Here is a 144179-nt window from a genome sequence, read left to right as displayed (position 1 = left end):
TTTTGGGCCGCAGAAAAATTGGCAGTTTAGCGTGATGACATGCTGTTTTAAGAGGAGGAGTAAGAAGAGGAGGAGTAATAATATCCGAGAGTGATTGACAAAGCTAATTCCACCTTTTTTTCTGGTGATAGAGAATGCTTTTTTCTCCGGTTGCAGCGAAAAGAATCTTTAGGTTCCGCTGCTCTCCGCTGGTGGAGAAGAGAAGTCTGGGGAAATCCAGCCTTTGTTCATCTTTATGAGTGTAAGCATGTCGGCACTGGCAGTTGACAGGCGAGTACGCTTATCCGTGATGATTTCCCCAGCTGCACTAAACACCCTCTCTGACAAGACGCTAGAGGCAGGGCAGGCCAGCACCTCCAGGGCGTACAGCACAAGTTCGTGCCACGGGTCCAGCTTTGAAACCCAATAGTTGTATGGAGCAGAGGCATCACGGAGGACGGTGGTACTATCGTCTAAGTACTCCCTCACCATCTTTTTACAGTGCTCCCTCCGACTCAGCCTTGACTGGGGAGTGTTGACACAGTCTTGCTGGGGAGCCATAAAGCTGGCAAAGGCCTTGGAGTGTGTTCCCCTGCCTGTGCTGGACATGCTACCTGATCCCCGCACCTCCCCTGCTAGTTGGCCCTCGGAACTCCGTCTTCTGCCATTAGCGCTGTCAGATTGGAAGTTTAGCATCACTTTTTCCACCAGGGCCCTGTGGTATTGCATCACTCTCGTACCCCGTTCCTCTTCGGGAATGAGAGTGAAAGGGTTCTTCTTATACCGTGGGTCGAGAAGGGTGTACACCCAGTAATCCGTCTTGGCCAGAATGCTTTTAACACGACAGTCACGAGAAAGGCAGCCTAACATGAAGTCAGCCATGTGTGCCAGGGTAGCAGTACGCAACACATCGCTGTCCTCACTAGGAAGATCCCTTTCAGGATCCTCCTCCTCTTCAGCCCATACACGCTGAACAGATGACAGGCAAGCAGTGTGCCCAGCTGTCTCTTCCCCCTCCTCCTCCTGCTCCTCCCCCTCCTCCTCCTCTAAAACGCGCTGAGATATAGACATGAGGGTGGTCTGGCTATCAATCGACATACTGTCATCCTCCATCTCCTATTCCAACCGCAAAGTGTTGGCCTTTATGCTTTGCATCGAACTTCTCAGCAGGCAAATCAGCGGGATGGTAATGCTAATGATTGCCGCATCGCCACTCACCATCTGGGTAGACTCCTCAAAGTTTCCAAGGACCTGACAGATATCTGCCATCCATGCCCACTCCTCAGTAAAGATTTGGGGAGGTTGACTACCAATCCACTGCCCATGTTGCAGCTGGTATTCGACTATTGCTCTACACTGCTCTTACAGCCTGGCCAACATGTGCAGCGTAGAATTCCACCGTGTGGGCACGTCGCACAGCAGTCGGTGCTCTGGCAGCTGAATCAGATGTTGCAGGGTCCTCAGGGTGGCAGCGTCCATGGTGGACTTGCGGAAATGTGCGCAGACACGGCGCACCTTGCCGAGCAGGTCAGACAAGTGGGGATAGTTTTTCAGAAACCGCTAAACCACCAGATTGAAAACGTGGGCCAGGCATGGCACGTGTGTGAGGTTGCCAAACTGCAGAGCCGCCACCAGGTTACGCCCGTTGTCACACATGACCATGCCCGGTTGAAGGCTCAGCGGCGAAAGCTAGACGTCGGTCTGCTCTGTCAGACCCTGCAACAGTTCAGGGCCTATGCCTCTTGTCACCTAAGCTGAGTAGGTTCAGCAGGGCCTGCTGACACTTGCCCACCTTTGTGCTGCCGCGCGATACCGACTGCTGATGATGTGCTCACACTTCATAATTGAGAGGTAGGGTTGCGGAGGAGGGGGAGGGTTTGGAGGAGGTGGCATAAAACGTTGCAGATACCAGCACCGAGGTAGGACCCGCTATTCTGGGTGTGGGTAGGACGTGAGCGGTCCCAGGCCCAGCCTCCACCAAATTCACCCAATGTGCCATCAGGGAGGTATAGTGGCCCTGCCCGCCAGTACTTGTCCACGTGTCCGTGGTTAAGTGGACCTTCCCAGTAACCGCGTTGGTGAGGGCACGATTAATGTTGCGGGAGACGTGCTGGTGTAGGGCAGGGATGGCACACTGGGAAAAATAGTGGCGACTGGGGAACGAGTAGCGCGGGACTGCCGCAGCCATCATGTTTTTGAAAACCTCCGTTTTCACAAGCCTGTATGGCAGCATCTCCAGGCTGATTAAACTGGCAATGTGCACGTTTAAAGCTTGTGCGTGCGGGTGTGTGGCGGCGTATTTGCGCTTTCGTTTGAACGCTTGTGTTAGTGACAGCTGGACGCTGCGCTGAGAGACATTGCTGGATGGGGTGGAGGACAGTGGAGGTGAGGGTGTGGGTGCAGGCCGGAAGGCGCTTGTGCCTGTGTCCTGAGAGGGGGATTGGATCTGAATGGCAGGTTGGGGCACAGGGGAAGAGGCAGTGGTGTGACCCGGAGGCAATGAACGGCCTTCGTCCCACCTTGTGGGGTGCTTGGCCATCATATGCCTGCACATGCTGTGGTGGTGAGGCTGGTAGTGGTGGCTCCCAGACTGATCTTGGTGCAACACAGGTTGCACACACTGTTTGTCAGTCGTCCACGCTCTCACTGAAAAACATCCACAGCTTTGAATACCTAGCCTTCTGCACGGAAGCTTGCCGCGAGGTGGTGCTTTGGAGACAGTTGGGGGATTCTTTGCTCTGGCTCTGCCTCTCTTCCTGGCCACCCCACTGCCTCTTCCAACCTGTCCTGCTGCTGCACTTGCCTCCCCCTCTGGAGATTTGTCCTCAGTAGGCTTAGCAAACCAAGTGGGATCAGTCATCTCATCGTTCAACTGCTCTTCCTCTGAACACTCTGTGCACTCCTCCCTCGGACTTACTGCCCTTACTACTACCTCACTGACAGACAACTGTGTCTCATCATCATCATCCTCCTCCTCACCCACAAAAAGAGCTTGAGACAGTTGCCAGAAGTCCCCAGCCTCATCACCTGGACTCCGGGAACTTTCCAAAGGTTGGGCATCGGTCACGACAAACTCCTCAGGTGAGAGAGGAACCTTTTTTTCCCACTCATGGCAGGGACCCGAGAACAGTTCCTGGGAGTGTGCCTGCTCAGAATATGTCATTTTCATGGAGTGAGGAGGCTGGGAGAAAGGAGGAGCAGCAGCCAAAGGATTCAGAGTTGCAGTCCCTAGGCCGGGAGTAGTGGACTGCGTAGAAGACTGGGTGGTTGATACATTGCTGGACGCATTTTCTGCCATCCACGACAGGACCTGCTCAAACTGTTTTGTTTGTAATAAAGGTTTACCACGCGGACCCATAAATTGTGATATGAAGCTGGGGACCCCAGAAACTTGCCTCTCTCCTAATCCCGCAGCAGCTGGCTGTGATTCACGTAGACTAGGAACTCGGCCTGTGCCCACACCCTCACTTGGACGTCCACGTCCGCGTCCACGTCCTCGACCCTTACCCCTACTCCTCATCGTTAAGAATAGAGCGGGCCCAAATAAATTACCCCACTGTACAGCACTGAAAACTGTGGCTTAATTCACCGCACACAGAGACTTGTAGATAGCAGAGGCTCTATGCTGTGACTTGAAAAAAGTTACTCGCTGTCTAGCGCTGATACCTAGGGGTAATTACTGCTCACAGAGACTTGTAGGTAATAGAGGCTGTGTGGAGTGGGAGAAGACTCTAAAGCCAGTGGATAGTGCTGGTAACTGCGGCTATCTCAACGCCACCAAGGAAAGGGTATAGTGAGACGCTCTGCACAGTGGCAGAGCTGAAATACTTTGCAGTGGCCCCGGTCTGTTTAGCGGTGAGACCTCTTTGTAATGCACTGCAGACACAGAACGGTATAAATGAAGTTGTTTGCAGTAGGCAGGGAAATGTTTGAGCGCAGTTTCACGGTGAGAGCTGGTTGTACGGCACAGCAGCCTGAGAACACTATTACTGACAGGCTGCGAACAGGCCTAGGCCCTAGATGCGTAATACAAAAATGGATGCACTACTACTCCCAGCAGGCCCCAACTAAATGGCACACAGTCAGATGTAGCCCAACAAAGGAGCTTTGGGGCTTTTGCACAGAGGATACGGACTGTATAGTGTATATTACTTTTCCTATACAAGTGGCTGTGCCCCAACACTCTGTGTCTAATTCACTGCAGACAGAGAACGGTGTAAATGAAGTCGTTTGCAGCAGGCTAGGAAATATTTGTGTGCAGTTTCACGGTGAGAGCGGGATTGTATGGCACTGCAGCCTGAAAAAAATATTACTGAAAGGCTGCGAACAAGCCTAGATGCGTAATATAAAAATGGATGCACTACTACTCCCAGCAGGCCCCAACTAAAATGCACACGGTCAGATGTAGCCCAACAAAGGAACTTTGGGGTTTTTGAAGACAGAATCCCACTCTCTAACATGTTCCTGAAAAAACTATTACTGAAAGGCTGCGAACAGGCCTGCATGCATAATACAAAAAAAAATGCACTACTACTCCCAGCAGGCCCCAACTAAAATGCACATGGTCAGATGTAGCCCAACGAAGGAGCTTTGGGGTTTTTGAAGACAGGATCCTACTTTAACACTTTCCCTCTATCAGCAGCAGCACTTTCCCTATACTCTGTATAATACACTGCAGAATGAGAATGCTATAGATGAAATGGCCTGCACAGCCCAAAATGGAAAAAAAAATGGTGCACTACTGCGCCCAGCCAGCCACAACAGTAATGCACACGGTCAGATGTAGCCCTAAGAAGGACCATTGGGGTTCTTGAAGACAGGACCTACGCTAACACTTTCCTTATATCAGCAGCAGCACTTTCCCTAACCTCTGCCAGCGTGTGTCTGAGGCGAGCCGCGGTCACTTGATCTCGCCAGCCACTCACTGCTGGGGGGTGGGATAGGGCTGGCACGTCACACGAGGAAGTGGTAATGCCTTCCCTGCATGTCTATTGGCTAGCAAATGGCGCTAAACATGCGGGGAAGGAAATGGAATTGACTCGAGTACCACATGGTGTTCGACTTGAGTAACGAGCATCTCGAGTACCCTAATGCTCGAACGAGCATCAAGCTCGGACGAGTGTGCTCGCTCATCTCTAATAGGCAAGTTCATTGTACAAAAAGGGAATTATTGTGATGTGATCATAGCATAAAATTTATAATGTTGTATGTACCCATATATAAAAAAAATACTAATCAATTAATTTATAATGGTTTGGCAAAATTAGAGTCCTGAATATTACTGAGTTTTTGTGAGAGTTAGCAAAAAATTATTGTCCATTCAATTTCTAAAGAGAAGTTTAAGGACGGCCGCCTTCACTTGCTTGTTTCTTAAGCAGTAGATGATTGGATTGAGGAAAGGTGTCACCACCGTGTAAACAACAGACACCAGTTTGTTGGAATTAACAGACTGTGCCTTGCTTGGCCTAGCATACATGAAAAGGGTAGATGAATACAGGATGACAACAACAACCAAATGAGAAGTACAAGTGGAAAACGTTTTCTTACGACCACTGGATTGTGGAATTTTAAAGATTGTTATCAAAATGCAAATATAGGAAAAGCACGTAAGTAAGAGGGGAACTAAGAGTATAATTAGGGCAAGTATGAAGTCTACAGTTTCCGTTTGCTTCATGTCTGTGCAGGCGAGATTGAGAAGTGGAGACACATCACAATAAAAGTGGTTGATCAAGTTTGATTGACAAAAGGTAAGCTGAGAAATGAAGTAAATCTTAATTATAGATATCATGAAGCCAACAATCCAGGTGTAGCCTGAGAGGACAAAACAAAAACGCCAGTTCATTATAGTGACATAACGTAAAGGGATGCAGATAGCTACATATCGATCAAATGCCATAACTGTTAAGAGAGCACATTCAGTGCAGGCCAACAAGAGAAAAAAGAAGAGTTGTGTCATGCAGGCAATGAATGTAATCTGCCTATTTCCGGTAAGAAATATGGATAATAACTTGGGAACTGTGACAGTGACATACCAAACTTCCAAGAATGACAAGTTTCCGAGAAAAAAATACATAGGTTTGTGCAGACTTCGGCTATTCCATATGATAAGGATGACAAGAATATTTTCAACAATAGTCAAGATGTAGATGAAGATAAAAATGCAGAAGAAGAGCTTCTGAATAGGACGAGAAGAGGGGAATCCAATAATAATAAAGCTACTAATGACTTTTGTCAGATTTCCGTTCTCTTCCATAGTCTAAAGCTTCTCCTAGAAAAATGCACAATTGTGGTGGTTTACAAAAGGTTTTATATTAAAAGCATAAGGTATGTAAATTTTATGCTTAGAACAATAGTTCTACTTTAAGTACCAAAAAGACAGTGACTCAAAATGTATCTCCTTTTTCCTTCTATAGTAGAACAGTTAGGAGTGGAGTAACCAACATAGTCTACTTCTGTGTAGCACTAGTGTTTGATTTTCCTAAATGCTAAAACACTGTGGTAAATAAAGAGTGTCTCAAAAAATTTGAAAAACCCATGTAAAATTAAGTTGTTTTGGCAGATGATCAAATTTTCACATACAAGCTACAGGGGAAGGGGTAAACCTGTTGGGCCATGTCACCAACATATAGGCCATTTTGAATCCTGCCATCTTGGATTCAACTCTAGTACAGTTACATTTCATTACCATCTATAAAAGGTTTTAAGAAGTTTACACTCTTGAAAAATTGGCCCATTTTAAATATTAATCTGGGATGACTTGAATTTAGAAGGAATTGTGAGTAAAGCCCCTTTCATATGGGACGACCGCTGAGTACTTCAGTGCCCAACAGTCGTCCCAGCAATACTCGTTTCTATGCTTTCAAATAGGAGGATCATCGGTCAGTGAATGGAGGCAGAGTGGAGCGGGCATCTTCTGGTCAGCCCACCTCCATTCACAGTAAACAGGCAGCCATTCGTAGATGAATAATGATTTTATGGTCTGCATGAAAGATCGATCCGCGATTTATCACTAATTGGTCTTTTACTGCTCAATTATCATGCAAACCACTAGATCTAACGAGTGATTTGCATAATAATCATGCCATGTAAAAAGGGCTTTAATCTGAAGATAAATCAGATAGACAAACTTTGTTTACTTTAAGGTACTATCCCATATATTTAAGTCAAAATGTCTTTTTATTTGAGACTTTGCTTGGTACAAACACAGAGGAAAATGTCAGTTTCACAGTTAGTCATTACCATAATACAATCAATATCATTGTACAATAGAACGTTTGACTGATGAACTACACTCCTTCAAATAAAATGTTTTCTAAAGATGTCTCTAATTTATTATCCCCATAATCCTCAAATTAGCAGGTTCTGATAAACTGCATGAAATAATTGGGAAATATCTTATCCTTAACAGTTTTATATCTTATAAAGCTAAATGTTCTGTCTTCTTACACGTTCACACGGTGTGCAGTCTGACATTCAGTTTATTGGTTAACAGATCGTAGAATACGAGTGTGCACTCGGTAAAGCAGATATACTTTGACAAGAATAGCGGAATTTGAAGAGGAGAGTGCAGAAGGCAGCTCTGTTCTCTGACTTGAAGACTGGAAGTTCCTCCTTCCCACAATGCTTTACAAACTACCCATAATGTCTTTATGACAGAAAAACAAGGTGTTATACATTTTTAACACAGCTAGATGGTGCTGTAACCACTAAACTCCTAAAATAGGCTGCTATGGTACCTCTAACCCTGCTAGGCAGAGCATTCCCCGTCTGGCGTCAACGGACGTCACTATTAGGTCTTTCCAGTGAAAACAACAAAACAAGTTCCGCCACTGGCCTGAGGAATAGCTTGCATTCTCCAAGCTTCCACACTTTGACCTCGACCTTGCGTACCTTCCCATCCTCGCTCAGGAACGTGTTGGTGATGAATACAAGCAGAGTCGTGATGTTTTGATGCCCGGGAATTACCATAGGATGTCTCTCCATAAATTCCACCTTGGCTGCTTGAAGGCGACCTCCTATTCTTTGCGACCCACCTTGGTCAATGATAGGATCAAGCTTCTTTAAAGTGCTATCCTTGGAGACTCTATGGCCTTTGCTGAGGTAGTCTATTTCTTTAGCATAGCATTCATATTGTATAGTGCGAATTATTATGCTCTTGGCCCTGTCCAGATTAGTAGCGGTAAAGGCGTGTTTGCAGTGATGCCAACCTTTGCAAGGTCTTTGGCTTACAGGTAATGTCGACCTATAAGACTGAGCTATATGACTTAGACAGGCTATAGCACAAACAAGCAACATCCAAGTGGAGAATCTGTCGAAACAATGGGATTTGAGTTGGTGTTCCAAAGTCACTGTACGGAGAGCAGATACTTCAGGTTGGATTTCAACATCAGTATCTGGGTTTACCAATTCAAAACGGTCAGATCCAATTCTGCAAGACATTGAACGGTACAGGAAAGCAGGACCCATAAACCATGTTGTATTCTTAAGGTGACCTGCTGCTACATGATGGTCATGCTGGATTATGGCGGGTAGGAACATAGTGCCATCGTTTGGAACAAGTAGATCTCCTGATCCTTAGTACCCTACTGCTGACATAGATGTAAAAGCGTCTGGTTTTGTTGAAAATATATCCTAAGACTACCTTGCTGTCCATGTAAAATTCGACTTCCTCGATTCCCAGATGCATTCCTGATGTTATAAATTCAGCCAACTCTACCACAAGCACAGCAGCACAAAGTTCCAATCTGGGTATAGTGTGCTTGCGGAGTGGCGTCAGTTTGGCCGGGCTCATAACAACCCCTATATGGCATTGTTCCTTGACATCTATGTTCTTTAGGTATGCTATGGCAGCAATCGCCTTGATTGAAGCATCGCAGAAGATATATAGTCTTTGCATCTTGACTTCCGTTGAAGGCATGGAAGCATACGGATGTGCCACATGAAGACTGGACAAAGCTTTAAGAGACTTTCTCCAACCTGTCCACATGTCTTTTTTCTCAATGGGAAGCAAATCATCCCAATCGGACGTCTCTGTGGTAAAGTCTCTTAGCATAATTTTTCCTTGGATGGTAACAGGTGTTACGATTCCCAGAGGATCATATAAGCTGTTTATGGTACACAGGACCACTCTGCGTGTGAAAGGCTTTTCTTCCTTGCTGATTTGGAAGGTGAATGTGTCCATCTTTAAATCCCAGAGCAGACCAAGGCTCCGTTGCATGGGAAGTGAGTCTATGCTAAGATCCAAGTCCTTTAGATCACTTGAATGATCTTGGGGTGAGAAGGCCTCCATTAACTCACGGCTGTTGGAGGCGATTTTGTGCAACCTCAGATTAGATTGAGCGAGCATTTCTTGAGCTCTTTTGAGAAGACTGATTGCAGTCTCGTTCGTGGGTGTAGACTTCAAGCAGTCGTCCACATAGAAGTTCCTTTCTACAAAGGACCTGACATCCGACCCATATTTTGCTTCACCCACTTGGGCTGAATGTCTGAGACCATAAATAGCAACTGGAGGGGAAGGAGTGTTTCCAAAGATGTGCACCCTCATTCGGTACTCTACGATGTTCTCATTGGGGTCGTTGTTGCGGTACCAGAAGAACCTTAAAGGGGTTGTCCCGCGAAACAAAGTTGGGGTATACACTTCTGTATGGCCATATTAATGCACTTTGTAATGTACATTGTGCATTAATTATGAGCCATACAGAAGTTATTCACTTACCTGTTCCGTTGCTGGCGTCCCCGTCTCCATGGTGCCGTCTAATTTTCAGCGTCTAATCGCCCGATTAGACGCGCTTGCGCAGTCCGGTCTTCTCCGTGTTGAATGGGGCTGCTCGTGCTGGAGAGCTGCTCCTCGTAGCTCCGCCCCGTCACGTGTGCCGATTCCAGCCAATCAGGAGGCTGGAATCGGCAATGGACCGCACAGAAGACCTGCGGTCCACCGAGGGTGAAGATCCCGGCGGCCATCTTCGCAAGGTAGGTAAGAAGTCACCAGAGCGCGGGGATTCGGGTAAGTACTATCCGTTTTTTTTTTTCAACACATGCATCAGGTTTGTCTCGCACCGAACGGGGGGGCTATTGAAAAAAAAAAACCCGTTTCGGCGCGGGACAACCCCTTTAAGTAGTTTCTATGTTCTTCCTTGATGAGGTAGCAGTGGAACATTTGTTGTATGTCCGCCATGAATGCTACAGAATCTCTGCAGAAGCGGAGAAGTGCCTCTAGAAGTCTGTTGTTGAGGTCTGGACCAGACAATAAGACATCGTTTAGTGAGACGCCTTCACACCTGGCGCTCGAGTCGAATACTACTCTTATCTGTCCTGGATTTTTGGGGTGATAAACGCCAAGTACCAACACTCCTGGCAGTCTTGGAGCGGGGGGTGCCACTTCTGCATGGTTGTTCTGAAATATTCTTTCCATGAAAGTGAAGAAATGTTCCTTCGTCTCTGGTGTCCTCTGAAGTTTGTGTTTGAGGGAAATAAATCGGCTGTAGACAAGTTCTTTGTTGTTAGGTTGGCGTTGTCTCTGGGTTTTAAACGCTAAAGGTGTGACCCAGCTTTTGGACTCGTCCTTTACTATTTCTTGATCCATGATATCCAAGAACAGCTTGTCTTCTATGGACATTGCGACCCTGTTGTCCTCTCTTGTCCTGTGAAAGACTGTGCACCCTAAATAACCTTGCTCACCATCGCAGGCGTTGTCTTCACAGGAGGGGTCTGCGAAGGGACAAGGCGCAAGAGTGCATTGTGGCAACTCTTTTATCAGGAAACTGTTGTGGCATGGCTGGAATAGGGAAGAACATCCGCTTTCAAGTGTGTTGGTGAGCATGCTGTTGACTGAGGTCGGCTTGTGTGCTCCTACTAGACAGGCGTCTCCTATGATGACCTATCCTAGGTCAAGTCTCTGGGCATATAAAGCATTCTGGGAACCGTTAATCTGTCCCCTAGCCTTATGAACTCGTAGTATGTCTCTTCCAAGGAGTAGGACTATTGGTGTTTCTGAGCCAAGTTTCAGTATCAGGGGAGCTATACGTCTCAGGTGAGGGTGGTATGCTGCTACCTCTGGTGTAGGTATCTCAGACCGGTTGTCAGGAATGTGATTGGACTCTAGTATGGTTGGCAGGGGCAAGCAGGTCTGGCCATCTATGGACTCTACCACGTATCCAGTTGCCTTCCTCCATGCCGTCTCAACAGTACCTGCGGACGTCCTTAAAGAGTAGGGAGAACTGGGCCCTAAAATATTGAAGGTGTCAAAGAAGGTGGAGTTAGCTAAAGATCTGTTGCTTTGGCCATCTAAAATTGTGTATACCTTGATCGTCTTATCTCGGTGACCGACCAGATAAACCCTGAGAAGGCAGATTTTGGAGCATGACTTCCCTCCTATGAGTCCTTTACAGATCTCTGTACACTGAGAAGTGACTATTGCTGTGTCTATCTGCTCTCTGTCCCGTTCCTCTGCTTGGGATGACACCTGAGAGGGTGGTCTAGGGTGTAGAGCCGTGTTGTGTTCTGTGCTACTGCATTCCGTGCATGTCAAACTGACCTTACAGTTCCTGACAAAGTGCGATGTTGTAGTGCAGCACCTGAAGCAGATGTTTTCTTTCAGGAATTCTTTGCGGTCCTCTAAAGACTTCTCACTGAAGGCTCTGCATTTTAGCAAAGAATGTGGTTTCTTCTGCAGGGGGCATTGTTTGGTAGGATCTTTGTGTTTGTTCTCTTCTTGATGAGGGTTAAACGACCTATAAAGAGAACCTGTGGAGGCAACATTAGTTTTGTTGACTGAGGTTTGACACCAGGGGTAGTGGGACAAGACAATGTAAAGTCAAAACTGGGATCATTTCTGATCCTTGCCTGTTGAGTAACAAAGCCTACAAACACCCGAAAGGGGGGAAATGGTATATTATGAACCTGTTTATAATGAGAACCATGCATGATCCACTTCTCCTGTAAATTATAAGGGAGTTTTTGGACAATTGGATAAACACCCCTGGCGGTGTCCAGGAATGCTAGCCCTGGCAGATCTCTTTCTGCCTGAGCAACCTGTACCTCTGTTAACAAGTCACTAAGTTCCCTGAGCTTCTGGTAACTCTTACCCACTATTTTGGGAAAGCTATCAATTCTCTTATGTAAAGCTTTTCTATAGCTTCTTTTTACCCATAACACTCTGAGTCTTTCCAATACCATCTTTAGGCCTTTGCCCGGATAGTTTATGTTAAGGTCTCTGATTCTTTTGCCGTGTAGATAGTCTCGCTTCCAAGCCACCTTACCAAGAGATCTAACTCTTCACTGCAGGAGAGACCTAAGTCCCTTATGGTGTTCTGGAAGGGGGCTCGCCATGCTCTGTAGTTCTCTGGGCGATCGGTGAACTTTATAAGTCCTTTGGTAACCAGCTCCCATTTAGCAAAGAACCTAGCGAAGTCCATGGTAGCCTGGTTAGCGCCAATACTACTGGGTGTGTTGTTGTTATGCTGTGTGTGCAGTGTGTCGCCATACCTTTTAGGAGTTTCTGGTTTAGGGCAGTCTGTATAATACCACTCTGATGCGAAAGTCATCTCTTTAAGCTGGAGCTAGGGTTGTAGCTTCCTTTTTGTAGGGCGGCAGTCGTGGTCAGCACTGCTTTGTCGCATACCATTCTGTTCAGGGTACTGTGCTTCAAAGTGGGGTCTTTGACACTCTGTTTGTGCTGTTTAATATACTAGATCATAGCTGTCTTCTGCCTTGGGATGCAGATGGACATATTCTGAGACACGCTGTGCTGGATCTTCTTGGTCTAGGTCTAACCCAAGTACTTGGCTGTGATTCTCTAAATCAGGGAACTCAGTGGCTTCTAGGAACTCTGTCTTGGCTAATGTGGCTGCTGCTTCTTTCTCTGCGGCGAGCTTTTCCAGTGACACCTGCAGGCAGACTGTCTCTTTTTTTTGATCTGCCTGCCTTAGCTTCAGTTGCATCTCTTGCGCTGCAAAGGTGGACCTTACTTTTGCTGCCTCAGCTTCTGTGCGGGCGAGAACAGCCATTTCTTTTATTGAGGACTTGCTAGACCAGCTTGCTTGTGACCTGGTCTTATATGATGATGCCTGGCTAGTGGACATTGTCTGCCTGTTTGCTGGCTGCTTAATGTCTCTGTTCAGACTCAGTCTAGGTAGGAACAGACTTCAGCTTGGCTTAGATCGTGCTGCGTTTACTGGGGGCTGCACTCTTGTTTCTTGTGACTGGATGGCAACTGCTGCAATCTCGTACATAAGACCGCATGGCTGATGGCGGCTCCTTCTAGTGTGATCCACTATAGCTGCTGACTAGCATCTGTTTTACTGTTCTGTCTTCTTACACGTTCACACAGTGTGCAGTCTGACATTCAGTTTAACCATTTCTGTCTTCCAAATAAACAAACTGTTCTTCTTAATCTGACAGGTTTATTGGTTAACAGATCATAGAATACGAGTGTATGTTCGGTAAAGCAGATATACTTTAACAAGGATAGTGGAATTTGAAGAGGAGAGTGCAGAAGGCAGGACTGTTCTCTGACTTGAAGACTGGATGTTCATCCTTCCCACAACGCCTTGCAAACTACCCATAATACATTAGTCTTTATGACAGAAAAACAAGGTGTTATACATTTTTAACACAGCTAGATGGTGCTGTAAACACTAAACACCTAAAATAGGCTGCTATGGTACCTCTAACCCAGCTGGGCAGAACACTAAACAACCTGTAAGGAGTAACCCAGGGGAAAAATCCCCCTAAAGAAGTTGGGGTAGGGAAGACAGGAAGGGATGGGATAGGAGGGACATAGACAGAAGAACTATATAACAGAAGAAAGACAAAAAAGAGAGAAGGGACAGAAAAGGAGAATATAGTAGAAGAGAAGGGAAAATCATTCCTCAAACAAGCACCAGTTGATCAGCCCTCTACCGGTAATGCCTTGGTAAGACCCCATTCACTAGCCACTGTTCAAACCTGACGGACATGCAAAATGTCAACTAGGCCTCCAAAGTGGAATGATAATACGAATATTTGTCATCGCCCTTAGCCCTCCGCTCCTTCATGTGACTTTCATCAATTGCTGTTGCCAAGTTCAATCGTGACGGGGAGTCCTGCGATCTCCAAAACCTAGGGATCACTATCGTCATGGTCTGGAGGAAAAATCTAAGAATATTCCTCTTATTCATACCAATAGACCCTGGCAGGATTGCTAGTAAGGCACTTTCAGGGATAAGTATCAGAGAACCCCAATTAAGAACATTATATAAGCCCTCAATCTCCGACCACGGCCTGACAATTCGGGGACATGACCACCATATGTGAGTAAGCATACCAGTCTCTCCCAGGCATCTCCAGCACACATCAGAGGCTCCCAGATAAAATCTGGCCAAGCGTTCTGGAGTATGGTACCACCTCGTTACAAGCTTCTAGTACAGCTTTTGGTGGTTTGCTGATACCAACATTATTTGTGTTAGACACCAGGCCTTGTCCCATTCATCATCTATCAGATCCTTTTCCCAGGATCTCTGGAATTCGCTCACTGAGTCCCGGTGTCCCCCCCCCCCCCCCCCCCCCCCCAGTGACCAAAATGCTGCCGACGAGGCCCTTCATACAGCGTCTCGAAGGGCGTAAGTGGTGTGGTCAAATCCGAGACTGATCCCAAAGCTCATATAAAGTGGTCAATTTGAAGGTATTGGAACCGCGCGCCTGTCATGGCTCCCCCCTCCCCCTCACCTAGCAGTGCGCTTAGTGGTAACAGGCGGTCTTCTCTAACTAAGTCTCTTACTCAGGGCAATTGAGACCCTAATCTCTCCAGTAGGGGCAATCCATTATTTCACTGGGCAAATTCTGGATTCCACAGGCCTGACAAGACTACCAAGTCATGTCACTGCGCAAATCCATGCCACGTCTTTAAAACTGAGGCCAAGAAGGCTAAAACTTTAATGTCCACCAAGCTAAGCCCCCTTTAAGTCAAAAGAGGCCCTTTGTCTGACCTGGGATAGGGTATTGTTCCATTTCTACCCACTGCTTGGCTGGCCCCTCGTGTACCAGATCCAGAACTACCTTGCAGATTGTGCATTTGTAATAGAAAAGTAAGTCTGGTAATCCTGCTCCTCCTCTCTCCCTCTGCTGAGTGTGAAATTTATAACTGAGTCGTGGTCTGCGTCCCCCTCACACAAAACAAGTTACTGCCTAAGTTTAAGATAGTGTTTGTAAAAGTTAGAGGAGTCTAGGGAGGGAGTTTACCTTGATGGTATTTATCCTTCCGAACCATGAAAGGGTCAGCAGCCACCATTTTTCAAAATAGGCTCCAAATTCAATTCAAATAATTGCCCTGGGTCAGGAGAAAGGGTCACCCCTAAGTACTTGATGTGGTCCCCTCGCCAATCCAGGAGAAAAAAGGATTTAAATTGCATAACTTCTGAAGCTTAATGTTTAAAATTTCTGACTTGCGAAGGTTGAATTTAAAATTGCTAACCTGACTGTATCTATCAAATTCTGGTAGGACAGCTGGTAAGGCTTGCTTGTGGTTTGTGATACAAACCATAAAATCATCTGCAAATGAGGCTATCTTCTGTTCCCTCTGAGCAACTCTGTAACCCTGCACATCATTATTTGCCCTGATGGTGTTAGCTAATGATTCCAAAAGTAGATCATACAGAGTCGGGGACAGCAGGCATCCCTGTTCCGTGCCATTTCTAATATTAATTGGTCCAGAGAGTTTCCCGTTTAACCGTATCCATGCTGTGAAATTTTTATACAGAGCCATAATCCAATTTATTAGTCTATTGCCTAGACCTATTTTCCTCAGCGATGCCTCGAGGTATGTCCAGCTTACTTGGTCGAATGCATTTTCAGCATTCACCGATAAAAGACATAGTGGGCTATTTGCCTTCTGTGTCCTTTCTATCAGGGAGAGCGTTCTAAAGGTGTTGTCCCTTGCTGCTCTTCCCTAAACAAATCCCACCTAGTCCCTATGAATAATCTGAGAAATTAAAGCTTTCAGATGTGTGGCTATAGTTCTTGCAAAGATTTTTGTATCAACATTTAACAAAGAAATTTGGCAGCAGTTCCCGCACAGCATGGGGTCCCTACCCAGCTCCAGCAAGACCATAATGATGGCTCGCAATGCTTGGTGTGGAAGTGGGCAGCTTCCCGAGACCACGTTAAAAACCTTACTCAATATGGGAACAAGATCCCCCCGATATAGAACATAGACAGGCGCGTGGTCCGACCATATAAAATTTCCCATCTAGCTTCTCGGGGACAGGTTCAGGAGACTGCGGGAAATAAAGATGTAATCCAGTCTTCCCTAACTATTATGGGTTGTGGAATGATGGCTTTAATCCTTAATTCCTGGATGCAGTATCCTCCAGAGCTCAACGAGTTGAAGCTTAATTCCTGGATGCAGTATCCTCCAGAGCTCAACGAGTTGAAGCTGACAACTACCTGCGAAATCTACACAGGGACGCCAGGGAAGAACTGGACTTACCGGAGGATGCGTCCAGGTCAGGCTCCAGGCAGAGGTTGAAATCCCCTTTAAGAATGTTGTTAGATCCCGATGCAAACTGTGCCAATTCTCCTAGTGTGCGGTATCCAAAATTAGCTCTGTCCTGTATTGGGAGAATAGATATTAGCCATTGTTAATATGCGTCATCCCAACTCTAATTTTAGAAATATATATCTGACCTCGGTATCCACTTTAGAGGTAAGACGTTTATGTGGGAGGTTTTTGTGGATGGCTGCTGAAACTCCATATGTCCTTTTCTCAGGGAGCACACTGTGGTACCACCTTGTGTAATGTTTGTTGTCACCTTTGGGAATGTGACCATTTCGTTAGTGTGTCTCCTGGAAAAAAACAATCAGAATCCTTTTTTTTTGTGCATGTGCGCCAGGATCTGACCCCTTTTAGCAGGGCTGTTCAGACTTCTGGCATTGTAAGCACAGAACAAGAGACTGGTCATGGTGGTAGTCTAGGAGCACTGAGGGAGAACGCCCTGGCTGCCAGGGCATGAGGCATGAGAGAGACAGAGATAGAAGAAAGTAGTAAAGACAGACAGGGTAGAGAAGGGGAAAATGTGTGGTGACAGAAAACACTCATTCTGCCAATTGGAGAGCAGCACCCTGATCTCACAAGGTGGGAAACTGACCAAGAGTCAGCTATAGATGGCAGAAAAGTGGCATTGGCCCAGTGGAGGAGATTGAAGGCACCAGAGGAATCCCGTCGCTCCTGCTAGAATACTATGAATGCAAGTCAAATACATGATTATAACTAGCTCTTGTATGTAATCAAACATAACTATTGAACAGCACCATAATATTGACATGGTCAAAAGTCAAGCGAACCCAACTTAACTATCTTCACTATGTAATGAAGCATCAAAAACCTATCAAAATAGATCGCAGAATGGCAAGAGGCACATTAGCGGTGACATAATAATTATCCCTAAAGGGAAGAGGCAGCTTAATCATCATTCTTTGGTCATCGCTGTGGTCTGCCAGCCTGGCTGCTATTTCTGGGACGACAGGTTCCAACCTCCCGCCAAGTCTCCCTAGGAGTCAAGATGGGTAAAGCCGGGATTTGTGGCCAATCTGGCAGTGCCACCATAGGTAGTTCTAAAGTGCCAAAGAACTTAGGGAGATGTGCCGGGGTTTGCCATTTCTGGAGGCGGTGAACTGGAAGGGATACCCCCATCTGTACAATATGTTATTGGCCCTGAAGGCATTGAGAATTGGTCGTACTGCTTTTCGCAATTAAAGGGTACATCTAGCCATGTTCAGGAAGACTAAAAAATAGGAATGTAGTTGTGGGTTAATGCTTCCTTCCTATCCCAGGCACTTTTCAATACAGCCTCATTGTTCTTGAAAGAATGGATGCGGCATAGTATATCTCGGGCCCTGCTTGGATCGTCTGACTTGGGCCCAGGGTTCTATGAATGCAATCAATTTCCATTGGCTGCTCAGCGCCCTGCTAAGGCAGGGAACCAAAGAAATGACTGCCCCAGTCCTCTAATTGAGATGGAGTCGTTTTCTCAGACAAACCCCGTATGCACACGTTATTGCAATTTTCGAGGTATGACAGAATATCTGCCAGTTGTAAAGCTTGTGCATTAATAACTTGGCTATGGACATCTAGTGTAGACGAAACTTTTTCCTGAGACTCTTTGAACTTGTTTAAGTGGTTACCCACTTGCCTACGATCCTGTTGTAAAAGGGACAGTGCTTCCTTGTGAGAGGCTTCTAGCTGCTAAAAGTCCCTTATTGTTGAGAGCGCTCTCAAATGCTGCTTCCAATTCCACTCATCATCAGTAGAAAGATCTATCAAGTTGGAGAACAAGCTGATGTGGCTGCCGCTGCTGCTGCCTCCCCCTGTGGAATCTGTGTGGGGGACTACTACTTCTTTCCTCCGGTAATGCTTTACAACCTTCTGAGTGTCTCCCTGCTGCAGGAGCCTTGCTACCCCCCAGCTCATGCTTTGTGAGCTGTTGCTGTTAAGTGCTGCCTGGGGTGCAGGGGATGTTTGGTGCAGCTGTATGTATTGTATGGGTTGCCTGAGGAACTGCAGCCTGATCATCAGGGGGATGGTGTGGGGGCTACCACCCTCATTCTGTTGTGTGTGCCTTCTATCAGTGTTGGTGCTGGTAATGAGGCGCCCGATGGTGACCAAGACACGAGGCCCACGCTGAGGAGCTGGCGGGTAGAGGTAGCACTTATCATGGTGGCTCTACCAGACTCCTTCCTGGAGGGATGCACAGAACATTAGTCAAAGCACCACTAGGCCTCTTCCAGGCAACACTGGGTGCGCGGTTACCTGTATAAGTGTAGTGGACTTGAAGTTGTCATGCGTGACACCACCATTTCTTTTCACACCGGCAAATCCTCGGCAGTTAAATAAGAGAATCCACACACAGTTAAACTTGAATACCTCAATCACTGGGAAAGGGCAGTGACTGGAAACCTTACTCTGTAGCTTCAGAAAATACAGCTTACTCGCATGTGCAGGAAGGACACTATTTTTGTAGTTGGTCAGGGAGGAGAACACAGGATGAGACCGGGCCCACAGTCTAAGTTATCTGTGGTGCTCCACTCCTGGAAAGGGGACACTCCGTAGGAGGACAGGAGAAAGGAGCACTCCACTGACACTCACTCAGAACTTGTCTCGTAGAACACTGCATGGCGGACTTTCTCACTCCTTGCACTCCTCAGAGGTGGATCCTGGCATGGAAGGCCTTGGGATACCTTTCCTCCTCTTCCATCACTTCACCACATGAGGGTTGAAGGTACCTCCATGTGGTCAGTACTCCAACTCCACTCCCAACCGTAGAAGATGATGAAAGACTCAAAGAACTTCGCCTTGCTCTCAGTCAGTCATACTTATAGAGGGTAGACATCATGTGACTACACAGAACTGATACTTTTCCAGGCATATCCGAGCCACTTTCAGACATTAACATCTCACATGCTGCAGCTGTGCAATTCACATAACAAGCAATAATAAAAAATACACACCAGCAGCACCACAAAAATATCCCACCTGAGAGAGCAAATCCACAACTGTCGCATTGGATCTGGAATGCTGGATCCATAAGCATATAGTTCCAAAAAAAATTGTGTAGAACAGCAACGGAGTTGAAAAAACATGGTTGAATACTCACATCCAAACCTTCATGATTTAAACTTTATTCAGAGCACAAGTCCACTGCATCATCTGCAACGTTTTGACTGGACTCACCATGCTTGACAAAGACTGGTGCAGGGGTTTTAAGGTGGGTGATGCGGGAGCTCAGCTGGCGTGCACTTTACCCAGATATCCGCAAGCTCCGCCTCTCATCCTAAATATTTAATCTATTCTTTCATAACCAATGAATAATCTGCATGATAAATTGAACATATTCTGCAATCGATATCAAAGTGAGGAGAGATGTTAAAGAGAAAGATATTTTATTCAAATCAGGTTAGTAATCATATGAACATAAACCTTTTTTATTTCTTGTGGTCTTTTATAAATTTTTATGTGGTTATTGTGTGAAAATAAATCTTGAAATTCTGGTTTTCAAACCAGCCACTATTGCTCTGCAGCTCACTTGTCAGGTTTACTGTATGTACAGGACTATATTTAGAGTTTATACTGTCCTACTCACTTTTTGTGCTCATTCCCCATACTAGTCAGTGACATTAAACCCGCTGCCTACAGAACATGAACCAAGCTGACCACATAGATACAGCACCAGAACTAAGCTTAACACATAGATACGGTATCGGAACCAATCTTCATACATAGATACAGGAAAATAATCAAGCTTATTATATACATACAGTACTACAGCTAAGCATACTATATAGATGCAGTAACACTGGGTCTGCTCATATGCATGCGCAAAACATCCCCATCCTGATTTAAAAGGCCATTTATCCTAATCAGTTCCAGATGTGTTCTTTTTGTCACTGAATTGTGCAGCGTATTGTGCATCCTATTGAGTGCGTATTTGCGCACCTCCCATAGACTTCTATGGAGACTTTTGGTGCTCAAATATGCAATAGAGAACGTTCTATTTTTTTGCACATGCAAGAAATTGTGTGTGCAAAAAAAAAAGAAATGACAGTGAAACCATTGATGTCAATAGATTCTATTCTCTGCATATTGCGCACGCACTCATACAAATTATACACATATATTTACTAGGTCAGTCCTTTACACACACAAACTTACCTAAACCACCCATGAAGTCTTGAGGAGGCAGCAGCCAGCTACAATGTGGAGAAAGGAGGACCTGCACCTCATTTGGTATGCCTACTTTCAGTGCTTCTGCAGAGCTGTTATGCTGGCTGGTAGTGCTGAGCTATTATTGAAATAATCAGGTTTGGAGTAACAGATTTTAAAGCTAAAATTGTGAATTGGGACTCCAGATTCCGACTTCCATTGAAATCAATAGGAGAAAAAAAATGGGGTTATCTAATTTGGGCTCCTCTAACAACGGTGGAGGTGGAGATGATGGTTAGCACTGCTGCCTTGTAGTGGTGAGGTCCCAGATTCAACTCCCCATCAAAGTCAGATTCAAACCTAGAATTCAAGCACTGCAAGGCAGCAATGCTAACCCAACACAAATGGGGAGGTGAGGTTTAATAAATTAACAATAAAGATTTCCTGACAGCTCCTGAGGCTGTTCCCTGCAGCTATACACTAGTGGCAAATATAGCCCTGTAAGAAATAAGGCAGAATAGTCACAGCCGCAGCAGGGAAAAGCGGGCGGTGCACTTTTTGAGCGGAAAAACGCTGCTAGGTGTGTTTTTTGCTGCGTGCCGCCCACTTCAGTCACGTGAATTTTTGAACGCATCAGTTATGTGCACAAAAATTCGCGCATCAAAACGCCCGTGTGACTGAGTCCTAATAGGAGGCTTCAGCTTCCATTGATTTCAGTGGGAGTGAAGCTCTCTATGACGTTTCCACCTACAACCCCGATGACAACATCTGGCCCCACTGTACTGACAGTCAATCAGTCAGTGATCCAGAGCAGTAAGTTCCTGATGATTAATCATTAATGTCCTATCTTGAGGATGGGTCATCAATAGGATTTGCCCGGAAAACCCCTTTAATGCGTGAAATAAAGGCTGCACATTCCCAACAGCTCTGGTGAGCACTATCCTTCTCAGGAATACTGCGGTAAACTTGTACTCAATGGTTACAAAACACTTAGTGCTTTCATCTGATTCTTTTTTTCCCTTTTTATAGGAAAACACTCACTTATTAACCAAGGCTTATGTGAGTGCGCATGGAGTGAGTAGACCCTTGCACTTTCACGTAGCCTAAGCCACACCATTTCCAACCAATATGATGCTTGAGGTAGTAACTCCCCAGTACATATTGGTTTATTGCAGGTCATTGCTGTTTAAGGGCTTTTACTCACTAGCGGGTTTTTTTTCGCTGCGAATTCACTGTGTTTCTTTTTTCCAAGTGTCAATAGGGCTTTCTAATGTTAAAAACGCAACACACCAAAAACGCAAACTTGCATTTTTTATGTGTTGCGTTTTTAACATTATAAAGTCGCATTGACACTTCGGGGAAAAAAAAACACAGCAAATTTGCAGCGGAAAAAAAAACGCTAGTGGGTAAAAGCCCTAAGGGTGTTGTTTGGATCTACAGGTTATTAAATTCAAGGGTTCACTAACTTTTTCTCTCTACACTGTGACTGTTTACTCAATGCACTCAATAAATGATATGAATAGTACAATTGTGAGCTATTAGTTTAGTTAGATTGTGTTTGTCTATAATTATGAGTTAGAAAATCAGCTAACTCTTTATTAGTAGTCAATGCTGAAATCCGGGTAATTACAAAGGGGTCACTTACTTTTCTTGCAGTTGTAAGCATGCAGAATAATAGGTAAACAATATTTTTCAAATTTACGAGCTATGCTACAATCTCCTATACTTTACAAGTCATACGAGTATCTAAGAAGATGAAGTCTCTACCACTGTTTGCCTGGTATCTGAAGAACCACTTTAATGTAAGGAAATAAATATGTGATGAATAAAAAACTCAGGTCCGTGCTATATATGCAATATGCTGATTAATTGACAAAAAATGAAATTGACACTTACTGAGCATAGAGGTCCTGAGCAGAACTGAAAAAATATTCTAAGATTGGAGCATTCAGTTAAATGAGTTAGAATTTATTCACAATTAAGGTAATTATCAACCTCAGAAATATAAATCAATGCTAGGAAAATAAAACACAGCAGCATTGAGAGTAAGTAGAATCTTAAGGGGGTTTTCCAGGAATTTACTATTGTTGACCTAGCCTTAGGATATCTATAGATAATTGGCAGTGGTCCGCCACTTGGGAACCACCCGATTAGCTGATCCTTCGGCCCATTGTCAATGCAGCAGAGCATATATCTACATTGCGGTCAGATCCGGAATTGTAATAGACGGTATCGTTCCCATTCATTACACTTCATGCTCTAATGTGGACATCTAGCTCTAGCAGCTGATTGGCGGGGGGTCAATAGTAAAATACCGGAAAACCCCTTTAAGAACAGCAAAAATCTGAAAACACAAACACTATGGAAGGGATGAAAACATTCTGAAAATGTAAAAGCTCGTACACATTTACATTGTTGGGGCAATAGGCTGAACTAGATGGACATAAGTCTTTTGTCAGCCTAACATACTATGTTACATTGAAGACCTCACCCTTGTAAAATCTCACATATATTTGTAGATATTCAGTAACTGTATTAGATTTTATGTTATCAATGCATATGTTATTTCTTACCAGAGGTCTCTAGATGTCTTCAATGTCATGACAAATATATCAGGACCTATTAAGATATCTGAGGTGTGTGTCTGATTGTAGTAAGATGTGCAGGCATATTTAAAGGTTTTCATCCTCCCTTTCTTGGAAGGTTATACTGTAAATAAAAAAGTCTTCTCACGATTATTGTACTCTTTCCCCAACTGGTTGAATCTCCATAGGTTTAGTTACCATAATAGCTTTCAAAGAACTTTTCAACGTTAATCTTTAAATGCAACTACAGTTATAACTGAAAGTTACTAACTACATTAATTTTTCCATAGTTTAAGTAAATAAGGCATTATATTTGTTCTACAGTCACAGGAAAAAGTATGTGAACCCTTTGGTTTTACCTGGATTTTTCTTTTGATTATTTAAAATATGGCCTGATTCTACAACTTGTCCAAGTTAGGCCTTAGTCAGATGGGCGTTTTTAGCCGCGATTTGCGCATGCGTCCGGCGATTTTATAAAACCATTGCTTTGCAATGGTATCGGACACATGAGCGCTTTTTATGCGCTCGTCCGATAAATTATAGAACAAAAAATCGCAGATCGCACCTATCTGCGATTCCTGTTCTCTTCTCTATATGCGCTCAATGGGGCTGGCGGCAGCAGCACCAACCCCATTGAGAACATATAGAAGACAAATCATTCTTCTCTGCCACAGCTGTAACAGCTGTGACAGAGAAGAACGATGTTTGCCCATTGAATTCAATGGAGCCGGCAATACAGCCGCTCCATTGAAAGCAATGGGCTGCCGGCGTGCGTGGGGTGAATTGTCGGGAAGGGGTTAAATATATAAACCCTTCCCTGCAATTCATCCTAAAATGTGTTAAAATTAAAAAAAATTGTATACTCACCTTTCCGCTGCAGCCGGAGTCCAGCCGCGGCCGCTGTCAGTTCTCCTGAACTGCTCTTGGCACTATTCAGCCGGTGGGGCTTTAAAATCCCCGCCTGCTGAATGATCTGCCTCTGATTGGTCACAGCCCTGACCAATCAGAGGCCGGTTTCACTCACACACCCATTCATGAATTCATAAATGGGTGAGTGACTGCTGCCTCTCAGCGCTGAGCCAATCAGGGGCAGGTCTGACTCACATCCATTCATGAATTCATGAATGGGTGTGAGTGAGGCATGCCTCTGATTGGCTCAGCGCTGAGCCAATCAGGGGGCAGGTCTGACTCACACCCCCTTCACACCCACTGCAGGACAGCCGCGCGGCGCTCCGGATGCCGGGAGAAGGTGAGTATACAATTTTTTTTTTATTTTAACACATTTTAGGATGAATTGCAGGGAAGGGCTTATATATTTAAGCCCTTACCGACAATTCATCCCGGGCTCGCCCGCAACGCATTGCTTTAAATGGAGGCGGCTCTATTGCCGTCTCCATTGAATGCAATGCGCTGGACAGCTCCGGCCCATTTCTAATGAAACGCGGCTAGGAGCAGATTTTCGGGCGATTTGCGGGCGACTTGCGCGCACCGGTCACGCGATTTGCGGATGCGCATCCGTCGTGCGATCCGCAAATCAGGCGAAAAAACGCCCGTCTGACTAAGGCCTCAGAATTACAAACACAACCTAATTACACTAATATCCACAGTGTAGGGGAAAAAAGTACGAGAACCCTTGAATTTATTAACCTGCAGATTCGTTTTTAACAGCAATTACCTCCACTTAATGTTTCCTGTAGCTGCAAATAAAATTTGCACAATGTTGATGAAAAATGTCAGTTTTAACAAAATTTTTTATTAATTTTGAAAAGGTGAAAACTTATTAATCATGACTTTCAACATTACATTCATGTATATAGTCAGGAGGGTTACAAGGTTGAGCAAAATGCCCAGAGTTACATAACAGGTATTACTTCTTACAGAGTAAAGTAAAGTAAAATTCAAAGTTCTGTTCCTTTATTAGATAAAACCCTAATAAAATGAAATAGAATCAGCATGAGTAAACTAGTAACAAAAGTAACATTTAGGGAAGGGTGAATATAGGAGACAGTGGAGAAAACACATAAGGGGAAGATCATGGGATGAAGGGAGTTGGGCTGTGCTTGTAGCTTGTCATATTGGTGCACCAGTGTTGAAAAGGTAAAGTAAACTCTTCTATTGATTAGCTCTGTTGATGTGTACCTCATACATTTGTTGGGGGGGATAGAGGATATACTTTATGGTAAGCTAGATTCTCCTGGAGGAGTCAAAGATCTGGCTGTTGGGTTCCATAGGCGCATAATGAGCGTCCGTTTCACAGACGGTAAAGATAGCCATCAGTTTGTCACTGACCATAACAATCCATAACAATTTTGTTTTAACTAAATCAACACTACCTGATGTTTTCCTCCAGGATCAAGCAATTGCTATACTTGCAGCTGGGAACCAATAAGATATCCATTTATTAGTGTGTTTGGGGATGTTAGGAATACATTTACCCAGTAAAGCTTCCCAGGATGATTTTTGTAACAAAATATTAGTAATGGAAAATATAAGAGTGCATACCTGAATCCAGAACCTACAGAGCCTACAGCAGTTCCACCAGGTATGTAGAAAGGCACCCTCCCTTCCACATCCCCTAAAACACAGGCCTGACGTCTCTGAAAACATGCTGGAGATTCTTTTAGGAACAAGATACCAACACATTCGAAGTTTATAACCTGCTTCTGTAATTGCTATGTTAACGGAAAGTTTTGCAGTTGATATTGTAATTTTATGCCACTCCGAAATTAGCAATTTTTCACCTAGTCCCCTTCCCATCTCTGCATGTAGCGGAGTTTATCCTTTGGGTGTTATGAAATTGGAGTACAATTTGGCAATTATTCCAGGGCCCCTGGTTTTCTGGTTTTTGTGTTACAAAGGCTTTCGAAGTTAGTTAATCCAGCCAGATTTTGTCTATTTTTAGTATGAGCCAATACACAATGCTTCATTTGCTGTAAACAAAAAATCTGCAGGATTCATTGTGTCATGAAAAGCCTCCCTTATCTGGGCATATGTCTCACTGAATCTTTCCAGACATTATACCTACCTAACTCCCCCCCCCCCCCCATTAAAACCTAGAACAAGACCTCGGTACATGAGCCTCCAGCTGCTGCAATGAAAATTTGCCCTTATTGGAAGGAACCCTTCATCCTTCCCTGGATTATAATCCACAAAAACAACACAGAGGCTTGTGCTGCAATACCCCTAGGGTTGCATCCCCACTTAAGGAACTTTGAGGATCCTGGGGTACATGTGTACTTCCACGCATGAGAACGGATGTATCAATGGGCAGAACTGCGCCACCCGTTAAGCAGACCGCCAATACTGTCAGCTATCACAGAAGACACTTCACAAACCACCGACTGGGCTGCGATTCGGCCGTGGCCAGACAGCCATCAAGGGAGAGTATTATCCCCTAAGTGTCTCCAAGAGGTAAGAGTCAGGGATCCTGACAGTCCTTCATCCCTAGCCTCTCTGGGAGCCAGTACCTGGGACAGTATGTCGACCTCTACAGGGTGGACCACGGACTCTGAGATGGAGGATCTGATCCCTGTTAGAAATGTGGCTCCACCAAGAACCTTGTTTAAACATTAACCCCTTAGTGACGGCCCCATAGTGTTTCTACGTCCTCACTAAGTGGGCTTTAATCCTAGAGGACGTAGAAACATGCGTCCTCTTAGGATTAATGCCCTCTTAGCTGAGGACGTGACAGCTCCATGCTGTCGGTGCCCGCAGGTAGCCGACAGCGTGGAGCTGTCATCCTGGGCTGCGGGCAGTCCCCCCCGGCATTGCGATCGGTACTATCCAATGGATAGCGCCAATCGCAATAAAGTGAAAAAAAGTGTAAAAAAAGTTAGATATTCAGCTGCCCTGATGGATCGGATCCATCAGGGCAACTGAAAGTACTTACCCGCCTTGATCGAGGTGTCCCGCAGTGAATGGGACCCGTCGCCGCTCTTCTGCGCATGCGCGCCAGACGTATGATGTCACGCGCATGCGCAGAAGGCCAGAAGCCCCGGCAAATTCAAAATCTCCTGGCTCTCGGCTCCTGAAGGTAGCCGGGAACCAGGAGATGTCACCGGGGAAAAAGTTTTTAAAAAGTTCCAGTTTCACCTCCCCTCATGGATCTGATCCATGAGGTGAGGTGAAAATACTAACCTCGGATCCTCCGCGATGTCCCGGGTGTTCCGGGACCCGAAGTCCCCCTCTGCGCATGCGCACCCGATGTCAATCATCGGGCACGTGCACAGAGGGGCTTGAGTCCTGGGAAATTCAAAATCCATCTGCTCCTGGCTGCCATGTGTAGCCAGGAGCAGAGGGATGTCACCAGGGACATGATCACTGTTATCCAATGGATAACAGTGATCATTTAAAGTAAAAAACAGTGTAAAAAAGTAAAAAGAAAGTTTTAAAAAGTAATAGAAAGTTAAAAAAGCTTACGTTTCATCTCCCCCCACGGATCATATCTGTGAGGGAGGATAAAATGACATACCTAAAGCCGCCGGATGTATTCGCGGACCTTACCCCAGCTTCTGTGCATGCGCCCGTCGCCAAAATGGCAGACGCATTCGCAAAAGTTAAAGATTGCCAGGGAAATTCAAAATCTCCCTGCTCCTGGCTACAAAACTTAGCCGAGAGCCTGGAGATTTTATGGGGGCTGCGGTGAGCGGTTCCTCATGACGTGTTCACCATTATCCAATGGATAATGGCGGTCACGTAAAAGTTAAAGAAAAGGTGAAGGTTCATCTCCTCTCACAGAGATGAAACTTTTTACTGGAGGCTCTGTATTTGCACCCCGACGCTATCTTCCTCCATGAACTTTCCTGGATTCTGCACATGCAACCACCGGCAAAACACCGGACACATGCGCAGGAGTCGGGGAGCCCAGGAAATTTAAAATCTCCTTGCTCCCAGCGACCAATGGTCACTGAGAGCCTGGAGCAGTGACCTTGTTGAGCAGTCGCCGGTCACGTGATAAAAAAGTAGCGATCTACCTTAGGCCGGTCTCACATGACCAGATAGGAATTATGGATTTCGCATGCGTCTGATCCGCGGTAATATGCAGATCAATCGCATTGGATTACATAATTCCGCTCACATTAGTGGGTTGGAATTGCGTAATCCACTCGCAGAAAAGAGAACGCAGCAGGTTCTATTTTACTACGGATATCCACAACATAGAGCCCATTATGCTCCATGGTCACGGATATACCCGCAGCCCATATGCAACCACATTGTGTACGGGCTGCGGGTACCCGCGTCATCGCTAAGCGACGGTGCTTAAAATACAAACAAAAAAAGTGTACCGCCTGTGTGAGTAGGCAGTTATGCGCAGTACATTACGCTGCCGTATGCAGGGTCACAGCCAGGCTCACAGCTGAGCCCGGCGTTATTCAGACCGCTTCCTGTAATACGTAATTTACAAGAACCCAGGGAACGCTCACCTTCCTGCAGTTCCAGGAATGCTTGTTGAGCGCCTTCTATGTGAGATCGCCGCACCTCAGCAAGTTTACGAAGCCTCACAGAGTGCCACTTTTTACACCCCATCCCCGCCGCTGAGGTCACAAAATACCCCCCAAAAAGCATGAGAGGAGGGGGGATACCCGGTTTTATTGCCCGATGTACCCATTCCAATCAGCTCCCATAATTACCCCTGTCTTCGGAAATACCACACAGTTTATACTATTACTTTTATCTAAGATTTGGGGGATGCCGAAAAGGGCGGGGGGGGGAGGAGGGAAATTTTTTTAACATGTCTATTTTTATTCTGTACAAGTGAGCAATGGGGCCTGGAATTTATTCAGTTGTGCCCTGCAATCCAACGGGTGTTCCCTCCATTACAGGCCTTGCCATGTGTCCTATAAGTAGGTTAGGGCCTAATTCACCTTCATGCTAAATTTCTGTTCTGAAAGCCACCGACTACTCCTTACATTTTGGGCCCTGTTGTGTATCCAGACATAAGATTAGGGCCACAATGAGTATGTCTCTGAACATGGGACAAACAGGGGTATCCATTTTGGGGTGTAAGTCTTCATTCATATTTGTGCTGTACAAAAAAAGCTGTTTTTAAAATGACAGAATTGCCAAAAAAACAAAATCACAACTTTTTTGTTTTTGCTTTGCTTGCATTAAAGGGGTTGTCTCGCGAAATCAAGTGGGGTTATACACTTCTGTATGGCCATATTAATGCACTTTGTAATGTACATTGTGCATTAAATATGAGCCATACAGAAGTTATTCACTTACCTGCTCCGTTGCTAGCGTCCTCGTCTTCATGGTTCCGTCTAAATTCGCTGGCGGCTTGCTTTTTTAGACGCGCTTGCGCAGTCTGGTCTTCTGCTCTGAGCACGAGCCGCTTCAGTGTGCCATTCTGCTACCATCCTCTGTTAGAGGAAGGTGCAGAGCCGCCCAGCCGCCCAGCAGAGCCGCCCAGCCGCCCAGGTAAGTGATGGGTGACGGACTGACGGGGGTGACGCGTGACGGACTGCCGCTGTGGCCCCGGAGCATACCGCTGTGGCCCCGGAGCCTACCGCTGGGCCCCAGGTCCTACCGCTGGGCCCCGGAGCCTACCGCTGTGGCCCCGGAGCCTACCGCTGGGGAGCCGGGGCCTACCGCTGGGGAGCCGGGGCCTACCAATTGGGGAGCCGGGCTAGCGCGGGGGAGCCGGGGCCTAGCGCGGGGGAGCCGGGGCCTAGCGCCGGTTACCTGCTGCCTGGCGGTGGGTGACTGGTCAGCCGCGTTCAATCCTGGGGTCCGGTCGGCGGCTGCGGGGCGTCTGGTTGTCAGGGAGACACAGCTGATAGCGTCTCGGGAGCGCGCACGTCGGGCTACAGCAAGTGACGGGAAAAGAGCCGGCGGCCATCTTTGGGAAACTTTTTATAAGTTGCTGAAACGCTAGAACTGTAAGTACAAACCAGCTAGAAAAGTCATTTACATGGGTAATTAGTAATGTATGCTTAATAAGGGGGACTGGGCAAAAAAAAAATTTCACTGCTTCCGCGAGAAAACCCCTTTAATTCAAAAACTGTAGGGTCAAAATGGCAGTACACCCCTAGATAAATTCGTTAAGAGGTCTAGTTTTCAAAATGGGATTCTCTATGGTTTTAGATGCTCAAGGGCTCTACAATTGGGCAATGGGGCCTAAAAAGCCTTCAAGCAAAATTTCTGTTCTGAAAAACGCCAACTACTCCTGTCATTTTGGGCCCCGTTGTGCATCCTGACATAAGATTAGGGCCACAATTGGTATGTCATTTTGGGGTGCAAGTCTTCATTCATGTGTGTGCTGTACAAAAAAAGCAGTTTTTAAAATGACAGAATTGCCAAAAAACGAAAATCAATTTTTTTTTCCTTTTGCTTTGCTTGAATTCATTCAAAAACTGTGGGGTCCAGATGGGCAGTACAACCCTAGATAAATTCGTTAAGGGGCCTAGTTTTCAAAATGGGGTCATTTGTGGGGGTTATCTATGGTTTTGGCCACTCAAGAGCTGTACAAGTGTGCTATGGGGCCTAAAACGCCGTCCAGCAAAATTTATGTTCTGAAAAACACTGACTACTCCTTTCGTTTTGGACCATGTTGTGCATCCAGACATAAGATTAGGGCCACAATGGGTATGTTTCTGAATACAGGACAAACAGGATGTTCCATTTTGGGGTGCCAATCCTCATTTTCATGTGCACTATAGAAAAAAAATAGGTCTTTAAAATGACATATTTGCAAAAATATGAAATGTTATTTTTTCTCCTCTAAAATGAATTAATTCCTGAAAAAAAACTGTGGGGTCAAAATACTCCTGAACCCCCCCCCCCCCCTCCGTGGATACATTAAGGGGTGTAGTTTTTAAAATGTGGTAATTTGGGGGGGGTATCTATCATTCTGACACCTATGAGCCTTTGCAAACATGGCTTGCTGTAAGAAAACAAAGTGTTCCTCAAAATGCTGAAAAGTAATGTTAAATTTGTACGTCATCTAAATGGTTAAAAAAAACACAAGTTTTTCAAACATGCATTCAGAATAAAGTAAACAGATGGAAATATATATCCTATCAAAATTTGTACAGTATGTTTGCACATATTTGAGATATTACAGTTGAAAATGTGAAAAAATGACAATTTTTTCAAACTTTTTCCAATATTGGTACTTTTAATAACTATACACAAATTATATCGGTCTATTTTTACAACCTAAATGAAGTACAACATGTGGAGAAAAAACAATGTCAGAATCACTGGGATACGCAAAACCCTTACGGAGTTATGCTATGTTGAACGACGCAAGTCAGATTTCCAAAATTTGGCTCCGTCACTAAGGCGCAAACAGACTTCGTCACTAAAGGGTTAAGAGAGACTCTATTTCAGAGACACTTTGAGACTTTTGTTTTCCCTGTTAATCCCCTTAATAACAAGAACTAAAAAGTTTTATCCCATTGCATAGTTCTATTTGCAAAATGTTTTACATCATGCACTATATTGCAGTACTACTGTCTTGATATTGTGATTTATATTATTGTTTGTACAGTTTAAGAATTTGTGCTGGAGGAGTAGTAAAAGTAACTGAAAGTAGATTCGCTTTTGAATGTGAAAGGATAAATGGCGTGAATGCTTAATGTGTGTTATGGAGGTCTTGTTCTCTGCTATGCATCTTTGTATCAGTATCTGTCTACTGTCCTATCTGTCTCAGTAGGTGGAGCATCCTTTTGTTGTTTCTCAGATAAAGTGATGGTCATTCCACTTGTCTCTTGTTTTTCCTGCCAGTTACCCTTCTCTATTCTTAAGTACTGCATCAGTGTTGTATTCTCTTGTCAGAGGAAGTGATGTTTATTCAACTTGCATCATAATCTTTTGTCTGTGGGGAGAAGAATTATTTCCTAGTTCTGGCCTAACCATTTCATACATGCTGTCATAATAAAATGCTTTGCTAAGAAAGTGACATTCTATAGGTAGCCTCAGAACACCGGAATGGGTAAACTTATGTATAAGTAACCAGAGGGTAGGAGCTGTGTTTACAGGTTTCGCCTAGCCGCTCCAAGACTGTGCAGCGTTTTTTTAGAGATGAACTGGGTTAGAACACTGATATATCCTGATCCCGGATTCGTACACTCTGATTTGGAGGTGCCGAGGTTGGCTTATTTTAAGTAGGGGGGAACTGTAGTGGCCCGAAATACCTATATCTGGTCCCTCCATAATTGTCTATAACTGTCTTAAATGTAATGTCTTCACTGTGGGTGCCTTGTGCAAATTGTCTTGTCACTAAGGTCTGTGAATGTCTGGGTTATGTCTGGAAATGTAACAATTTGTGATGTCACATGAGTATATTAGATATATGTGGGTGCAAGGTGAAAAAGGAGGAGATCTCCTGAGATCTGAGAAAGAGAGAACCTGCTTGAGTAATTCGGAGAAAGGAAAAGTGAGTGCTGGCTGGGGGTACCTTCAAACCTCATGTGGTGAAGAATGGAGTAGAAAAAGAGGTACCCTGGAAGTCTATTCCCAGGACCCGTACCCTAAAAGAGAGAGTGAGTAAGAAGAAGAGAAAGGAATCCACCGTGCAGTGTCCAGAAGCCTTCAGAAAGTGAGTGTTAGTGGAGTGTTCTTGTCCTAAACTCAAGATATACTATAGCTATCGTATTTTCCTGAATGACCTAGTCGGTGATTCTGTCATAAAAGGAAATTAGATTAGTCTGACATGACTTGTTTGTTATAAACCCATGCTGACATTGGTTAATTACTTCATTCTCATCCACGTAATTGCATATATGCTGTTTAAATATGTTTAAAGCTCTTTCCCGGTATAGAAGTCAGGCTCACAGGCCTGTTTTTTCCTGGTTCCACCTTCTTCCCTTTTTTGAAGATAGGAACAATATTTTCCCTTCTCCATTCTTCTGGGACTTCTCCTGTTCTCCAAGTTCTGTGGAAACCTCACAGATAAGACAGTGATAACTCTGAGTACAGATAAAGTAGTAAATGTTCTCTGCTGACCTAGATAACATGACAGATAGTACAGTGATTTCTCTATGAGCACAGATAGCAGTGATAGATACCCTTTGGATCACACTACTTGCTGTTTTTTTCCTGACCTCAGCCTGTGCTATTGTGTAGGACCTGCTCTATCTTTCTGTGTGTTGCGGAGAATGAAGGCTATGTGAGATGTGCAAATACGCAAGGGGATGCATAAAAAAGAATACATGTGGACCTCATTAGGTTAAAAAGCCTTTTAATCCACAGAAGGGGTGTGTCACGTGTGAATGTGAACTGGCCCTGCCTATGCAAAAGGTACAGTAGTATGCATAGGCACACATGCAAACCACCTTCATCAAACTCATTCGTGCACAAATACGTTATGCTGAGGCAAGCATTTTTGCACATATGCTCATGTGAAGCCGCCCTAAGGCAGTAAATGATCAGATTAAGCAAAGATGTTACGACAGTGTATGTAACAGTAAGCAATTTGTTGTAACTTAATGATTTATGATTTAGTGAGCAGGGGTTTGGACCAGATGACCCTGGAGGTCCCTTCCAACTCTACTATTCTATGATCCATGATTCTATGATTTGGCTCTACAGCTTCTGGCATATATAAATAGAGTAGCTGAGTATAATATAATGTAAGGACTGTGGACATGGAACAACCGTGTCAACCTACTGGGTAAGTGATGATCCAGTCCTGCACGGTTGACAGCCGACCCCAGTATGAGAGGTAAGATACCGTATGTACAAACCCTGTATGCAGAGAAAAACTAGGGAAGGTATCTTGCCTTGAACTAATAACCAGGAGGGGAGACCCCTGCCTATAAGCGGAGCACTCGTCCCGATAAGGACGACCCCATGGTCTTCTTCTAGGCGCTGACTGACTCTGGCAGGATAGAAAACCTATAAAATAAACGATAGAACAATACCGGGACGTACAGGAACAAAGGAGGTACAAACTGACAAGGATGAACAAAGAGGCAGACTCACAAGAGACAGACAGCTGGATACATGAATTGAGGACACAGAACACGAGCAGGTAGCAAGGAAACAAGGTAACTGCCGAAGCAGCGGCTGAACATGAAGTGAAGGGAACAAAAGTCACATCAACACTGCAGCAAGGACTGAAAGGCCCAAAGCGGCTATATAGAGCGGTGATTAGAAAAGGTGCATCAGCTGAGCAGAAGACCCAGAAACCATTAACCCTAGGAGTGCTGAACGAGAATAAATATAAGCTCAGGAAACAGGGAAAATGGGACAACGCCCATTTCTGCCAGAAACTGAGGCAGAGGATTATGTCTGAACAGTGAACCTAACATATAACAACCACAACTAGATGTGATGCATAGGTAGAAAAGGCTTTTTTACGCCCATTGGATGTTGTAATGCTAATAATCGTGCCAAGAATGCAACCTTAGGAAGTTATAGTAAGCAAAAGTGAAATGAGAAGAATTAAAAGGGCAAGTATGAAGTCAACAAACTCAGTCATCCTCATGTCTGTACATGCAAGATGGAGCAGGGGGGAGATATCACAGTAAAAGTGATTTACTAGAGCAGGGGGACAAAATGTGGTGAGAGAGAAAGTATATCTTAATTTAGGAGATAGCAAAGCCACTGCCCTAAGAAACTGATCTTAGGAGACAAAAAAAAATCCAGTTCATGGTGCTGGTGTAGTGTAATGGATTGCAAATGGCAACATAACGGCCAAAAGCCATAACAGTCAACAATATACACTTTGCACTGCCCAATAGGAGGAGCTTGCTGCTCCTTTTCACTTCTACCTTCACCTTTCTGTCACTACTCTGCTAAATGGCCAGCTTCCTTTCCTAAACACTGGTACCACTCCCAGAATACTACAAGAGATGGTTGGTGCTCTACTCCACACACGGAAAACTCCAGCTCTCTCAATAACTGCACTTCTCACCTCTGGACACTGTTAGGGACCGCTAGTGCAGACCCACTAAGTCAACCTTCCAGTTTTGTCATAGAACCAATCCAGGCGAGGTTAGCAGCTGACCCTTGGCGATCAGAGGCTTCGGTACAAGGTGATGAGAAACAGACCAGTGAGGAATGACATAGATAGAAAACATTGCCCTTCGCTAGCCAGGAAGATGAGTGGCTACCCAGCCTAGAAGAGGGGTAAGCGCCCTGATAAGAACAGCCCCACAGTCTTCCTCTCAGCCCTCACTAACCCTGATTGAAAACTGAACACAACACTGTATACATCAAAAGCACAGAACAGGAATGGGAAAAATGCAGGGATGCGAAGGCAAAAGGACAAGCATACACTGACAAGGCTGAGGAACAGGCAATGGGATACAAGACAGGAGGCGTCCAAAGACTGGAGAGCAGCAAACAAACAAACACTGATAAAGTACAGGATAAGCACAGATAAGAAGGCAGAGATGAGACCTATGCTGGGTGTCAGAGGCATACACACAACAACACTGAGGCAAAGAGGGAGGGTTCCCAGCTCAGCTAAATAGGGAGGTAATTACCAATGCCCTACAGCTGAGGTAGGAGCGCTGGAGCAGGTAACCATTGAAGTGCTGAAGTGAAGTATGCAGCCGTTCAAGCACAGGAAAAGCAGGACGATGCCCACGTCTGCCAGAAACAGCAGGAGACAGACAAGTCTGAGCTGAAGACCTAATAGGCACTGTCTTATAACACCACACTTTTTTCCAAGCTGAAATGCCTTCCTTTGCTCTCTTTAGAAGTATCCCAGTGATTTCTGCTGTGGGGTGCAGGTATGCCTGATCTAGGGGTTGCAGCATCTTTTTGTGTTACATACTTTTTCAAAAATTATTTGTCTGGCATATTATAAAACAATACTGTTAGCACAGAGATAACAATCAAAACTGAATTGCACAATTCATCTATAGGACTGCTACTGATCCACAAGGGCAGAACAACCTCCAAGAATAGTCACAAGGAAAATAGACTGTCATATTGGTAGAGAGAGTTGCAACGTTCTTATTACTTTTACTGGAACTTATAGCAAACTATAAATCGGCTTAATTGGGACAGTTTTTAGGCTTGATTCAGCCCACATGGGATCACTCTTTCTGAAGTCTCTGCAACTTTCTGCATTGTAGGATACAGACAGTTTCAATAATACAGTTGAATTGCAAAACAACAACCTTTTCTCGTTATGGAGAGACACTTTATTTGTTACAGGTGTGAGGATCATGGATGGTACTCCACAAACTCACTCAGTAATAGAAAAACCCCTCTAATGCCTAGGGTCAGATTTTGATCTCCCTCATCTTTCCAACTCTCAGGCGACTATAGCCTGTAGGATAGCTTGGGGCCAGTTGCACATATTTCCAGTCATAACTGTCTTTATATAATCAACATTGGAACGCACCGATTCCATGCTTGAAACAATAACTTTTATTTTTAAAACAGTCAGCAAAGTAGAGTCTCCGAGGTGCCCGGGTGCAGCAGTTGAACTAGTTGCAAACAGTTACAAATAAACAGTAGTTAGGTAACATCCCTTGGCAGGGTTTCCTCCATTATAACACATGGATAGCAAAGTCCCATTCACTCTTTACCACTGATATGGGTTGTAGAGGGAGAGGAGTTATGGTTGTAGACTCTGATCGCTTAGAATACGTGTGTCACTATCACTTAAGCATACAAATAAATGTACGTACAAATAAACAGTAGGTTGGTAACTTTTCTTGGCAGGGTTGCCTTTGTTATGGTAGGCAGCATAGTAAATAACGCAGCTGCTATTAACTGTATGGAGCACTGTAACTTCAAGGATGAGAGATGGTAAGGCTGTGACCCTTGGCTGAACTTGCAGGTTGGGGGAACGTTACCATCAGAGGTAAATAGTGAGGAAGGAGAAGGGATGCGATACTTCTGCCAGGCGAGAAGACAGCACAGGTTTCTTGTTGTGCCCATAATGGAGGCCCTATAGTAGCTTATGAAAGAGAAGGTGGCACAGGTTGGTCGTGGTTGGCTGGATGAAATTTGCAGGAACTGCCAGACATTTATTCCCTCCAGAGCTGAAGGTCCTCGGTCATTGGAGAGTGTAGAAGGAGAAGATGACACATGAAGTAAGCCTCAGCAGTGCCGGCAGCCACCTGCATGGCTGAGCCCCAGCCCTACTGGGAAAGGGAATTACCAGGGCAGTAAAAGTGGAGGGCCGCGGGTACCTGCCAGAGTCCTGCTGCTTGGCAGGGAGGAGTAGTGGAACAACAGGTGGGCGGTCCTACCGGGGAAGGCCACGGTGATGTTGGGCTCTCCAACACTGCCGAGGTAAAGTGGAGGTGCAGCTCACCTGCGATCAAAGGTCTTGGTGTAGGGTCTGGAAATGTCATGAATGATCAGCCTGCCAGGCAGTGGAACACTGGACAGAGTGGCATGGCATCGCGGAGGGTCCCAGGATTGCCTGCCGCCTGGCACAGCCCTGCTTGGCCTCAGCAGTCATATGTCCTGGCACGGTCAAAGCAGGGGGTGGGTGCATGCACAACAGTGCAGGAGTTCAGTGCGTGAAGCTGTGAATGAAAGGCCTGCCTGTTAAAAAAATTTGAATTCAGGATAGGAGGAGGGGTGTGGGAGTAGAGCGCTGCTCAAGCATGCAGTATGGAGTGTGGGGTGGAGCATGATGTCAAGCGCTTCTCTTCTTTCCCCTGTAGCCCTTCCACTCTCAGGCAGGGAAAAGCCAGGTGCAGCACAGCAGAGCAGTGTAGCAGAGCTGGGCAGGTAGAAGTTGCAGGCTTCACGTTGAGTCGCTGTTGCTCATAACCCGACAACTGTGGGGGCAGCTGATCAGGGCAGAGGGGCGTGTGGCTGCAGTTCCTTGGCATTCCACGTGAGGCCTTGCAGATTCTAGCTTGGGTTTCCTCTTCTTTATCTACAAATCTTCGGGGAGGTCCGAGAAAAGAAGACGTGGTTCTGGATGGCATGACGGGTATGCTGTCAGTGCAGGGGGACACATTCCATCTCATCATCACGCTCATCATCATGGGAGGAGGGACGCCATCGCCACGGAAGCAGGTTGTTGTCAAGGTCAAGCCATTCCAAAAGGACAAGGGAGGACCATGACCATCATACCTGGGGGGTTTCTTACTCATAAGTCGCTGCAGGCAGGAGTCATCCTTCTTCACAGCTGCTAATGCCGCTACCACCCTTGGCGGAAATGGAGGACAGGGCCTATCTCTCTGGGATACGATGTTCTGCGGGGTGGCTCCGCTCGGTGTTGGCCAACAGCCAGCAACTGCGGCACACTGAGCAAATGGATCTTGTTGGCTCTACAACAAAGGGCACTGTTGTTTTTACTCAATATGCAAGATCCAGCATGAGTGCCACATATGTGGGGGCACTCATGTGGAGACTCAGTGAATAGTCTGTTTCTGGATGATCCTTGAAAATCGCTGGTGCAAGGCTCCCTGGCCAATGTCATGGAGTCAGATTTGATCAAGAACATGACCTTATTGAAGTTGTTCCCAATAGTGGCGGCAACAGAGCTTTGGGGGTCGGTAATGGCAAATAGGAGAATTTGGTTTTGATCAGATAATGTATCCGTGGTCCAGGTAGTTAACAAGCAGTCATCCTTATTCCTAGCAGTCCCAACATTGATTAGGCATTTGGTCTTATGCTGTTTGCAGGTTAACATCTATTTTTGTGCTACGCATGTCCGAGGATACCAGAATGTGGTGGCTAATGTGCTCTCTCATTCCCAGAAGGCATTATTCAAGGAAATTCATCTATTGGTGTAGTGTCTTGTCATTTCCAGTGTGAGTGTTGCTCAGCTGCAGCGCTAGAAGGGTTAAATGTTTAATAAAATCCAAAGCCTGCATGTATATGTATCAAGTCTGTCATGTCATGTAGTATGAGAGAAGGTATAAATAAGAATGATTGAGAGCGGGAAAGGAGTTCCATCTTCTGGAGCTGAGAGAGTCTAAAGTACAGAGCCACATGGAGACACCTACAGCCTCCCTGTGGTGAAGATGGAGGAGGAAGAGAGATATCCTGAGCTGGTTGCATGTTGGATGTAAATAGAGTGAGCCCCCAAGACAGAGAGAGAAATTGTAAGTACCTAGTTCTTCTCAAGGTGCAGAGGTACTACTTCACTGTCTAATTTTCATACGCGGCCGTCTGGAGCCTAGATCACCGCGTAGAGGTAATCCTTTAATTGCGTCTTCCAGACTGGGTGGAGGTACTACAAGAGAAATAATCCCTGTTCACACACGTGTGTTTTTAAGCTTGTGAGAGCCGTATGCAGGTACTGCGTTTTATAGACTAGCCTTTTACCTGCACTGTGAAGTCTATAAGAGAACTGCCTTGTAATAATTGTTCAAAGTTTTCAAGTAAAGTTTTCCATGCTCTAATTGTTCCTATGGACCCGTGGTACTATGAAACTGTCTGAGGCTGCATTTATTCTCCGCCGAGGCTCATACCAGTGTGTGAAGGAACAGTGGCGTCACCCGTGACAACTACAACCCCTATTATCCTGTGTAATTGGCATTTCCTCTCCTAGGGGTGTTTTTGGTTGCCTGCATTGATACTCTGGCCTTGACTGCGTGTGTCCCTCTGGGAAGGAATTGGTAAGTGCCGCCGTGACATGTCAGCACTATACCTTCCCAGCTCCCCGCGTATGTCCGGGGTCCTCCTATGCGATGCTGCATTGCAGAGAGGGAAGGGCCTGTTGCCCAGGTTTCTTATGGGAGATGGCAGAGAGGAATTGCTAAAGCTGATTCGCTTGTCTGTGAAGCAATCTGGAAGAGTTACTGTGCCACATGGTCGCTCTGGTTGGCAACTTCAAAGGGGTGTCTTCCTGTGTGCGCTAAGCAGCTATTAGAGGTCCAATTAGATTTTCTCTCCTTACTACGGCAGAAGGGTGCGTCGTTGGGGGCTGTTCAAAAACATTTGTCATGTGTGGCGTCTTTACTCTGATTGAATGGCAGAACGAATGTAACAAAGGTTTTTGCCATATGCCAGGTAATGAAGGGTTGGAAAAAAGAAAAAATAGGTTTTGATGGATGGCACCCAGTGTCCTTCTCGCTCTAAATCGCTTGTTTGCAGTGGTAGAGATGGTGTGTGCGAATAGGGGGGAAGTCTGTCTGTTTAGAGCGGCTTTTGCCTTGGCAATTTTTGTAGTGCTGCGGGTAAGGGAGCTAGTACCAGCGAGCTAAACAAAACAAGGGGGCCTGAGGGTGGAAGATTTTTTGCTGGTGCAAGGAGTATTGTGAGTCTGTATTAGAAAGTCAAAGACAGATGTGCTGGGCAGGGGATCATAGTTTGCTATAAAGGCGTCAGGTAGCGGATGATGTCCATTGCGCTTAGTGGAAGAGTTCATGGCAGCCAGAAGTAGCAGAGACAATTTTTGGTGCATGAGTTGGGACTGACACTCGCATGTTTTCAGTTCAATGTGGTTTTTCGTTTCTGCTTGCGGGTGTTGGGTTTAAACCCTCGGGAATTTGGAACACACTCATTCAGGATTAGGGCAGCAACCACAGCAGACACTTGTGGTCTCGATGTAGAGATGGTTAAATGCCTAGGCAGGTGGAAATCAGACTGTTATCGTTCCTATGTCAGACTGGATTTATTGATGTGCTGAGTTTTTCATTTGCATATGTTGGAAATAACATATATTAGCAGATATACGGGTTTCTGTTTTTTTCTTTCTTTCAGTTTCAAATCCTCGCATTGTGTGGATTGTTGGCCATTCTTATAAATATTGGGCAGAGCAGAGAGCGAAAGAATGTTCATGTGGTTCGTCACTGGGGCTTAATGGTGTGGAATTACATTGGTGCGGAGTTAGAGGTCTCCGGTGTTGCCGGAGGATGGAGTTCACCTAAGTCCCATAGGGATGGATATATATTTCTATCAGGATTGAAAGATGGACTAGAGAAGGCTTTGGTGCTAGCAAGTGCAGTGGGCGGAGTGCAGCATAGATTTATTCTGCATACTTCGTGGCGGAAGGTTTCCACACCACTATTAATTTTCCAGAGAATGAGAACCTCAAGCCCACAGTTAAAGCGGGGCTTTTAAAAGGTTCACTCCTTTCTTAATGGTTACAACGGTGTGGTTTTGTTATTTATGTTACAGTTCAAGATTTAAATAAAGCTGTGGCCTACCCCACTTGACCCAATTTTGGTATTGGCATGTTTTTTAGTCTAAGCCCTTCAGTGGCACGCCCAGAAATTTTCTGGGACTAGATCCACTGCCCATAGTGATATAGCCCAGAAGGTTTCCGGGATATGTTTCTCTATGGGACCATGCAGAACACAATGCCATAAGCTGTGGCATTATGTTCTGCACACACACCGCCTGCACAGTCCCACAGAGAACAAGTGCAGTACTTTAACCCCTTAGTGACGAAGCCTGTTTGCGCCTTAGTGACGGAGCCAAATTTTGGAAATCTGACATGCGTCGTTCAACGTAGCATAACTCCGTAAAGGATTTACATATCCAAGTGATTTTGACATTGTTTTTTCGCCACATGTTGTACTTCATTTTGGTTGTAAAAAGAGACCGATATCATTTCTGTGATTTTCATTTTTTTGTCAATTCTGTCATTTTAAAAATAGCTTTTTTTGTACAGCACACACATGAATGAAGCCTTGCACCCCAAAATGGATACCCCTGTTTCTCCCGTGTTCAGAGACATACCCATTGTGGCCCTAATCTTATGTCTGGATGCACAACGGGGCCCAAAATGAAAGGAGTAGTCGGTGTCTTTCAGAACATAAATTTTGCTTGAAGGCGTTTTAGGCCCCATGGCACATTTGTAGAGATCTTGAGCGGCCAAAACCAAAGAGAACCCCCACAAGTGACCCCATTTTAAAAACTACACCCCTTAACGAATTTATCTAGGGGTGTACTGCCCATTTTGACCCCACAGTTTTTGAATGAATTCAAGCAAAGCAAAAGGAAAAAAATGTGATTTTCGTTTTTTTGGCAATTCTGTCATTTTAAAAACTGCTTTTTTGTACAGCACACATATGAATGAAGACTTGCACCCCAAAATAGATACCCCTGTTTGTCCCGTGTTCAGAGACCTACCCATTGTGGCCCTAATCTTTTGTCTGGATGCATAACGGGGCCCAAAATAAAAGAAGAAGTAGTCGGTGGCTTTCAGAACAGAAATTTAGCATGAAGGTGATTTAGGCCCCATTGCCCACTTGTAGAGCCCTTGAGCGGCCAAAACGACAGAGAACCCCAACAAATGACCCCATTTTGAAAACTAGACCCCCTAATGAATTTATCTAGGGGTGTACTGTGTATTTTTACCCTACAATTTTTGAATAAATCTAAGCAAAGCAGTAGGAAAAAAATTACAATTTTCATTTTTTTGGCAGTTGTATCAATTTAAAAACAGGTTTTTTTGTACAGCACACATAGGGATGAAGACTTTCACCCCAAAATGGATACCCCTGTTTGTCCCGTGTTCAGAATCATAACCCTTGTGGCCCTAATCTACTTAAAGGACACATGGCTAGGCCTATAATAGAAGGAGCACCCGTTGGATTTCAGGGTACAACGGAATAAATTCCAGGCCCCATTGCCCGCTTGTAGAGCCATTGAGCAGCCAAAACGATAAAGAACCCCCACAAATGACCCCATTTTAAAAACTAGACCCCTTAAAGAATTCATCTAGGGGTGTACTGCGTATTTTGACCCCACAGTATTTGAATAAATCTAAGCAAATCAGAAGGAAAAAATTACGATTTTCATTTTTTTGGCAATTTTGTCAATTTAAAAACTGGTTTTTTTTGTACAGTGTACATAGGAATGAAGACCTTCACCCCAAAATGGATACCCCCGTTTGTCCCGTGTTCAAAAACATACCCATTGTGGCCCTAATCTACTTACAGGACACATGGCTAGGCCCATAATGGAGGGAACACCCGTTGGATTGCAGGGCACAACTGAATAAATTACAGGCCCCATTGCCCACTTGTACGGAATAAAAATTGACACCTTAAAAAAATATCACCCCCTCCACACACACACACACCCTTACCTCTCTGCGCCCTTTTCGGCGTTCCCTAAATCTTAGCTAAAAGTAATAATGTGAACTGTGTAGTATTTCCAAAGACAGGGGTAATTACGGAGGCTGGTTAGGATGGGTACATGGGGCAATAAAACTGGGTATCCCCCCTCCTCTCATGCTTTTTGGGGGTATTTCGTGACCTCAGTGGCGGGTATGGGGTGTAAAAAGTGGGGTTCCGTGAGTCTCCGTAAGCTTGATGAGGTGCGGCGGTCTCACATAGAAGGCACTCAACAAGGTGCTCCTGGAACTGCATGAAGGCAAGCGTTCCCGGGGCTTCTTGTAAATTGCGTATTACAGGTAGCGGTCTGAATAACGCCGGGCTCTCGCAGCCGTAGGTGGAATCCACTTGCGGAGGCCCGCAGCGGATCCCGGCTGTGACCCTGCGTACGGCCACGTAATGTACTGCGCATAACTGCCTACTCACACAGGCGGTCATGCTGAGTACTTTATTTTTGTTTGTATTACCCGCACCGTGGCTTAGCGATGACACGGGTACCCGCAGCCCGTATACAATGTAGTTGCATATGGGCTGCGGGTATATTCACAACCATGGAGCACAATGGGCTCTATGTTGCGGATATCCGCGGTAAAATAGAACATGCTGCGTTCTCTTTTCTGCGAGTGGATTACACAATTCCGACCCGCTAATGTGAGTGGAATTGTGTAATCCAATGCGATTGATCTGCGTATTACCGTGGATCAGACGCATGCGGAATCCATAATTCTTATCCAGTCAGGTGAGACCGGCCTAAGGTAGATCACTACCTTTTTATCAAGTGACCGGGGACCACTCAACGAGGCCACCCGTCGCTGCTCCAGGCTCTCGGCGACCGATGGTCGCTGGGAGTAAGGAGATTTTAAATTTTCTGGGCTCCCTGACTCCTGCGCATGTGTCCGGTGTTTTGCCGGCGGTCGCATGTGCAGAATCCGGGAAGGTTCACGGAGGAAGATCGAGTCGGGGTTCAAATACGCAGGCCTCCGGTAAAAAGTTTCATCTCCTCTCACCAATCGCATCGGTGGGGGGAGATGAACCTTCACCTTTTTTTACTTTTACGTGATCGCCATTATCCATTGGATAACGGCGAACACGTGATCAGGAACCACTCACCGCGGCCCCCCGTGAAATCTCCAGGCTCTCGGCTAAGTTTTGTAGCCAGGAGCAGGGAGATTTTAAATTATCACAGCTTTTGCGCATGCGCCTGCCATTGTGGCGACGGCGGCGTGCGCAGAAGCTGGGGTAAGGTACGTCATTTCATCCTCCCTCACAGATATGATCTGTGGGGGGAAATGAAATGCAAGCTTTTTTAACTTTTTAAAACTTTTTTTTTTACTTTTTACACTTTTTTTTTTTACTTTTTACCCTTTTTTTTTTTTACTTTTTACACTTTTTTTTTTTACTTTACATGATCACTGTCATCCATGGGATGACAGTGATCATGTCCCTGGTGACATCTCTCTGCTCATGGCTACACATGGCAGCCAGGAGCAGAGGGATTTTAAATTTCCCGGGGCTCGAGCCCCTCTGTGCACGCGCCCAATGTCAATCATCGGGCGCGCATGCGCAGACGGGCACTTCGGGTCCCGGGACATCGCAGAGGACCCGAAGTGAGTTATTTCACCTCCTCTCATGGATCCGATCCATGAGGGGACGTGAAACGTTACTTTTTTTAAACTTTTTTTAACTTTTCCGCGAACGCCGCTATCCACTGGATAGCGGCGATCGTGTGCCCGGGGACCGCTCACAGCGGTCCCCGGTAACACCCCCTGGTTCCCGGCTACCTTCAGGAGCCGGGAGCCAGGAGTTTTTAAATTTGCCGGGGGCTCCCGGGCTTCTGCGCGTGCGCGTGACATCATCATCTAGCGCGCTTGCACAGAAGTCCGGCGGCGGGTCCGGGAGGACCAGATCTTCAGTGGGCAGCGGGGAGAAGGCGGGTAAGTATTTTCAGCTGCGCTGATGGATCCGATCCATCAGGGCAGCTGAATATCTAACTTTTTTCACTGTTTTATTTACTTTTTTGCGATCGCAATGCCAGGGGTGACTGCCCGCATCCTGGGATGGCAGCTCCATGCTGTCGGCTACCTGCGGGCACCGACAGCATGGAGCTGTCACGTCCTCAGGCAAGTGGGCATCAATCCAAAGAGGATGCATAAAACTACGTCCTCTAGGATTAAAGCCCACTTACTGAGGACGTAGTTTCCCGATGGGGCGGTCGTTAAGGGGTTAAAAAAAGAAGTGGGAAGATATAAGCAATCTGCCAGCAACTTCTCAATTCTTTTTTGAACTCCTGCACTGTATACACGTTGCCATGGAGACCATTGGCCGGCTTTCGACAAGCCGATGGTCTCCATCAGCTTGTCGGAAGCTGGCCAATGGTCCCCATGGCAGGGAGAGCTGGTGATCGCCACCAGCTCTTACAGTGGAGAATGGAGAAAACCTCAAATCTCCACTGTTTAACCATTTACAAGCCACAGTCTGTGCGACCGCAGCATTAAGGGGTAGTCAGAGGGGGGGGGCTCCCTCTGTCACCATTGTACCCCCCCACAATGTGATCAGGAGGCCTGATGGGTCTCTGTGGCACCCCAAGGCTTGAATATAGCCTCCGGGTCTGCCAGATAAATTAGGCTATGACGCTCAGACCCTGTCTGAGCGTCATGGCCTGTCTAATACCCTGCTATGCCTCAGCATAGCAGAGTATTAGGAGAATTTTTTTTTTTTAAGTATTATGCAAAAATGTAAAACAAGTTTTTTAAAAAGTTTAAAGAAATAGTAAAAAAATTCAAAAAAACAAATAAATAAAAACACCAAAACCCCACCTTTCTCCCTTTACTTTGTAAAAAAATAAAAAATTGAAAACAAAATTACACATGTGGTATTCCTGCATTTGTAATGACTCAGAGAAGGAAGTTAGTACATTATTTAATCTGCAGGGTGCACGGCATGAAAAAAAAATGTAAACGTGGTAAAAATAGCTAATTCAGCCTATCTCACCATACAATAAGTGGAATAGAAGGTGATCAAAATGCTGCATGGATCAACAAATGGTACTAATGAAAAGTACAACTCATTCCGCAAAATAAAAACCCTTAAACAGCTCAGTTGATAAAAAAAAAATCTTTTTTTTTTTTAAAGAGTGAAAAAGTAGCGAAAAAGAAAAACTATTACAATTTGGTATGGGCATAATCATACTGGACTGTAGAATTACTTTAATATATTATTTATACTGCTCAAAGAGTGCAGTGAAAAATAAAAATAAAAAACATGCCAGAATTACAGATTTTCTTTATCTTGCCCCTAGAAAAAATGGAATAAAGAGCGATCAAAATTTTACATGTTCCCAAAAATTAGATACATGAAGACTAGAGTTCATCCCGCAAAAAACAAGGCCTTCTAGAGCACTGGCAATGGAAAAATAAAAATAATACGGCTCTTGGAATATGGCGACACAAAAGCAAACCTTTAAGAAAAAAAAAATGTTTTAAATGAACAAAAATAGCAAAGCATAAAAAAACTGTATAAACTTGGTATCGCCGGAGTCGTGCTGACTCAGAGAATAATGTTATCACACTATTTATTCTGCACGCTTAACACCGTAAACATGAAATCCAAAAAACAAATGGCAGAATTTCTTTTTTTCCCCAATCTCCCTACAAATGTTTTTACAAAAGTTATGCAATACATTATATTTACCCAAAAATGATTCCATCAAAAAGTACAACTTGTCCGGCAAAAAACAAACTCTCATATGGCTGTGTCAATGGATAAATGAAAAAGTTATGGCTCTTAGAACGCGACTGGAAAATTAGTTGAATTCAAATGATTGGCCCTTTTAAAAAAACCTGCCCTGGTAGGTCTGACAGGGTGGTAAGAAACCCGCCACTGAAGCAGTTAAGGATAACAGCAAGGGAGAGTGGATTTGGCATACATGCAGTCTGGTAGACAGCATAGTGAATAACACAGCTGCCATTGACTGTATGGAGCACTGTACCTTTAAGAATGGGAGTTGGTAAGGTTGTGACCCTGTGGCTGAACTTGCAGGCTGAGAGGGCATTACTGGCAAAGCTAAATAGTGAGGAAGAGGAAGGGGCGGGATACTTCTGCCAAGGACAGGCAAGAAGACATCCTCCCGCTCTCCCCAAAGAAAGGAGTATGTGGGCAAATGTTTTGCTATGTTTTGACATTTGTTTCATCGCATTGTGTAGAGTCGTAACCACTGAGGATTGGTCAATGTGGCAGAAGGTTTCCACGACAGTATTCATTTTCCAAAGAACTGAGGCCCTTAAACCCGCAATTAAAGCGGGGCTTTCGGTGGGTTCGCTCCTTTATGGACGGTTATAACAGCGTTTCTTTTTGTTATTCATGTTATGGTTCAAAATTTAAATAAAGCTGTGGCCTACCCCACTTGACCCAATTTCGGTGTTGGCGTGTTTTTGGTTTAAGGGTAACAGCAAGGGAGAGTGGATTGGGCATACATGCAGTCTAGCAAAGGCGTAGCAACATCTTATTCAGTCTTTACCGCCAATATGGGTTGCAGAGGAAGCGGTGTCATGACTGCAGACTCTGATTGCTCAGAAAATGTGCGCAACTATCACAGTCACTGTAGGTAACCACACAATCACACATGGCAGTTGAAGTGCAGGGCTGGAGGATTCGACTCCAGGAATACATGTACCAGTGGGCTATACGAGGATTGTATATGACTTTGGTAGTTCAGTGAGTGCATGAAGGGTGTCACACCAAAATGCAATCCCCCATAGGAGAGTGAGAAAACATGTCTTGTATCAACTTTACACAGAACTCAGGAGAAACAGGAAGCGCATAACCCTCCCGTTTACACTTGCAGCTATCAACCCTTTCCTTTAAAGTGACATTGCTTATAAAATGATTACACTAAAAACAACTATAAAATAACTGACACAACAGGAGGGAAAATAAGAAATAACACCCCCCCCCCCCCCAACCTCCTCACACAGGCACATGTGTAGTGGTTCTCAAAGTGACAGCTCATTTGCACTTGACCAAGATCAAGTGCCACTGTCTCAAACCCTCTGTGGTCACAGTCCCAATGCTCTTCAGTTTTCTGCGCTGTCTCAGACCCTTACCACATCAATCTGACTGCAATCCCTCATCAAGTGTGCCTGAAATGTTGTTGCATACAACACAATGTATACCTTCAATAGCTTCAGTAATTGCTATTCCTTCTTTTGCGCACCCTGCATAACTTCTCACAGCTTCTCACTACTCTCTTAGTACCATTATCCTGGCTGTCCAACAATATGGCATTGGGAGCCCCCTGGTAGTCCAGGGCCCAATACACCTGGGGGGGGGCATACCCACACCCAGGAGCCCCCTGGCAGTCCAGGGCCCAATACACCTGGGGGAGCATACCCACACCCAGGAGCCCCCTGGCAGTCCAGGGCCCAAGACACCTGGGGGGGGGCATACCCACACCCAGGAGCCCCCTGGCAGTCCAGGGCCCAATACACCTGGGGGAGCATACCCACACCCAGGAGCCCCCTGGCAGTCCAGGGCCCAATACACCTGGGGGGGGGGGGCATACCCACACCCAGGAGCCCCCTCAGCGGTTGGGCCCTACCCACCCTCATGAAGCACATAATCATTACATGTAAATGGGCCATGAAAGTTAGATAGTACAGACTTAGACAAGGCAGTCTTCAAATGCACCAGATTTATCATTCAATGATAAATCTGTCAAACTTTGAGACTATCCAACCTAAGTTTAGACTACCTGTTACTCCCTTCATGTAATGTTTTCTAATATCACATAACAGTATGAGCATGCTAGGAAACTGATCGTGCTGACCGTAGCACAGCTACCTGGGTTGTTACTGAAGGCACAGGTCCCATTGAATTCAACTGAAGCTGTGCCTGCAATATCAACCCGGGTCACAGTGCTAGAGTCAGCGCTTTCTGCTTCGTGCACTGACCATAACAACTGCGGAATCAGAAGTCAGCTGATTGGCGGGGATCAATAGGAAAAATGTAAAAAGTCCTCAAATACCTATTCAACTTATGAGGACTAATATTGAAATAATGCCTTTAAAATTATAGTCTCCAGTTCCTAATATTACTGGTGTTGCAAAGTAGCAAGACTCCAATTAAAGTCATAGTTAAATGAGGGTCCTGAAGGAGTTGCCTCCTATAAGTTAACCTAGTGCTTTATTACATTCAAGTTATTTATGCTATGTTTTATAGGTAGAAATTTCTGCTTTCAACAAAATATATTTCTCCCATTGCACCTATTGGGCAATGGGGACCTGTTTCTAAACCTTGAGGTACAGAATAACATAAAATGGCTAACATAGTATTTTATGAGACCTTTTGTTATATGTCTATACTTCTGATTTCATAATTATATACAGTGATACCTTGGGCTAAGAGTGCCTCAGCTTACAAGCTTTTTGACTTGAGAGCAGGCTTTCTCATGAATTTTTGCTCTGATTTAAGAGCAAAAACTTGGGTTACAAGCCTTGCTCTCAATGGGGCTGCCGCTGCTGCCGGTGGCCCCATTGAAAGTAATTGCCTGCCAGCAATGCCTGCAGTGATTTTCGCGGAAGGGCTTTAAATATAAGCCCTTCTCTGAAAATCATCCCAAGCTGTATTAAAAATGTATACTCACCTGTCCGCCGCTGCCGGGGCTCAGGTGTGTCTAGCCGCCACTTGTTCTCCCTGCATTTCAAAATCCCTGCCTGCTGAAAAGCTTCAGAGCAGTGCAGGAAGAACAAGCGGCAGCTAGATGCGCCTGAGCCCCGGCAGACAGGTGAGTATATATATTGTTTTACTACAGCTAGGGATGATTTTCAGGGAAGAGCTTATATTTAGAGCCCTTCCCGGAAAATCACTGCAGGGGTGCCCGCATCCTATTGCTTACAATAGGGCAATGCCATTCCCATTGAAATCAGTGGGAGAGCTTCGCGATCCAGAACAGATTAATGGCTTTTCAATTAATTTCAATGGGGAAAATTGATTTAACCCACAAGTGTTTTGGGTTGAGAGCTCCATCACTGTACTAATTAAACTCTTAACCCAAGGCACTAGTGTAATAATGAATTTTCTATTGGATTCCTTAGAAACTTGACTGCAGCCTGTTTCATCGAATGGCGTATTATGGGACTAGTCTTCCCTAGAGTTTGTATTGCTTCTAGGGGAGAATAAGTCTGTAATACACGGCTGCTCAGAGGCAACTTATGTTAGCAACCAAAGTTCCTGTAACTTTCCCCTTTAGTAGCCAGACTAAAAATTTGCTAGCAAAGAGCATTCCTCGTACTTGTGGACACATCTCACTCAACTATTACATTTTTCTACCTGTTATTTGAATGGCATATAAGGCTCCATTTCCCTTTCAACTGATAGCCAAGTTCATTGTACAAAAAAGGTAATTGTTGTGATGTGATCATAGCATAAAATTGATAACGTTGTATGTACCCTTATACAGTAAATAATCAATTCATTTAATATGGTTTGGCAAAATTAGAGTTCTGAATATTACTGAATTTTTGTGAGAGTTAGCAGAAAATTATTATCCATTCAATTTTTAAAGAGAAGTTTAAGGACGGCCGCCTTCACTTCCATGTTTCTTAAGCAGTAGATGATTGGATTGAGGAAAGGTGTCACCACCGTGTAAACAACAGACACCAGTTTGTTGGAATTAACAGACTGTGCCTTGCTTGGCCTAGCATACATGAAAAGGGTAGTTGAATAGAGGATGACGACAACAACCAAATGAGAAGCACAAGTGGAAAATGCTTTCTTACGACCACTGGAATGTGGAATTTTAATGATTGTTACTAAAATGCAAATATAGGAAAAGCAAGTAAGTAAGAGGGGAACTAAGAGTATAATTAGGGCAAGTATGAAGTCTACAGTTTCTGTTTGCTTCATGTCTGTGCAGGCGAGATTGAGAAGTGGAGACACATCACAATAAAAGTGGTTGACCATGTTTGATTGACAAAAGGTAAGCTGAGAAATGAAGTAAATCTTAATTATAGATATCATAAAGCCAATGAGCCAGGTGCAGCCTGCCAGGACAAAGCAAAAATGCCAGTTCATTATAGTGACATAACGTAAAGGGTTGCAGATAGCTACATATCGATCAAATGCCATAACTGTTAAGAGAACACATTCAGTACAGCCCAAAAAGAGGAAGAAGAAGAGTTGTGTCATGCAGGCAATGAATGTAATCTGCCTATTTCCTGTAAGAAATATGGATAGTAACTTGGGGACTGTGACAGTTACATACCAAGCTTCCAAAAATGACAGGTTTCCGAGAAAAAAATACATAGGTTTCTGTAGACTTCGGCTATTCCATATGATAATGACGACAAGAATATTTTCAACAGTGGTCAAGATGTACATGAAGATAAAAATGCAGAAAAAGAGTTTCTGAATAGGTTGAGAAGAGGGAAATCCCATAATAAAAAAACTATTAATGACTTTTGTAAGATTTCTATTCCCTTCCATAGCCCAAAGCTTCTCCTGGAAGAATGCACAATCGTGGTGGTTTACAAAAGGTTTTATATTAAAATCATAATACATGTAAATGTTATGCTTAAATCAATAGTTCTATAAGTACTTAAAAAACAGTGAGTATACTGTATCTTCTTGTGCCCCTTCTATAGTGGAACAGTTAGGAGTACGGTAACCGACATAATATACATCTGTATGGCGCCAATGCTTGATATTCCTAAATGCTAAAACACTGTTGCAACAATAGTTTATATATTTACTTCTAATTTAAAACAGCATTTAAGAGCACGTCTGGCATATATAGGGTGTCTCAAAAGTATAGAAAAACCCTCTCCTCAAAGCTTCAATGATTGGCATTCTCTACCCAAAGATGTCTCCACTCTTAAATGTTCAAAACCTGTCACCCCCTTTGTTCGCAACTTTCCAGTGCTGAAACTTATAATTTAAGTTAAAGACTCCCTGGGAAAGCAACCCCTTGAATTACCTCTAGAGATTCTCCCTTATTTTATGTAAAATTTGAATATTGGAAGATGGGGTTGTCAGGGAATTAGATACATATCTGATCTCTTGGAAGGGAAGAGGTTACTTTCATTCGACAGGATTAGGGAAAAGTTCAACTTAAATGGTAACGAAGTTTACTCCTACTATCAAATAAAATCCTTCCTACATAAGTCCCACATAGAGGAGTTTACTTTACTGGATAGTTTGAAATCCCTTTTTTCCAAATGCTGCACTACACAAAACTTCTTGACAAGGACATTGTATAATACTCTTGTGGGGGACATGGGAGACTCAAAAAGGGTCCATTGAGTAAACTGTGAAACAGACCTAAAGAGAAAGTTTTCTCAATTTCAATGGCTGAAATCCTTTGAGTGGGCTAATAAATCCACCTTGTCCGCTAATCTTTTACAGACTCATTACAAAGTTCTGACGAGATGATATTACACTCCCACCAAATTAGCAAGAAGCTTTCCTAAAACAAGTAAAAGGTGCTGGAGAAATTGTAGTCAAGAAGGCACATTATACTACATTTTCTGGGAGTGCCCTCAAATACAAACATTCTGGAAAGAGGTGGTTAGACACATCCAAAAAATATCATGCAATTACATGAGGAGTAGCCCACAGTTAGCTCTCTTGTTATTGGAAAGTGATCTCATTCCTAGACAACATCGGATATGCCATTTCCTGCTAACAGCGAAACGTGCCCTAGCTAGAAAGTGGAAATCATGTTTTCCCCCCTACATTAATAATTTACTCCATTAATCGTTATACATATGAAACTAAATGTGCTAGATCCAACAATAGTCTGAATAGTTTTAATTCCATGTGGAATCCTTGGCGGAAATTTGCGGTATCAGTTTAATATATTGTTATATGTTGTTTTAAATTTGTTTTTAAAATTGATAATCTATGCAGTAATAAAAATAATTCTGAAGCAACTAAATATGATCTAACATAAGTGTAAAGGAAAATACATAACACTATTTTTAAGATTCTTATATTTTGAATGCCTTAACCTAATCTTTTTATGTGTGATCGAAGATTATTGTCCAGTCAACCTTTCTTTTGTGATTACTCACAATTGTAACGATGTATACAATAATGGGATGTTTACATTTATGTTTTGAAAAACCGAATAAAAATCATTTGGTTAAAAGTATAGAAAAACTCTTATAAAATGAAAATATTTTGGCAGATGATCCAATTATACATAGATGATATGGGAGAAGGGGTCAACCTGTCAGGCCATGTCATCAACATGGTGGCCATTTGAAATCTTGCCACCTTGGATCCAACTCTACTAGTACAACAATTTTTGAAACATTCTAGTTTTCAGACCGGCCACTATTTTTCTGCAGCTTATTTGTCAATTTTACTGTATACACAGGACCCTATTTAGAGTTCATACTGCCCTAGACACTTTTTTTGCTGATGCTACCTACTGGTCAGTGACGTTAAAGCCGCTGCCTACATACAGAACATGAACCAAGCTGACTACATAGATATGGTACCAGAACTAGGCTTAACACATCGATACGGTATCGGAACAAAGCTTCATATATAGATACAGGAACATAATCAAGCTTGTTATATACACACAGTACTAAAACCAAGCATAATATATAGGCACAGTAACTGTTCATATGTGCGCACAACATATCCCCATCTTGATTTTAAAGGTTATTTATTTAGCCTAATAAGGTCCTGATTAGAGATGAGCAAGCATACTCGATAAGGCAAACTATTCGAGCGAGTAGTGTCTTATTCGAGTACCTGCCACTCGTCTCTAAAGATTCAGCTGCCGGCGCGGGTGACAGGTGAATTGCGGCGGTGAGCAGAGGGGAGTGGGGGGGAGAGAGGGAGAGAGAGATCTCCCCTCCGTTCCTCCCTGCTCTCCCTCGCTGCTCCTCGCCCTCTGCCGGCACCTGTATCTTTAGAGACGAGCGAGCAGGTACTCGAATAAGGCACTACTCGCTCGAGTAGTTTGTCTTATCGAGTATGCTCGCTCATCTCTAGTCCTGATGCTTTTTTTCACTGAATTGTGCAGCATATTGTGCATCCCGTTGTGTATTGTGCTTGCATTTGTGCACCTCCCATAGACTTTTAGGTTTGGGAGTGAAGCTCTCTGTGGCATTTTCACCTCCAACCCTGATGACAACATCCGGCCCAGCTGTACTGACAGCAGGCTGGGCAATCAGCTGATCGCCAGTAATCCCGAGCGGCAAGTTCCCAGTGATTAACTATTGATGTCCTATCTTTAGGATGGGTCATCAATAGGATTTGCCTGGAAAACCCCTTTAATGCGTGAAATAAAGGCTGTACATCCACGATAGCTCTGGTGAGGACTATCCTTCTCAGGCACACTGTGGCAGATTTGTACTGATTTGTTATAAAGCACCTTTCTCTTGTTCTTAGTGCTACCATCTGATTACCTTTCTATGGGAAAACACTCACTTATATTAGCTTAACCAATGCTTATGCGAGCGTGCATGGTGCGGATAGACCCTTGGGCTTTCACAAAGTTTAAACCACACCATTGCATTTCCAATCAATATGATGCCCCCAGCATATATTGGTTTGATAAAGGTCATTGCTGCTTAAGGGAGATATTGAGATCTACAGGTTATTAAATTCAAGGGTTCACTAACTTTTTCTCTCTACATTGTGAATGTTTACTCCATGTTCTCAATAAATAATATGAATAGTACAATTGTGTGCTATTGGCTTAGTTAGTTTGTGTTTGTCTATATCACTTAGAAAATTAGATCACACTTTATTAGTAGTCAATGCTGAAATCAAGGTAATCACAAAGTGGTCACCTACTTTTCTTTCAGTTGTAAGCATGCAGAATAATAGGTAAAGTATATTTTTCAACTTTACCAGCTATTGTTACAATCTCCTATACTTCACAAGTCGTACAAGAAAAAGTCTCTACAGGGTATCTGAAGATCCATTTAAATTGTGTCTACATGACGTAAGGATTACAATATGATCACCAGTCAATTTAATTTCCTGAAAATAGTAGTTTTATAGGATTATAGACACTTTAATTATATTCTTAATAGAGATGAGCGAGCGTACTCGGCCACGCCCCTTTTTCACCCGAGTACCGCGATTTTCGAGTACTTCCGTACTCGGGCGAAAAGATTCGGGGGGCGCCGTGGGTGAGTGGGGGGTTGCAGCGGGGAGTGGGGGGGGAGAGGGAGAGAGAGGAGGCTCCCCCCCTGTTCCCCGCTGCTACCCCCCGCCCCCCAGCGCCCCCCGAATCTTTTCACTTGAGTACTGAAGTACTCGAAAATCGCGGTGCTCAATCGAGTAATTACTCGAAACAAGTACGTTCGCTCATCTCTAATTCTTAACCACGCATCACAACCGCATCACTTCAGTGTTACAGGCAAGCATGGACACAGCTAAGGCAGTCCTTGTTTCCCAGGGCCCTGCCCAAGAGTGACATTTGCCACCGATTCTTAGATCTTCTGAGGATAAAATTAACAGAATACAAGAGATTACACTTAACTGCACTCAAATGTGAATTTTTAGTTTTCTAAATTAACTTAATGAAGTATTCCCCTGAAAACACATCTGATTGTCTATACGGCTATGTATTTCTCCTATGTATTATTACGCTCTCTTCCACGCGGTATAGCCTACTATTTGATGCTTATCAGACACCATCTTGATGTTGCTTTCACCTTCACTGAGTTCTGTGCTATCAATTCCATGATGCATCTGCACAGCATCACAGGAGCAGCTTCAGAATATACCATCTCTGCCTGCTGAGAGGACAGTGTAAATTTCATTAACCTCTACTTTCATCTAAATAAGCTAACGACCAAACGTTTACAGTCATGGAAGTCATGAGATCACATGGCCCAACTAAAGGAACATTTTCAGATTGAAAAGAACTAATTACAAAGGTAATACTAGCTGATTTATATATACTGGGCGAGTTACATAATGAATGCAAAAAGTCAGAGGACTGCTGCTTTAATAAATGTATTATTCTATTTATTTAGCTTACCTCTTTATTTGTACTTTTTAAAATACTGTGATTGTGTCTGCATGCAGAACAGCAGCACAGTGAAATAAGACAACAAATAATTGGTGCACGTTCCCCAGAAACTTGAGCCAGAGTCCCAAAATGTAGAGCCAATGAAGGAGATAGAGGCATTATTCAATATAATGATCCATTTATTCGCCCATCCCAAAATTTCAGCTCTATTGCTGCTTCTATCTTCTTCTCTAGACCTGGTGTCTGTTATGCTTAAACCTAATAAGTGAATAAACAATAGGATGCATTTTTTAAAAGATTTATAAATAAAATTACTGTTAGAACATATTCAATTCAGTAGTTAGTCTGCTTTCCCATCTGCGCTGGAACTTCCGTTTGGAGATTCCGTCACAGATCTGGCACAAAATAAAAGCCTCGTATGGTGCTGAGTGTTAGGGGGAATGCAGATGGCCGGGTCGGATTCTGACTGTGAGATTCTCGCAGCGGGATGTGACCGGTGCCCCTGCAGTGACTCCTGGCTTACCTGTCCAGCGTCTTCGCTCTGCTCTGCGGATGTGCCGGCTGGCGCACAGACGCACGTGCACAGTGCAGAGCTGGACTTGCTGCAATTTTGTTACCGCATGAGTTCTCCACAATCAAAATCCCGGCGCTCAGCATAGGATTGCATAAACCAATGAAATCCTTTGGCAGCATGCAACGGCGGAAATTCCACATGAAATCTCACCTCTGAATTTCCGCCCGTGTGCATTCGGTTTTAGGGCAGCAGAAATGCAGTCCTAAATTTTCGCTTCCTGAAGGTTGCGAGTTCAATCCCTGTGTGGTTCAGGTAGCGGGCTTAAGGTTGACTCAGACTTTCATGCTTCCGAGATCAGTAAAATGAGTACCCAGCTTGGTAGGGGGCAATAAATAAATTAGCTGAAAATGCCGTGGAATAAGTTGGCGCTATACAAAACATTTTTTTTAAAATGCCAAACAATTAAACAGAAACCAAACAGACATCATTATAGTCAATGGGGTCCATTCTACGCTGTTCGGTTCCATCATAAGTCGGATCAGTTCGGCCAGGGGATTTCCCTTCCCTGCTCCCGTAATGGAGCGGGAAAACAGAATCTCTAAGCGCATATGTGAAAGCAGCCTTGCTGTATGTTTAGTAAGTGTGAGGGATCCTGCACACTTGCATTTTCTTGCGCGTTTTTTCACGCGATATCGCTGCATTTCTTTCATGCGATTGTCAATGGGACTTTCTAATGTTAAAAACACATCACACAAAAATTGCAAAGCACCAACTGACAATCGCGTGAAAAAAACACGCAAGAAAAATGCAAGTGGGCAGGAGCCCTTAAATTGTTACAAAACATGTTCCATGTATTTCCTGGGGTTATTACAATTGTGAAAGTTGGAGCACAAAAATTCTACTATTGATTACTAGCTATAATTTTGCAATATATTCGTTATTAAGACCAATGTTATTAAGGATGATACTTCTTTATTCATTTCATGCTGTACTTAGATTCTGATGTGAAGAGTATTTGCATGACATACATGTCCAGATTACTGAAGACAAGTGCTGAAAAGATTGTTTATAGACCTGAGCACTACTGAACAAAATATTTTAAAATCTGAGCATTCAGTTAAATTCATTCACAACTTAAGGTAATTATCAATGTTAGGAAAATAAAACACAGCATCATTGAGAGTAAGGTTGCCTGTCCACGGGCATTAGTGTGTCCCCCGGCGGATCTCCGCTGCGGGAGAAGCCGCCCGGGAGCAGGAGCCGGCAGACGGATCTCCACGGTGAGCCTATCTGTCAGATAGGCTCAGCACAGAGAATCGCGGCACTTCGCAGCATGCTGCGATTTGCCGGCCGCGAGCGGAGAATCGCTATGATTCTCTGCTCGTGGACAGGGGGCTTTGCTTTCCATAGCAACGCTACGGAAAGCGTGCATTGCGTTCCCCACGGGCAGATTATCGCCACGGTGTACGCAATCCAAAAACGCGGCCGTGGACAGGCAGCCTAAGTAGAAGGGGTTTTACCAGGAATTCACTTTTTTTGACCTACCCTCAGGATATTAATACTTGATTGGCAGTGGTCCACCGCTTAAAATCCCCCTGATGAACTGATCCTCCCACCCGCTGTCAGGGCAGCAGAGCAGACATCTGCATTGGGGTCAGTTCCAGAAATGTAATAGGTGATATAGTTCCCATTGATTATAATTCATGCTCTGATGCAATGCGGACATCGAGCTCTACTGCATTGACAGCAGCTCATAGAATAAGCTAATTGGTGGGGGTCCCTGAGGATAGGTCATCTATCCTAAATTCCTGGAAAACCCCCTTAACAATAGCAAATATCTGAAAACACAAACCCAATGAGAAGGATGAAAAAAATTCTGAAAATGTAAAAGCTGATATATAATTAAATTGTGGGGGTGATAGACTGAACTAGACAGACATATGTCTATTTTCAGCCTAACATACTATGTTACATTGAAAATCTCACCCATATGAAACCTAATGCATTTACAGAATCTACAAATATGTCTGAGATTTTACAAGTTATCAATGCCCATCTTATTTCTTACCAGAGGTGTGTAGATGTCTTCAATGTCATGAGAAAAAAATCACATCAGGACCTACTGAGATATCTGAGGTGTGTGTCTGATTGTAGTAAGATGTGCAGGCATATTTAAAGGTTTTCCCACTCCCTTCCTTGGTTATACTGTAAATAAAAATAAGTAATCTCACAATTAGTGTATTCTTTACCCAACTGGTTGAATCTCCATAGGTTTAGTTATCATAATAGCTTTCAAAGAACTCTTCTACTTTACTCTTTAAATGAAACTACAATTATAGTTAAAAGTTGGTAATTTCATTTATTTATCCATAGTTCAAGTGAAATAAGACATTATAGACATATTTGTTATACAGGGGCAAGAAAAAGTATGTGAACCATTTGGTCTTACCTGGATTTTTGTTTTGATTATTAAAAATATGGTCTGATTCTTGTCTAAGTTACAATTACAAACACAACCTAACTACACTAATAACACATTAACAGTTGTACCCTTCATCTCTTATTTAGCACATTAATTAAATATCCACAGTGCAGGGGGAAAAAGTAAGAGAACACTTGAATTTAAAGGTGTTTTCCACTGAAATACTATTCATGAGCTATCATCAGGATAGGTTATCAATAGTTGATCGGCCAGGTTCTGCTGCTCGGGACCCCGACCGATCAGCTGTGCAGGCGCATGCTGTCAGCGCCGCACATACACAGAGGTTGAAGCGGAAGCCTCCATGCCGACCTCCGTGTAGTTTTAGCAATGCTTCTGTAGCCTTTTCCAGCTTCATGTGTTGCTACATGTCTTCTGAGGTCTTCTGAAAGTTGTTTGCATCGAGGCATGGTTCACACTAACCAATCTTTCTTGTAAAGAACAGATTTGTTAGCAAGCAGGCTTTGCATGCTTTTATTTAAAGACGATCTGTCATGTGCTTTGATTAGAGAAGTCACTGCATAGCTTTGCAGCCATGAAGCTGCTGATTCTACCATACCTCTTCTTTTCTTTGTACACCCTCCCCCCACTTTCCCCACACTGACCTCAGATAGATATGACTCCCGATTAGAGATGAGCGAGCACCAAAATGCTCGAGTGCTCGTTACTCGAGTCGAACTTTCAGTGATGGTCGAGAGTTCGTTTCGAGTAACGAACCCCATTGAAGTCAATGGGCGACTCGAGCATTTTTGTATATGACTGGTGCTGAGCTAAGGTTTCGATTTGTGAAAATCTTAGCAAATCACCAAAGTCATGTAAAAAACACAGAAATGGATAGGGCAGGCGAGGAGCAACATGCAGGGCTGCATTTCGGGCTCCGAGGTCCCACTATTAAGCCACAATAGTGGCAAGAGTGAGACACCCCCCACCCCCGCACTGTCAGCATAAAGATCGTTCTCCTCTGCCACAGCTGTAACAGCTGTGGCAGAGAAGAACGATGTTAGCCCATTGAATTCAATGGAGCTGGCAATACAGCCGTCTACATTGAAAGCAATGGGCTGCCGGCGAGCGCGGGATGAATTTTCGGGAAGGGCTTAAAAATATAAGCTCTTACCTGAAAATCATCCTAAAATGTGTAAAAATAAAAAAAAAATGTATACTCACCTTTCCCCTGCAGCCAGAGTTCAGCCGCGTCTGGCCGGCAGTTCTCCTGAACTGCTTTCTGTAGTATTCAGCAGGTGCGGATTTAAAATCCCCGCCTGCTGAATGAGCTGCCTCTGATTGGTCACAGCCTCACCAATCAGAGGCAGCTCTCACTCACACCCATTCATGAATGGGTGAGTGAGTGCTGCCTCTGATTGGCTCAGCGCAGGGACAAATCAGGGGCAGCTCTCAGCGGAATGACAGCTGAGAGCTGCCCCTGATTGGTCCCTGCGCTGAGCCAATCAGAGGCAGCACTCACTCACCTATTCATGATTTCATGAATGGGTGAATAAGAGCTGCCTCTGATTGGTGAGGCTGTGACCAATCAGAGGCAGCTCATTCAGCAGGCAGGGATTTTAAATCCCTGGCTGCTGAATACTACTCAGAGCAGTTCAGGAGAACCGCCGGTGGCCGCGGCTGAACTCCGTCTGCCGGGACAAGGGGAGTATATTTTTTTTTTACTTTTTACACATTTATGGATGAATTTCAGGGAAGGGCTTATATTTTTAAGCCCTTCCCGAAAATTCATTCAGCGCTCGCCGGCAGCCCATTGCTTTCAATGGAGCCAGCTGTATTGCCGGCTCCATTGAATTCAATGGTCAGTGCTCGTTTAATCGAGACGAGTACCGCGTGGTGCTCGTCTCGAGTAACGAGCATCTCGAGCACCCTAATACTCGGACGAGCATCAAGCTCGGACGAGTATGTTCACTCATCTCTACTCCCAATGCTTTGAATCTGTCAAGTAGGTGGTCTCTTCTGCACACTGTCAATGTCAATAAGTGCAGGAAGCTTGACATCACCCATTGATAGTAGCAAAAATACATGCCTTGGCACTCATGTGCATTTAATATCTGAATAAAATTGCATAACTGTTATATTTACTAACCATATAATGGTGTGAAATTCTTAGCACATTCTTTCAGCAAAACATGTGGGTTCATCTGCCAAAAGCAAGAGAAGGGGAGGCGGGGCTATCTGATGAGGGACTAAGTTGCACTCCAGCCGAGCTCCCTGCACCAGCCCGCTATATCCAGCACCCAGAGCCACCAGGACCCGCAAAGTTTCACCCGATGGTGAAAGGACGGAAGAGGAGCACTCCAGGAGGGAGCCAGAGGACATCCGTGGGCACACTATCAGCATTCCTCTGCAGATCAGCAACCCAGGAACTCCACGAGGAGGCACACAAGATGGCGCCGCAACGCAGCCCGGGGGAGGAACTACCTGCAGTTACCGGCCGGAGGTCTCGTACCCGATCAGCAGTTCCAGCTAACTACAAGTGTACCTGTGTGGGCTGGACCTCCCCGGGGGTCAAGGACAGCAGTGACAGCTTCACTGGGCATGATGGGGAGGGAGAAATAGGAAACCCAGGACTGACACAAGGCTCTGCGGCCGACAGAGGAGCAGGCATTCCGGAGCATAGTGCTGGCCCCCTCCCACCTGAACACTCCACACTGAAGACAGCAGAGAAGAGTCCTGAAGCCTGCACCACCGTCCAGCAGATGGAGTGCAACGGCAACCAGGCAGGAGAACCCTCAGCACCTCACAGCCAGCTAAGTGGGGGTCAACAAGAGGAGGGTGGACAGGTGCTGCAGACCCCACCAGACCCCACCAGATGTTGCAGGCTCCCCCAATGAATCCCCACAGTCAACAGAATCCCTGGTGGAGAGAAGGGCTCTGGACCACAGCCAGGTCACAGAGTCCATGCCTACCTCTTCCCCTCTCAGCCAGGCCTCATCAAACTCAAGCAATAATTAGGCACAGAGGGGATTGGAACGCATAGCAAGTCCCAAGGGATTGTACCAAAGTCAGAACCCAGATCTCTCCACAGAGTCTTCTCCCCCTTGCCAGCCAGAGAGTAGGGACAAAAGTCAGACCCCAAAGTGCCACAGTACAGCTCAGGGGACCTTGAACTCACTCTGGCTCCCACTGTCACAGCGCAACACGCACAGATTCGGGGGTGAGACGCCTGCCCCCCAGGAGAGGAACCCGCCAGCAGCAAGAGGCACCACGAAAAGCCGCATACTTACAGTGCCACATGGCGACAACAGAAATTCAACCTAACAGTCCGCCTGGGCTCAGTACCCCTGCTGGTCAAGACCCTGCAACACGAGTTACCCGAACCCAGAAAGGGGGAGAAGAGTGGGACTGGAAACAACACCTGAGAGCCATGCCAACCAGGCAAGAAATGAATACTTTATTTCACCGGATGAAAACAGAGCGCAAGAAAGATGTCGCAGATCTTCACCAAGAGAGGTGGGCCAAAGAATGGAGGTGATGGAGGAGACGCAAGAGAAAATGACGGAAACTATTGATGCCCATACACAAGAGCTACACATCCAGTCTCAGCAAATATCCGACCTGTTCTCTCTCATCAACGACTTGGAAAATCTTCATAGAAGAAACAGCATGAGAATTAGAGGTCGGACAGAAGAGATCAAGCCAAACCAGCTTGAGAAGTCGGCGCAGGAATTTTTCAAAAATATCCTGAAAAGCCGTCCAACACAGTGTTGGAGATTGACCGGATTCATCGTTCCCTGGGCCAGACCTCTTCAGACGCACCTTGCAACTATGCAAAGCGCTAAAGCCCTTACTCCTGCTACTCCAGGAAAGAGAAATTCCCTATCGCTGGGGTTTCCCATTTCAACTCCATGTCAAGAAAGATGGCAGATCAGCAAGCTTCAAAGGCCTGGAAGACCTTCCTGGATTTCTCACCACCCTTGATCTTCCCTCCATGTCTCTTCCAGACTGGCCAGCCTCATGTACCCTAGCGATTCCGCCTCCAAGAATTTCTTGGCAGACCGTGGGATGACAGCCAAGTAGACAACGCAAAGCATCGCGTCGGGGAGTGAGAGAAGATCCCAAAAGTCCAGCGGGGGACTGATCCGGGAGACTGATTTCATAGCTATATCTCTTCCTGAGAGGAGTGCTTCTTCTTCTCATACTCAGTTTAGCTTAACCAGACAGGTCTTTTGAGCGTCGGGTAGAAGAAAAGTTGGAACAGGTTCATAATTTAGTTCAATTGCGGGTTTGGTTGCGGGGTGGGGCTGGTTCCTTATGGGCTACCACCTACCCAACTAGGGAAGACAGCATAGTTGGTTGCTGTTTACTGTCTTGAATAGGCAGCTTATAGTTTGAGTCAGGGGCCATAGGTCCTGTTTATTGTGTTTTGTTGTTGGTCTATGTCTACGCCCATTTCTAGTTTTGTCTCCCCTATCCCTAGTTTCTTCCCCCCATGTGTTTTCCTTCCCTTCCCCAGTCCTGTCCTGAGACTGTGGGTGGTGAGCCTGGGCTACGATTCTTGCAGCAGTGGTCACTATGGCAGACTTGATATTCTGCACGTTCAATGCTAAGGGCTTGAACGTCCCCCAAAAAAAGAAGCAAATTCTCTACCATCTTCATAAAAAAGAGATTATGGTGGCCCTGCTCCAGAAAAAACATTTCAAATCAGGGGGCATCCCCACATGCATCTCTCGCCACTACCCGCTCTGGTTCCACGGGCCCGACCCATTGAGGAGAGTGGGGGGGCGTGTCTATTGCCTTACATAGAACCCTACAGCATCGGGTGATTGCCTCCTTGGCAGATTTCTTTTTCTCAAACTAGAGGTAATGGGTAACATGATAACGTTTGCCAATGTCTTTCTCCCCAACCAGAGCCAGACCTCTCATGCTTCCAGAATCCTGAGAGAACTGGCGGAGTTCGCCAATGGTTCAAAGATTGTTTGGGGTGGCGAATTCAACCTGGTACTGGATCCTGTCTTGGACACGTCTTCCGGTAAGTCCTCTGTCTCCCGAGCGGCACTACTGTCTCTCAGAAAAACACTAGACTTCTTACATTTAGTGGATTTGTGGCGAATACTTCACCCAGGCGTCAGAGACTATTCTTTCCATTCCACGGCATATAATTCCTACAGTAGAATACATTTACTTATGGTCCCCCAGGGCTGGCTGGACTGTTCTCCCAGTTGCTCACTTGGGAGTTTCCTATGGTCAGATCACTCACCGGTTTTGGAGGGATTGGTTCTCGGGAAAGTAACACGAGGGAGCCACTCCTGGAGACTAAATGACAATCTCCTCAGGGACCCCATCTGTGTCTCTGATATCAGAGAGAAAATACAGGAGTTTGTAGAAGTCCACTGTACCGACACCACCCCATCTCCCGTGAAGTGGGAATCCCTAAAATGTGTTCTGAGGGGTGTTCTGATCTCACATGGAACACGTCTTAAAAAGGAGAGACCTGCCGCCCTGACCGCCCTCCTGACAGAACTTAGTACCAAAGAGATAGCCAATAAATGTCAGCAATCCGACACGCTTAGGGCCCAAATTTCATCTCTTAGGCAACAGATCTTAACCATTCTTGACCAGAGAAGAGGCTCATTTGAATATGGCGATAAATGTGGCAGCTGACTCGCCAGAACCTTAAACCCAAGAACACCACTAATGCATATTCCTAGACTGCAGTCACGGCGGGGACATCTGGTTCACTCGACGGAGGCTATGCTAGAGGAATTCAGGACCTTCTATAGTAATTTGTATAATATTGAATCTGGAATCTCGGGAGACGGACTGGCCAGAGACCGAGAGAAAAGGTCATACCTCGCTGCTAATGCTCCTGGAAAGCTGACAGGCCCAGAGAGAGAGGACCTGGAGATGGATTTCACATCCCAGGAACTATCTGAGATAGTCCGGACCCTGAAGGTGGGCAAGAGTTGCGGCCCACATGGGTTCACCGCCAGGTTTTATAAATGATTCCAGAAAGGATTGTCCCCGTTGGTGTTGGAGGCGTTCAACGTGATCAGTCAGGGCCGGCCCTTCCTCCCCCAGGCTCTACAAGCCCATATTATGGTTATCCCCAAACTGGGCAAGGATGCCTTGGTCTGTGGGAACTTTCGACCCATCTCACTAATCAACATAGATATCAAAATGTTTGCCAAACTTATAGCAAATAGATTCCAAAATATTATTTCACAGCTGATACACAGGGAGCAGGTGGGCTTTGTTCTGGGCAGAGAGGCAAAGGACAACACTATAAAGATGCTGTCTCTCATCGATATGGCCAGGCACTCGGGAACTCCCCTATGTCTGTTAGCGATCAATGCCAAAAAAGGATTTGATCGAGTTGGCCCTTCCTCTCTGCCACGCTAGACAGCATAGGCTTGGGAGTGAGGATGAAGTAGTGGATAATGGCTTTATACCACGACCCTACAGCAAGAGTGCGGGTTAATGGGGCATTGTCTGGTGTCTTCCGGGTGAGGAACAAAACCAGGCAAGGGTGCCAACTTTCACCTTTCCTGTATGTTCTGTCTACGGAGGCATTGGCCAATGCCATCTGCAGTAACGGGTCCATCAGGGAAATCCAACTTGGGAGCCTGGAGCATAAAATGGCCCTCTTTGCGGATGACCTGCTTATCTATTTGTCCAATCCCCGAGTTGGCATGCCTGTCCTCCTCGAAGAATTCAAAGGTTCAGTAGGGTCAACAACTATAAAGTTAATGCTCAAAAATTTGAGGCCCTGAATATCACGCTCCCGAAGACTGAGGTGTCTCACCTGGAAAAGTCCTTCCCCTTCCATTGGCACACCACGAGCATAAAATACTTAGGTATCCAGCTCCCCGCAGATGTTTCCCAGGCATTCAGACTTACTTTCCTCCCATTTGTGGGGGGATTGGAGAGCGACTTGAGTAAATGGGGACCCCTGTTTCAGTGGGGTCAGGATGGACTCAGGTGGTCTAGGTCTCCCGGACTTCTCCCTCTATTATAGGGCCAGTATCTCTAACTGCGTGCTGGATCTGCTAAAACATAAATCAGCTAAGCTGTGGGTAGAGGCAGGGCATGAGGGAGCAGCAGGTTACCTACAGGCGGCCTTCTGGATCCCCCCCAAACAGATCAAAAACCTACCCATTTCGTCCCCATTTTGTATCCAACTTATCAAAAACTGGGCAGGGTTCGCGGCCTTCAAGGGCTTGGTGGGGGTGCTGGGCCCACTCACACCCCTAGCTTTTAATCCTCAGTTTGAGGCCACCTTCAGAGGCTCTTCTATTTTAGCGCTCCCAAGCACTCCAATCCCAAGACTGGGAGAAGTAGTGTCACATTCAGCTCTAAGGTCATTAAAAGAGATTCTGGGAGACAGTGAGGCTCAACCGGTAATGTGGCTACAATATTTTCAGCTGAGAGGCTTTGTGAATGCACTGATGCCACGGGTGAACAAGTTAGGCCCCCCACGGAGTTTGAATGACTATGCCTTTCCTCCTCACCCCCCAGACATATAATCTCTAGACTCTATGGTCTGCTTCTGTCTCAGGAGGTGGAGGGAGAAGTACCTGATTATGTGGGGGCTTGGGAGAGAGAGATAGGTAGGAGTTTTCCCCCTGAGAATTGGAATCGTGCATGGCTCCGGACCCATAAGCTTTCCTCTGCAGGCAGGGTTCAGGACCTGAACTTCCGAATACTATCTAGATGGTATAGAACGCCGGATCAGCTCCAGAGGATGTTCCCCCAGACTTCCTCCATTTGCTGCAGATGCAATAGCAGAAGAGGCACAATGACACATATCTGGTGGGGCTGTCCTCTGGTGTCAAACCTCTGGAAGAAGGTGATGGAGCTCAACAACCATGTCTGTCATACAGGGGTGACTCTCTCCTCAGAACTAACTCTTCTTTCTATATTTCCTGAATCGATGAGAGAGGCAAAGTGGAGTCTCCTCCGATTCTTTATTATAGCAGTTAGAAGGATTATTCCGAAGGCTGTAGCGTTCCACCACGGTCCCGACCCGGGTGATGTAGGTGGAGGAGTTTCACATGCTCATGCATTTTGAGGAGCTGGGGGCAGAGGGACCAGAGGCCTGGGAAAAAATTCCTATACTTGGCAGGCCTGGGCGGCTTTCAGGTCTTCGGGTGGGCTTGGAAGGTGGTTGGAGTCGGATGCCCCCTGAGATAGAGGATTCGGCATGCGGTGGACATGCCCCAAAGATAAGAGGACCTGGATTTGGGCCTCTGTTTCCTCCTTGCAAGACCCTTACCCTTGTGTCTAATCCTGGATGTGATTTGTCCTGGTCTGTGTATCTGTCTGGTGTGTTTTTTTGTAATATGTTTTTGTTTAGGTCCCAGTTCCAGGTCCACTGTTAGGGGAGCAGGCAGGAGGGAGTATTGCTGGGGGGAAGGTGTCTGCTAGGTGATCTGGGATGTCGTAGCCTAGGGGCTATGTCCATAAATGTTTAAATGGATGCTCAGGCTGGATCTGGTCTACCCTGGCATAGATAGATTTTTATGTCTGAAGTTATGGTCAGGCTGATGATTCAAGAAAATTGAGTTTATTTTCCTGTGAGACTATTGTTCAAGCGGGCTGTGGGGCACGATCGGGGGAGGGTCTTGCCCTGCCGTACCCATTGACTACAGTTGAAATTATTATTCTGAGTAATGCTCCCAATTACCCTGTTTTACCCCTATTTTCCCTAATTCCTCTGATTTTTGTTTTGTTATATTATGTGTTGGAAAAAGCTTAAAGGGGTTGTCTCGAGGAAGCAGTGAATTTTTTTTTTGCCCAGTCCCCCTAATTAAGCATACATTACTAAGCCCCCCTGTAAATGACTTTTCTAGCTGGTTTGTACTTACAGTTTCAGCGTTTCAGCAACTTATAAAAAATTTTTCCAAGATGGCCGCCGGCTCTTTTCCCATCGCTTGCTGTAGCCCGACGTGCGCGCTCCCGAGACGCTACCAGCTGTGTCTCCCTGACAACCAGACGCCCCGCAGCCGCCGACCGGACCCCTGGATTGAACGCGGCCGACCACGGCACACAGTCACCCACCGCCAGGCAGCAGGTAACCGGCGCTAGACCCCCCGGCACAGCGGCAGCCCCCCCCAGCCCAGCGGCAGCCCCCCCCCCCCGGCACAGCGGCAGCCCCCCCAGCCCAGCGGCAGCCCCCCCGGCCCAGCGGCAGCCCCCCGGCACAGCGGCAGCCCCCCCCGGCACAGCGGCAGCCCGCCCGGCCCAGCGGCAGCCCCCCCGGCACAGCGGCAGCCCCCCCCCGACACAGCGGCAGCCCCCCCGGCACAGCGGCAGCCCGCCCGGCCCAGCGGCAGCCCCTCCGGCACAGCGGCAGCCCCCCCGGCACAGCGGCAGCCCCCCCCCCCCCGCAACGGCAGCAGCCCCCCCCGGCACAGCGGCAGCCCCCCCGGCACAGCGGCAGCCCCCCCCCCCCGCAACGGCAGCAGCCCCCCCCGGCACAGCGGCAGCCCCCCCCCGGCACAGCACTTACCTGGGCGGCAGGACGGCAGGACGGCGGGACAGCTGGGCGGCTTCTCGGGACAGCTGGGCGGCTCTGCACCTTCCTCTAACAGAGGATGGTACAGAATGGCCGCTCCAGCGCGCTCCCGAGCAGTGACAGCTCGTCTGCGCATGCGCAATAGAGCTGTAGCGGCGAGCACACTGAAGCGGCTCGCGCTGAGAGGAGAAGACCGGACTGCGCAAGCGCGTCTAAAAAAGCAAGCTGCCAGCGAATTTAGACGGAACCATGGAGACGAGGACGCTAGCAACGGAGCAGGTAAGTGAATAACTTCTGTATGGCTCATATTTAATGCACGATGTATATTACAAAGTGCATTAATATGGCCATACAGAAGTGTATAACCCCACTTGATTTCGCGAGACAACCCCTTTAATAACATTTCTTTTGAACTAAAAGCAAAAAGAAAAAGATCCAAAATGATTTTTTTGTCCATTTCAACTCCTAAAAACGCAATAAAAGTGATCAAAAACAGTCAAATGTATCCAAAAATGCTACCAATAAAAATTACAGCTTGGCACACAAAAAGCAAGCCCTCAAACAGCTTAGTCCATGTAAAAATAAAAAGGTATGCAAAAAAAATTAGTTCTAAAAAAGGGTTCTTATTGTAGAAAAGTGAAAAAATACAATTTTGGCATTATTGTTATTGTACGAACCAGCATACCATCACTATTCAAACTGTGCCCTATTGTGGGTGAGTTGCCCTATCGTTCTCGCACATAGAAAAACTACGTGCAAGAAAGATAGGGCAAGTCCTATCTTTTCTCGCACATGGTACTAACACCCGAGAATCCTAATAATGAAAACGAAACTATTGAAATCAATGGTTTTGTTTCGTCCTGTTTTGCAGCCATGATTTTCACAGCTGCAAAATGGGACAAATGTACTCCCATGTATATAAGCCCTCAAAAAAAGTTTTCTTTAATTGCTGTCAATGGGGCATGTGCCACTTGGGTCTGTATTTGCTTGCTATTTACTGTACATGTTACTATCTTCCAGGCATATTCTCTTACGATTCTTTGTCCGTCAGTCTTGCTTAGTTTTTTTCATATATGTTGTAATTTAGACTTTCCTATTTTGTTTGGCTGTGGTTGATACTGATCAGTCATTACCGGTATTAATGAGTCTATGTACCTGAGTGATATACTCACATTACTTATATACCATTGTGGTACTCTCTATGACTAAGACTCGCCATTCTATTTTTTTATATGTTTTTGTGTATCAGTAAAGATGACCTTTTTTGCCATTATAATTTATTGGTGTGAACAGTTTATGTAGTTACAGCTTATATTATTTCAATTGAATGGGTTGTACAGATCCACATCAAAATCTGTGTCACAGAATGATCCAGCCATTGCAGAGGGATCCTGACAACAGTGAAGGCAGCAGTGCAAGGAACCCGGGCTACAGTCACAGGCATGCTTCCTATGCGTAGGTGTCATGGGACAGGAGCACAGTGCTGTTCGCTGGTCAGTGGAGCAGCTCCACCAATCAAAGAAAGCTGGATGACAGAGAGGGGCGGGAGGAGAAGCAATCTTCAGTCTGTATTGCTCTGCCTTGTGCTTCTTCATTTCCCCTGCAGTGACTGACGGCGGGAATGCAGCGCAATCTGCAGGGCCGAATGCTTCTACTAACTTGTCAGTGACAGCTGCCAGCCCTGTGTATAATTGATCCCAGCATGCACACATATTGCCAATCTGCCCCTGGATGTGAGATGGTACAGTCAAGCATGTGATTATAGGGAGTTTGTTGGTAAGTGGTAGAAGTTGCACTTGGGCATTGTGCCTGAGGAGGCCTGAAGGCCTCTTAGCCCTTAAAAGAAAACACATATTACTCAGGTGCTCTGTTACATATTTTGCATTGCGGACCAAGACCTTTAAGTTACACTTCTAGGTCAAAGTGTTAGCTGTTTCTGTTTATTATCAGCTCTGTCTGCACTAAAACAGCTTAAGATAATCGAGGAGTAAGGCCGCCTGCACACGGGTGGAAATCCCGCGGCGGGATTTCCCGCGGGATTTCCGCCACTGAAAGTCTGCATAGGAGTGCATTACAATACGCACTCCTATGCAGACGCCCGCGGTTTGGCCGCGCGAAAAGTCGGGCGGCAAACAACCGCGGCATGTCCTATTTTTGTGCGGGGCTCGCACTCACCCGGCCGCCAGCTCCGGTCTGCGCATGCGCCGGCTGATCGGCAGCCGGCACATAAAAGAGTCGGGGCCGCCAGGCGTGGGTGAGTACGCGCTGCTCCCTGCAGGCGCTGGGGTCGGGTCCCGCGGCGAGAATTCTCACCGCCGGATCCGACCCGCCCGTCTGCAGGCGGCCTAAGAGGGGTTTCAATTACTAAATTATGCCACAAATTGCGCAAAAAAATGGAGTAATTTTAGGCATAAAGTATGCCAATTAATAAGTTGCATAAACTTAGACTAGACAGTCTTAAAATTCAAAAGATTTATCATTCAGGAGAGCTACAGAGGTAAATATTGCGCATTTTTAGACTGTAACTTTTAGACAGTATTAGTTAATAAGCCCTAATATGTTTATTTCTGAAATCTATCCCATTGTCACTGGCATTTAGACTTCTTTGGTGAAATTTGTGCCATTATGGTAGTAGAATATTCAAAAATTCACATAAATATTGTATTGTATTCTTCTTGCACTAATGGTTATAATCGTATGTTCTTATGCAAATCAACACCTCTTTTACAATGTGTAGATTGTTTTTATTTCCACTTTATTTTCATCGGTTAAGTTGTGTTACACTGATAAATAACAATACTTGGAGGGTGTACTGGAACAGTGCAATTTACTGTCATAGTTTGCATTTGAAGTGTTCACACTTGTTGCCCAGTAACTTCTAGGAGAATATCAGAGTACTTGGTTTTCTGCAAATCGATTTTTTTTTGCATTTGGAATCCCGCTTATAAAGTCCACAATCACTTAGTATTATAGATTATAGCATCTGTGAGTAACCGCTTTCTGTTTATCACTTTCCTCAGAGCTTCTTTTACTTCTTTGTTCCGCAGGCAATAAATTAAAGGGTTGAGTAAAGGAGTCACCACAGTGTTGAAAACACCCATGATCTTGTTGACATTCAGTGGGTCAGACACACTGGGACGAACATATATGAATATGACTGTGCCATAAAGAATAGTGACCACCGTGAAATGTGAGACACATGTGGAGAAAGCTTTTTTCCTTCCCTTAGTAGATGGTATTTTCGATATAGTAGAAACGATAAACACATAAGATACAATAGTACAAAACAATGAGGTGAGAATGATGATGCAAGCAAAAAAGAAAACTACAATTTGCTCTACAAAGGTATCTGTGCATGAAAGTTTGAGAAGAGGTGGAATGTCGCAGAAGAAATGGTTGATGACACCAGGTTGGCAAAATGTCAAGCGGGATATAAGAAGTATTAGGAAAAACACAGACAGGAAAGCAACAGACCAGCAAGCTGCAGTAGCCTGTACACATACTTGACCATTCATGAGGGTTGGATAACGCAGTGGGTTGCATATAGCCAAGTAACGATCAATGGCCATCACTCCGAGGAGGAAAAATTCTGTGGAACCCAAAGAAAAGTAAAAATACATTTGTGAGAGACAGCCAGGAAATGAAATGTCTTTCCAGCCAGCCAAATTAATTAAAAGTTCTGGTGCAATGGATGATGTATACCAGATCTCTAGGAAAGAGAGCTGACTGAGAAAGAAATACATAGGAGTATGAAGTCTATTGTCTACTCGAACCAAAGTAATGATTGCAACATTAGCAGTCACAGTCAATAGGTAGATGCAAAAGAAAACCACAAAAAGAAAAAACTGGAGCTCTACAGATATAGTAAACCCAACCAAGAAAAAGTGTGACACAATGCTCTGATTTTCCATTATCTTCACCCTGTGAATACAATGGAGTAAGGAGGGATGAGGTTTATTTTTTATTTTGATGCTTATTTTTAGTAAGCATATAAAGAGGCATCTGTAGTCTAGTAGGGTACATTACTTTATCAGTGGGCAGCAATGAGCTATTAGCACTAATACTATAATAGTGACTTTTTATATTGTATTTACAACATAACTGACCATTCTACTGACTATATTACCCAACCTTGCTGGTCTTTTCTACCTTCTGATATAATTGTCTTCCCTGAATATAGTTTTATCCTTATACTTACACCACGGTTTCAAGTATACAGCACCAGTAAAAAGTTTGAACACACATTTGCATTCCATGTTTTTTCTTTTTTTATATAGTGTAGATATTGAAGACATGAAAACTATGAAGGAACACATATGGAATTAAGTGGTAAACAAAAAGTGCTAAACAAACCAGGATTTTATATTTTATATTCTTCAAAGTTGCCTCCTTCTGCCAGCTCTTGGCGTGCTTTCAATCAGCTTCATGACATAGTCACCTGAAATGGTTTTCCAACAGTCTTGAAGGAGTTCCCAGGGGTACTGATCACTTGTTGGCCGCTTTTTCTTCACTCTGCTGTCCAACTAACCCCAAACCATCTCAATTGGCTTTAAGTTCGGATGATTGTGAAGGCCATGTCATCTAACACAGCACTCCATTATTCTCCTTCTTGGTCAAATAGCCTTTACATGGGCTGGAGGTGTGTTAGAGGTCATTGTCCTGTTGGAAAACGAATGATGGTTCTACTGAGCACAAACCAGATGGGACAGGAGTTCCCAGGGGTACTGATCACTTGTTGGCCGCATTTCCTTCAGTTTGCTGTCCAACTCACCCCAAACCATCTCAATTGGCTTTAGGTTGAGATGATTGTATAGGCCATGTCATCTAACACAGCACTCCATTATTCTCCATCTTGGTCAAATAGCCTTTACATGGCTTTGAGGTGTGTTTGTGGTCATTGTCCTGTTGGAAAACGAATGATGGTTCTACTGAACACAAACCAGATGGGACAGGATGGCATGTCATTGCAGAATGCTGTGGTAGCCAAGCTGGTTAAGTGTGCTTGAAGTTTGAATAAATCAACAATGTCACCAGCAAAACACTCTACACTATCAAAACTCACCCCCTATGCTTCTGCTATTCTGCTGCGGAATTTAACTATGTGCTTTTGAATTAAAACCCATGCAAATTTTAATAGGTGGAGAATTCTACCCTATAGAAATAGCATTGTGACACAGAAATGTTCGAGCAAAATGCACCCTTAGTCTTTCTTTCCAGGGGCTGTCCTCATGAGAGCCAGTTTCATCATAGTATTTGATGGTTTTCATGACTGCACTTGAGGAAACCTTCAAAGTTCTTGAAATTTTACTGTTTCACTGTCCATCATTTCTAAAGGCCCATTTACTCGCAAAGATTATCTTTCAAAAGACTGAAAGATTGAAAAATTGTGCGATATATTTCCAGAGTGCTAAAGACCATTAACACTTTATCATCTTTATTTGCATGTAAAAGGGCCTCAAGGAGCTGTTTGCAGAGCCCAGCATGTGATTAATCACATGCCCAGCTTTGCAAGCAGCTGCATTGTTCTGCTCGTGGTTGCCAGCATATTACAATGTTATCTGCTGGATCCCGTGGAAATAGCAGCATATGTTCTATTGAGAGACACTTTATCTCTCAGTGTCTGAACAATGGATTTTAAGTTCACCTTAAAATCATCGTTCAAACAAAATGTGCACTATCAGGGCTCAGTCAGACGGCCTTTTTTCGCGCGATTTGCGCATGCGTCCGGCGATTTTATAAAACCATTGCTTTGCAATGGTATCGGACACATGAGCGCTTTTTATGCGCTCGTCCGATAAATTATAGAACAGAAATCGCAGATCGCACCTATCTGCGATCTGCAATTCCTGTTCTCTTCTCTATATGCGCTCAATGGGGCCAGCGGCAGCAGCGCCGACCCCATTGAGAACATATACTAGACAAATCATTCTCCTCTGCCACAGCTGTAACAGCTGTGGCAGAGAAGAATGATGTTTGCCCATTGAATTCAATGGAGCCGGCAATATAGCCGGCTCCATTGAAAGCAATGGGCTGCCGGCGATCGCACGATGAATTTTCGGGAAGGGCTTAAAAATATAAGCCCATCCCTGAAATTCATCCAGAAATGTGTAAAAACTAAAAATATATATATACTCACCTGGTCCCGGCAGACAGAGTTCAGCTGCGGCCGGCCGGCAGTTCTCCTGAACTGCTCTGAGTAGTATTCAGCAGCCGGGGATTTAAAATCCCCGCCTGCTGAATGAGCTGCCTCTGATTGGTCACAGCCTCACCAATCAGAGACAGCTCTTACTTACCCATTCATGAATTCATGAATGGGTGAGTGAGTGCTGCCTCTGATTGTCTCAGCTGATAGCTGCCCCTGATTGGTCCCTGCGCTGAGCCAATCAGAGGCAGCACTCACTCACCCATTCATGAATTCATGAATGGGTAAGTGAGAGCTGCCTCTGATTGGTGAAGCTGTGACCAATCAGAGGCAGCTCATTCAGCAGGCGGGGATTTTAAATCCCCGGCTGCTGAATACTACTCAGAGCAGTTCAGGAGAACTGCCGGCCGGCCGCGCTGAACTCCGTCTGCCGAGACCAGGTGAGTATATATATATTTTTAGTTTTTACACATTTCTGGATGAATTTCCGGCAAGGGCTTATATTTTTAAGCCCTTCCCGAAAATTCATCCTGAGATCGCCCGCAGCCCATTGCTTTCAATGGAGCCGGCTGTATTGCCGACTCTATTGAATTCAATGCGCTGGACAGCTCCGGCCCGTTTCTATTGAAACGCGGCTAGGAGCAGTTTTTTCTGGCGATTTTTCGGCCCCGGTCACGTGATTTGCGGATGCGCATCCGTCATGCGATCCGCAAATCGCGGGAAAAAACGCCCGTGTAACTAAGGCCTCAGTCATTTTCGATCATTTGAACACATTTTCAGCGGTAATCATTACATGTAAAATGGGCCTTTAAAGTATTCTTGGGTGGTTGTTTACTTACTTGAGTAGTTCTTTCCTTAATGTGCATTAGAACAGTAGCTGAATAGGGCTAAATGCTATATGGAACTGTTTATAAACTCGACCTCTGTACAACACAACTGATGATGTCAAACACATTAACAAGGCAAGAAATTCCACAAATTGAGGGTGCGGGCAGACGAGCGCATAAACGGCGCGTTTTTGCGGCCAAACGTATATACGTGACCATCTGAGGCAATGGTTTCGAATGTATTCGTTCACATGGGCGATTTTACGGCGCGTAAAAACGGCAATTCGAAAAAAACGGAACATATGCGACCGAAATACGTGCCAACGCATATTCGATGGCCGAAAAGACCGTTTGCAAAGTAGGAACAAACGAAAATACGCTTTCTAGCTCTGGTCGTGATCGGTGAAAAACGATCGCTCGGGCGATTATACGTTGCGCTTGTGCGAACGTAAATACGCCTACGCTCGTCTGCCCGCACCCTAACTCTTGACAAGGCATATCTGTTACTTGAAAACCATTGCAGGTGACTACCGCATGAAGCTAATTAAGAGTGTGCAAAGCTGTCATTAAAGCAAAAGTTGAGTACATTGAAGAATCTAAAATAGAAAACATTCTAGTTTAACACTTTTTTTGTTTGGTACTTAATTCCATATGTGTTCAGTCATAGTTGTCATGTCTTCAACATGAATGTACAATGTAGATAATAAAAGAAAAAAAAATAAGAAAAACCATGGAATGAAAATGTGTGTCCAAATATTTGACTAGTACTGTATATTGCTAAGCAGATGGTAATGTATGCCTGTTTTAATCATCTATGCCAGCATGATGGTTCAGGTTTCCTGTTTAGAAATATTGTATTGCTGTTCTGATATGCAGGATGCATTTTATTGTCTACCTGCCCATTTCCATGTATGGACTATATACTATTTATCTTTGAACAGTATGCTTACCTCTTCCCATTCCCTTATTACACGCTGCAATGCTTTTTTGAAGAATCAGGAAAAATAGCTAAGCTAAATAACCTCACATGCACAGCTTGTGGCTTGGAGGCTGTCTTTGGCTTGGAAAGCATTTCTGTGTGGCTAAAGGGACAATTGCAATGCATAGTAAAAAATTATCTATATACATTAGATAAAAGTTGTCTGAACAGTTGATGAATTCTCCGCTATGGCCTGCTGTTTGACCATACATTCAATAAATAAGTGTATAGAAAATGCCTACAAGAAAAGTTAGATATTGTGTTTTAGTAATTATTTTCTTTCACTATTAAATAATAATTCTGGAGAAACGTTTGTTAAAACTCCGCAATTTGCTGCTTCTCTGTTATTCCTCCCAGAAATGTATAAAAATATTGACAACTGGGTGGTACCATATCTTTGTCAATTTGATCTGTTCCTATGCTGACTAAACAATATCAGAGTATGCTAAAGCTTATTGGCAAGGTGAAAAGAAATACCAAGATGTCAGTTGATCTATGCACTCCCCATTGCAATGGCAGAGGAACGACAATGCAGAATTGAAAAAGCACTCCGCATTATTATGCATAAGAAGCTAGAACATGTAGGCATTCAACATTAATAATCACCTCTCTATATGTAGTACCTTTAATACTCTCATACATACATTTTTTTTTAAATCACAAAACAATTCTGACAGCGGCATTTAAATCCCCAGAACATCATATGCCACCCCCTGCGATCAGATCGCAGAGATCCATGCAAGAGTCATTGCAGCCAGGGGCCTTTTGAAAGGCCCCAGGGCTGTCTTAGCAGACTGCCTATCAAGCCGTCCCTGTGGGGTGGCTTGATAGACTGCCTGTCAGATCGCAGTATAATGCTATAACATTACATCATACTGCATGAGCGATCAAAGCATCGCTAGTTGTGGTCCCCTAGGAGGGCTAAAAAAAAGGAAGTTGTGGTCCCCTAGGAGGGCTAAAAAAAGGAATAAACGAGATCAATTAAATTTTACTAATTGTAAAAAAAAGTAATAAAAGTTTAAATCACCCCCTTTTGCCATATCTATAATTAAAAAAAATCTAAAACATAAAACAAAAAAACATATTTGGTATCGCCGCGTCCGTAAAAATCCGAGCTATCAAAATAGCACATTATTTAGCTAGTACAGTCAACGCCGTCTAAAAATAAAAAAATAAAGAGCGCCAGAAATGCACTGTTTTGTTCACCCTATCTCCCAGAAAAAATGCAATAAAAAGTGATCAAAAAGTCGTATGTATTCTGAAATGGTACCAAAATAAACTATAGGGTGTCTTGCAAAAAAGTTTTTCAGCACATTATATGGTACATTAAACAGTACCATTGAAAAATACAACTCATCCCACAAAAAACAAGCCCTCTTATAGCTACGTTGATGGATATATAAAGGAGTTACGATTTTTTAAAAGGGGGGGGGGAACAAAAATGGGAAAAAAAGGGCAGCGTCGTTAAGCGGTTAAGAAAAACAACTATAAATGTTTTTTAAAAAATCATTTTTTTACCCCCAATAAAACTAAAAAATGGGGAAAAAAGTCAGTGAAGAAAGATCTAAAAATATAGCCCTATACGTCATGGGGGAAAAAATGCAGTAAAATTAATTTTAGAAGCTAAAGGAAAAAAATAGGGCAGTAAAACCACCACCTCAGTAAAATCCCTAAAAAGTGTCTGGTCTTTTAGGTAAAAAAAACAGCCTGGTCCATAGTGGGGTTCAATGCTGTTTACTGTCTTCTGTGCTTTTTCTTATTAAAAAAATCAGTCACTTTCACCATGCGCAAAAATGTATTGTCGATTGACGTCCAACTTTTAACTGAATTAGATATCTGTTATTAGCTGTGCTGGTTTATACCTAAATAAATTACCTAAGGCCCTTTTCCACGTAATGATTATTGTTCAAAAAAATCATTTAAATGAGTGAATATTACCGATTATTGTTGAGTGTAAATGCGCCAAACGATCGAACAATAAATAATAATTCGGTAATTTCATGTAAGAATGAAAATCATCTTTTTGCCTCATTCGCTAATCGTTTGGTTTAAATACTGTTCATTCAGTCGCTCTCATTGACTGGTAAGATTTGCGAGCAAAAGAGCAAACCATTTATTTGCCTTATTAACAGGCTGCACAAGGGACTTCCGTCATCGTTTGCTCGTGCGAAGATAAATCATTACGTGTAAAAGAACCCTAAAATTAGTTTGAAAGGTCAATTATTCCTTCTCTTCCTGATACTGCTGATAAGTCGGATCTCTTCCCCAACTCACAGACCAAGCAGAGAGCCAGTGATGAGGTTTGAAACACTAATGACTGCACCATTCAGGCCACGGCTACATGGTGACATCTGTTGCTTTCAGTAAGCTAGTTCCCTCTTTCCTTTACTTTTCTTGCCCTTCATACCTTGTAACACAATGAAGCAGGGTTATAGTGTCTGATTTTGTGTTTCTGTTTTCAGATAAATACATCTGACACAATGCAATGATGTGATCTCATTAGGACGGTGATACTATTGAATCCCATATTGTCCTGTATCCGTGAGATATTATAAAAAAAGCAGCCTGCAATCACCAAACAGCCTCCAGTCATCCAAATAAGAAATTTTTGGTTTCTATACATTGTATTTAAACTGTGCCAGCAGGTGAATCAAGCACTACACCAAGCATTTGGCATTTGCTTGAGTAAAAGGATCAGAGTGATCTTTGATGGATGCAAATGTACTTAAGTATCTGCATATATCTGACAGACATCCTATTAGTCATCATTACTTGTTTTATGACAGATGCTCTTTAAAGGAGTTGTAAACTTTTTATGCAAGTGAAGCTCATTTAAAGGGGTTTAAGGTACATTAAAAACACGTGATAAACATTATTGCGGCTTCCTATAAAATAGAACCTAAAAATTAAGACCTAGGTCCAAAAAAAGGTTGGCTAGTGTAACAGGGGCAGAAGGAGCAGTCACACCCTGTACATGATAGCTGGAGGGCCGTGTTACTTATTTTGTATTGGTGCTACAAGTTCCACGTATTCTGAAGTGTAATAAACAAAGAATTAACACTTACCCTAGTAGAATCTCAAAGTAGTAGCAAACATGTTTGTATAGTATAACTTCCATAAATGAAAAAGTGATGAGGAAAAGGCTTAGAAAACCCATTACTAATATGAATATAGCCTAAGAGCAAGGATGGATTGCCCATTAGGACAGTGTACTAGTGCTCATGACAAAAAGGGACCCGGAGCCTTTGAGTCAGATACATTAAATTGTAGGAAAGGGTATAAAAAACACAAAAAAGATACTAGAGCTAAGTGCAAAGGCATTGTGTTATCCTGGCTAATGTGTACTATATCAATGGTGGTTGGTAACACGTTCATAACTTTTATTGCTTAGATATCTAATTTGCTTTCAATCCACCCCCACCAAGGAGGTAATAGGAATGGTGGATGACCAATAACCATATTTTATTCAAAACGTTACATGAATATTCTACTTGATTGAAACTGAAGATACATATTTTTCAACCCCTTATAACAAAAAGAACGAATTAATGAACTTGTAAAACAACAAATTAGTTATTTCTTACAATAGGAATAGTAATATACCACAACCAATATCTTGGACTCTACCATGCATCATAACTAGAGATGAGCGAGCGTACTCGGAAAAGCACTACTCGCTCGAGTAATTTGCTTTATCCGAGTATCGCTGTGCTCGTCCCTGAAGATTCGGGTGCCGCTGCGGCTGACAGGTGAGTCGCAGCGGGGAGCAGGGGAGAGCAGGCGGGAGAGAGGGAGAGAAAGATCTCCCCTCCATTCCTCCCCGCTCTCCCCTGCAGCTCCCCGCTCCGTGCCGGCACCCGAATCTTCAGGGACGAGCACAGCGATACTCGGATAAAGCAAATTACTCGAGCGAGTAGTGCTTTTCCGAGTACGCTTGCTCATCTCTAATCATAACCTTCTTGTCTCTACTCTATTATGGTAATGTGATATGCATTTGCTTAATGGTGTTTGCAACTAGTATGTGAATGTGCCTTTGTATGGATTGTCTGCTATCCATCCCTCAAGTAAATGTCATATGAGTTTTGCTGTGGAAGATATTACTGCAGTTCAGTTTATCATTATATGGGCAGAAGTGAATACTAAAATATAGAATTCTCAAGCAATAGTAAACATAAACCAATTTTTGAACTTTTGGCATATTTGATAATCAAGGCAATATTCTTTTAGGTTGGTGTTTATTTTACAAATTGAACATTTTAGAAATGATTTTTAGAAGCTATAATACAAGAACTGACTGGAACTTTGAACGCATTCCTGATCTTCTAGATAATAGTAATATCAAATTGTATACTCAAGACTGTACCGTTGAAAATACCATACATACAATTAAAAACACATACTGGATTGAAGGTATCATACATGAAAACCACAATATTTTAATATCAAATTATTAAACACAAAATAAAAACAGTTTAATCAATTGTTATTTTATGTTCTATAACTTGATATTAAAATATTGTGGTTTTTATGTGGATATGATGCTGTATATTGAATCTAGTATGCATTTTTAATTGTATGTTCATGGCATTTTCAGTGGTGCAGCTTTGAGTATACAATTTGATATTACTATTCTTTTGAGTTGTGTGAGGATATTGCACTAGTATATGTTACATTATTGGTGTGGTGAGCGGCTTTTTAACTATCTGGATAAATTCTTGGCCTTCTGTCTGACAAATAAAGAAAAAAAAACAGTCAGTCTTCTGTTTTAATTACCAGCATTATAATGGCACCACTAAAACTAGTATCAAACTTTTGTCGATATTTATTTTATCATGAACTGAGAAAAAGAATGGCATTCCCACTGTAAACAATGCGTACATGTGAGAAGTAAACTGCACAGCTGAAAAATAATACACCACAAAGTATTTTCTCTTCCATTCTCACCTTTGTATAATTCTGAAAAAAATTAGCTGCTTGTCACATAATAAAAATAAATCACTTGGAACATGATGGGTTTATCCTCCTCCAATTCCGTATGGTCTGAGAAACCTGTGTGCCAGGAAGGGGCAGCTATATAGCAGACAATTGGAGCTCTTGGGAAGTGTTACAGAACATCTGGGAATACTCAATAGTACTTCTGGGATCAAAGCTAGATAAAATAATAAATATGGAATAGCTAAATTATAACAATGTTGTCTTTCCTTTTTCATGTATTACTATAGCTCCATGTACATTATGAAATTAAATTTCAAGAAATTGGCATCAGGTTATGGCCAATGTTATGGCCTATTTGGAAGACAAAAGGCAACCTAATTCTAAAAGGAAATTTACGTCCTGGAGTTGTGATTTTTGTGGTAACCTTTAAGGGATTGAGCAAGTGGACACTGGATTGTGGTGCCTATTCCCTCATACAGTTGGACATGCCTGCCCCATTGTGATGTCACTTGCTCAGGGAAAGAGGAACAGGAGCAAAAGCTCTTGCTGGTGTAATGGGCAATGCTGTTTGCATTTTAATAATGCTATTTTAATGTTTATTAACCCCTTAGTGACGAAGCCTGTTTGCGCCTTAGTGACAGAGCCAAATTTTGGAAATCTGACGTGTCACTTTAACATAGAATAACTCCGTAAAAGTTTTGCATATCCAAGTGCTTCTGACATTGTTTTTTGACACAAATTGTAAATCATTTAGGTGGCAAAAATAGACCAATAGAATTTGTGAATATTTATTAAAAGTGCCAAAATTGGGAAAATTTTGAAAAAATATTATTTTTTAAAAATTTCAACTGTAAGATCTCAAATATGTACAAACATTTATGGTGAACACTAATTTTTTTTATTGTGGGACATTAATTGTGATTTGTTTTCTCTTTTTGTTTTAGTTCAGACGCCAGTGCCTTTGGGCACAATTTGTAGTTGTGATTGGTGAGGTGCTGAATAATACACAGAGTCTGATATTTTGCTTAACTTGTTAACATAGTATTATTAAATAAAGCAGGAAGATGAGGAAATTTCCTTCCACACACTCAGTGAATAATAAATGATACACAATTTGCCACAATGTAGACATCTGTGTAAAACACATTTATATACTGGGAGCTTACTCTGGATTTCTTTTCTCTATCCCTCTTCGTATTTACTTCTCTTTATTTCTTTATCTCCCTCACTGTCAAAGCTGACTCTCGTTCTCCATTACCCACTGTTTCTCTGATTTCTCTCGTTCTTCTCTTGTCTCTCTCTTTTTCTTGCTCCTGTTTATTCTGCTCTCTCTGCCTCTATTGCTCTCTCTCTCTCTCTGCCTCTTCTCTCTCCTGCCTGGCACTTTCTTTTTCTCCTTGTCACTCCTTTTTCTGGCTCTTCACTTTCTTGTCACTACTCTTTACTCTCTTTACTTATTGCTTAAACTTATTCTGCCTCTACTTTCTGGCACTTGCTTTGCCTGGTGCATCTCTCTCTCTCTGGCTCCTGTGACCATTGTCCGGCTATTTATTATCTCTGTCACCTGACCAGTTTGTCTGCAGCCAATCACAGCCTATCTGGTTGCTAGGCTACCTGCCTCATCTGAGCCTCTATGCATTTTTTCAATCTTGTGCAGCTGGATAAAAAATGTCCTAACTGGTTGTTAGGTTACCTGCATCCCTTGTGTAAACAGATTCAGATTAAACCCTAGGGCCGGTTATTATATTACCGGTCCCCATAACTAAACAGTGCTATGTGGTGCCTATTTTCCAGGCCACTACACCTACTGTACAAATTTTTCATTAGGTATATATTTCCATCTGTTTACTTTATTCTGGGCGCACATTTGAAAAAGTGTAGTTTTTTTAACCATTTTGGAGACCTACAAAGTTATCATTACTTATCAACATTTTGAGGACACTTTGTTTTCCTGCACCAAGCCAAGATTGCAAAGGCTCATAGGTGTCAGAATGATAATTATTCCCACAAATGACCCCATTTTAAAAACTACACCCATTAATGTATTCACTGAGGGGTGTCATGAGTGTTTTGACCCCACAGGTTTTTTTCAGGAGTTAATGCAATTTAGAAGAGAAAAGATAAAATTTCATATATTTGTAAATATGTCATTTTAAAGACATAATTTTTTCTATAGTGCATATGAAAATGAGGATTTACACCCAAAAAGGGATACTTCCGTTTGTCCTGTGTTCAGAAACATACCCATTGTGGCCATAATATTGTGTCTGAATGCACAATGGGGCCCGAACCAAAAGGAGCAGCTGGGGGCTTTTAGAATAGACATTTTGCTTGAAGGTGATTTACGCCCCATTGCAAAACTGGAGAGCCCTTGAGCGGCCAAAATGATAGAGAACCCCCACAAATTACCCCATTTTGAAAACAAGACCCCATAACAAATTCTTCTAGTGGTGTACTGCATATTTTGACCCCACAGTTTTTGAATTAATCTAAGCAAAGCAGAAGGAAAAAATTACAATTTTCATTTTTTTCGCAATTGTGTCATTTTAAAAACAGGTTCTTTTGTACAGCACACATATGAATGAAGACTTGCACCTCAAAATGGATACCCCTGTTTGTCCTGTGTTCAGAGACATACCCATTGTGGCCCTAATCTTATGGCTGTATGCACAACATAGCCCAAACCAAAAGGAGCTGCTGGAGGCTTTCAGAACAGAAATTTAGCTTGAAGGCGTTTAAGGCCCCATAGCCTACTTGTAGAGCCCTTGAGCAGCCAAAACGAACCCCCACAAATATCCCCATTTTGAAAACTTGACCACTTAACGAATTGATCTAGGGATGTACTGCATATTTTGACTGCAAATTTTTTTTATGAATTTAAGCAAAGCAGAAGGAAAAAAATTACAATTTTCTTTTTTTTTTTTGCTAATTATGTCATTTTAAAAATAGGTTTTTTTGCACAGTACAAATATAAATGAAGACTTTCACCCCAAAATGGATACCCCTGTTTGTCCTGTGTTCATAGACATACCCGTTGTGGTCCTAATCTTATGCCTGTATGCACAACGGGGCCAAAATAAAAGGAGTAGCCGGTGGCTTTCAGAACAGACATTTTGCTTGAAGGTGATTGCCCACTTGTAGAGCCCTTGAAAGGCCAAAACAATACAGAATCCCCACAAATCACCCCATTCGGAACCTAGACCCCTTAATGAATTCATCTAGGGGTGTACTGCATATTTTAACCTCACATTTTTGAATGAATCTAAGCAAAGCAGAAGGAAAAAAATTATGATTTTCATTTTTTTGGCAATTATGTCATTTTAAAAATGCTTTTTATTGTACAGAACACATAGGAATGAAGACTTTCACCCCAAAATGGATACCCCTGTTTGTCCTTTGTTCACAAACATATCCATTGTGGCCCTAATAATATGTCTGTATGCACAACAAGGCCAAAACCGAAAGGAGCATTACAGTGTTTTTTAACTTATACATGATCGTCATTATCCATTGGATAACGGCGATCTCGTGACCGGAGATCACTCACCGCAGCCCTCGGACACTGTTCCAGGTTCTCGGCTACCTTTAGTAGCCAGGAGCAAAGAGATTTTAAATTTCCCAAGCCCTCCCCAGCTTTTGTGATTGCGTTCACCATTTTGCTAACTGGCGCATGCGCCGAAGTTGGGGATAAGTCCACAGATAAAGATCTCATCAGGGTACATCGCCGGATGCCTTAGGTAAGTAATTTCCCCTCCCCTCATGAGTCGGGTCCGTGACGGGAATTGAAATTTTAACATTTTTACTTTTACGTGATCGCCGTTATCCATTGGATAGTGGTGATCATGTGACCAGGGACCACGTACCGTGGCCCAACATGAAATCTCCAGGCTCTTAGAGATTTTAAATTACCTGTGGATTTTGTGCATGCATCCGCCATTCTGGCGACGGGTGCGTGCGCAGAAGTCCAGGTAGGGTCCACAGATAAATATGGGGGCCTCAGGTATGTAATTTTATCCTCCCTTATGGATATGATCCATGAGGGAAGATGAAACTCAACTTTTTAAACTTTTTTTTACTTTACATGATCGTTGTTATCCATTGGATAATAGTGATCATGTGATGGGAAACCACATACAGTGGCTCCCTGTGATATCTCTCTGCTCCCAGCTACACATGCTAGCCAGAAGCAGAGGGTTTTTAAATCTCCTGGGGCGCAAGCCCTTCTGTGCACATGCCCGGCATTTTTGGAGAGCGCGCGTGCACAGAAAATGACGTAAGGTCCTGAAAGGACCAGATCGCCATGGGGCACTGCGGAGAATGGGTAAGTATTTTCACCTCCTCTCATAGATCTGATTCATGAAGGGAGGTGAAAATGTAACTTTATTTTACTTTTTTTAACTTTTCCGTAATCGCCGCTATCTATTGGATAGCAATGATCACCCAGGGACAGGTTACTGCGGTCCTTGGTGACATCTCCTGCCTCCGACTACTTTCAGTAGCTGGGAGCCAGGAGATTTCAAATGTCCTGAGACGATCCGGTCTTCTGTGCATGCGTCACCATTTTTCCTTTGGCACACATGTGCAGAAGACGGATGCAGGTCCTTTTCAGACCAGATAATCGCGGGACATCGTGGAGGACAGGGGTGAGTGGCTTCAGCGTCTCTAATGGATGCAATCTGTGAGGAGTGCTGAAACTTTACCTTTTTTTCACTTTTTTTTACCTTTTTTTTTTACTTTTATGTGATCGGCGCTATCCATTGCATAGAGCCGATTGCATGTCCGGGGATCAGATATCCCAGCCCCCCCATGACAGCACCAGGTTGTTGGCTACCTCCATCAGCCGTCAGCTGTGACTTCTTCATCCCATGTGGCTTTAATCCTCAGAGGATGCATGTTTTTACATCCCTGAGGATTAAAGCCCACTTAGCTAGGACGTAAAAAGGCAATGGGTCCGTCACATAGGGGTTAAGAAGCTGCTAACAGCTAGTGGAAAATTAGTGGTACTGCAGGAAACGGCTACTACTGTGACTTCTGTGATTGGCTGTGTGAGACACAGAAAATGAATGACCAGATGCACCAGAAGTGGTTGTGAGGTGAGCATCAAGGAGCGCGAGTGGAAGAAGCTGTCTCAGTCTCTATTCTCCCTGAGTGTAGCACTGGTAGTACCTGTCGGGCACATGGAGTCACGATATCCGCTGCAGGAATACTGGGTAAAAATGTTGCCAGTATTGTCACAAAAGACAAGTTATTGGAGTTCAATAAACCATTTTGAAGCATTCAGATGGAGAGAACATCCTCTGACCCAGAGTTGGCCAGGGACTTTCAGGTAATTTATTTATTCCTCTCGCCAAGCTAGGTTCTCATTTTACTGACCTCGGGGTGGAAGGTTGAGTCAACCTTGGGCCGGCTACCTGAACCATGCAGGGATTGAACTTGCAAGCTTTAGGTCATGAGTGAGAGCTTAGGACTGCATTTCTGCTGCCTTAGCACTCTGCGGCACTTTTAATGCTACAAAATGGAAATCGCCATAAAAAAATGCTTGTAAAAAATACCACTAACAATACTTGAAACGAGTGTTGTTTTTTATACAAGCATTAAAAACACACTACGAAAATAGGCTGTGTGAAACGGCTCTAAAGTCTTAAAATTAGAAACTGAAAACTTTCTTATTAAACTTCAGAAATATAATTTGAGTTGCTCTTTGTTGTTGAAATATGTGGTATAATTATACCCAGATCCAAGGAGCTTCCTGAGGTCTTAAAGGAGTTTGTTCAAGTTACTCATTTTTTTACCAATATTCTCCCATTAGTAAAATTAATAATAGAGTATATATTCACCTTTTCTAGCTAGCCTGCAACTGCCACGCCATAGCTGCCGGTATTCCCTGTGGCATATTGTTTACAAGCAGTAGTCAGCCAATCACAGAGCTCAGTAATCATTACTATTTATAGGGCACAAAGACAACATTGCTATGTATCAGGGGCACAAATGGAGGCACTATAATTGTGAGGGGGCACAAAGGGTATACTATTACTATTTGTGGGGTATTATTATTGTGTGGGGAATGCTGGGGGGATTAGTACTGTGTTGGGCACTATGGATGGGCTGTTTGTGTATGGGGAGAAAGATGGGGTTGGTGTTAGAAAAGTGAGGAACAAAAATATTTGTGCATTAAAGACTGCAGAGACAAAGCTGGGAGAAGTTGTCATGGCAGTCTGGGTCAGATGAAAAAGACAGGAAATGTGAAAGTGAATGACTCTAATCAGAGAGGATGCGACCTGTGATCACTGGATATGGTTATACTGTAATACTTTATGAGGTTTGTAGAGCACCTGTGTAGAACGCAGATTACCTCTATTTGGTCACTGTGGTTTGGTAGTATTGGTAATATGTGCCTTGCTATACTGTATTTTTCAGTATCAGTATGGAGATAATATTTGGAACTTGAATAGTGATATTGTGTGTTAAATGTATGTCTACATTATTCCTGGTTATCAATCATACATAGAAAATTGTTGTCTAGTAAGCTTTTCTTTGATACATACATACAATAAACACGACTCTGCATCATACAACTCTGCAGCATACACAACTCTGCTATATACACACACAGCTCTGTAGCATTCATATACACACATACAGCTCTTCTGCATACATACACACACAGCTCATACAGCTATGCTACAACTTTTATTTAAAAAATTGGGGGGGGGGGGGGAATAAAACAGAAATTCTACCATTGTTTTTGGGTTTTGTTTTTATAGCATTCACCATACGGTAAAAATAACACGATAACTTTCCTATCTGGATCAGGAATATTACTGCGATACCAAGTTTTTATAGATTTTTTTCTATTTTTTTACTACTTTAGCACAATAAAAACACATTTTTAAAGAAAGATTATTGAATCTGCATGGCCGCATTCTAAGATCATTAGAATTTTTAGTTTTCTGGAAACGAAGCTCTGTGAGGTCTTGTTTTTTGCGGGAAGAGTTATAGTTTTTATTGGTACTATTTTGAGGTACATTTGATTTTTAGATTGTGTTTTTTTTGGGAGGCAAACAAAAGAAAACGGCAATTCTGTCATTAGTTTTCTGGTAGTTGTTTGTGTTTCAGCACGCCACTCTCTATGTAAGGTTACCAGTCTCTGTGTTTTCATTGTTTATCATTGTTGGTGGACTGTAGGACTGACCCTCATGGCGATGCAAATAGTTGTGAAGCACACAGTAGGCCAAAGCAACCTTGTCTATACTCTCGGAACATAGATTTATAGCATTGTGCAATACTCTGAATCTATAAGGCATAATACGGAATGCATTCTCCACCATATGCCACGTTCTTATCGGATGGTAATTGTATATTCTCCTTTCCTGAATTAGGAGTCATGGAGGTAAAGGCTTCAGCAGGTGTGAGTGCGAAGGAAAGGCATTATTTCCAAAAAACACAAAATACGTATTCTCTATAATTTCTTTATTTGTGGGCAGATACAGATTACTCTCCCGTAGCAACTCTGCAAACATGGTCTATTTAAAGACTTCGCCATCTGATACCTGTCCATTCTTTCTTATGACAACCATAAAAAACTCACAATTTGCATTGACAAGGGACAAGAGGATTATACTGAAATATCCCTTGTAATTGCAGTAATAGGATCCTGAATTATAGGGTTGTGTAATCCGCACATGTTTTCCATGAAGGAAACTGCCACAATTGCTCAAAGTCACTCCCAACCTTCTGCCATTCTTCCACAGTTTAGGAAAACTGGAAAAAAAGCTATAATCACGTTAAAAACGTTCAACAGTTCTGACAACTGTAACAGGCAATGAAAAATAATAACTATATATTTACATATTTTGCTTGTAGGGCTCCAAAAATGTGTCACATGTCTTTGTAATAATTTAGCATAAACCAGGCTATGAAATGGCTGTAGTGAAATGCAAATATTGCAGCTACCTTCCTGTAGCCAGAAATCGGAATGTACATGCCAATCTCTGATCCGCTGGGATTGCTTTACACATTATTGTATATTTCTTCTCAATGTATGGTTACACCACAGCCTATATGTGTAGGTATGATTCCTCGGACATCCTCAAATAGTTTTTATAGTCATCTAGGTTGTTTTCACTGAGTTCTAGAATTAGACCCATATGCGACATGATGGGGCTGGTTGCCGAGATGGAAATTGAAAAAAGTCGTGATTCCAAATGCCGATGGAGATTTTGGAGCAGGCAGTGGCTACAACGAAGACAGACTTGTTGAAGCCAATGCCTGCTCCAAAATCTCTATTGGCGTTTCGGAATCACGACTCTTTACCATTTTCATCTCGGCAACCAGCTCCATCATCATTGTGGCAAGGCAGCACTTTGCCCACGTGGTTATGTCTACACTGTCAAGAGGAGAAAAAGAACCACACTTAACTTTGGCAATGTAGCAATAACAACCAATGTGAAAATGGACACATATAATAATAACTATACAATACATATTATGGCAAGTGGGGTTACTTGCCCGTGATCTCATGCTTACTGCCCAGGGGTGGCAGTACCGCAATGACATGAAGAAACAGGGTAAAGTCCAAATGCTGGTTCCTCCAGCATTTAATTCAGCATAGCAACGTATTCAGTATACACACAGTCCAGCATGTCATATGCAACTTCACAACTGTTGTCCATCATAGTGCACACAGTAACACGTACAGCTTCATTCAGTGAACCTTCCAGGAAGGTGACTTCGCCCAAACAGGCGATGAGACGACTACACCTTGTCCGCTCCGTGCTTTCACATCAGGCCCATAGGTTATTGACATTTGAGCAAAACAGTGAAGGTTCATTAATAGCGACAGAGCACTTCTGGTTTCCAATGGTGATTTAGGACCACGTGTTTGCTCTGAATGTCTGAAAACGGGAAGCACAGGATTGAAGCATGTGGATGAAAAGGTACTGAATGTAAAATATACACTTGTGATATCATAAAAGGTTGGGCAAACAGCAAGTGACGCAACGATAATCTCACTAGGCCACATACAGTATTCAAATTGAGTGAAACAGCGAAGCTTCGTCTGTTGTGACCATGTGATGATCGAGCCCTTCTGGTTTCCAAATTGTCTTTGAGCACAACGTGCTTGAAAGTTTGCATTTTAAACACATTGAAATACATATACATACAGTGGGGGGAAAAGTATTTAGTCAGATACCAATTGTACAAGTTCTCCCACTTAAAAAGATGAGAAAGGCCTGTAATTGACATCATAGGTAGACCTCAACTATGAGATGCAACATGAGAAAACACATCCAGAAAATCACATTGTCTGATTTTTAATGAATTTATTTGCAAATTATGCTGGAAAATAAATATTTGGTCACCTACAAACAAGCAAGATTTCTGGGTCTCACAGACCTGTAACTTCTTCTTTAAGAGGCTCCTCTGTCCTCCACTCATTACCTGTAGTAATGGCACCTGTTATCAGTATAAAAGACACCTGTCCACAACCTCAAGCAATCACACTCCAAACTCCACTATGGTGAAGACCAAAGAGCTGTCGAAGGACACCAGAAACAAAATTGTAGCCCTGCACCAGACTGGGAAGACTGATTCTGCAACAGGCAAGCCGCTTGGTGTGAAGAAAGCAACTGTGGGAGCAATAATTAGAAAATGGAAGAGATACAAGACCACTGATAATCTCCCTCGGTCTGGGGCTCCATGCAAGATCTCACCCCATGGGGTCAAAATGATTACAAGAATGGTGAGCAAAAATCCCAGAACCACATGGGGGAACCTAGTGAATGACCTGCAGTGAGCTGGGACCAACATAACAAAGGCTACCATCAGTAACAGACTACGCCGCCAGGGACTCAGATCCTGCAGTGCCAGACATGTCCCCTCTGCTTAAGCCAGTACATGTCCGGGGCGGACTGAAGTTTGCTAGAGAGCATTTGGATGATCCAGAAGAGTATTGGGAGAATGTCATATGGTCAGATGAAACCAAAGTAGAACTGTTTGGCAGAAACACAACTCGTTGTGTTTGGAAGAGAAAGAATACTGAGCTGCATCCAAAGTACACCATACCAACTGTGAAGCATGGGGGTGGCAACATCATGCTTTGGGGCTGTTTCTCTGCAAAGGGACCAGGACGACTTATCCGTATACATGAAAGAATGAATGGGGCCATGTATTGTGAGATTTTGAGTGCAAACCTCCTTCCATCTGCAAGGGCACTGAAGATGAAACGTGGCTGGGTCTTTCAGCTTGACAATGATCTCAAGCACACTGCCAGGGCAATGAAGGAGTGGCTTCGTAAGAAGCATTTCAAGGTCCTGGAGTGGCCTAGCCGGTCTCCAGATTTCAACCCTATAGAAAACCTTTGGAGGCAGTTGAAAGTCCGTGTTGCCCAGTGACAGCCCCAAAACATCACTGCTTTAGAGGAGATCTGCATGGAGGAATGGGACAACATACCAGCAACAGTGTGTGGCAACCTTGTGAGGACTTACAGAAAACATTTGACCTCTGTCATTGCCAATAAAGGGTATATAACAAAATATTGAGATGAACTTTTGTTATTGACCAAATACTTATTTTCTACCATAATTTGCAAATAAATTTGTTAAAAATCAGACAATGTGATTTTCTGGATGTGTTTTCTCATGTTGTCTCTCATAATTGAGGTCTACCTATGATGTCAATTACAGGCCTCTCTCGTCTTTTTAAGTGGGAGAACTTGTAAAATTGGTATCTGACTAAATACTTTTTTTCCCCACTGTACATGCCGTCTGCTAACCTTGAACAGATAGTGAGCCAACTGTTCAGTTAATGAATTAAGTGATCCGCCAAAGAGACCGCAGTGATGAAGAAGCCAGAGAATGTAGCAGAGAGGCAGAGAGTTTTAAGTTGAGGATCCCTCGCACTTACTTATGTGTTTTTCTAAATGTTCAGTGGGCAGGCACTGAACACAGCAACCAATGAACATGCTTTTGGGGAGTATAGGAATAGCAAATACACGCCCGCCCAAAAAGGAAACTCCCCTACCTAGTGGATGAAGAATAATTTGGCCTATGTAAACATACTCAACAATTTATTCAACAACTACGAAACTGAACAATCACTCAGGATGACAGCTTTTAAATAACTGTTGTTCTTGCGCTACAGCCACTGTTTGGAAAGATTTTTCTGCCAATAATTGCCCCGTGTAAAGGTACTTTCAGCCTGATAGTTGGATGGAACTTGTTGAACTTTTTGTGGAAGGTCAGCAGCTCATCTTCAGAGCCTGTCCAGATTATGAGCAGATCATCAATATAATGAAAGAATGCTTGTGGTTTAATAATACACGTGTACAAAAATGTTTCCTCTGATTTGGCCATAAAAAGGTTAGTGTATTGTTGTGACATACTACTCCTTATGGTACTACCCATATATTGCAGGTATATGTATTATCCTAATAAGAATTCATTGTGATGGAGTACAAACCTAATTAGTTGTACGGTTGGCTCCATGGCTAGTCTGCTTTTTTTGGAGGAAGTATTGGCATGCGGCTATGTCATCCTCATTTGGGAGGCTGGAGTACAGAAACTCTACATAGTTGCCAGCGTTGTGCCCTCCGGTAGTGGGAAGGCCCATATTTGTCACTAGGCAGTTGAGGTCCAGTGCCTAGGGCATCCAGGCAGGAGGGAGTGGCCCTAGGAGCTGATAATTTTTTTTCATTTTATTTTTTCGGTCCCCTGACCTTCTCCGCCAGACCTCCGTCTCCAGCGGAGAGGGGAAATACCTTCATACATACGGGAAAATCCACACAAAAATCCATGGCAAATTCTGCACCATTGGGCAGATTTTGACATAGATACACAGCAGACTTCACTCCTTCTAAGGAAAGGGTGAAATCAGCTGCAGATCCGCATCAAAATCTGCATCAAGGATTTTAGAGTGCATCTGCACTAAAATCCGCAGCGCAGTGTGCCTTTTGTGAACATACCCTTAATGGGAGTGTGTTTAGGGTTGGTGCCTAGAGCAGCATGAGGTATGAATTTGGACCTAGTAGTAGGCCCAGAACTGACAGTTTGTAGAGGATGTATGTGGTGTCCTCAACATATGTGTCTCATCAAGGGTTTTAGGATATTCTCAACTCAGCTAGAGATATTCTCAGTGAAGGTTCCAATACTAGAAATGATTGGTCTTCCTGGGTTGCCCTCTTAATGTATTTATGTAACATATAGAAGGCACCTACTTTTGGATTGCCCAGTAAGGTAGATGATGCTGGCTTGGCATCATTAATGTTGTGTTTGAGTTATTCTGTATATTCTTTGGGGACTTCCTATAGTATTTCTTGCCATAGTTGTCTCTTTGGGTTTGCTACTCCCAATCATTGTTTTACAGACTTGTGAAAGAGTTGTACATTGATTTGAAGGAATGCTGCCATCCAACAGGTGGCGCTGCAAAGGTATTGTTCCATTTTCCTTATTTGCATAAATTACCCAGAGGAGCATGCATGGCCATATAAGTCTCCTCACTCACCTCTCAGGTGTCTTCTCACACTCCTTCTGGGTGCTCTCCTTGGGGAGAGACAATGCTATCCCCCAACCCACTCACCCCCTAGGTGTCTCCACACATTTTTTGGGTGCTCTCCTAAAGATGTCTGTTTATGGCTTCCTATTCCCAATCACTGTTTTACAGACTTGTTAAAAAGTTGTACATTGATTTGCAGGAATACTGCTATCCAATAGGTGGCGCTGTAGAGGTATTGTTCCATCTTCCTTATTTGCATCAGTTGTTTCTGTTTCCTGGATTTAATTTGATGTGTTCATGATTACTACAGCTCCTCCCTTAACTGGCAATTTAATGGTGATATCCTCATTAGTTTTTAGCGATTTTATGTCTCTCCATATTTCTTAGTATATATGTTGTTACACAAGCATAACAAAGAGACATAAGTAGCCTTGAAAGTTAGCATATATAATTTTCTGGTCATTTAAATAGGTTTTGTCAGGAGAACAAAACCCCGTCGCTCTGCTTGGCCCTGCCTAAAATAAAAAATGGGCGTATGCTCACCTCTACTGGAGCCCTGGGAAGCAGCTGACAGCTGCCGCCAGAATCAGTGGTGACTTCTGGGTAGACCACCAGGCAGAAGCATCTGACTACTGTGGCCAATCAGAAGCCACGGCATCACTCTCGACATCCCAGGTAGATATGCAAACATTTAGGGCTCATGTCCACGGGCAAAATATGATTTAGGATCCGCAGCGGATCTCCCGCACGCGGATCCGCATCCCATAGGGATGCATTGACCACCCGCGGGTAGATAAATACCCGCGGATCGTCAATAAAAGGGATTTTTAAAAAAATGGAGCATGAAAAAATCTGGACCATGCTTCATTTTCGTGCGGGTCTCCCGCGGGGTCGGCTCCCGCGGGCTTCTATTGAAGCCTATGGAAGCCGTCCGGATCCGCGGGAGACCTAAAATAGGAATTTCAAGGATTTACTCACCCGCAGCGGGCCCCGAAGCTCTTCTCTTCCTCACGGCCGCATCTCCCTTGCTTCGGCTCGGCGGATGTGCCCGGCGCATGCGCGCGGCACGTCGACGACGTGTCGGCGACGTGCCGCCGGCGTGTGGAATTCATCCGCCGGCCGAAAAAGAAGATCCGGCCGTGAGGAAGAGCAGAGCTTCGCCGCCCGCTACGGATAGGTAAATTCTTATTTATTTGTATTTTCAGCGCTCATGTCCGCGGGGCAGGAGGGACCCGCTGCAGATTCTACATGTAGAATCCGTAGCGGGCCCGATTTTCCCCGTGGACATGAGGCCTTAGAGTTGTGGCATGATTAGATGAACGCAGCAGGGCAGCAGTTGGGACCAGGAAGCTTTCTCTACATTACTCTCTTTGCTGTGTCCCCCTCCTCTGCTTGATTTCTGCAGCAGGTTTCCAGCTGCATGTGATTCAAAGAGAAATCTTTGAATGAAGTGATCTTTAAATATCATTTGTAATGTAAAAACACTACGGAAAATGCCATAAATATGCATGAGCCCAAAAAAAAATTTCGGGCACCTTCACACGAGTGTATGCGCGTGTGCGTGCTTCGCAATGCAACTTCTTTGCACACTGAACGAGTCCAACCCAATTTTTAACGAACATCACCTTTTCCGTAATGCCTGCTACAGAGGTCAGCATGCAGCCAATCAACAGGCAGGACACCTTGATGATGTCACCAAATGTTGCCTCCATCTTGCATATGGGCAGCACTTTCATAGGACGCCTGCATCACATGACCCAACCATATATAACATAAACGCTATGTTATCAGTGGCCATTTTACAGCTCAACACAGGACAGAGAAGCTGCAAGCTTGTGGGGGGAACATGGAAGCTGCATTAAGTTTATATACCTATATAAACCATGCTCTATAGTTAGGGAGCGATAATCTGCAGAGAATATATCACTGCAGGTGTGAAAAATTGTATACCAGCAGTGAAGATAAACTGCAATGTGTTGGAGAGACCAGAGAAGCTTCCTCAACTTTATATGCCTATAAAAGCAAGCTATATTGCAGAGCGTATACTTCTGCTACTGTCATGTATATAGCAGCAGAGAGACAAACTACGCCGTATTGCAGAGACCATAGGAGCTGCATTGTTTGTATGCCTATACAAAACTTGCAGTGGGCTTTGCAAGAGATATTCTGCAGAGCGTAAATTTCTGCTGGAGTCACTGTATATAGCAGCAGAGAAACAAACCGTGCTGCATTGCAGGGACCATAGCTGCATCAAGATTATATGAATATAGAAAGCGTGTTCAGTGCTGCGGGAGAGATACTCTACTGAGCGTATATCTCTGCTGGTGTCATGTATGCCGCAGCAGAGAGATAAACTACACTGTTGCATGTGGAACATTGCAGTTCTTTCTTTGCAGCCTCACAGATTTTTTAGAAACGCGAGTGTGGACATTACAAAGTACTTATAAGGCTAGGTTCACATTGGGCGGATTTCCTACGGAATTTCCATGCAGACTTTTGCTGTGGCAAATTAGTCTGCGGCCGCTAATCCCGGGATTAGCCAGCCATGTGGACAAGATTTTGCAAAAATCTCGTCCACACGGGGCAGCCAATCTGTTGCTTCAAAGCCGGGTGGAACCGGCATTGCGGTGCAGATTAAGAAGATGCAGCATGTCTATTTTTTTTTTCCGCTGCGGCCTCGCCCCTCTCTATGGGGAGAGAAAGCCACAGCGGAATGCCAGCAGGCGAACCGCTCCAAAACCTGCGGCCAAATGCCGCAGGTTTTGAAGCTGCGCTTTTCCACCGGAGTTCCTGCGTTTTTTTGGTGCTGCCAAACCGCGGGAATTCCACTGGAAATCCGCTGTGTGTGAACCCAGCCTAAATGTTACGCAGCTGACTGTTGGGTGTGGGGAACTAACAGGAAAAGTCCAGAATATACAAACTGGGCTTCTGTTCTCACATATTGTGCCACCATGGGATTGTGGACTAGTAGATTGTATTGAAGGTGCCGGAGGGTTTTTCTGAAGTAGTTTGAAGAAAAAAAAACAGGGAAAAATGCATAAGATATATAGTGTGTTTGTCACCTCACAAACTTTTTAAAGTTGTGAGTTTGGCCAATACAAATTACATGCGAATGTTTCAGAGCTGCTAGTGGGGTGTGGGAAACTAACTGAAGCACCGAAGACAGGGAAAATCCAGAATTTACAATATATACTCTCTGGGCTAGGATAGTGGCCAAGTAGATTGTAATGAAGTTGCCTATGGGTTGTAAATAGAGATAAGCGAGTTTACTTGCTAAGGGCAATTGCTCGATCGAGCAGTGCCCTTAGCGAGTACCTGCCCACCCAGGAGCAAAGATTCGGCTGCCGGCGGCGGGCAGGGAGCTGCGGGGGAGAGCGGGCAGGAACGGAGGGGAGATCTCTCTCTCCCCCCTGCTCACTGCCGCAACTCACCTGTCACCCGCGCTGGCAGCCGAACCTTTTCTCCCGAGCGGGAAGATACTCGCTAAGGACAATGCTCAATCGAGCAATTGTCCTTAGCGAGTATGCTCGCTCATCTCTAGTTCTAAAGTAAGAGTAAACTAAAAACTAAACAAAATATAAGCTAAAAAGAGAACTAAACAAAAATTAAACCTAAAAACTAATTAAAAAATAAAACTATATAAATAAGATGAAAACCTTAAGGGGTAGGAGACGTGTCAGTAGTTGTAGTGGTGTTAGAAGACAGGCTAAGTTGGCACTTCAAGCGGCTCAGAGTGAAACAAATGTTCTGCTTGAGGTGAGGCAAGTCCATTGCCATTCCTTAAGCCCCATTTACACGCAACGATAATCGCTCAAAAGTTGTTCAAACGATGGTTTCTTAGCGATAATCGTTGCGTGTAAATGCTTCCATCTTTCACTCTTTGGCTGAACGATGATTTTTAGGTGAGGATAAAATCCATCTTTCAGCCAGAGAGAGATAGCAGGGACCACATGCTGTGTTATGCATTTGAGCAGCTGATTAGATTGTATTCAGCTGGCAGCCCCTGCGAAGACAATGCAGCTGAGTGCAAAGTCCAGTCCACATGCTGGGATTCGCAAACAGCTGCTGGAGGTTCATTTACATGCAAATGAAGCTGATAAAGGGCTAATAGGCATTTGTGCTCATTGGTACTTTATGCAAAATGATCGCTAGAACTATCAATCTTTTTAAAGATTGTCTTAACGTGTAAATGGGCTTTTAAACAGCATGCCTCAAATACTACCGCCTCCTCTTCTCCCAGTCAAAGGCACAGAACAGTCAGTCTGCACCACTTGGCCATGATCATCCACCCTCTACTTCACCAAGTGCCAAATCCCACCCATACTCAGAAGCAGTCCACATGGATGGGTCTAAAGAGCTGTTTGATCATTCAGTGTCATAGATGTCATCGGGGAAATCCAGACAACTGGGTTGGTCATGAAGCCGAAAGGGGTGGCCCTCATTACATGGTACCCCCAAGGCTTGTGGGACATTCATTCATGACTGTCTCCTCCTCTTCCTTCTCTTCGTCTACCTCTTCCTGTCACCTTTAAACACCTTCCACATAGACATATATATTCATGTGTGAGAAAACCTGGCCTCCATACAACACTGCACATGGAAATTGCTACCATGCTGTGCTAAAACTCATGGGTGTAGGGGGGTGCAGCCACACAGCTAGTCTCAAGAGCTGTTGATAGCTTTTCAGGCACAGGCTAAAACGTGACTGACCCCACACAGGCTGAAGCCAGGTGAGGTCATGTGTGACAATGAGGCTAGCCTGCAGGCAGCCCTTCGCCTCCGAAATTTCACAAATGTACCTCACGAAGTACCAGATGATGTATCTCGTTAGAAGACGCTATATGGAAGTCGGGCACTTGACGCCTGTGGATCATGAATATGTGTGCTATTTTAGCCTGCTTTGAGGTAGCAACCAAAGTGGTCAATTGTGATGATGCAGTGATCAGTATGACCATCCCAGCTGAACCAAATGCTACATAGCCTCAGAGACAATGACATGTTGTTGTTGCAAGATGAGGAAGTGATATCAATTTCCCCTTCCCCATAGCGCTTGTATTAACCCCTTGTGGATAGCTCCTCTTTTCCAACACGTTTGTCCACTTCTCATGTGGTGGGGTGCGTAACGCAGGTTTCAGGATATGATGGAGCCAATGGAATTACAAAAAGATATACAGAATTTATTCAAGAACACAGCAAATAACAGTTTCAGAGAATAAGAAAATCAAACTCATACAAACAACCTGAACTTTCTTTACAGCAACTCTGTTACATGCCCTTTCTCAGTATGATGGATAGTATTCACTTAAACAGTAAAAAACAGTGTGTGAAACACAGCATTATTATTTTAAAGGGGTTTGTTCTATAACACTAATATATATATATATATATATATATATATATATATATATATATATATATATATGCATTTAGTTTACAGGTTGCAATATACAGTGCCCCCCCCCCTCCCCCGTGGCATTGGAAGTCTAAGTGTGGCATAGGTTTTTCAGCCCATTGCAGCCTGGAGCAACATCACAGGGTGAGACTCGCAGTCACAGGCAGCACTTATCCATGGTGGTCCAAGACTGTCGCCTTCTGCATGGATGTACTCAGACATGGTATTGTCACCTTTTGTAAGGTGACCAGATTTTCCCTAAGTCAGCTTGAGGTATGCTGCCACATGCAGAGTGGCCTCAGTAGTAATAGTGTCCCCCTATGTTGGCCCAAGTAGTAATAATGACCCCCACAATGGCCTCAGTAATAATACTATTACTACTAGGGCTGATATAGGGGAAACTTTTACTATAGTGTCCCCTATATCAGCCCCAGTATTAATAGTGACTCTCACAGTAGCCCCCTTTAGACCAATATACTTACCTCCTTCTCATTTTCAAAGCGCTGCTGCTCCTCTGCTCGGCGCTGCTGTGGGTGAGAAGGGGGTGCACCCGGACTTCTCCTCCCTTCTCCTCTCCTCCTGCGGAACCAAGGAGGAGAGGTCAGGGAAGATGGATTCTGTTTGCACACACTGTCATCAGTATGTGCATCCTGCAGCAGCGCCACTGAGTGATTACCACCCTGGCTGGTAATCACCTTAATGGTGACCTGGTGTCCAGAAAGCGGGACAGACATCCAAAAGCACGACAAAAGGCTGTCCTGCTTACAGACCCTGGGGAAAGTGGGACGTAGCCTCCCAAAGCAGGACTGTCCGGCCTAAATCAGGACATCTGGTCACCTTACCTTTTGACTTCTGGGTATCTAAACTGGGCGAGCGGCTAGAGCTTACCAAACATAATTTATTGGTGCTTGCCTGCCCTGCTGACAGTGGACTATCAAAAAGAGCATTCAGCACAGCTGGCGGTGTGATAACCACAGCTATAGGCCCAATATTGAACTGGTGTGGTCGGAAACCAGCCATGAGTAACTGGTGATGCACCCACCTACACATGTGGACCAGGGTACCATGATGGTGTATGACTTAGGTCTCTCGCTCCCAGAGGTGCTTAGCAGTGTCCCATCACCCCGGCTCGAGGGAAATTCAAGCCTGTAACCCTTGACTTATCTTCAGAGGCCCAAGAGGATAGTACCATGACTAGTGCAAGCCAGCAGACTGTCTATCAGATGGTTTAGAGCTTATTTGCTTATCACATGCTGAATTAAAACTGTGGTTTTGGGGGCACAGCAGTACTTGAACATAGAACGAGGAATGTTTCTCCTGGCCTTCATATCACCCACCAATACTTGGGATTGTTTCAAGTGGTTAAATCCTTATTATAGACTTCCTTTAAATAGATATTTCAAATGTATTAATAGGCTCTTAAAGTATTAGCAACTTCTTTGTCATAGTTTGCATAGCCTCTTTAATGCTGGCATTTCTAAGACTATAAATAATAGGATTAAGCAACGGGGTTACCACAGAATAAAACACAGATATCATTTTATCCCCACGGAATGTGTTTGCAGCTGATGGTCTTACATACATAAAAATAATAGTAGCATAGAAAATACTAACTACAGTAAAATGTGATGCACAAGTAGAAAAAGCTTTCTGACAACCACTAGTGGATGGAATATTTAGAATAGTAGAAATAATAAAAGTATAGGATATAATGATTAGGAGACAGCAGGTAGGGATTAAAACACAAGACTGCCCAAAAAAAATCCAGATGACCACTGAGGTATCAGAAGATGAGAGTTTCACTAGAGGACCAAAATCACAAAAAAAATGGTCAATCCTTTTGTCACCACAAAAATCTAACTTTGCAAGCCCGATTGTTGGCATTACTGGAATGAAGCATCCACATATCCATGCTGCAAAGGCCATTTGGCAACATAAAGATTGGGTCATTATCGATGAATAATGCAAAGGATTACAGATGGCCAGATACCGGTCGTAGCCCATGACAGCCAACAGCACATTTTCAACAGTACCAGAGAAAAACACAAAGTAAAACTGAGTCAGGCATCCATATCTTGATATGGTTACATGGTCAGCCAAGAGCCCAACCAGCATTTTGGGAATAACAACAGTGGTATAACCAATTTCCAAGACTGAGAAATGGCTGAGAAAGTGATACATGGGCACCTGAAGCTGAGAATTTGTCTGGACTACAGTGATGATTAGTATGTTTGCCATCAGAGTTATCAAGTATGACTTCAGAATTAAGATGAACATTAATCTCTTCAAATCAGTAGACGTATGGAAACCAAGTAAAGTGAAGTCTGTAACATCTGAAGAATTTGTAGCTCCATACTCTCGTGACATAAAACCTGTTACAAAGAAATTTTAAGCCACATTAATAAAGTAGAATATATTCTCATTTCTTTATCATAGGTAAATTACCATAGGTATTGACCTAGGTTTAAGCAACATTACACTAGCTGTAGAGAATGTAAGACAAAAGGTGGCTTTACACGGGACAACTATAATTTGAACCGTCACTTGAAATAGTCACTAAAGCATTACAAATGACTGTTTGTATGCTTTTACATAGAGTGATTGTTGTGCACTTGCTGCCCAATTTCATGATCCCTAAATAAATTGTTGGGAGCATTTATACAGGGTGAAATATTGTTTGGTTGACTATAGAAGTTAGGGAACGTGAGGTGCTTTGGCATGTATTTGAAATTTCGACTTCTCCCCACTGAGTCCACCAAACGTTGCAGCACCGAATGTTCTCTAAATGGCCAAATCAATAAGAGACTGTAGCAGCGAGTGCATCTTCAAAGAACAAAACCAGCCAGAAACCATAACAGCAAGTGTTCTTTTGAAGACCAGCAAGGACTCTTCACTTGAGGATCACTAGCAGTTATTTTAGTGTTTTTATGAATCAGTGAGTGTTAAGTGGGCTGGAGCTAATCAGCATTTGAAGGGAGGTGCAAGCCAAACAAGCGCACAAATCCCTGCAAAGTTGTTGGCTAGTCTTGATAGATAATGATTAATTGTTTAACCTGTTAGGGATATTCCAGGGACCCCAAATGATATGTTGCTGAGTTCCGAATTAGTATATGTTCTTTCAAGCCTGGCGATTTCGGGGACACACACACGTTGTTGTATCTCAAAGAATCCTAAGTTTTATTACTACAAAAAGAGGTTTTATCAAGAAAAGAAAGAAAGGAGTATACATGGCTTTATGCCAAAGCTTCACGTAAGGTCTCATGTGAAACTGTTTCATGTAAGCAAGTTTTCATTCTCATGTGAAACTAACACACAGTACATATCTACAAAAATTTGTAACATTTTCTACTGTGGAATTTTTAGATAACTGAACAAACTATATTTCATGAGAGATTCTGAAAAAACAAAAGAATAGCTGTAGGCCCAGATGAATCCGCATTAGAGATGAGCGAATATACTCGTTTCGAGTAATTACTCGATCGAGCACCGCAATTTTCGAGTAGTTCCATACTCGGGTGAAAAGATTCGGGGGGCGCCGGGGGGCGGGGGAGATGTGGCGGAGCGGGGGGTAGCAGCGGGGAACAGGGGGGAGCCCTCTCTCTCTCCCTCTCCTCCCCACTCCCTGCTGCAACCCCCCACTCACCCACGGCGCCCCCCGAATCTTTTCGCCCGAGTACGGAAGTACTCAAAAATCGTGGTGCTCGGGCGAAAAAGGGGCGTGGCCGAGTAGGTTCGCTCATCTCTAATCCTCATCTCAAGTTGAAAAACAGAATTTGGCTAAAGTTCATAGTGTTATATGAGAAAAGACAAAATGGAGATTTACGGAACTTCAGTCTTAACAACACCAGATGATAATTAATCAACCAGCAGCTATTTTTAGGTGAGCTGAAGCAAAGAGACTAGGGTCTAGTGAACTAATTCTTACTGGTCATCTGGTTGATGGCTATGTTTACATGGAACAACTGTCATTTCCATTTGCTCTGTCAAACTAATAGTTGTCCTATGTATAGCTGAAGCAGGTGGTGGGTGGTATTATGGTGCAGCGGTGAGAGAGGCAGGCAGAGGCAGCATTTTTAAAGATAAAGATAACTTTTACTGAAGAGCAACCGAATAATATTTTCACTTCATAAGAGGGCACTGGTACTTGAACATTGCGTAATATCAGCCAGAAGTCTGCACTTACAAATATTTAAATAGCGATCTCCAAACTACATTCTCAGAGCTCCACAACATGTGATTTCAAAGCACTATAGGTGCAGGGAAGATCTCCAGATCAGCTGTGAGCTTCTGTAATGTGTAAGAGGGGAGCAGAGCACGGCTCACCCCTCTTACATAGCCGCCAAAGACCATCTCATCTAAATCTAAGTGATGGATGGAGGTGGATCTGTGGGGATAATTGTCATTATACTTTGTGGATCATCTTGTCAGGGTGGTTTAAGATGGGGTAGTGTGTTTCCACTGTGGATGTTATATACTGCAGTGCATGGAGGTAGTGTGTATGAGCCAATAGTGATGGAGCATACCCTAACTACATAGTTGATATGGTTGAAGAAAGAGAGGTCCATGACGTCCTACCTATATTCCTAGTGGTGATTGAGATAAAGTCAAAAACTCATATGAGGCAGTTGGCAATAGTCTTATATTACATAGAAATATTCCTTCTCAACTTCAAATATAAAAATCAGAAGAAATCCCTGGATCAATGACCTGCCTCCAGCAATCAAGTAACAATAACTGGTGATATTAGCACTTTCAATAAAGGCATCTAGGCTCTTCAACTTTTTCAATAAATCAACCAGGACAACATCATGTGACAGAGAGTTCTACAGTCTCACTGGTCTTACAGTAAAGATGCCCTGTCTACGATGATGGTGAAACATTTTTATCTGGTAGACTAAGGTCAATTTTCCATGGCAGATCATTGAATTCTCACTGGATTGCATGAATCTGAATGATAATTGCTCAGTGTAAATCCAAGCAGCGACTGAACAACAAATGATAAGTCATTCTTCATTCAGTTTCTGCAGGTATAAAAATCAAATGCCTATTAGCTTGTTTAAGCCGGTTGCCGGAATGACCTCCGGCCCACTCCACCTCTATTCCCTGAGCGATCCTCACTCCTTTGTGAAAGCACAGGAGCGATTATCACTCAAAAGACTGTTGGATACTGAAGCACCTGACAGTCGTCCTGTATTAAAGGACCCATAGTTGATACCCTTTTGTCATAACTATAGGAGTAAGTATAGAAAAACTGTTACACAGATCTCTGTACTGTCCATTAATATATGTGTATATAGTAACTCAATTACTCTAAAACGTCTATTTCCAAACATAAATAAATGCAAGTCTGATCATTCTTTGTGCTGCAATCCAAAAATTCCCTCAAGTAACTTGTTTGCCCTTCTCTACACTAAAGCCAGCTTGACCATCCAAGGCCTAGTCTCACAAGTTAAGATGGTCTGAAAACCTTTCATGGCACACAATGGTATAATCAAAGGCCCAAAAAATGGGAAGGAACTGAATGACCAACAGAGTATCAAGGATAGGTGGAGGGAATACACAGAGGAACTATATGCCTGCAACCACATACCTGGACCATTGCATGAGGTGGAGCCTGTGGATTTGAAGCCTCCCATTATGGAGTCAGAAGTGGTTATAACAATGAAACAGCTAGCCAAAAGTAAAGCACTAGACATAGATAACATACCAGCAGAGCTATTGCTGCCAGTACCAGTGAAAACTATCAAAACACTGTGCCATGCAGTATGGGCATCCACACATTGGCCACAGGAGCTGGAAAACATCTGTCTTCATCCCTCTACCAAGCGACTCCCAGATTGCGGTTTTCAATGTCGTTGTTGTTTTTTCTAGGAATTTATTATTATATTACATTATTCTATAATATTTATTGCATTACTGTGTCCTATAACAATACATAATGCTTTATTATATGACTGACATCTTTTTTACCATGCTTTTCCTCTTTTTTTTTCTTTTCTTTCTTTTTTTCTTTTACTTACTTTTTATGCACTATAATTATTGTACACGTCTTTCCTTTTTTATCTGTTACTTGTAATAGTGTATCCCCAGCTATAATAGTGTTGCCCCGAAATGTGTCTTTTTATGCTGGTTTAAAATAAAACGGAGAAGCTGAGCTTACTTTGTATTGTATTGAATTTTATATTTCGGTCAGCTCCGCCTACACCGATCACATTTTTTTCTTCACTAATGTATCATAGTATGATATAGTTACTCTAAATATACAACCTCACCCAGCTGTAGTCTAGAACTTACCTCTTCATAGAAGCGGATCAGATTTGTTTGACACGACCAATCCATTATAAACCTATCCTGATATGAAGTTATACGTTTATGTTCATCGAGATACTCCTGCATACCATCTCTTAGAAAACCTTCAGATATTTGACCCACAATGGAAGGTTTATTAAAGTCACAGTTGAGATATATATTCTAGATCCCGCAATATATTTATTTATGCTGGGATTTATCTAGTCACTTTGGGATTTATCGCTTTAATTTTAGTGTGTGACCTATGGTCTCACAAAGGAAACCTTTTTCGTGGATATGCCATTCTTGAATAATTATTAATAAAAGTAATTTTTTTTTAAATAAGTTTTTTTGGTCCTTATGGTGATAATTGTTAACATATAAGGACTGTAATGCCACGGTGACAACCACAATGGAAGGTACACATACACACCTGAAATTTCCCACTTCAGTCTTTCACTTTTTTCTAAATTGGCGTGTTTGTGATTTGCTAGTCTGATGCGATGCGGGGAAAGAAAATCACGGCTCGCCCTATTTTTGGGCGTACGCTCGCATCGCCCATTGTTTCCAATGGGGCTGGTGACAGCATTGCACCATGTGCTAGGTGCACGCGAGTGCAATGCGATGCCTCTCCATTAAAAACGATAGGAGACACTCCGCAATCCTATGCTGTTTTCCCCTCTTCATATATTCTGCGCTGCATATGCAGGAACTACCAGGCTTAGTAAATTTTCCCCTGTGTATGTTGTTATAGGCGGTGTACGTTTAAAATATGCATAAATCTTGGATCTACTGCCTACTGTGAATTTCAGTTTATTCCTACAATTCAAACGTGATCACAACAACCAGTGCTATGGAAAAAACAAGGGTGGACAGATCTATCCATGGATTCATGTAGTTTAAGTCAAATTCTGACCCTACCATTTTTAGAAGCAGCAGAAACTGGGTTTCTTCAAGCCTGGAACTTTTTGTCCAGTTTGTAACTGCCAAGATTTGGTGAACATGTATTGACTGTAGCCTCCGTTTTCTCATCTGACAGGACTGGAACCCAGTTTGGTCTTTTGCTGTAATCCATCCTCTTCAAGGAATCAAAATTTGCTGTGACTTCAGAGAATCTCTTCTGCATACAACTATTATAATGCATAGTTATTTTTGCTGCCGTCTTCATATTAGCATGAAACTTTGGCGAAACTCCTCTGAAATCTTGTGTTAACAATCTGAAATGTGATGCTAAGTATTCTATGACTTTACCTGCTAGAGTTCTACTCCATTGACTTGCTCTACATGAATTAATAACTCTTTAAGAAATTCATTCAAGTATCCCAGGTATATAATATTTCCACCAAAACCTCCAAGGAATTTTCATAAGCTACAAACAAGACCCATGAGGGTGTTTTACATATAATCATACATTTTTTTGTTTTGATATTTATACTATTTATGTTATAAAATAATAAAATTTTATAGGGATCAAGAAACGGATTTCCCAAATTTGAGAGTTTCACAAATTGCATAATTTTTCATTAGCCAAATGTGAATCACATTTGACTATTAGCCCCATCACTGATGTTTTAATATTGGAATATGGTGTGGCTTTCTATGGCTGGGTTTCCACATGGTGACCATACCATTAGCAGTGGTTTCACTGCCAATACCAAGGTTTAACTGTTTCTATGCAATTTTGCCAGCGTTTATGATGTGCAAAAACACATTCTAAAAGAGCATGTGTTTTACCACAAATTCTGTCTCCAACCAAACAGCTTCTACATGTGAGCAAACATGCCTGCTTTGTTCCAAAAAGAGCACCACACCTGTACACAGGTTATGTGTGGTATTACAGCTTATCTCAGAAGGTCAGCAAAATCACACAGCTTTCATACTGTTGTTTCAGACATCAGAATGTACATGCCAAAATAATAGCTGGCCATCAGGCCACTAACTAACACAGGATCTTGATACTTAACTATTGAGGCCTAGTGCCTTAACACAACATAGTCATGCCTATAACTCATACCCACAAGGGTGTTAGTCTAGGGGGCATCCTTGCCTGTCAGACTTCTGGTACCTCCAGTATGGAACTACACTACTACAGTATCTTTGTGAATTAATTGTCAATGACTAGTCTTCCTATATACAATACTGTGCAAACGTTTTAGGCAGGTGTGTAAAAATGCTGCAAAGTAAGAATGCTTTCAAATACAGAAGTGGTAATAGTTTTTGTCAATTACCAAAATACAAAGTGAATGAGCAAAAGAGAAATCTAAATCAAATCAATATTTGTTGTGACAGCCCTTTGCCTTCAAAATAACATGAATTCTTCTAGGTACACTTGCACAAAGTCATGGTTTCTTTAGGATTATAGCCAGGTGTACGATTAACCAATTATACCGAACAGGTGATAATGATCATATATTTTCATATGTAGGTTGAAACACAATCACTGACTGAAGCAGAAACAGCTGTACAGGAGGCTTAAAAATTGGGTGATGAACAGCCAAACTCTGCTACAAAGGTGAGGTTGTACAAGATAGTTTCATTTCACAGATCATAAACCATGGCAAGACTGATCATAGCAACTAGACACAGCATAACTATACTGCATCAGTACGGTCTCACCCAGGCTAAGATTTCAACATAGACGGGGTGCCAAGATCTGCTGTTCAAGCTGTTTTGAGGACACATAAAGAAACAAGCAACACTGAGAACTGTAGATGCAGTAGTCGGGCCAAGGAAACTTAGTGCAGCAAATGAAAGACACATCATACTTACTTCCCTTTTAAAACAGAGGATGTCCAGCAGTGTCATCAGCTCAGAAAAAAACTAAAATTAGTAGGACCCTGGTATGCCTAACGATTGTTCAGAGTAGTCTGGCCAAAAGTGATCTTCATGGAAGAATTGCAATCAAAAAGCCATTCCTTTGATAATAAATAAGGCCAAGCCCCTCAAGTATTAATGAAAACATAGGAACTGGGAGCACAAAAATGGCAGACGGTGCTCTGGACAGATGAGTCAAAATCTGAAGTATTTGGCTATAATATTTGTTCTCTGGATGGCAGTATAATAATGAGTGTCTGCAGGCATTAGTTAAGCTTGGTGGAGGTTCCTTGAAAGTTTGGGGCAGAATTTCAGTTGTGGATTTGGTTGGGATTAATGGTGCCTACAATGTTGAAAAACATAGGCAGATACTTACTTATCCATCATTCTGCAGCAGGACAACAACCCACACATACAGCTAATGTCATTAAGAACTATCTTCAACATAATGAAGAACAAGGAGTCCTGGAAGTGATGATATGGCCATCACAGAGCTCTCATCTCAAGAATATGAGCAAATAAACATCAACAGAAGATCTGAGGTTAGGTCTCCAAGATGTTTAAGAAAAAACGCTGTAACAAGTTCCTTCAAAAACTGTGCAAGTGTACATAGAAGAATTGACGCAGTTTTGAATGCAAAGGGAGGTCACCCCAAATAGTGGTTTGATTTAAAACTTTGGCATAGTATTGTCAATTTAAACTCCATTTATTGTATAACCACCAGCCTACCACTAGGGGTCACAATTGCCCCCATTGTACACTGTCTCAATTCCGTGGCCTGCGGACCGATTGTGGATAGCTGTCAAGGAGAGGAGGGCGATTACCCGGGGAGCCGGCAGCCAATTACAGGGTGTAGACTGCCCCGGAGCGCAGTCCTCCCTTCCACTGAGAGACTGTAGTTGTGATTGGTCACAACTGCAGTCTATAGTGCACTGCTGGCACGTGATTGGTCCAGCCAGCAGTGCACTGACAGTGTCAGGGAGTGGAGAGGAGAGCAGAATCCATGCTGACAGTATGTACTGTATGTAATCATATAGCTGGTATAAGTTATACAGTAAACCCTTGAGTAGCATTGCTCTTAAGTAACAGTTTTCAAATTAAGTCGATGTGTCAGGGCAGCGGGGGTCCCTCAAATAAAGTTGCATTCCTCAGATAAGGGCGCCGAACACTCCATGACCCCGGGCGCCGCTCAGTGAGCCGGCGCACAGCTGATGCCGGTCACTTCCTGCTTCTCCTGCATCAGCGCGCGCCTACTCCTCCCCCTACCCTCTCCACAGTGTACAGTGCCGGCTGAACGCTGCTGTGTCTGCCTGCCTGACACAGTACAGCAGCTGAATCCCCAAAGTGCCGGCTGAACGCTGCCTGCCTCCTGAATCCCCACTGTACTGCAAAATGTAAGTACTGTACAGATGAGTACAGTACAGTAAAGAAACGTTTGCAAATAAATACTGCAGTCCTATGTCAAAGCACTGATAACACAGTGATAATCTTTTTATTATAAAAGTAAAAACATAACAGGGCGTAATAACAAAAATAGCAAAATAACAGAAAAATTTGCCAAATACAATCGCAAGAAGCATATATACACATTTACAAAACAACAGAAATATTTGCAAAAATAACAGAAATATTTTCAAGATATAATAGCCAAACATATATTCATACTAGCTGATATACCCGGCTTCGCCCGAGTTAATTTGGTACTGGTGTTTATGTGGTGTTCACATGGAAAATCTTATGAAGTCGTGGTTACTTTAGAGATACTGAGGAAAAAGATATGTTCACCATTTTGCATAGTTCTCTGCGTTACCCAGAAAACACCACGTGGAGGTAACCATGCGACGCTTCCTTTATATAAAATGACATCAGGAAGTGAGAGAATTAGATTACATACATAAAATTTGGACACTAATTGTTTTGCGCTTAGAATTGAATAATCGAGTTGGGACCCATTAACTTTTCATATTTATGACACAATCAATGCTTGTGCCAAATTTCATGTTTCTATGACATTGGGAAGTGACAGATTTAGATTATGTACGTAAAATTTGGACGCTAATTCTTTTGCGCATAGAATTGAATAATGGAGTTGGGACCCATTAGCTTTTCCTATTTATGACATAATCAATGCTCGTGCCAAATTTCCCGTTTCTATGACACCGGAAAGTAAGAAAATTATATTCCGCACATAAAATTTGGACGCTTATTCTTTTGCGCATAGAATTGAATAATGGAGTTGGGACCTATTAGCTTTTCCTATTTATGACATAATCAATGTCAGTGCCAAATTTCCCGTTTCTATGACACCAGAAAGTGAAGAAATTACATTCCGCACGTAAAATTTGGACGCTAATTCTTTTGCGCATAGAATTGAATAAAGGAGTTGGGACCCATTAGCTTTTCCTATTTATGACATAATCAATGCTCGTGCCAAATTTCACGTTTCTATGACACCGGAAAGTGAAAAAATTACATTCCGCACGTAAAGTTTCAATGCCAATTCTTTTGCGCTAGAATTGAATAATCGAGTTGGGACCTATGAACTTTTCCTATTTATGACATAATCATTGTTCGTGCCAAATTTCACGTTTCTATGACACAGGAAAGTGAAAAAATTACATTTCGTACGTAAAATTTGGACGCTAATTCTTTTGCGCATAGAATTGAATAATCGAGTTGAGACCCATTAGCTTTTCCTATTTATGACATAATCAATGCTCGTGCCAAATTTCCCATTTCTATGACACCGGAAAGTGAGAAAATTATATTCCGCACGTAAAATTTGGACGCCAATTCTTTTGCGCATAGAATTGAATAATGGAGTTGGGACCCATTAGCTTTTCCTATTTATGACATAATCATTGTTCGTGCCAAATTTCACGTTTCTATGACACAGGAAAGTGAAAAAATTACATTTCGTACGTAAAATTTGGACGCTAATTCTTTTGCGCATAGAATTGAATAATCGAGTTGAGACCCATTAGCTTTTCCTATTTATGACATAATCAATGCTCGTGCCAAATTTCCCATTTCTATGACACCGGAAAGTGAGAAAATTATATTCCGCACGTAAAATTTGGACGCCAATTCTTTTGCGCATAGAATTGAATAATGGAGTTGGGACCCATTAGCTTTTCCTATTTATGACATAATCAATGCTCGTGCCAAATTTCCCATTTCTATGACACCGGAAAGTGAGAAAATTATATTCCGCACGTAAAATTTGGACGCCAATTCTTTTGCGCATAGAATTGAATAATGGAGTTGGGACCCATTAGCTTTTCCTATTTATGACATAATCAATGCTCGTGCCAAATTTCCCGTTTCTATGACACCGGAAAGTAAGAAAATTATATTCCGCACATAAAATTTGGACGCTTATTCTTTTGCGCATAGAATTGAATAATGGAGTTGGGACCTATTAGCTTTTCCTATTTATGACATAATCAATGTCAGTGCCAAATTTCCCGTTTCTATGACACCGGAAAGTGAAGAAATTACATTCCGCACGTAAAATGTGGACGCTAATTCTTTTGCGCATAGAATTGAATAAAGGAGTTGGGACCCATTAGCTTTTCCTATTTATGACATAATCAATGCTCGTGCCAAATTTCACGTTTCTATGACACCGGAAAGTGAAAAAATTACATTCCGCACGTAAAGTTTCAATGCCAATTCTTTTGCGCTAGAATTGAATAATCGAGTTGGGACCTATGAACTTTTCCTATTTATGACATAATCATTGTTTGTGCCAAATTTCATGTTTCCATCACATTGGGAAGTGAGAGATTTAGATTATGTACGTAAAATTTGGACGCTAATTCTTTTGCGCATAGAATTGAATAATCGAGTTGAGACCCATTAGCTTTTCCTATTTATGACATAATCAATGCTCGTGCCAAATTTCCCATTTCTATGACACCGGAAAGTGAGAAAATTATATTCCGCACGTAAAATTTGGACGCCAATTCTTTTGCGCATAGAATTGAATAATGGAGTTGGGACCCATTAGCTTTTCCTATTTATGACATAATCAATGCTCGTGCCAAATTTCCCGTTTCTATGACACCGGAAAGTGAGAAAATTACATTCCGCACGTAAAATTTCGACGCCAATTCTTTTGCGCTAGAATTGAATAATCGAGTTAGGACCCATTAGCTTTTCCTATTTATGACATAATCAATGCTCGTGCCAAATTTCCCGTTTCTATGACACCGGAAAGTGAGAAAATTACATTCCGCACATAAAATTTGGACGTTAATTCTTTTGCGCATAGAATTGAATAAAGGAGTTGGGACCCATTAGCTTTTCCTATTTATGACATAATCAATGCTCGTGCCAAATTTCACGTTTCTATGACACCGGAAAGTGAGAAAATTACATTCCGCACGTAAAATTTGGACGCTAATTCTTTTGCGCATAGAATTGAATAATGGAGTTGGGACCCATCAGCTTTTCCTATTTATGACATAATCAATGCTTGTGCCAAATTTCACGTTTCTATGACACGAGAAGGTGAAAAAATTACATTCCGCACGTAAAATTTCGACGCCAATTCTTTTGCGCTAGAATTGAAGAATGGAGTTGGGACCCATTAGCTTTTCTTATTTATGACATAATCAATGCTCGTGCCAAATTTCAAGTTTCTATGACACCGGAAAGTGAGAAAATTAGATTCCGTACGTAAAATTTGGACGCTAATTCTTTTGCGCATAGAATTGAATAATCATGTTGGGACCTATTAACTTTTCCTATTTATGATATATTCAATGCGCGTGCCAAATTTGAAGTTTTTATGACATTGGGAACTGAGAGATTTAGATTATGTACGTAAAATTTTGACGCCAATTCTTATGCGCTAGAATTGAATAATCGAGTTGGGACCCAATTACTTTTCCTATTTTGGAGATAATCTATGCTCGTGCCAAAATTCATGTTTCTACGATATCGGGAAGTTGGAGAACTTTTGGCGAGTCAGTGAGTCAGTGAGGGCCTTCAGCTTTATATATATAGACTAGCTGATATACCCGGCTTTGCCCGAGTTAATTTGGTACTGGTGCCAAATTTCCCGTTTCTATGACACCGGAAAGTGAAAAGATTACATTCCGCACGTAAAATTTCGACGCCAATTCTTTTGCACATAGAATTGAATAATCGAGTTGGGACCTATGAACTTTTCTTATTTATGACATAATCAATGCTCGTGCCAAATTTCACGTTTCTGTGACACCGGAAAGTGAAAAAATTACATTCCGCACGTAAAATTTCGACGCCAATTCTTTTGCGCTAGAATTGAATAATCGAGTTGGAACCCATTCGCTTTTCCTATTTATGACATAATCAATGCTCGTGCCAAATTTCCCGTTTCTATGACACCGGAAAATGGGGAAATTACATTCCGCACGTAAAATTTGGACGCTAAATCTTTTGCGCATAGAATTGAATAATCGAGTTGGGACCCATTAGCTTTTCCTATTTATTACATAATCAATGCTCGTGCCAAATTTTCCGTTTCTATGACACCGGAATGTGAGAAAATTAGATTCCGTACGTAAAATTTGGACGCTAATTCTTTTGCGCATAGAATTGAATAATGGAGTTGGGACCTGTTAGATTTTACTATTTATGACATAATCAATGCTCGTGCCAAATTTCCCGTTTCTATGACACCGGAAAGTGAAGAAATTACATTCCGCACGTAAAATTTCGACGCCAATTCTTTTGCGCTAAAATTGAATAATCAAGTTGGAACCTATTAACTTTTCCTATTTATGACATAATCAATGCTCGTGCCAAATTTCATGTTTCTATGACACCAGAAAGTGAGAAAATTAGATTCCGTACGTAAAATTTGGACGCTAATTCTTTTGCGCATAGAATTGAATAATCGAGTTGGGACCCATTAGCTTTTCCTATTTATGACATAATCAATGCTCGTGCCAAATTTCCCGTTTCTATGACATTGGGAAGTGAGTGATTTAGATTATGTACGTTAAATTTCGATGCCAATTCTTTTGCGCTAGAATTGAATAATCGAGTTGGGATCCAATTTCTTTTCCTATTTTGGAGATAATCTATGCTTGCGCCAAATTTCATGTTTCTACGACATTGGGAAGTTGGAGAACTTTTGGCGAGTCAGTCAGTGAGTCAGTGAGTCAGTCAGTCAGTCAGTCAGTGAGTGAGTCAGTGAGGGCTTTCAGCTTTATATATATAGACTAGCTGATATACCCGGCTTCGCCCGAGTTAATTTGGTACTGGTATTTATCTGGTGTTCACACAGAAAATCTTATGAAGTCTTGGTTACTTTAGAGATACCGAGGAAAAACATATGTTCACCATTTTGCATAGTTCTCTGCGTTACCCAGGAAACACCACGGGGAGGTAACCATGCGACGTTTCCTTTATATAAAATGACATCAGGAAGTGAGAGAATTTGATTACGTACATAAAATTTGGACACTAATTCTTTTGCGCTTAAAATTGAATAATCGAGTTGGGACCCATTAGCTTTTCCTATTTATGACATAATCAATGCTCCTGCCAAATTTCCCGTTTCTATGACACCGGAAAGTGAAGAAATTACATTCCGCACGTAAAATTTGGACGCTAATTCTTTTGCGCATAGAATTGAATAATCAAGTTGGGACCCATTAGCTTTCCTATTTATGACATAATCAATGCTCGTGCCAAATTTCCCGTTTCTATGACACCGGAAAGTGAGAAAATTACATTCCGCACGTAAAATTTGGACGCCAATTTTTTTGCGCTAGAATTGAATAATCGAGTTGGGACCTATTAACTTTTCCTATTTATGACATAATCAATGCTCGTGCCAAATTTCATGTTTCCATCACATTGGGAAGTGAGAGATTTAGATTATGTACGTAAAATTTGGACGCTAATTCTTTTGCGCATAGAATTGAATAATCGAGTTGGGATCCATTAGCTTTTCCTATTTATGACATAATCAATGCTCGTGCCAAATTTCCTGTTTGTATGACACCGGAAAGTGAGAAAATTACATTCCGCACGTAAAATTTGGGCGCTAATTCTTTTGCGCATGGAATTGAATAATGGAGTTGGGACCCATTAGCTTTTCCTATTTATGACATAATCAATGCTCGGGGCAAATTTCACGTTTCTATGACACCGGAAAGTGAGAAAATTAGATTCCGTACATAAAATTTGGACGCTGATTCTTTTGTGCATAGAATTGAATAATCAAGTTGGGACCCATTAGCTTTTAATATCTATGACATAATCAATGCTCGTGCCAAATTTCCCGTTTCTATGACACCGGAAAGTGAAGAAATTACATTCCGCACATAAAATTTCGACGCTAATTCTTTTGCGCATAGAATTGAATAATGGAATTGGGACCTATCAGCTTTTCCTATTTATGACATAATCAATGCTCGTGCCAAATTTCCTGTTTCTATGACACCGGAAAGTGAGAAAATTACATTCCACACATAAAATTTGGACGCTAATTCTTTTGCGCATAGAATTGAATAATCGAGTTGGGACCTATTAGCTTTTCCTATTTATGACATAATCAATGCTCGTGTCAAATTTCCCGTTTCTATGACACCGGAAAGTGAAAAAATTACATTCCGCACGTAAAATTTCGACGCCAATTCTTTTGCGCTAGAATTCAATAATCGAGTTGGAACCTATTAACTTTTCCTATTTATGACATAATCAATGCCTGTGCCAAATTTCCTGTTTCTATGACACCGGAAAGTGAGAAAATTACATTCCACACATAAAATTTGGACGCTAATTCTTTTGCGCATAGAATTGAATAATCTAGTTGGGACCCATTAGCTTTTCCTATTTATGACATAATCAATGCTCCTGCCAAATTTCCCGTTTCTATGACACCGGAAAGTGAAGAAATTACATTCCGTATGTAAAATTTGGACGCTAATTCTTTTGCGCATAGAATTGAATAATGGAGTTGGGACCCATTAGCTTTTCCTATTTATGACATAATCAATGCTCCTGCCAAATTTCACGTTTCTATGACACCGGAAAGTGAAACAATTACATTCCGCACGTAAGATTTCGACGCCAATTCTTTTGCGCTAGAATTGAATAATCGAGTTGGGACCCATTAGCTTTTCCTATGTATGACACAATCAATGCTCGTGCCAACTTTCCTGTTTCTATGACACCGGAAAGTGAAAAAATTACATTCCGTACGTAAATTTTGGACGCTAATTCTTTTGCGCATAGAATTGAATAATGGAGTTGGGACCCATTAGCTTTTCCTATTTATGACATAATCAATGCTCGTGCCAAATTTCCTGTTTCTATGACACCGGAAAGTGAGAAAATTAGATTCCGTACGTAAAATTTGAACACTAATTCTTTTGCGCATACAATTGAATAATCGAGTTGGGACCCATTAGCTTTTTGAATTTATGTCATAATCAATGCCCGTGCCAAATTTTACGTTTCTAAGGCATTGGAAAGTGACAGATTTAGATTATGTACGTAAAATTTCGACGGCAATTCTTTTGCGCTAGAATTGAATAATCGAGTTGGGACCCAATTACTTTTCCTATTTTGGAGATAATCTATGCTTGCGCCAAAATTCATGTTTCTACGATATCGGGAAGTTGGAGAACTTTTGGCGAGTCAGTCAGTCATTCAGTGAGTCAGTCAGTGAGGGCTTTCAGCTTTATATATATAGATTTACAAATTTTCATATTTACAAAATTTTACAGAAACAGTAGAATAGTGAAAACCGGTCCAGCCGCATCCGCAATCTCACTCATCCCATTTATACAACAAAATTTACATAACAAAACATATCGCAACAGACACAAGACAACCTATTCCATAATCCCGTAGTGCTGCATATTTCAACCTACTAAACAGAGAAAAAACACACATTAGTAAAACAAGAATATATGTATTTTTTTTTTTTTCTCTCCCCCTCTCCTCTAAACTACACACACATTACCCTCTACCCATCCCCTGGTCCACTGCCAATATCTGCCAATCATGCTTATGAAAATAGTTTAGCTTTTTTGTTTGTTTTTATTTGGTTTTTTTTGTTGTTTTTTTTTAAAATACACTCAGCGAACGTAATACTAACCCCCCACAAAAACTCAACATAATACCCCCCACGAAAACACATACCACCCATGAAACATGATACCACCCACGAAAAAACCATAACACATAATACCACCCACAAAACCATACAATGCATAATAATCCACAGCCTAAATATACAGATAAATAAATAAACAAAAATATAACCGTTACCTCCAGCCCTGGTTTGGGTCCCGTAAGCCATTTATTCAACTTTTAACTTAAAACAAAACAAAAAGCTAGGGTGAAAGAATCCAGCCCCCCTGGGAAACAGTTCTCCAGGCTAGAGAACCCCAAAGCAAAATCCCCTCCAAAGGAAGGCTGCTCGAGGCCAACCCAACCTTTCAAACTCCAGAGAACGCACCTTCACCAGGTCACCGAGAATATTCTTACTTACCTCGCCCTCGAGAAGGATTTTATGCTGCGTTGATACTAAACACCGTGCGTTCCACGTGTAATACCTAACCACTGGACTTACTAAAAATAAGGTGCAGCGGTCCCTGCCACCCAGATCTCTGAATGCTCCATAACACCACTCGGCGTAGGTAAGGTCAGCCAGCCGAGGCCAACCGATTGAAGCCCCTACCCTCTTGTATACCTCTATATTAAATGGAAAATGAAGCAGGAAGTGGTCCATGCTCTCCAGAGTGTTGCCACATGCCTCCCAGGGACAACCCCTGTCCTCGGTGTTCTTGTGCTTCAAGTTGTCCCCCACATACAGCTTACCATGGAAGCAGCGCCAGGTCAAGTCCCAATACTTTGAGGGTATTCTTACAGAATTTAAAAGAAACAAACCCATCCTCAAATCCCCACCTGGGCAGTCTCTGAGGGCCAATGGATTCTGAAAGCGGGTTGCCAAAACCCTCTGGTCTAGCACACGCCTTGCCAGTGTCCTCAGTTCCCCCACGGTCAGCCCCCATTGGCGTAAAACCTTCAGAACTGGTGTAACGTAAGCCAGAAGATGTCTGTGCGGTGTATGAAAGACCTTCACACGCCCTCCTGTCTCCCACTCCTGGAAGAACGGCTGAAAACATCCCTTACAGGAGGATACCTACGGAGGAGCCCTCTCTTTTCAGAGGTTTGCGATTTTAGCTTTCAAAAAGGTATTCACGAGGAATATCACTGGTGAGGAGACGGCTTCCTCCTTTAAATAAAACCTATCTATCCTAGACCTGCAATAACTACCTCTAAACCAAGTGAATCCCGTGCGCCCTGGGGTGTGCCGAACATGGACATCCACAAGGCGTGCTTCACTAACTACGCTATTTAACGCGACGCTATCATAGCCTAGCTGGTCATTGGAACCTCCTCTATCACAGAGTCTTGTGACATTGTTAAAGTCTCCTCCAAAGACCACTTTCCGGCTTGTAAAAAAGTAAGGCTTAATTCTCATAAAGAGGTCTTTGCGCCCCCCCCCCTCCCCCTTTGACTGGGGTCCATAGATGTTAATAAGACCCAACTCTTGACCTCCCATGAGAATATCCAAGACCAGGCACCTCCCCATTTCCAGCTCAATGACCAGTTTGCATTCTACCTGTGCGGTCTTAAAAAGGACCGCCACCCCGCTATACGGCTCGGCTGCAAGAGACCAATAGGAGGCTCCGCACCTCCACTTACGCTTGGCTTTGTACATAACCGACAAATCTGTCAGCCTGGTCTCTTGCAAAAATAAAATGGCAGCTTCAACTCGGCTAAGAAAATCAAAGGCTGCAAACCTAGCCGCATCTGACTTAATGCTGGCAACATTAATGGATGCCAGCGTCAACAGGGTGAGTGCCGCCATCATTGGTGATCGAGCTGGATGGCTTTCCTCTTACTCTCCCCCTCCTCCCTGTCGGAAGAAGAGGTCCCTCCTTTGTTTCTTTTTAGTGAAATTGAGACATCCATATCACCGCTCTCATCATAACCTTCACCTTCCGGCTTCCTCCCCTTCCCGGAGGAAACCAGGTCCCCCACAGAAAGAGACCCAGCGTCCCCCGGGGTTCCTTCCTCAATTATCTCTGCCACCACCTCTGGCACCTCACCCCCAGCCTCTCCCCCTGGCAGGGAAGAGGAGGTGTTATCGAGGGCTTGGTACCGGTTAGAGAGGTCGACCGTAAGGGAACTGATGGGGCCTTCCTTTGGTATCTGCACCAGAGTGAGTGGGACCGAGTCATCCCACTCTAGAGAGGAAGAACCCCTATTTTTCTTTCTTGTTCTTCCCTTACCCTTTTTTTTCTGCTTTTGCCATTTCTCGATTTCCTCATCCGCACTTTCTTCACGGGAGGATCCGGCAGAATTGGCAGCCACCTCCTCTCTCTCCATCCTTCTGGTTTCCTCATCCACATCGCTATCCCTTAGGGCCTCAGCAGCTTGACTCCCTTCCTGCCCTGGCTGAACAGGCACTCCGCCGAGACCCTGTAGCTCTTCCTCCTCCCTGTTGCCACCAGCTTCGCCCCCGGAGCGACGGGCCCGCTGACCCTCTGACTAAGCTCGGCCGATGTTGGCAAAGGATAAGGGACAATGACTGAATGGGTGCCCTAAAGCATCACACAGGTTAAACTGAATGCTGCCATAGAATGAGGATGGGTGGTCTCTACCCCCACACAGGGCACACACAAGCACCTTACACTGTGCGCTGAAATGTGTGGGGTCCCTGCACCTGTGGCAGACCTTCGGCTGCCCCTGGTAGAAAACCAGAATCCTGTCCCTTCCCAGGAACGCAGAAGAAGGGATGTGGGTAACGGAATTACCTGCACGTTTCAACTTTACCATGAAAGTCCAGGCCCCTGACTAGATACCGTGTGCGTCCCTGTTTTTCTGGGGAGGATGGAGAATCTCCCCATACCTGCCCATCCAGGTCATGATGTCAACATAAGAGAGAGACTCATTACTAGACAGAACGGTCACTCTCTTAGTGTCATTCTGGCGAGAAATTGCTTGAACCACAAAATCCTGCCACTCGGGCTCCGTCTGAGCCAGCGCATATTTTGACCAGAAGAGCTCGAGCCCCTCTGGTCTCACGAAGCTGACATCAAACAGGGAGGTCCCCAAGGGGTGGATCAGGGCAAAGATGTCACTCACTCTGAATTCCATCTCGAGGAGAAGCTCCACCACCCTAGTACGGTTAGGGCAGGCATCACTGTCTCCCCATCGGAGACGAACCACATTCCTTTTGGACCCCCCCTGCCCAGCTGTAGGAAGTGACCATGCCTCTTCTCCCTGCCTTTGCTCTCGGAAGGCCCCTGTGCCAAACCTATCTATCCAAAAGGATAGGTCGCGCTTTTCACCCTCTATAGTGACCAACCTCTCTCCCCTCTTTAAGGCGGATAGAAACAGCTCACGTGACCTGGGGTCCCTGAAACCGAGAGGTGAAGGTACCCCACTCACCCTGGCGGCAACACTAGCGTAGCTCCTAGGAGCAGTCACCGCCGGGGCGGCAGCTGGACCAGGGCCCCCACTCCTCCCCAAACCACCAGATACTCCACCCTAACTTGTGACTTTTGTAAATTTATTATCACCTTTATCTCCCTCAGATACTCCTCCACCAGCAGACACCCCAACATTTAATCTTTTATTATTTAGATTCCCCACACCCCTAGACTCTCCCTCACGCACACCACTCGCTTTCATGTTGCTCCCTTCATCCCTTTCACACACCTCCATGCCTTCCATACTCTCCTGCTCATCATTCTCCTTATTCTTTGTGACCAGACCGGTAATGTCTCCTCTCTTGGCCAGAATAGTAAGGGGCACCTGGCGGCCCGGAGGTTCCCCAGCCGCTCCCCCCATGTCTGCAGGGGAGCAACCCAGGGCCGGTTTCTTAAATGTAGTCCCCTCTGAGCCTCCAGACCCACCCCCCTCCTTAGCACTGGGGGGAACGGGAGTTCCAGCCACACACTCAGAAACTTTGGCTCCGCCCCCTGCCATCATACTCCAAGCAACCCCGGCAAAGGAATTCCGACATAAGCTTTTATAGGAACACTGACAGGAAACAGACCCTCTAGCCACGCTCCCCGTCTCCATATTTGTCGTATGTTCTGGTATTGGGTATCCACTTTTTGGGGGGTCCACCGCAGGGCCCTTATTGGGGCCACCCGACGCCGGATGGCCCGTAAAACCTCCCAGGATGGTTGGGATCACCTGATACCGAGCAATCCCCTTTATCCAGGCCAACCACAGGGCCTTTCTGGAGGCCACCCAACGCTGGATGACCCCCCACCTTCTCTGAACTTTTGGGATCACCCAACGCTCGGTGACCCCCCCTTACTTAGGCTCACCGCAGGGCCTTTCTGGGGGCCAGCTGATGCCGGATCACACACCCCCCCCCCCCCCAACTTTTCCTCCACCTTCCCTGAACTCTTGGGATCACCTGATGCTGGGTGACCCCCCCTTACTTAGGCCCACCATAAGGCCTTTCTGGGGGCCACCCGACGCCGGATGACCCCCCACCTTCGCAGCCTTTTTTGATATTTTACCTGGATCATCCGACGTCGGATGACCCCCACACTTAGGAATCTTGCTGTCAGACAACAGCTTCTGCCCGTCACCCCTCCTTTCATTACGAACCGAGGGGGTGTTTGGATCAGGATGCCTAGCACTCTCCCCCTTCCTTGCACTGAACCCACATTAGCAGAGTCCAGGCTGGGTCGGATCCGGGGGCTATTCATGCAGCTACCTCCCTTCCCTGGTTCAGAGGCTTGCCCTGGGAGGCTGACGTGCCTGTACTCCACTTGAGTGATCTTTTTGTCACTTTTCTTCTTTTTAGCCTGGGGGTCTCGCTCAGGAATGCCATTGCCAAAATAGAAACCCTCCAGGCCTCCAGGGGATTCCAGGTGTCTTATGTACACCATTAATTCCCCCCACCCCCCTACCCGCACCCCCCGGCCCGCTGTCCTCGCCCTCTTCCCCAGAGGACTCCGAGCTTGAAATAATAGTAGCTTGCCCGGCTGGAAGGTCACTGCACAGGGACTGCTGACTGTCCACTGTTTGCAGTTCTCCAGCAGGGGCCTGCTCCATGTTGGACACTAGGTCCTTCATATCATCACAGACCCCAGCCAGAGCCAGTTGAGACCCTTCAAACCGGTCAAAATTCCACAACTTCTCAGGAAAGGGACCTGCACCCCTGAAGATGGCCGCCCTCCTCTAAACCAGGGTGAGGATCTCTCTTTTCAATTCCTGGATGGCCTGGTTGTATTGGGCCCTCCTTGACCCACCTGAATTGTTGGCCAGGAACCTGGCTGCCTTTAACTCCTCCTAGAGCCTTCTGATGGTACCACCAGCCTCACGGTACTCCCGGGTCCGTGAAGCGAGCCTGGCAGCAAAGATGGTAACATCCTCCCGAGGCCGCAGTGTCCCCCAGTCCTCGATGGTAGGACAGGGGTCTCCCCCAGAAGTACCTGGCCTGGCTCCAGGAGGGCCTTTGCTGGAAGACCAGGCAGCCGAGGTCCCGGAGGGCCGCCATCCCTCACCCTGACTAGCCTGACAGCCACCTTGGGTGGTCTCCAGAAGGGGTGCAGGAGACACATCGCTGCGTCTCCTGCTAGATCTCCTCAGCCCCTCCTGGGTAGCAGGTTGCAATACACCCCCACCCTCCGCAGACTGACTCTGGAGAATGGGGGTAGTAGTCCTACCTCTAGCCATAGCCCAGGACCTCACCCTTCCCTGGATAGGAGAGAGAAAACATCCCTGGCCCTGGAGGAGGAAGAGAGAGGCCTGGAGCTGCAAGCACCTGCTCACAGGTGAGCCACACCCTGCAACAGGAAGTGAAAGGGCATGTCCCTGCAGTCCTATGTCAAAGCACAGATAACACAGTGATATGTACTGCTATAAGGATGTCCCTGCAGTCCTATGTCAAAGCACCGAATGCTAAATGTCCAAAAACAGTTGTGTTTTATATTCATTCAGTATTGTTATCGTTATTGTTTTTGGTATTAAAGACCAGAGTTATTCTCTATTAAATGGGGTTTGGTGTGTTTTCTGGAACATCTAGAATCAATAATTGGATTTACATTAATTCCTATGGAAATAATGACCTCAACTAACATTGATTTCTACAAAAGTCCTTTGCTTCCGGACGGATTAATGACGTTAGTTGAGGTTCTACTGTACCAAAAAAAAATGTACATAGCCTAAAGGGTTACACAAACTAAAGGCCCATTTAGATGGGACGAATATGGGCAAACAATGCTCTTTTGAACAAAGAGCAAGTATCATTGGTTCACAGCGGGGCGGCTACAGGATATTTCTCTCCTTGCACTCCTCCACCCCTCTCCATTCACTTAACACAGCGGCCGTTGTAAGGACAATTTATGTGTTTACCAAGGAGAAGTCTGGGCCCCTAGGAGAAATACAAATCACACCAACCTTGTTGCGGTCTCAAATGATTTCTAATGTATTCAAAGTTGTATGTGGTTTATATACCATAAATGACATCACAGGAAAAGTATGTACCTCCAAGATTAATAGGAATACATGATAGGCTACAACTAAAATGTTTAACATAAGTTACACCTTTTAAGGTGTAACTATAACATACAAAGAAACTGTTACAATGTCAGTGAGAAGGTATGCAAGGGAGGCGGTCTGAGAGACTATCTTATCTTCTATCTGTCTTTATACCATACTATTCACTGGTATATGAAAAAGGTTTCGTTTAACCCCTTCACTACTTATACTAGCAGGATGCTATATATTTCTAGTCTACAATCTAATAGCAAAACAATTAACTGATACATTGATCTACAATTTTCTTAACACCATTCAGTATTGAATGGCTGCCATTTACACTGAAAAATCATTGTTCAGGATATTAAGCTGCATAAAGTTCTGAAGAATGATTGTTCAGTACTGAACGGCCGCTATGTTAAGAGAATGGAGAGGAGTGGGAGAGAGCGAGGAGAGAAATAGCCCCACAGTAAAGCAACAATACTCTCTCCTGTGCAAAAGCACGGGAGTGGGTACTTGCGGGGACGAGTGTCAGGCATCGTTTGTTCGACATTCGTCCCATCTAAATGGGCCTTAATTTTTACATAGTGCCAGAAATGAGTCATGCTTGGAAAGCTTATGCCAAGGGGATATTTTGCAGCTGCATGTCTGCACAGTTTAGGTATGCGTGGTGGAGGGGGCTGAACTTTTGCACCTTGGCCCCTGAGCCTTTGGCTACTCCTCTGTGTATTACAAAATTATGATAAACGTAATTATTTTGCTGTTCTTTACACTCAGCGATTTATATGGCTTCCAAATAGCACTGAGTCTTTGTGCCACGGCCGAGCTAAGGTCCACACACTGTATAGTAATTAAGCACCTCAGTCCCTAGGAACAGTTAGGGGCTGGCAAAACTTTACTTGAAACTTGAACAAGGCACAAATTCAAAAGACACACTAGTGCAGGTAAAACAGGAGATTTGAGGTCAGGGAGGAAACTCAGGATGATACCGCCTCTGCAGTCTAGGTTATCTGTCAGGCACCGCTCCTGGAAGGGGAACTCTCCAGAGGAGGATAGGGGTCGGGTCACACCACAGACACTCCAAAAGAACAGTACCTCTGCACACTGAACTTGGCCTTCTACTCTCACGATTGCTCTCAATCTCTCTCTTTCTTTCTCTCCTTACTCTGTAGTGGTTCCTGGCATTGGGGACCTCAGGAAACCGCTCCTCCTCCATCTCTTCGCCACATGAGGGTTGAAGGTACCCCCATGTGGCTGGCACTCCACTCCACACTCAACCATTGAAGATTAGGAACTACCACGACCACATCTAAATCATTCATACTTATAGTATCTAGCATACCACTTGACAGGACATAAATTGATACATTTACAGACATCTGTAAACAAGAGACTAGACAATTTGAACAGTGCATCTACACAAAAGACATTACATGTATGACATTTAAAGGGGTTGTCCCGCGCCGAAACGGGTTTTTTGGTTTTTTTTAACCCCCCCCCCCCCCCCGTTCGGCGCGAGACAACCCCGATGCAGAGGTTAAAAAAACAAACCGGAGAGCGCTTACCTGAATCCCGGCGGTCCGGCGTCTTCATACTCACCTGCTGAAGATGGCCGCCGGGATCCTCTCTGTCTGTGGACCGCAGGGCTTCTGTGTGGTCCATTGCCGATTCCAGCCTCCTGATTGGCTGGAATCGGCACGTGACGGGGCGGAGCTACACGGAGCCGGCATTCTGCACGAGCGGCCCCATTGAAGACAGCAGAAGACCCGGACTGCGCAAGCGCGGCTAATTTGGCCATTAGAGGCCGAAAATTAGTCGGCACCATGGAGACGAGGACGCTAGCAACGGAGCAGGTAAGTATAAAACTTTTGATAACTTCTGTATGGCTCATAATTAATGCACAATGTACATTACAAAGTGCATTAATATGGCCATACAGAAGTGTATAGACCCACTTTGTTTCGCGGGACAACCCCTTTAAGGAAGGGCCAGAAATGAGATGGCAGAGGAGTGGTCATCTGTAAGATCTGTGGTAAGCATTTAAAACGTGGCAAGAATGTAAACAACCTGAACACAACATGTATAAACAGCCATATCAACTCCCACCACCTGTTACTTTGGAGAGCCCACCTGGACCAGAGGGCAAAGAGTCAGCTTCATCCTGCTTCTGCTGCTGTAGCTGCCTCTTCCTCAATCTCCCTCCCTGTTCATGCAATAGCCTCTGAGCACAGAAAAGAAATTTTGTGTAGGGGCAATAGTACGCCCACTTCAGACCTTCCTTCCAGCACTGATGACCAGGCTGCAGGCTTCAGAACCAGGAGTGGGAAACACAAAGCAGAAGTGGAACTGCCACCAGCTTCACCAACATTGAGATCTACCCCATATTTTAGTGTGTCCCAGGTCAGCAGCCAACCCTCCATCCCCCAACTTTAGGAAGGTAAAAAAAAGTACCACGCTCGAGCACAGAGCCTGAATGCAAGTATTGCACAGCTCATGGCTATAGAAATGCTGTTCTTCAGGGTACTGGACACAGACACCTTCTGCAACACGATGCTCTGTGCTAACCCACAGTACCAGATGCCCAGCAACCATTTCTTTGCCTAAAAAGCCATCCCTGCCCAGTGATAATGTATTTGGGACATTGCAGAATGCTGTCAGTGGCAGGGTACACCTGACCACAAATATGTGGTCCAGCAAGCATGGCTGGGGAAATGACATTCTTAACAGCACACTGGGTCAATGTTCTGGAGGTGGAACATGAAACTGAAAGGTGTACTCCCAAGACTTGTGGGACGTTCATCCATATCTGTCCCCTCCTCCCCCTTCTCTTCTTTCACCTCTTCCTGTAACCCTTTCAACACCCTCCACATGGGCATGGATATCGTGTGTGAGAAAACCCGGCCTCCATACAGCACTGCACATGGGAAATGCCACCAATTTGTGCTAAAACTCATGGGTCTAGGGGAGTGCAGCCACACAGCTAGGCTCAAGAGCTGTTGCAGGCCCAGGCTAACACGTGGCTGACCCCACACAGGCTAAAGCATAAAAGGAGGTTGTCCTATAACACTAATATGTGTATATATATATATGTATCTATATATATATATATATAGAGAGAGAGAGAGAGAGATACATATATATATATATTTTTTTTTTTTCCACAGGTTGCAATATATAGTATCCCAGCAGAAAGTTATTACTCCTCAGTTACCAGTAGAATTACTCGAGCTCATTTTGCTATACCCCATTTGATTTCTGCTTGTCACCTGTCAGCAGTATCCCTTTTAAATGTAATTTGCTGCAGCGTGTCTGTGCAGCTGCCGAGCGAGATGCCCTCCAAGTGGGGGGAGACCACGGGGATTGCAAGATGAATGTCATGGGTGGCTCTGCAATCTCTCCCGACAATGGCAGCAAAGGTGTCCCACTCAGTTGCAGCACAGTGGCACAAATAATAGATTCAGGTTTGATAATACAGTGGTTTGTCACGGGTGACACCAGCACTTCATCCGGGACTGCAGTAGTCAATGCCGGGAAATAAAATATGACACGAGTCCTGGTACTGTTTTGTTTGTTGTGCACAGTTTACTTCAGTAATTTTAAAAGGATTTAGATTTGTATAATTCACAATTTCAGTCTTGCAAGCTGATAGCAGATCAAACAATTATGCACTATAGTTGAATCACTTGTGAACACAATTCTTCTCTTCAATGCGCTCTCTCTCTCTCTCTCTTTGGAACTTAAGAAATTTACTCAGTATGACTTCCCACTTAGTTATCTGTTGGGCTACTAGAAGTAGATGATGCAAGTGTTGGAACTTAGAACCAAGATGGCCACTTTCCTACTCCTGGCTTTCAATTCACTGGGTTTATCTAACTCATTGTTTAATGGAAGGGCTGTAATCTCACTCCTTCACACTGCTGGTAAGAACTGGGAGCAGGTAAATCCTGGCTTCCCTGAAGATGAATGCTTGATTCTGATGCTTGCTCTGCGGACCTCCTCCCCACATGTCCTCTGACGACGACTTCCTACACAGACTCCCCACTGAGAACTTCCTCTGTCTCCTCCTTCACTTCCTGTCCTGCTCCCGCACTTTTTCCTCTCCTCCCCCCCCCCCCCCCCCGGCATAGAGGCTCACACTACACTTTCTGGAATTTATCTACCCACCCCTTTACCAATCAGTAAGGGCATGACATACAGCCAATGAGGCCAGCTGTTGCAAAGCTTTTAGCTTAGGAAAAGGCAGAATCAGGGTTTCTCTGATGTAAGGCACTTTCTATGTCTAATAGTGCGGCTATTCTGGAGGACCCTCTGGGCCACTACATCTGTATATACACAACAGGCCTGAACCCCAGAGCAGTCTCTATGGGTGAGCACACCCACTACCTAGATGGAAGTCAACCTATCTCTCAGTTAATCACTTGTACTGATGTCCTCTGTAGATGATCCACGATTGCTTTGTCCGTTTTGGCACTGGCTTGCTCAGTACATCACTCGCAGAGACTGTCATTCCTGTAGCTTGTAGCCTCCAAAGAGCATATTCACAGAGTCACACAGTTAGCTTTAGGCAGTGTCCTAAATTCCTTTCAATCTTCTGGTGGCTAAGCTTCCCCTTCTCCTGCAGCTGTGCACCGCTATCTGTCACTGCGCAGCAATCAGACTCTGCAGGCCTTAGTATCGCATAGCGATTGTATTAACCACTTGTGGATAGCCCCTTACACACTCACGGAAGAAGTATAGAGGAGGAAGAGCAGGAGGAGGGAGAAATGTAAAGGACAATATAGGTCTAGAGGCAGGGGAGGAGACTACGCAAAGTTCCTTCCATTCATCCCTAACCCTAGCTATTCTACATGGATGACGAGCCCAGCTGGAGGACACTTTTAGGCCTGAGGAATGTGGGTTAACATCCTAAGGCACATTGAGGCATGTGAGTGCTTTTATGCTGCAGTGCAGAAGGACAATCACATCAAAACATCAAATCATTACTGGGTGGCCATCCTCCTTGATCCCCGCTATAAGGCCAAAATGACAAATTTTATTTCGACAGTGGAGAAGAACATCAAAATGCAGCAGTAACAGGAAAGTCTGTTAAGCAGTAGAGATGAGCGAGCATATTCACTAAGGGCAATTACTCGAGTGAGCATCGCCCTTAGCGAGTACCTGCCCGCTCGGAAGAAAAGATTTGGCTGCCAGCGCAGGTGAGAGGTGAGTTGCGGGAGTGAGCAGGAGGGACCGGGGGGGAGAGAGAGATCTCCCCTCCGTTCCTCCCCGCTCTCCCCTGCCGCTCCCCCCGCCTCCCACCGGCAGCCGAATCTTTTCTTCCGAGCAGGTAGGTACTCGCTAAGGGCAATGCTCCCTCGAGTAATTGCCCTTAGCGAGTATGCTCGCTCATCTCTATTAAGCAACTTTAGTGGAATATTTACCAATGGCAGAAGGGATGTATCAGCAAAAGATTGCAGCTCTGTGGCTCATGGTGGAAGAACAGGAGCCACCACAGAAGCCCCACCACCAATGGCAGGAAAAGACTAGGTGTTGCATAGTTTTTTAAGCCCATCGCAGCCTAGAGCAACATCAAAGGGTGAGACTCGCAGTCACAGACAGCACTTAACCATGAAGGTCTAAGACTATGTCACCTTCTGCACTGGTGATATTGTCCCTTTTGACTTCTATCTAAACTAGGAGAGCGGCTGGAGCTTGCCAAACATACTTTAGAGGTGCATGCCTGCCCCACTGCCAGTGAGCTATCAGAAAGGGTGTTCAGCACAGCTGGGAGTGTGATGACCACAGCTGTAGGCCAACTACCGAACTGGTATGACTGGAACCCAGCCATGAGTCCCTGGTGATGCCCCCTACACATGCAGACCAGGGCACCATAATTGTGTATGATGTAAACTTCTAGCTGCCAGAGGTGCCCAGCAGTGTCCTATCACCCTGGCGCCTTCCTCTGGAGGGTAGAAGGACACTCCAGCCTGTAACCCTCGACCTATCTTCAGAGGACCAAGAGGAGAGAACCCTGACTACTGCAAGACTGCTTTGAAGCTAATTTGCATATCACACGCCGGACTAAAACAGTGATTTGGGGGGCACAGCAGCAATAAAGAATGTTTCTCCTGGCCTTCATATCACCCACCAATACTTGGAATTGTTTTAAGTGGTTAAATCCTTATTACAGACTTCCTTAGAATAGATATTTCAAATGTATTAATAGGCTCTTAATGTATTAGCAACTTCTTTGTCATACTTTGCATGGCCTCTTTAATGCTGGCATTTCTAAGACTATAAATAATAGGATTAAGCAATGTGGTTACCACAGAGTAGAACACAGATATCATTTTATCCCCACGGAATGTGTTTGCAGCTGATGGTCTTACATACATGAAAATAATGGTACCATAGTAAATACTAACTACAGTAAAATGTGATGCACAAGTAGAAAAAGCTTTCTGACGACCACTAGTGGATGGAATATTTAGAATAGTAGAAATAATAAAAGTATAAGATATAATGATTAGAAGACAGCAGGTAGGGATTAAAACACAAGACTGCCCAAAAAAAATCCATATGACCACTGAGGTATCAGAACATGAGAGTTTCACTAGAGGACCAAAATCACAAAAAAAATGGTCAATCCTTTTGTCACCACAAAAATCTAACTTTGCAAGCCCGATTGTTGGCATTACTGGAATGAAGCATCCACATATCCATGCTGCAAAGGCCATTTGGCAACATAAAGATTGGGTCATTATTGATGAATAATGCAAAGGGTTACAGATAGCCAGATACCGGTCGTAGCCCATGACAGCCAACAGCACATTTTCAACAGTACCAAAGAAAAACACAAAGTAAAACTGAGTCAGGCATCCATATCTTGATATGGTTACTTGAACAGCCAAGAGCCCAACCAGCATTTTGGGAATAACAACAGTGGTATAACCAATTTCCAAGACTGAGAAATGACTGAGAAAGTGATACATGGGCACCTGAAGCTGAGGATTTGTCTGGACTACAGTGATGATTAGTATGTTTGCCATCAGAGTTATTAAGTATGACTTCAGAATTAAGATGAACATTAGTCTCTTCAAATCAGAAGACATATGAAAACCAAGTAAAATGAAGTTTGTAACGTCTGAAGAATTTTGTAATTCCATACTCTCGTGACATGAAACCTGTTACAAAGAAATTTTAAGTATTAATAAAGTAGAAGAAATCTCATTTCTTTATCAGGAGTAAATTATTGGAGGTATTGACCTAGGTTTAACCCCACTTTTCCACAATAAAAACCTTTTTTTTAAATTACTTTTTTCTTACATCTTTGCATTCAAAGTCCCATAACTTTTTTATATTTCCATGCATGAAGCTCTGTGAAGGCTTGTTTTTTGCATGGTGAGCTGTAGTTTTTGGTTGTACCATTTTGTGCTACATACGGCTTTTTTGATCATTTTTATTGCAATTGTTTTGGGAGGCAAAATGAGCAAAATAAGCATTTTGACGTTTTTAGGATCTTTTTTACAGTTTTTGCTGTGCAGGATAAATAATGTGTTCAATTTATTGTACAGGTCGTTACAGATATAATGATACCAAATATGTGGATTTATAGAACAGCAACCAGATGAATAATAATTTCACTCCATATTGGTATGTGAACATTGTGGAATATCAGCCAGATATCTGTACTAACAAATATTTAAATAACGATCTCCAAACTACGTTCTCAGAGCTCCCCGGCATGTGGATTCAAAGCACCATAGTTGCAGGGTAGATTGCCTTCATTCCCATCGGAGTGACGAGGAATTTTGAACTCTCTGATAACTAACCATCTTCACAGTAGCATTCTCACTCATAATTGTATTATATTTTGAAGGTCGGCGACATGGCAATATCGTGGCCCAATGCACGGGAGGTTCCAAAATACATCAACAACTAAGGAGTCACTGTTGACTCAATGCACATTTCTCACACAGTTTTGTCTCACATCATCTCTTATTGGCACACAGCACTGCTATTCTAAAGTGTCATGTTCCCCCCCAGCTATGTATAGCATCACTTCACCTGCTCAGTTATACGTGCCATCACATCGTAAGTTATGAATTAACACATCCTATTTCTCACCAACTGTAATACACATAACTTCACTCACTAACACATACAGTCCCTTTTGGGGAAATGCTTCCACAGACCAATATTCATCCATCATTGTCCCTAGTGTGCGCACACTACATAGTCGTTGGGCCGGTCTTACACGTCCTGCAGCTCCATATCTGGATCCATGGTTTCATCAGCATCTTCTTCAGGGACTGAGTCTGCTATGGGAAGGGAGACTCCCTTTTCTTCCATGTGGTATGATATCATTTTTGGCTTCTAGTCCTCAGGCCCTTTCAGGGTTTCTGATCGCATTCCTCCACCATGGGGAAACGATCGCACATGTGGCTTGTGCCGCTAACAGTCTCTTATGCAGTTCATAGCCGCCCTACCAACAGCTCTGCAGCAAGCAGAAACTGCTGCCTGTACTGCTATGAGTGGCCCCTGCCCCTTTAGGGCTCTTGGTGCTGCTGGCTCTCTTCACACAGTGCTGCTCCACTGTTCTGTCCTCCTCCTCTTACACCATGAATTTCTTTTGCATCACAGTTCTCAGATGACTTCAGGCCCATCCTCACTGTGTCACAAAGACCCATAGAACCAATCAGAGCTCTTTCAGGACAGAACTCAGTATAGTCTAATCGCTCTATTCAGTTCTATTAGCAACAATCTCTGCTTGTGTTGGAGCTCCCTCTTGTGACAGCTTTAATAGTGCAGCCTGTTTTTCAAATTTAGGGCTTCCTCTGGAGTGTCACAGAGTGGCTTTGGGGGGGGGGGGGGTGTCTCACACGGATGGATTTCAATTGAGAAATTCACAATCTCCATCTGCGCGTAGGATTCGCTGCAAAACGCAGGCATTGAAACGTATAAACTTTTGATTTTTCCTTCACACTCGTGCAAACGAATTGCGTATACCACGAGTGGAGGAAAAATCGCAGCATGCCGGATGTGCACAGACTTACACAAGTGTAAGTGTGAAAAATGTAAGAGTAAGCTTCCTGTGGGGACGAGAGAGATTTCAGCACATGTATACTGCTGGCAAGGGGGAATGAGAAACGTTTGGTCACACATCTAATGCTGAGGAGGGGAAAAGAGGGACATTTGGTCACATGTATACCGCCGGGGAGGGCAAAAGAGAGATTTTTGCTCACTTTTATAGTTCTGGGGAGGGGGTTTGAGAGACGTTTGGTTAAATGTATACCATTGGGGAGAGCAGAAGAGAGACATTTGGTTACATGTATACCACTGGGGAGGGGGGAAGAAAGACATTTGGTTACTTGTATACTGATGGGGAGAGGGGAAGAGAGACATTTGGTCACATGTATACCACTGGGGGGGGGGGGAGAGAGACATTTGGTCACATGTATACCACTGGCGAGAGGGGAAGAGAGAAATTTGGTCACATGTATACTGCTGGAGAGGGGGAAAGAGAGACATTTGGTCACATGTATACCGCTGGGGAGAGGGAAAGAGAGACATTTGGTCACAATAATACCACTGGGGAGGGGGGGAGAGAGATATTTGGTTACTTGTATACTGATGGGGAGAGGGGAAGAGAGACATTTGGTCACATGTATACCGCTGGGGAGAGGGGAAGAGACATTTGGTCACATGTATACCACTAGGGAGAGGGGAAGAGAGACATTTGGTCACATGTATACTGCGGGGGAGAGGGGGAGAGGGGGAGAGAGACGTTTGGTCACATGTATACCACTGGGGAGAGGGGGAGAGAGACATTTGGTCACACGTATACCACTGGGGAGGGGGGAAGAAAGACATTTGGTTACTTGTATACTGATGGGGAGAGGGGAAGAGAGACGTTTGGTCACATGTATACCATTGGGGAGAGGGGAAGAGAGGCGTTTGGTCACATGTATGCTGCTGGGGAGAGGGGAAGAGAGACATTTGGTCACATGTATACCGCTGGGGAGAGGGAAAGAGAGACATTTGGTCACATGTATACCACTGGAGAGAGGGGAAGAGAGACATTTGGTCACATGTATACCGCTGGAGAGAGGGGAAGAGAGACATTTGGTCACATGTATACTGCGGGGGAGAGGGGAAGAGAGACATTTGGTCACATGTATACCACTGGGGAGGGGGGAAGAGAGACATTTGGTCACATGTATACCACTGGCGAGAGGGGAAGAGAGAAATTTGGTCACATGTATACTGCTGGAGAGGGGGAAAGAGAGACATTTGGTCACATGTATACCGCTGGGGAGAGGGAAAGAGAGACATTTGGTCACAATAATACCACTGGGGAGGGGGGAAGAAAGACATTTGGTTACTTGTATACTGATGGGGAGAGGGGAAGAGAGACGTTTGGTCACATGTATACCATTGGGGAGAGGGGAAGAGAGGCGTTTGGTCACATGTATGCTGCTGGGGAGAGGGGAAGAGAGACATTTGGTCACATGTATACCGCTGGGGAGAGGGAAAGAGAGACGTTTGGTCACATGTATACCACTGGAGAGAGGGGAAGAGAGACATTTGGTCACATGTATACCGCTGGAGAGAGGGGAAGAGAGACATTTGGTCACATGTATACTGCAGGGGAGAGGGGAAGAGAGACATTTGGTCACATGTATACCATTGGGGAGAGGGGAAGAGAGACGTTTGGTCACATGTATACCATTGGGGAGAGGGGAAGAGAGACATTTGGTCACATGTATACCACTGGGGAGAGGGAAAGAGAGACATTTGGTCACATGTATACCACTGGAGAGAGGGGAAGAGAGACATTTGGTCACATGTATACCGCTGGAGAGAGGGGAAGAGAGACATTTGGTCACATGTATACTGCGGGGGAGAGGGGAAGAGAGACGTTTGGTCACATGTATACCGCTGGGGAGGGGGGGAGAGAGACATTCAGTTACTTCTATACTGATGGGGAGATTTGAGGGTTGGTGAAGGGGTGCATGTGATTACACTGTGATAAGGAGGGATGTTGAAGCTCTGGATCTCTGTAACAGGGAGGTGTTTTTAGTCATTTTTTATTTTTTGCAAAAAAGTATTTGGTAGAGCTGACCCAGAGTAAAAATTCTGGCGCCCTAATGCAAAACAATTTTCACACAGTTGCCACAAGGCTAAAAAGGTTGGGAAACACTGCTGTATTCTATAATTTTGCTAATTATTTACTCCATTGCACATTTCCCCCCCACCCCCACCCCCCGTCCCAGCATTATCATGTTATGTACAAAATGTCTATGTATCATAGTATGCTATGATAACTCTATATATACAACCTCACCCAGCTCTATTCTAGAACTTACCTCCTCGTAGAAGCGGATCAGATTTGTTTGACAGGACCAATCCCTTCTAAACCCATCCTGATATGAAGTTATACATTTATGCTCATTGAGATACTCCAGGATAGCATCTCTTAGAAAACCTTCCGATATTTAACCCACAATTGAGGGTGCACTTACACACCTCAAGTTTCCCACTTCTAGCTTCCCCATTTTCTAAATATTTGCATGTTTGCCAATTTGCTAGTCCTGTGAAACAGACCAATTCATTACTGAATCCTAAAATATTACAAATAAGGTTTTCTTCTATCATAGTACTTCATTTCGGCAGAACTCACGTGATAACGCCATCTGTATCTGCTGCCCAACCATATTTCTAGTTGAATGCCATAGAGGAATGTGTACAAAGTAACAGGCTAAAGTACCCGCAAATCTTGTTTTGATAAATCTCCCCTAATTGTTCTAATGCTAAAAAGTGGACTTTGAGAAAACTACTTTTGTTATCTACCAACACTGTAGAAATGTTTGTCCAGCAATTCCTCAACGTAGAGTATATAATATGTATTTACAAGAGTTCCCTGGGTGAAGGTTAATTTATCGTAGAGAAATAATAAAACTCACATAGAAATCGCAGTCCAACGTTCAGCTGTCATGAATAACTTTCTACCACAAGAAATATTAAAAGTAATGGCATCACAGGTTTTTAAGAATCAATGAGGGATATGACAAATCTATTTTGTAGCAGAATCTAAGGAATACTATTTACTTAGAAATTGGTCTGTAGGCTTTTTCAACAACATACCCTATGGAAGAGTGCAGCAGACCACATTAGTGTGCCATTGAGGCAAAAGATAACTGGTAACATGGAACTTGGGGGGGACATTTACAAAGACTACGCCAGAATACAAACGTAAAATATTGCAAAACTTTGTATCTTTGCTAAATTTTCCACTGGTCCCGCCACTTTTTCAAAACGTTGGTGGGGCTTGTCTTGAGGGGGTGACAGATTTATGTATAATTTACGTCAGAAACTGATGTATATTATACCAGAAATGTCCGCCTGGAGGAACTGGAAATGTGCTGAATACATGAAATGGTGTGCGCATTGTCATGTATCTGGCGTACCGTTTGCAGGGGGGATATCTTACTAAGCAGGAACTGCCAGGCTTAGTAAATTTCTCCCATGTAAGTTGTTATAGGCGGTGTATGTTTGTTTCACATACTGTAAATCCAAACAGGATAGAATATGCATAGGTCTTGGATCTACTGCCTACTGTGAATTTCAGTTTATTCCTACAATTCAAACGTGATCACAACAACCAGCGGTATGGGAAAAACAAGAGTGGACAGATCTATCCATGGATTCATGTAGTTTAAACCAAATTCTGACCCTACCATTTTGTAAAAGAGCAGAAACTGGTATTCTTCAAGCCTGGAACTGTTTGTCCAGTTTTTAACTGCCAAGATTTGGTGAACATGTATTGACTGTAGCCTCAGTTTTCTCATCTGACAGAACTGGAACGCAGTTTTGTCTTCTTCTGTAATCCATCTTCTTCAAGGAAGCGAGATTTGCTGTGCTTTCAGAGATGCTCTTCTGCATACAACTATTATAATGCATAGTTATTTTTGCTGTTGTTTTCATATTAGCATAAAACTTTGGCGAAACTCCTCTGAACTCCTATGTTAAAATGTGATACTAAGTATTCTATGACTTTACCTGTTCTACTCCATTGACTTGCTCTACACAAAGTAACACTTTATAATAAATGAATTCAAGTATCCCAGGTATATATTTCCACCAAAACCTCAAAGGAATTTTCATAAGCTACAAACAAGGCCCATGTGGGTGTTTTACATATAATCATATATTATTATTATTATTATTTTTAAACAATAATTTGATTGAGTTTTGACAATATGATTATTAATAAGAATAATAATATACAACCAAAGGAATATATTCATGTAGACAAATAGGCTAGAAAAGTCATGAGATTCACTGCTTAAACTTGAAACAAATCAAACATTTTTTAAACAAAAATATGAACAAGTCAACTGGTCAAGTTGTAGTTTTACCTGTCGAGTGTAATAAGGTAGAGTGACTGGGACAGTAGGGCAATGGTGAATTAGTTATCGTTAGAGTATTAGATTAGGGAAAAAGCAGTAAGAGCTCTGGAGCCACAGCGCCCCATCAGGTTTCAACTGCTCTTTTCTGCTGAAAGCACTTGAATGCATGCGCTCATACCAACAATTATTTTTGACTGATTTAATTATATCAGAGATAGAGGAGAAGGACTTACCATTCAAGTGTTGAGTGATATCTGACCTACATGCGATCAAAATATGTATGACTTGCTTGCGTAGGGTATCTGATCCACATCTAGGTTTAAAAGGGTCAGAGCAGGATAGGATAACATCTGGACATTACAGAGATTTGTAATAAGTTGGAAGGCCTGGCTTCAGAGTCTGGAGACGTACGCAATCCCACCACAGGTGCAGCAGGGTATCATCCACTGCTCTGCACCTCCAGCAATTTCTGGAGAAACGGGGAGCAATTTTGTTCAAAGAGCATGGGGTGAGGTACCATCTGTATAATGCTTTGTGGGAATTCTTAAAGTGGTTCGCAAACAAAGTTTCACTGGGGCAATAAGGTCTATGTACTAAATTGAAAGCTCTTCACAGTATAGACACAGTAAAACATCTAAAGTTTATTTACAGCTATTAAAATTAAGGCTTAGAACCCACACAGAAGCTACGTTACCCTCACTTGTAGAGAGGGAGGAAAGGTGTGTGGGAACATAGGTTTCTACACGTACAAACATATAACAACTCCGACAAACACAAGTGATTAATGTATGAGGAGATCCAATAAAGGAATTCCCCATGCAGTATTCAGATCTGATATCCTGTAGACCGGTTATTGGCGTAAAAAAGAATAGGGGTCTGACTTAAGATCTGCAAGTCAGCAGAATTAGGTTAATTCAATTAGTAAATGAATGGATTGGAAAAATCCTGATATTCATTCATTTACATGAGGAATTTTTGAGGTATGATCCTCAAATTCTTAATAACAAAGTAAGTTGGTTCGTGGTTCTGTGAGTTGGTTCGTGGTTCAACGTGTTTTCCTGCATCTGGCAGTTCATCAGGAACCTTAAGAACCTTTTCTAGATAGAGAAAGAGAAAATAACTACTACCACAAAGGGGAGAAGTCAGACAAAGAATGTATGCGTGACTGGACCCAACCAATGTGATTGTCTGAACGCTAAAAGCTTGATAGGCAGTTACATTAGTAAGATAATTTTTCTAGCTATTGCCAGAAGGGTAGTGTATTTGAAGTTCAGTTTGCGAAAATGATAGCTAGGTACTTTAGGCTATCTCTGGATATGAGGTAGTCGAGAGGAAAATTTGATCCCCCAATTTGTGCAGTGTGCTCTCTACAGGAAGTTTTCCCTAGTTACCAGTTTAGCAATAATAGGAGTAGATTCCAAGAGAGTCTAGGCTGAACTAGGGTAGCTGGATCCCAGCAGCAAAGGTCTACCAGCGATGATTTAAACCTGTTAGGAGTGCTTACTCGCTAGACACATTCCTGAGCTGACTAAGGACAACCAGAGCCCATGCATAAACTATTTTAAACTATTTTTATGAACATTCAAAATACAAGTGTGTGCTGTCCAAAACGCTATTTTTGCCATGCATAAACTATGGCTGGTCTGAAGATGGAATGGACCAGCTAAGGTTGTTCACTCGCTACATAAATTCCTAGGCTGACTAGGGATAACCAGGTCCCATGAGAACATTCTAGATGGTCTCAGAATGGAATAAACCTGCCAGGAGTGCTCACTCACTCTATGAGTACCTAGGCTGACTAGGGAATACCAGGTCCCCTGGTTATACTATAACCGAACTTAAGATAAAGAGCTTAAATTCATTGGATTAAATGATTGCATGGTATCGCATCAAGCTGTAGAAAGCATCAGTATCTTCTCTGAGTCTCACTAGCTAATTTAGATAGAGAGGTACAATCACCCTACCTATAAGGTTATTAGAGAGATAAAGTCAAAAAAGAATAAATGATGAGATGCAGCCTGTAGCCCTGATGGTGGACCACTGGCATAGAAACTGAGCCAACCACAACATAACCTCTTACTATTGGATGTCAGAAATCTGCGTATTCAGGTCATCCTCCCATTTCTCATTAATGGTTGCCATGGAATCTATTAGGGGGTGGTTTAAAAAGGCATAACAGGTAGATAATCCTTTATTAGAGCCTTGCAGGGATCAAAGCCTGGCATCTAGTTTGGATGGTACATTAATTCTTGTGGGCGGTGAAAATGGTTTTAGAAGATGACTAATTTGTAAATATTTAAAGAAATCCAGTTTTGAGATGTTGAATTTATTTGATAGTTCTGGGAATGTTAGGAAGCGCCCATCTTCTCAAAGTTGATTAATATGTGTTAGACCTGATTGCTTCAATTCGGAGAGACATAGATTCTCAATGGCGGTTTTAAGTATGGTTATTTCAGCCTTATGCAGTGGGGAAAAAAAATAATTTTAGTTTTTTGGTCACCAAGTTCCAAACATTGTGGCCGTGAGGAGGGTGGTTGAGATAAGGGGTGCTTTACAGTTAAAGTATAATAGTTGGTGTTTATGGAATGGTTGTAATTAAGCCACAAGAATCTAGGTTGCTCTGAGATGGTCACCCTGTAGTATTGAATAATAGAGGGGGACCAGAGACTGAATGTATAGAATGTCTCTTCTCACCCTGGATTTCCTCTTCCCCCGGATGAAGTCCAAAAGTTTGGATTGAATATCCTTAAGAAAAGAGATTGAGATGGAGATGGGAACATTGCAAAATAGATACAATATTTTAAGGAGGATTCTTATCTTAATGGCTGAAATTCTGCCTAACCAAAATATCCTGTATGTTTTTAATTTATTTAATTCCGATTTAATGGATGCTGGAAGGGGCTTGTAGTTTTCGTCTTACAGTTTGGACGAGGGGAAAGTTAGATATATACCTAAGTAGAAAAGAGCATCCTCAGCCCAGCAAAAGTTATGTTTTTTTGCAAGGGAAAAAACTACAGATTCAATATATGTCAACGCTTCGAATAGGGTAGCTACTCACCCATCGCGGTCTCCGTTCCCTGTCAGGGTGCACTCGGAGGCAGGATGTGACACGCTGCAATAGGAAGCTTCCTCTTCAGCGTAACTGGAGGTTGCTAGCAGTGCCATGGGCAGGAGCCTCAAATGTGTCAGAGGCTGTAGATGCAGCGAGGGATCCCCTTCACTCTTGGGGAAACAAGGAGGATACGGCACCCACCACGAGCTGGTATATGAGTGGGCTTGGGATCTGTTGGGTGGTGAAGGAGGGCTATAACTTCAAGCCAGAGTCACCAGTACCTCAGTAGGCCGCAGCAAACTGCGAGCCAGCACCGCAGATCGAAAGGAGGTGCAGCTCTCAGGACACTTATCTGGGTTGCAGAGAATTAGCGTGACCCGGTATAGAGCCTTTCAAAATCCACAAAGGCAGTAAAGCTTTGTTTTCTCTTGTTGATAGAAGGATCGATAGAGCCCCGCGACCTCCCTCTTTAAATGCTACACATTTTTTGTATTTTGATATTTATATTATTTATATCCTGAAAAAAATAAGATTTTAGAGGGATTAAGAAACTGATTTACCATATGTATGAGTTTCACAGACTACATAACTTTTCCTTAGACAAATGTAAAGCACATATACATTAGCCCCATCACTGATGTTTTTATATTGGGATATGGTGTAGCTTTCTATGACTGGATTTCCACGTGATTTCACTGCCAATACCAAGGTTTTACTGTGTTTCCATGAAATTTTACCAGCAGTTATGATGTGCAAAAACATATTCTAAAAGCCGCATGCACTTTACCACAAATTCGCTTTCCATGTAAGTATCTTATACAGGTGAGCAAACATGGCTTCTTTGTTTCAGAAACAGCACCACACCTGTCCAGAGGTTATGTGTGGTATTGCAGCTTAGCTGTATTCACTTCAATGGATCTGGATAGATATAGGATTTTTCTAATCTTTTAGAACACTTTTATATCTGTAATAGACCAATATGTAGAGAAACTCTGAGTACTCTCTCAATCTATTGTATTATTACTGGTCTATACTATTCATTCACTTTTCCAATTTTTCCATGGAAAAACAATTTTGGTTTAATTGTCCAGAAAAAAATTACAATGGGGTTTGTCGACTCTGAATCCCTAACACATTGAATGATGAGAAACAGCAGCTGCAGAAGATATTGCAGGATGCACTATCAGCATTTTTACCGTATAATAAAAGCTGAATCCTAAACACAGTAATTAAAAGTTTTTCTAGAGGGCGGAGCCTAACCAATGCCGGAGTAAGTCGTTCTCCAGCGGGGCTCCCGACACACTGACCGGCCAGCAGCAATTACCGGGCCACCAGCACTGAAAAGAGCAAGGCAGCAGGACCATGGGGAAGAGGAGGACCACGGCGAGGACACAGGAGGCGGCGGAGGACGAGCCGCAGTCTATTGAAAGATTTTTCGGCGGCCGCGGTCACCCGGCGGCCAACTCCAAGATGGCGCCGGACCACATGTGCTCGCGGCAGAAAGAACCGAGTGGAGCCAACAAAGAGGCAAGCGGCACGGAGGAGACAGGAGCGCCGACCCCACCAGCACCACCGGGGGTAGCAGACCGCAACAACTCACCCGGAGGGGATCCCAGAGGAGACAGGAGCGGCGGCCGCGGGACCTCGGCGGCCGCCTCCAAGATGGCGCCGGACCACGTGTGCCCGAGAAAGAGCCAGCTGAGCGGGGCCAGCGGGGAGATGAGCGGCGCAGAGGAGACAGGTGCGCAGACCCCACTGACACCACCGGGGACAGCGGCGCACAGTAAAACCCGCGGGAGAGAGCCCGATAGTCCCGGGAGCGGCGGCAGCGGGCCCCCAGCGGCTACATCTAAAATGGCGCCGGAACAAGGGCGCCCGCGGCAGAAGAAGCCAAGCAGAGCCAGCGGAGGGGAGAGTGGCATGGAGGAGCCGAGGGCACTAACACCACTAGGACCACCAGGGACAGATAAGTGCCGTACAAACCCCAGGGGTGATATCAGCAGTGGTGGGAATAGTGGAGACCCCAAAACTAAAGCAGCAGATACAATCAAGCCATTCCCTCAGCCGCAAACAGCCCCACATAAAGCAGCGGGTCACGCTGAAAATGAGCCCGTGTCCCCACAAAACACAGGGGAACAAGCAGCATACTCCTCTGGTAGTGGGGGTCCCGAGTACACCAGTGACCCTTCCCATTCCCAGGACAGGGGGGGGCCCTGGTGGAAACTGGACACCACGACAAAAGTCCCGCGCAGGAGAAGCATCGGAGACCCTAGATAGAGGCAGAGGCCTACCACAAAGATTTCACAGAACCACCCCCGCGGCGGGCAGAAACCCACCACCCAAACCAGCCCTGGCAGAAAACTACTCTACAGATGACGAATGGGACTGGAAGGAGCATTTAAGGTCTCTCCCGACAAAAAGAGGCTAGAGGCCTCAGACAAAGAAGCACTGTCCCTTCTACATCAAGAGCTTAAACATGTAGGACATCGCTTAAACACAGTGGAAGAGACCCAGGAAAAAGTCCTTACCGCGCTCGACGACCACAGCCAAGTAATAAATGCGCAAGCACTGCAAATAACGGACATTCTAGCGCACATCAACGACCTCGAAAATCGTCACAGGCGCAACAACCTGCGATTAAGGGGTTTATCAGAGGAAGTTGAGCCCTCACAATTGGAGGCATGGGCTCGCAACTTCTTCAGCTCATTACTGAATCGTGCTGCTGACCAACCGGTCCTAATAGATCGCATACACAGGACCCTGGGGCCTAAACCTGAAGATCCTAAAAGACCACGAGATGTCGTCTGTCGCATTCACTACTTCAAAGAGAAGGAAGCAATTATGAAATGCGCCAGAGAGAGAAGGGACACTTTGACCCATAATGGTACACCCATCGCGATATTCTCGGACCTGGCCAGGCACACCCTACAACTGCGCAGAGCAACAAGGCCATTATTAGAGGTCCTGAAATCAAGCAAAATACTATACCGTTGGGGGTACCCATTTCAGCTCACGGCCACAAAGAACGTCAGGACAGGGACTTTCAGATCCCCTGCTGACCTCCCCAGATTCCTGAGCACCCTGGAACTACCAATGGTGAAATTACCAGACTGGCCGCACTCGCCATCCCTGCCCACCTCCGGTCCCAGAGAAACCTGGCATGAGGCGGGGCCGGGGACCCGCAGACGCACCAGCAGACCACCTCGCTGACCGCCCTCCAACTAGATGGTCTGATGGGAATCACCTCTGAAGGCCGAAATGCCTGACTACGTCCTCTCTTGTTGTGAAGCGTTATGAGCTGTTAAACACTGCCTTGTTCAGTTTTAAGTTTCTAAGCAGCGGTGACCAAAAAGCTCTAAGCCCACTGGGCTTCTGCCCAGATGGCTGAAGTATCCTGGAGATGATTGACTGCTAAACACGCACGATTTGAATGTTGCAAATGTTATTAACGTGCCTGGTAACATGACTCATTTATTGATTGAATATTATGCCGGTTGGGGTGGAGGGAGAACCGGGTAGCTCGGGTATTGGTGACCCCCCCCCCCTCCTACTCGGGGAGACGACACAACAGTGTCGTCTACAACTGACCGTAGGTTGGTTACCCACTAGCTGAACTGGGAATATATTTCCTAGTCGACAGATGATTTACTCTCTGTCACCCTATCCCTCTCCCCCCCCCCTCCTTATCCCTTTCAAGGGTTC

The 144179-nt window shown here is 43.9% G+C and overlaps 5 protein-coding genes across 5 annotated transcripts; all 5 read right to left on the bottom strand.

The window, feature by feature from the left end:
• Positions 1-5299: 5299 nt before the first annotated feature.
• LOC136628846 (olfactory receptor 6B1-like) lies at positions 5300-6232 on the bottom strand. Its single transcript, XM_066604939.1, has one exon. It carries the CDS (start codon positions 6230-6232, stop codon positions 5300-5302), a length of 933 nt encoding a protein of 310 aa, XP_066461036.1.
• Positions 6233-50729: 44497 nt separating this feature from the next.
• LOC136628845 (olfactory receptor 6B1-like) lies at positions 50730-51662 on the bottom strand. The gene has a single exon (XM_066604938.1). The coding sequence runs from the start codon at positions 51660-51662 to the stop codon at positions 50730-50732; it is 933 nt and encodes a 310-aa protein (XP_066461035.1).
• Positions 51663-71591: 19929 nt separating this feature from the next.
• LOC136628844 (olfactory receptor 6M1-like) lies at positions 71592-72545 on the bottom strand. The gene has a single exon (XM_066604937.1). It carries the CDS (start codon positions 72543-72545, stop codon positions 71592-71594), a length of 954 nt encoding a protein of 317 aa, XP_066461034.1.
• Positions 72546-100820: 28275 nt separating this feature from the next.
• Positions 100821-119391, bottom strand: LOC136628843 (olfactory receptor 6N1-like). The gene is made up of 2 exons (XM_066604936.1): positions 119226-119391; positions 100821-101773 (listed from the first exon to the last, which is right to left on the bottom strand). The coding sequence occupies exons 1-2, from the start codon at positions 119389-119391 to the stop codon at positions 100821-100823; spliced, it is 1119 nt and encodes a 372-aa protein (XP_066461033.1).
• Positions 119391-131179, bottom strand: LOC136628842 (olfactory receptor 6X1-like). The gene is made up of 4 exons (XM_066604935.1): positions 130273-131179; positions 127940-128043; positions 126165-126255; positions 119391-119647 (listed from the first exon to the last, which is right to left on the bottom strand). Exons 1-4 carry the CDS (start codon positions 131177-131179, stop codon positions 119391-119393), a joined length of 1359 nt encoding a protein of 452 aa, XP_066461032.1.
• Positions 131180-144179: the final 13000 nt, after the last annotated feature.

The sequence above is a fragment of the Eleutherodactylus coqui genome, chromosome 5, assembly GCF_035609145.1.
Source record: "Eleutherodactylus coqui strain aEleCoq1 chromosome 5, aEleCoq1.hap1, whole genome shotgun sequence".
Classification (NCBI taxonomy): domain Eukaryota; kingdom Metazoa; phylum Chordata; class Amphibia; order Anura; family Eleutherodactylidae; genus Eleutherodactylus; species Eleutherodactylus coqui.
This window is presented reverse-complemented; position numbering and strand designations above follow the sequence as displayed.

What these genes read in the sequence shown, in the direction of transcription:
- LOC136628845 (XM_066604938.1), bottom strand. Translation starts at nt 51,662, where the DNA reads ATGGAAGGGAATAGAAATCTTACAAAAGTCATTAATAGTTTTTTTATT.
- LOC136628842 (XM_066604935.1), bottom strand. Translation starts at nt 131,179, where the DNA reads ATGGAATTACAAAATTCTTCAGACGTTACAAACTTCATTTTACTTGGT. An exon ending in CATTAAAGAGGCCATGCAAA is followed by an intron (nt 128,044 to 130,272) that starts GTATGACAAAGA and finishes TCGTCGTCAGAG; the next exon opens with GACATGTGGGGAGGAGGTCC. An exon ending in CTTACCAGCAGTGTGAAGGA is followed by an intron (nt 126,256 to 127,939) that starts GTGAGATTACAG and finishes TTCTGTGCTCAG; the next exon opens with AGGCTATTGCATGAACAGGG.
- LOC136628843 (XM_066604936.1), bottom strand. Translation starts at nt 119,391, where the DNA reads ATGGCGGCACTCACCCTGTTGACGCTGGCATCCATTAATGTTGCCAGC. An exon ending in GGTTATGTACAAAGCCAAGC is followed by an intron (nt 101,774 to 119,225) that starts GTAAGTGGAGGT and finishes TCTTTGTAACAG; the next exon opens with GTTTTATGTCACGAGAGTAT.
- LOC136628846 (XM_066604939.1), bottom strand. Translation starts at nt 6,232, where the DNA reads ATGGAAGAGAACGGAAATCTGACAAAAGTCATTAGTAGCTTTATTATT.
- LOC136628844 (XM_066604937.1), bottom strand. Translation starts at nt 72,545, where the DNA reads ATGGAAAATCAGAGCATTGTGTCACACTTTTTCTTGGTTGGGTTTACT.